Consider the following 144,179-nt stretch of genomic DNA (forward strand, 5'->3'; position numbering starts at 1 on the left):
ACTAAATCTAACAAAAGATGTGTTATGGACTGAATTGTGTCCCCCCAAAATTCATTATGCTGAATCCCTGATCCCCCATGAGACTACATTGGAGATAGAGCTTTTAAGGAGGCAAGATTAAATGAGGTCATAAGGGTGGAGACCTGACTATAAAACTGGTACTCTTAAAGGAAAAACTCCAGATTTCTCCCTTCCATGAGGGGACACAGGGAGAAGGCATCTCTTACAAGCCAGGAAGAAGGATCTCACCAGGACCCGGATGTGCTGCCTCCCTGATCTCAGAATTCCAGCCTCCAAAACTAAGAGACTAAATTCTTTAAGGTACACATTCAACAGTATGTGCTATTGAAGCCTGAGGTGAATAATTCAAGAGGCATAAGACCTTTATGGAGAAAATTATAAAATTGCCATGTTTCCAGATAAGAATATATAATAAGGTAGAAATGACAGTTATACCCAAATTTAATGATTTAGTGCAATTCTAGTCAAAATCACAACTGTTGATTTGGTTTTGTTTTTGTAAGACTTGACAAGCTGATTCTAAAATACATGTGGAGGAACAAAAAAGGCTAATAGCCAAGACACCGCTTGACAGGCAGGAGTTTCCTTATCAAGAATCATAGCTAAAGCAGCATTGTATTGATTCAGAGATAAAGAAGTAGATAAATACTAGGAAAATAATGTCAGGAGAGAAGCAAATCACATTCAGTATGACTCTTACTACAAAAGCTCAAAGACCTGCAAAAGTAAACAATACATGATTTAGAATTGCAAATGTAAAACTAAAGAAAAGGAAGTGATTGCAAATTGTGAAGTGATTGGAGGAACAAGAAAGTGAATGGTATCTAACAGGAACATAGAGGATTAAAAAGAAGCATGATAAGGTTCTTCTACTTCTATATAGGTTCTTCTACTACCTATATAGATTTCATTGTATCCTGATACTTTATACCTTACATATATACTGTCTTATACCAGTTCAACATTTAAAATTTTAAAATCACATATGTGTGTATGTGCATACATCTTTACTGATATATAATATTAAACTTGGATATTTATGGATGACAATCTGAAACCAAGGGAAATCTGGTGATTTGATCAAGGTCAATGAACAAAACTAATAATCTACACACCAAACTCGTTCTCAGAGTGCTGGTCTTTTGCCTTTCTCTCCTAACAGCAGGAATAATACATATATATGCATATATCACATCGAAGGACCAAGTGCTAGTAGCAGACAAAGCTAACTTTTAACCGAGGTGACTTAGCTTTTATTTAAAGAAAAAGGATTGCCTTACTCCCCACAGCAACAGTTTTCTAGACCTTAAAGATGTATATCATTATTTTCTAGAAAAAACATGTAACTTTTAAACTAATAAAAATCATAAGAGAATATTAGTAAACAAAAAAGTACTGTGAAAATAAAATACACAGGAAATTAAGATATGTAATATATATGGAATATCAGTGCTATTGAAGAAGGTGATCTCCTTGGGGATCCTCCTTTGAGAAGCCAGTGCTTCTCAAACTTTAATGTACTTGTGAGACAAATGGGGACCTGGATGAAATACAGATTCTAGTTCAGTAGGTTCTTTGAGGCCCAAGATTCTGCATTTCTAACAAACTCCCAAGTAATTTCAATGCTGTTAGTCTGTGGCCCACAATTTGAGTCCCAAAGCGTGAAGAAGTAAAGGTACCTTGTTCACAACTCTAAAACAAGTCAGGATTATCTGTTGTTTCTGTCTTGGGAGATGGCTGACATTTATGCTTGCAGTTTGAACAAGTGTTTCAGGATGTTATTTTTGGCGTTACTGTGATGTAATGCTCACTTATCCAAATTCCTGAGTGAATATACTTCTGAGTACATTTAGTAGTAATTCCTAATTTCAAGAGAGGGTGGAAGGAGGGGTCAAAAGGCAACTGGGCAGATCGAACATGAGAGGAATATATGAAAAGAGAAAGGAGGTACTAAGAGGCAACCAAGAGAGTAACAAGCTAGATATAAAGTAACAACAATCCATAAGCATATTGCTTCTCCGCCATCTTGAGAAAGCAGATTATCAGAGACCAGCATCTCAGTGGATTTCACTTGTCCATCTCAATCTTATGCAAGATGGGTCTTTCTTGGACTGGAATCGTGGCTTAGTGGTAGAGCACTTGCCTAGCATTCATGAGGCTGTGGGTTATATTCTCAGCACCACATATAAATAAAATAAATGAATAAAGGTCCATTGATAACTAAAAATATATTTTTAAAAAAAAAGAAGTGTCTTTTTGGAAGTTAAATATTTTCCTGAATTGTCTAGAGCACAGAGTAGTGAAAAAGAAATCATGAAACTGAAGGGCAATGTTCTAATCTGAATTTTTTTTTTTTTTTGGACACCATAATATCTTTTATTTATTTATTTTTTAATGTGGTGCTGAGGATTGAACCCAGTGCCTGAGGATTGAACACATATGAGACAAGTGCTCAACTTCTGAGCTACAATCCCAGCCCCTAATCTGAATTTTATACCTGCCTCCATTTAATTTTAAACAGTTAGCTTTTCCTGGCTGCCTTTAAATTACACATTGCCCTGTAATTCTCTCATAAGAGCCTATTATTTCCCTTCATGGCACTTACCATAATCGATTTGTCTGTTTTACTTCATTAGTATCTTGTTTCCTCTACTTAGATCACAGGCTCTGTGACGAGAATCAAGACTATTCTGTGTGCCAATGTCTGTCTAGCAAATATGAGTACTTAATATTAAGTTAAAAAGTGAAGGCTAATAGTTCACAGCAGGAGGAAAGTGTAACTCATATTTCTGGACTTTGCCTTCAGTGTTATTTTCCACTGAAGGTCCAGATGCTGGAGGCTCATTCTCCTCTGCCCATTGCTTGAGTGCCTGCCCAATAATCTGCCTTTCTCCTTAAGTGCTTGTGACTACGTTTAGCACTTACTCGCGTAGGTGCTGAGTGTAGGGATTCTTTTTCTATTTCTGTGTGTGATACTTGGGATTTAACCCAGGAGTGCTCTACCACTGAACTACATCCCCTCCCCACCCCCTTTTTGTTTCCAAAGTTGGCCTCTGATTTGTGATCCTCCTGCCTCAGTCTCCTGAGTTGCTGGAATCCCAGGTATGCAATACCTTCCTCAGCCTTGATCCAAGGAATGCTTAAAAGGAAATTGGCCCACAAGGGAAAGAAAAATTGTGCTCTGCTCCCAGTTCCTAGCCAATACAGGGCCTTTCGCAGACAGTAGCATAAATTTACAAACACTGTGAATTAAACTGTTTATGGAGGGACCTATGTAAATAATGTCCCCTATAGAATTCAGGTATGTTCTCTGTGGGAGGAAAGTTTCTAGATTACTTTTGTAAGCTCCTCTGCTAGACCTTGGGAGCCACAGAGTCTGCCAAACCCTTCCGGTTAATAAAACTTGACTTCATATGGTAGGAGTATGCCTGGACTAAGGTACATTATCAAGATTGGCATAACCCATTGGTTCTCAACCGGCTTCATATTAAAACCACTGGGAAAATGTTTACAGATACTGATATCTGTGCCCCACCCGAGTCAAATAAATGAGAATCACTAAAGGTAGGGCACAAGCATTTCATAAATCTCCCAGGTGATTCTAATGGACACCTAGGGCTGAACTGATCAGAGTCAGCCACAACAATCCCATTCTCCTTTTGCCCCTATTTGGTGTAGGAGTGTGCATCTGTGTGATTCAACGAAATGAAAAAGAACTGCTAAGGGATCCTAGAAAAGATTTCCCACCCTAATAAAAGGGGAAGTTCCTATGGCATGCAAGGCCTTTTGCCTTCCTCTCTTCTTCCTTCTTGGAATGTTGTGATAGGAGGAGCTCTTCAGAGCTGTAGCAGCTCTGATGTGAAGAGGTGTGGCCAGCACACAGCCCACAGAGCAACAATGCAGGCACCCTCCAGTGTAGCATTCTCTTTATATGAGCTAACTCAGTCTCTCTATTATTTACACCAACAGTAGTCAATGGTACTGTGACTTGCATGTAACTCCTTTTTCTTTATAATAATCTTTATTCATTCTTTCATTCATAATTTATCAATGTAAGTTGCATCATGGTTAAAAGCATGAACTTTGCCACCAGACAGCCCTAGCCTTGAGTTGGGCCTTACATACCTGTTAGCTGTTTTGTTCCTTCTTTTATAGAAACAGTGATATCTATGTCACAATTCCATTATAACAATGAAATGAAAGGATATGCAAAAAGCAGCACATTGCTTGTCACTGTACTCAATCTTAGCCATTTTTATTACATGCCTGCTCTGCACTCAGAACTTCCTCTTGTTCCACTGAGTCAAAAAAAAAAATGGCTATTTACTCAGAATAAGTAATAGTGTTGCATTTGATTATTAAATACTATCCCAGGATTTTTCTAAGGAAACATAGTTAAGAGTCTTATTATTCACAAATTATACATTAGATTGTCCATATACCAAAGTGTGAGATCTATAACAGGATAATGATTCGTTTTCCCCAAGTTTCTTATGAAAAGAAAAAAAAAAAAAATAGTCTGGTTTTAGTCACTTGCAACTGAAACCAGAAGGTGGGAGTAACTGTGAACACTATTGTGGGTTAGAGGACCAGTATTTTGTTTGATTCATGGTTTTTCAAACTCAGTTTTACTCCTCAAGAGAGGTAACGAGTTGTTTTTGCATTGGGTGCACCAGCATGTTAATTATAAAGTCAGGTTTCAATAGTACTTTAGAGCTAAGTAGAGAACAGAAGATATGACCAGAAAAATGAACTAGAACCCTTTCTAGAATAACACAGTGCCCTGGTGGGAAATCTGAAGGGAAAGCTATTAGTTTGGTTATTGTGTTCAGTGAAGGGAAATGTAGGAGGGTTACATGGAGTGATCAAAAAAAAAAAAAAAAAATCATTGAGTGATATGTACTCATCAATTAAAATAAGTAAAAATAATATATCTATAAACTATAGAGTATGAGTGAAATCATTTAATTTGTTAGGGAGTTGGTCTTTATTTATTTACTGGTCATCTACATGTTACTATTAATCGCTAGAGGTTTCAGTTTAACTCTTTGTTAAATTTGTAAAATTCTTGCCCATATTTTGTACTCATATACTGGGTAACCTTAGGCAAGTAATTTGGGGCCCTTGAAAAGCACAATCATGATCCTTTTGTGTTTTACAGATGACTTAAAAATATGTGCAGCGGGGCTGGGGTTGTGGCTCAGTGGTAGAGCCCTTGCGTAGAACGTGTGAGGCATGTGGTTCGATTCTCAGCACCACATAAAAAAATTAAAAAACAAAATAAAGATATTGTGTCCATCTACAGCTAAAAAAAGAAATTCTTTTAAAATATATATATGTGCAGAAAGATTTCAGGGATATTTGGAAAAAAATTTATATGGTTTCATGAGAATTTAACATAGCAGGCATTTGTTCTAAGAGATCTTTATCCTTGGATGGTTTTTCTAGACCAACAATTCTTATTAGTTTACCCCCCAGGCTTTGCCAAACTGAATTGAAGCCAATATCGATTACTCTGCAACTACTTTGAGGTCAGCATGGACCAGTCAATATTATAGCACTTAGGGAAAGAGAACTTTCTAAAAGGATTTTTAAGTAGTGGAATAATATCACATTTAATCCAGAATACCACATGCTTTCTTAAGAAGATTTGTAAGACCTACAATTTAATATGATAAGAACAATCTTGAAGTGGTATTCAAATCTACTTGTAATAACTTTTCTTGGAATTTATAAATCAAGTTTCCTTTAAATTAACTGTAGTTATACATGTACTTCTAAACTGTGCTCATAAAATTCATATCCATATTTGTTTATTCAAAAAGCAATCTACTTTAAGATTGATCAAACCATAACCTGTATCATAATGAACAGAACTCTGAATAGAAAATAGAGAGTATAGTAGACTGAGTACTTCGATTTTTTGACTGACAAAGTCTGAAGTGCTATGTCTCTCCTGAGGATATCACCCTAAGAACTGAGATTTCCTTGCTTATCTCAGGGTCTCTTGTCTTTAACATAATTTCCTGCCTCTTTAACTTGTCTGTGCCCAGTTTTTTTCTGCCTAAAAAGTTATATTGTTCTTCATCAGGAGGTATAAAATTAATCAAATTTCTCTAGAAATGAATTGGACTATTTCCCATGTTTTATCACAGTGCAATCACTCTGGACTCCATTGGAAATATCCATCAAGGTCCCTGCTGTAGAATTGTAGGATTGGTCACATGACTAAATTAGCTGGACCAATCAAGCTCTCTGCTTTTCTGCCAGGAATCGAAATCTTGACTAGAATGACAGAGTAGAATTAATAAAGTTGGAGTTAAGTCATTGCAGTGGATGTACCACATGAGTGTCCATAAATTTCTTCACAACAAGCCCCAGAATTGTCCTGGTTTCTATCCCTTCCAAGGGCAGGTGTTATCTTCCTTTGATTCTAAGACTGACTCAATATTTTCCCACTTTGGAGTAAGAGACAATTGGAAGCATCTAAGTCAGCTGAAGTTATTTTCTCTATCTTGCAGCCAAAGGCCCTCAATTGATGTAGGCACAAGACAGGTGTAAACACAATAAACAAACTAAGACAACAAATGATAGGTGTTAAACAAATGGTACAGACAATACATGTTGAAAAATCTCAGAGGAGCTAGATAGTTAGCTTTATTGTGATCTGATAAAGTCGTAGAAGATTTCATAAGGAAAATGAGCCATATGTCTTTCAGTTTGCCTTCCACCCATTGGGAAGCATCTATAAAAGATCAACAACAGTATAGTATTGAGCTAAGAGCTCAGGCTATGGAGCCAAAGAGAGGGGAGCCCAAATCCTGGATCTTTCTGGCTGTATGATCTTGTTCAAATAAGTTTAACCTTGTAGTGCCTCAGTTTCTTTGTGCGTAAGATGCAAGCAGTAACACTCCTCTCATAGGTTCATCATACACATTAAAATAGATGAGATTTTTAGGATACTTAGCACAGTACTTACCCACTCAATTTTAAAAAGAAATAATTCCATTGTGTATTTCTTGGCACTAGTGAGAAACAACTCAAATTTCCATGGTGAATGAACGAAATGGTACAACATCCTTGGTCTAAGAAAACGGTCACAACAGAAAGGGGTTCATACCTCATTACACATCCTTCCCCAACACACATGTGTTTGTCAGAATGAAGAATCTCATCAAGTTCTTTGTGCAACTTTAATACCCACAGTCTTTAATGACTTGCTGATGGCATTTCATTAGCCTTGTAGTGACCCTGAGAGATGGGCCTCTTATCACTATTACACAGAGAGGCACAGCAAGTAAAATGTCTCCACTCAGATCATCAGGGTACCACTAGATGACTAAGAAATTGGCTTTTATTAATTTGATGCCTTTCCTAACTCACAAAGCCCCTGTTCCTTTTAATAGCCAAGCATGATTAAGAGGGCAACTTTACTAATTTCTTTTCACTATCAAGTTTTTGAGGATTTCTCCAAACTCTACTTTAGCTTTCCTAGAGAGAGGGGAAAAAAAAATAAGCTCCAAATTCTAAGCTCCTTGAGGAGGATGTAGGACAATGATATAACAAATTTATGATTGATATGCTAAAAGTATGTATAATATAGAGTGATTGATTCTAGCTGTGAGATTTTAGTCTTGAGGCTTTTTTTCTTTATATTCCGTATAATCCATTCTTCTTACAGGAGCTAAATTAATATTTAAAAACAGGAACAGATCACACAAACTTCCCTGTTTAAGACCTTTTGGTCCCAGTTACTATAGTTGTGCAATAAATTATCCCAAGCTACAGTGCAGCAAAACAATCATTTCATTATGCTCATGGGTTCCGTGGGTCAGGATTCAGAGGTGGCTTGTTCTTTGCTCCATAACATCTCAGAATTCAGCTGATGCAACTCAGAGATTGGGGGCTGGAATCATCTGAAGACTTACTGTCTATGAATCATCTCAAGACTAGGGTTCATACTGGGACCTTCAGTTATCTCCACGTGGCTCCTCTGGATGGTCTCTTTGTGAAGACTTGTTGTGGAAGGAACTTTGTCAGAGCAGGATGGCAAGGTTTCAAGGGAGAGTTAGAAGGAGAGAGAAAAAGAACTATATTCTTTTTATGACCTCTCTGCACAAAAGTCACATATCTTCACTCTGCCATTCTCTGCCAGAGAAGTGACAACCTATTCCTAGACTCATATTGAGGAGACATAGTCTTCACCTCTCAGGGGGGTGTCAGTCACTTTGGGAGAGGAGCACGTGGATGGGATATACACTAAGGCAGCTATCTTGGGAAAATTCCATCTGCTACATCTTTCAATGGCTTCTTGTTGCTCTTAGAAAATTTTGAACGCCCAGCTAGACATGGTGGTGTATACTTATAATCCCAACAATTCAGAAGGCTGAGGCAGGAGGATCACAAGTTGGAGGCCAGTCTGTGCAATTTAACAAAACCCTGTCTTGAAATAAATAAAAAGGGCTGAGGATGTAGCTCAGTTGTAGAGCATTCCTGGGTTCAATCCCCAATGAAAGAAAAAAAGAGAACAAAAGAAAGGAAGGAAGGAAGAGGAGAGGAGAGAAAAAGGAAGGAAGGAAGGAATTCAAACTCCTGATCATGACCTATAAGGCCTTATGCAGTTTGGATCCCTCTCACGTGCCTGAATTCACCCCTCATGTGCTCTACTCCACTCACTTTGTCTTTTTTTTTTTTTTTCCATTTCACAAACCCACTAAACTCCTTTCTTTTTTGGGGGGGGCGGGGGGGAGTGGTTGGTAACTGGGGATTGAACTCAGGGGCACTCAACCACTGAGCCACATCCCTATTTTGTATTTTATTTAGAGACAGGGTCTCACTGAGTTGCTTATCTTTGCTGAGCCTGGCTTCGAACTCTTTTATTTTAAATGCAGCTCTCTAAGCCCACATCTTTACAGTCTGCCTCCTTGCCATTCAGGCCTCAGCTCATATGCTGCTCCTCAGAGAGGTCTCTCCTGACCACTCAATCTAAAGAAGCTCTCCTTCTCCCATTATTCCCTTCATATCAGGCCATCTCTTTTTTCCATATTATCTTACCATAACCTGAAATGAAGTTATTTGCAAGTTCATTTATGTTCTGCCTCTCACCCATACTCCCCACTAAATGCAAGCTTTCTGAGAGCAGGAATCTTCCCCTCAACTCCTGACAATGGTAATCCACTTTCTCCACATATAGATTTACCTATTGTGTATTTTGCATGTAAGGAATCAAACAATATGCAGTCTTTTCTGATAGGCTTCTTTCACTTAGCACATTTTCAAGGTTCATCCATGTTGTAGCATGTATCAGAACTTCATACCTTTTTTTAAAACATTTTTTTTCAGTTATAGGTGGACACAATGCCTTTATTTTTATTTATTTATTTTTATGTGGTGCTGCGGATCAAACCCAGTGCCTCACCCACGCTAGGTGAGTACTCTACTACTGAGCAACAACCCCAGCCCCAAAACTTCATTACTTTTTATTACCAAATAATATTCTGGTTTATGGACACACTGTTTTATTCATCTATACATCAATTGATAGACATTTGTATTGTTTGCATCTTTTGGATTCTAAGAATTATGCTGCTCTGAATATCTGTTGTGTTTTTCCACATCCTTGCCAACACTTGTTATTTATCTTTTGTATTATAGCCATCCCAGTGGATGTGAAGTGGTATTTCATCTATCTGGATGATTTACCTATTCCTAATGGATGAGGATGCTGAGCATCTTTTGATGTGCTCATCTTCTTCTTTTTTAAAATTTTTTTTTAGTTGTAGATGGACACAACACCTTTATTTTATTTATTTATTTTTTATTTATTTTTATGTGGTGCTGAGGATCGAACCCAGGGCCTCACACATACCAGGCAAGCGCTCTACCGCTGAGCCACAACCCCAGCCCCTGCATATCTTCTTTAGAGACATGCCTGTTGAAATCCTTTGCCCATTTTTAAATTGGATTGTTTATCTCCTTATTATAGAATTTTCAGAATTCTTTATATATTCTGAATTTAATTTCCCTGTCTTATTTGTGACTTTAAAAAAAATTCTCGGGCTGGGGATTTGGCTCAAGTGGTAGGGCGCTCGCCTGGATTGCATGGGGCCCGGGTTCGATCCTCAGCACCACGTACAAACAAAGATGTTGTGTCCGCCAAGTACTAAAAAATAAATATTAAAAAAAATTCTCTCTCTCTCTCCCTCTCTCTCTCACTCTTTCTTAAAAAAAAAAAAAAAAAAAAATTCTCCCAAGCTGCAGATTGTCTTTTCACTTTTTTGATGGTATTATCTGTAGCACAAAAGATTTTTAGTTTTGAGAAAGTCCAATTTTTCTGTGTTTTTCTTTCATAAACTTGTGCTTTTGGACTAGTATCTAAGAAATCATGTCTAAAAAGCAAATGTTCTTAGGTCAGGGAAACTAGACGGGAGAGAGAGATTATTACAGCAAGATTGTAATAAATAACAAGTCGATCTTCAAGCAGGAGATGGAAACTTTATTCACCAATTGGTGATCCAGATCCACCAGCTGCAGGGCCAAGGGGTACGTAGGCTTTTTTGTCCGAAACCATATTAAAGCATAAGTGGCTGTTGCTATGATTCAAAACCATAAGCAAACATCATGAGACCCAAAATCATAAGCAGAAAAAGGAGTGGGCCAAAATGTCCCTAGTTGAGTACAAGTTAAAGAATGGTTACCAACATCTAGACACTCAATCTCTGAGGGTACATTGTCCAAGAAAAATGGGAACCAAAGAGAGAACACTTTCACGCTGTATAAGAATTGCCATTTTGTGTTGCCAAACATGCTATGCTAAGCAATTGTTGATGGGTACAGAGGCGGGACATTCCCTGGGAGAAGCATTTCTTACAGGACATGGAGACTCAGAGCAAAATGGAATCTGCTTGGTCATTGCCCATATAGCCTGGCCCATAACGATATAACAAGGAAGAAAGAGCTGTGTAAGTAAAGGCAGGAGACAGGAAACCTACCTGGGAGATAGTTTCAGAATTCAACATATTTGGAGGCAGAGGTAGAGAAGGAGGCAGCCTATGGAGCCCAGAGCCTGCAGGATTTCTATACAGAAGAGGTGTGGAGATTTGAGGGTAGGTCCTGTAGGCATAGTGTCTGAATTCACGAAGTCAATTTGATCGCCCAGTGTACTAAGAAGGGGAGAGCCCTGAGGCTGGAAGAGCTGAGAATGCCCTTGGAAGAACCACCCTCCAGAGAGCATGAGGAGCTCATGATGGAGTCTGACAAGGACCCGCCAGAAAGGTAAGAAAACATCAGGAGAGATTGGGTTTTTACTAGTGGTGGTCCGGGGGGTCTTGTTGTGTTCATCTGCTCTTATATCCACGCAGGAGAAAATTTCAAGCAAAACATCAATGGTAGTAAAAGCATAGCAAAGTTTATTACAGTAAAAACGAAAGATCCCCTCAAGGCAGAGGTGGTCCTCTCTGACAAGAGAGGGGTCCAGTTTCCCCTTTGTTCCCTACTTTTATTAGAGTATTAGGAAATTTTCTGGAGAGTTACACCCAGGTACCACCTCTTAACTCTTGACTGACAGTAGGGTGGCATCAAATTTTAAGTCCCTGCTGCCCATGGTCTTACCTACAGGTACCCAAGTAAAACTCATGGGAAGGGACAGGTTTTACTACTCTAATAAGATTAAAATGATATGCTACAGACCTAAAGGCAAGTCTCAGTCATTGGCACCTGCTGACTGGCTTTAATTGGAATTTGTTCTCTATAGATTTTATGATTTGTGGGCTTTGCTTTATTTATTCTGACTTCCTGGGTCTTGGAATCTTTGGTCTGTTTAAAGGTCTCAGAAGTCCCCTTTCAGGGTAATTTATATTCTTATCCTAAGAGAGGAGTCCCAAATTCCAAGGCCCAGAGAATAGCCCTGAAAATAACAGGTTGTTGGTAGAGAGATCTAATATCCTATTGATTTAAGACAGAGCAGGGCCAGAATGGCCTTGGTAAACTGCTTTTAAAGAAAGCAAGAGGAGGACCAGCATGTGGGCCTAATCTAGAGAATCATTCCCTTCACATTCCTACCACTCATGTCTATCTTCTACCTATGGCCAAGAGAAGAACAATTTCCAGAAAGAAAGGTGTGCTCAACAGTGCCCACTAGAGGTTAAAGAAGACAAGGACTGGAAGAGTCCACTGAAATTGGCATTTGGTTCACTGTTGCTGTCCTTGATCAAGGCATTTCACTGGCAGAGAGAGGGGCTGAATATGGTAGAATACAATGAAAACATACATAAAAAGGTTATGATTATGCAAGGACTACTCTTTCCAGAAGTTTAATTATGAAGAAGAAGGGAAGCCAGGATTTTATCAGAAAGATTTTCAGCTTATGTAGTGAAGGAAACTGAAAATCCTTCTAGTTGTAAGGGGACAGATAGATGAGAACAGCGGGAACATAAGGTTAAGAGAACAATTCTATAAAATGAGCACACTGTGCTGACCCCCCACAAACTTTCTTTGCCAAAAAGCAATCTGTCTGCCATCCTGCCTAGCCTGAGTGGACAGGATATGTCACATTTCTCAGCAAACCGAGGCAGGGGGTGAAGGTGGCACAGTCTGTATAGGTCATGAATGATGGGGGTTGAGAGAGGATGAGGACTGGTTATCAAAGACAGGACAGTGGGTTGCTAATGATTAACCTCCATGCTCCTACTCCTTCCTGCCCTTAGACACGCACAGAGAAGAAAGAGGAGGCAATAATTAAAAGGGGGGGGGGAGTCTGGGGACTATAAAAGAGCAAGACACATCCCCTCCCATGGACACTTGTGGGGATAGGTGCATGGAGTACTGCATACATGGCATACGTTAAGGGTGCCTGAGTGGCAGGTCACTTCTCCCGTGCTAGGCATGAGCCGCAGGCTGCTCACCCTGTAGGCTCAGCTCTGGGCATGAGGCCACATGTTGCAGTCACAGCGCTTGCTCCATGGACTGCTCCTCAATTGGTTACCGTAAGGACAGTTGGCCAGAAATTGAATTGGTGGCTGCCTGTAATCTGCTTCGCTACTGCCCAAGTATATATACATAGTAACTGTGCAATAAAATCAGACCTACTTCCAGCCTGGTCTCCAGAGGTCTTGATTCGTGACTCCGCAGCCCACTCTCCTCTACCCTGTTCCGTGGACCCCCTCACTGGACAAGAGAGAGCCCAAGCAGACCCCCAGCTCTGGGGCCCCATCTCTTCAGAGAAGCCTACCTTTGTCTTTTTCTTAAATAAAACTTGCTCTCTATACTTACCTCGGCGTTTCTCGGATATTTAATCTTCAACCCTAGGGAACAAGGACCCATTCCTGATCTCCAAGACTAGTATCAGTATTTCAAAAATAATTTAATTCACAAAGTTGTGTATTTATAAAAATCAGTGGAAGGACTGGAGGGCCAGAAGTCAGAGGACCACCACTAAGCTTCAAGATCATATCAGTGCCACTATAATCCAGGATTTCCACCATTGTCACCAGGAGAGCTGCAGCCACCATAGCATTCCTGCTGCACCTCTGTGATGGTGACAAGGAGGAGAATAGGAACTAGTTAAGGTGACTGTGGGAGCAGGGAGCAGAGGCTTGCTCCTTCCAGCAATAATCCAAATATATATATATATATATATATGGTTATAAACAGATCCCTTGTTTCTACATGGATAATCATTTGCAATTAACCTTGAGCACCATGTGCAGCACTACTGTCAGAAAGTCAAGTTTAAGCCAGGCATGGTGGTGCATGCCTGTAGTCCCAGCAACTTGGGAGGCTAGGGCAGGAGGATCACAAATTCAAAGCCAGCCTCAGCAATGGCGAGGTGCTAAGCAACTCAGTGAGACCCTGTCTCTAAATAAAATACAAAAAGTAGCTGGGCATGTGGCTCAATGGTCGAGTGCCCCTGAGTTCAATCCCCAGTACCAAAAAGAAAAATAAATAAATAAAAGAAAGTCCAGTTTAATAGTTCAGTTCTTGCACAAGCCTACTGAGGAAGTTAGACAGTTTTCCAAGATCACCCCTCTAAGAAGGAATGGAGCCACACTTCAAACCCAGCCAATCTGTTTTCAAGTGTGTTTCCATGGCACAGTCATCAGGCAAGGATGTTTACCACCTGCCCACATGGGACAAAATGGAAAGGAGTGTCTATCCTCAACTGACCTTCCAAAAAATTGGTTTAGAATCCTCCCAAATGACCTGGGGAAAAGTGCCATTCACCAAATCTGAAAACTAGACATAAACTGATCTTGTTTCATATTCATATGCCAAAATCTATTCATTAAACTGACATGTCTCATCCCCATTTTACCCAGACTGTCACAGTTATGTCTTCTTTAATTTAAAAAAGAATCATGTTACCACCTTTTAAGACATTGACAAATCCATCTGATCAATCACCAGTGCACTCCATTCTACTCTATCACATTAGACAGCCAAGGCTGAGTTGGCCATACTTTATAGCACATCAAAAATAAAATAATCCATGAAAGCTTTTGGACATTATTGCTATGGTATCAGACAGTCACATAAAAGCAAAAAAGCCTTGATGAAATGCCTTGTCATCATCAATTTCCTCATCCTGTTACTCACTATTAGGTCACTAGTATATGAAGCAGTTATATAGGAAGCATTTAAAAGAAAACTGCAAGTCTCATCTTATAAGCTCTGTTCTACTTCAATTGAATATAATCCCATCAAGAAACTCAAAAATAACTAAGCATCTTAACAAGTTTATTTAGCTCCACATTTTTTTCTTAGATAGTTGAGTCACTCTGTAGTACATGAAACATATTCATTCACTATTCAATCATTTATTCTTTGAGCATTTATCAATGGTCCATGGAACTACAGAGACAAGGTTACTTACTTCAAAAAACTCATTGTGTAATTGGGGAGATGGACATGTAAAAATAGCCACCAAAACACAGCCATCATCTTTAGGGAAAAAAATTAAATGGGGCACCAAGACAGGGAAGTATTAGTTCAATGGGGACTTTCACCTTGTGTATTAATCAGTATTTGTATTGCTATGACCAAAATATCCAACAGAACAACTCAGAGGAGAAATTTTTTATTTGGAGCTCATGGTTTCAGAGATCTCAGTCTCTAGATGACTGATTCCATTGCTTTGGGTCCAAGGGATGCCGCACATCTTGGGGGAAGGGTCCAGCAGAGGAAAGCTGCTTGGCTCATGGTGGGGTCTGGAAGCTGAGAGAGGGGAAAGAAGACAGCAGCTGCAGGGAAGATGCTCCCTTCCAGGGCACCCCCCAGGGACCCACCTCCTCTAATCACACTCCCTCTGCCTACAGTTACCATCCAGCTAGTCTATGCCAACTAGGAGGGACTGATTGAGGTACAGCTCTCATAATCTGATCACTTTCCTTCTGAACATTCATGCATTAACACAGGAGATTGTGGGTAGGGGACCTCAATCCAAACTGTAACACATTGTGATCTGAACACTTATATATTATCTGAATTCCCAACAGGCACATATTAATAATAGATGGTTGATAATAGTTGATAATTTTGAAATATGATAAAGTATAACTGTAAATGAGGTTAAAACCTTAGAAATTATTAACATGATTTTTCTCTTTTGACTTTCCTAGAACATGTTGTTCCTGGTTAACCCAAGACACTAACCAGTCTCAGAAGATTATCTGTTATAGAATAATAGCATTTACTGCTTACTGTGTGACAGGCTCTACTCTAAAGTATTTACCTGTAATGCAGAGAACTTCACATTCAGAGACTTCATATTCAGCTTTTGACTTTCAAAGTAGCGTCTTCCAACCAAACAATAACCTCAAAGCAACAAGCTAATGTATTGGTAGAGTATTTTGTAAATTATTATTTTATTTTTTTTTTGCTTTCATTCTCATCCATTAGAAACCAAATATATTAATCAGGATTCTCCACAGGAACAGAACTAATCAAAGCCCTGTGTGTGCATGTACATGTGTATATTCTTTACCATGCAGATGGCAGTTGGTGCAGATGGCAGAACTATTATATTGCATCTATATTATAATTGCAATTATAGAGTTCCAGAAGTCCCACCATCTGCCATCTTTAGGCTAAACAGGTCATAGTACAATTGAGTCTGAGAGTGACAGCCCAAAAAGCAGGCTCTTCAGTGTTTGAAGGCAAGAAAAGATGGATGTCACAGTTCAAAAATAGACATAATCTGTCTTTCCTCCACCCTGTTGTTCCATCCAGGCCCTCCACAGATTGAGTAGTGCTCACCCACATTGGTGAGAATGGATCTTCTTTACTCAGTCTATTAATTCAAATGTGGGTGTCTTCTAGAAACATTCTCACAGAGATATATACCCAGAAATGATTTTTCAGCTATATGGGTATCCCTTAGCCCAGTCAAGATGACGCATTAAAACTAACCATCCCACCAACTCTGGAGACATCCTTATGGTAGAAAGAAGGTATGTTACAGAGGAAGAGGGGAGGGGAAGCTATTCCTCTTTAGTCCCAGGATTGGGGAGCTTAGGAGGAAGTGAGGGAGACAGAAATAGCAATCAGACATTTGTCCTAACTATGTATTTGATGACTAGGGGAAAAACTTGGGGCAGAAGGGGATTATTTTCCCTCACTCCCTATTGAAACTCCTAAGAAGAGGTCTCACTGCAGACTGCCTCATGATAACTCTTAGGGTTTAGATGTGGTGTCCCCAAAAGCTCTTGTGTGAGACAATGCAAGAATATTTAGAGAAGTGTTTGGGTTATAGCCTTAGCCTAATCAGTAAATTAATCCCTGATGGGATTAACTGAAGTGGTAGTGTGTGGCTGGAGGAGATGGGAATTGGGGCATGGCTTTGGGTGTATATTTGTATCTGAGACTGGACTCTCTCTCTGTTTCTGGACCACCATGATGTGAGCTGCTTTCCTCCACCACTCTATCCCACCATGTCTAACCTCACCTTGAGCTCCAAGGTATGGAGCTGGCTTTCTGTGGACTAAGACCTCTGAAACTGTGATCCCTTAAATAGACTTTGCCTCCTCTACAATTGTGTTGGTTGGGTCTTTAAGTCACAGCAGCAAGAAAACTGACTAAAATAATAACCTTAGTGAGGCCAGCATGACAAGGTATAGGGAGGTCATGAGGTTCTTCTCTAGAGTTATCTATAATTTCCATATAGGGCTCTGAGACCCAGAAGTATCTGAGAATCTGGCTGGGATCCACAGTGCAGGTGAGGTGGGTAAGAGGCTGCCAAATGGGACAGAATTAAATGGGAAGTCAGAGGAATAGGTGGTGCAGGGAGGATCTCAATAGAAGTTGAAAGGGTCAAAGAGGACCAGCAGAGAGAGAACTGATGAATCTCATCGGCTAGATTTAGGCTGCAATGCCAGCAAAGCTGAGAGCAGCCAGATTTGGGCAAGGATGGAAGAGGCGGAGGACACTGTTCCCCAGGACCACAGTTTTCCCTAGTCATAGAGTCAGACAACCCTTCCCCCAACATCTACACATCCTGTTTCTCCAGTGGGAAATATGACAGTCTGAGCTTTTGTTTTCCTAGAGAGACACCAAAAGGAATCGGATCAAATTAAATTTAATCCAGCAAGGATTTACGTATTAATTGCTTTTAGTCCTCACCAGCAGGTGGTGACCAAGGAAGGTTGGATTAGTTAACAAAGGAACTGCAATGTCTCTACCCTTCTGAGATAAGGTTTAAGTTAAATTCACGCTCCTGCTGAGTAAATTTAAAAACAGTATTAAAAGTTATGAAAAGAAACATGATACAATGAGACACAGTAGGACAATCATAATTACTGAATTGGACCAGACCCATTGAGCATCCATTTATCCCAGGCTTTGGTCTTCCCAGGGAAACTTCGGCACATTTGCTGAGAGTTGGAATAAGGGAGCATGATTGATCCTATTTCGTCAACTGGAAATTTAATAAAATTCCTTGAAATTTAATAATATTTCCTTGAAATTTAATAATATTTCTTGAAATATGACCAGCATCCCACAGTATTTACATTTGGCATCCACTGATTTTTCCAACTCTTCTTGAACATTTTTACACATCTGTACCTCCTCTTGGAGGTTTTCAGTCTCTGTAGAGGATATTTATAAAAGTTCTTGTTTGTTAACATCCAATTTGGGAGAGTTGGGAAGAATGAGCTGAGGCAGATTCTGTATATTAGAATCTTCCCTTTGAGAAAAGAAAAGAACCCAAAGATATTTTTGTGCAAGGTTTAGATACCAAGCACAGGCTGGCTTGGAACTTAAATTTTATATCCTGACATCCAGTTCTTCCCCTTGATTCTGAATAATAACTCAGGCAGGACCCATGATTTTTCAGGTCTCTTTAAAATAGAATAAGTCCTTGGTCAATAATCAAAATATCTAGTTTATTTTCATAATCAAAACTTTTAACACAGCTTCGTTGTCGATTTTTCACTTTTCTCCAGCTTGCGCCTGCTACAAAGAAGAAAAGGAAAGCGTTTACCTACTTTACAGTCTTCACCTACTTTACAGTCTTCCCATTCCACTTGAATTCCTCTTTTTTCCAAGATAGAAAAGGGAAAGAGGTCAGGAAAGTTCTTACTTGACCAATGTTCCTATGAACCAGCATCTGCTCTCTGACTTTACCTTTTTCGCTGTTTCTTTGGAAACTCTCCTCTATTTCCTGAGGGTCTCTCCCCTGCGGTTCACTAGCTAAGAAGAAATGCATTTCTGTTCCCACTGGTCTCTTCTTCTTCAGCCCCAGAAACTGGCACTATCTATCTCAGCCACTCTAGGCAGATGACTCCTATGTTCTCTGCAGACCTTCTGATACAGGACTCCTCCCTGTTAAGCTTTAGTTGCAGACAACAGAAGTCACTCCATGCTCTTTAAACAGATAGGGCTTACAAGCAGATTGTAGGAGGCTTACAAAATTTTTAGGAAGGGCCAGAACAGACTCCAGGCCAACCTTCTAGAAACAGCTCCCTCTCACGGTGGATAAACAGGAAAGCTTCCACCAGTGTGCAGGATCCCCTGACCCACCTCACCAAGATCATCTTGTGTGAGGTGCATGTCTGGTTGCAGAAAAGATACATTTTCCCCAAACTCTGAGAGGGCATTCTCACCTCAGGGTTTTCTCCTTCACTCATGGGATAAATGTTAAGTGATCTCCTTATATACCCTCTTTCTTGAGCTAAAGAAAGAAGCTCTGTTTTTTTAAAAATCCTGGATTTATTTTAATATTCTGTTATGCTTGCTAATAGGATGCTAATTTTGTGTGGGAAAAAAATCTTTACTAATTGTGGTTTCTTTGCCAGTGACTGCTTTGGGATGGTCTTTATGCCCAGTTCTGTCCAATAAAGGGAACTTTACTGGGGGATGCTGGGAGACATCTTTCTCCCTGGTGACAAAAAGGCATATGAGGCAAAAAAAAATTTTTTTTTTGTAATTGGAGATGGACACCATGCTTTATTTATTTATTTATTTCTTAATGTGCTAAGGATTCCAGTGCTTCACATGTGCTAGACAAATGCTCTGAGCTATAGCCCCAGCCCTTATCCTCACTTTTTGTTTTGGGTGTTATTATATGCAAACCTTTTTCTTAGGGTTGTGACAACCATCTTGTGACAAGCATACTGTGACCAAGATACAAAATGTCTGAGGATAAAAGTCATCCACTGATGAGAGAGGAAGGATGCAAAGTGGTCAGATCACGTATGACACTACGGAAGCTAAATCTGACTAAGACCTGGGGCCACCAGGGATGCTTTTGTTACCTAACCAGTCATTAACCTGTTGTTCTGACACATGCAGCCAAATTCAGGTTAACTAACACTTGGGCTGAATTTCTAGAACCTGTTATAAGAAAAAGAGGGAAAGAGTAAGAAAGGAGTGGGTGGGGGAAGGTAGGCACATGCCAGCCAGTCTGGACCAGGGAAAAGACCTGGATAAAGTCCAAGGCACCAAGTGTACATTTTTATGTTTTTGCTCAGCACATTCTGAGCAAGTTCTACTGGAACCTGAGTTAAAGAACAAGACTTAGATGCTATCTGTTTAGAACTACTACTGAATAGTGAGTGAGAGAACTCTAGAGAGATTTGCCTCCCAGGAGGTATGTGTTTACTATTCAAAGATGGAGTAAAACTTGGAACCCAGGAGTTGTAACCCAGGAGAATCTTCTCTCATCCTGCCTGAGGACACTTATTTATAGTCCCAAAGGTAAAAAATCAGTACTCTTCCCTTCTCTTCCCAAGGAAAATTAGAGTACACTAGAGAGTAAAGTTTTCTCACCCTTTGTCAGAAACAGAAGGCAGAAAGCTGGACCTCTCATATAAAACCTCCCAGACTGACAGTTGGGGGTGGGGGTATTTCATCTCCTGCAGTACTGACCCCAGTACATGTAGGTGATCTGGCTGTGATCATATCACCCCTGGGGTTTGGAGCAAGGGAACAAATAGTTATAATTATGATATATATTACAGGAATTAATCTCTGCTCCAGAAACCTCAATGTGTGTGTGTGTGTGTGTGTGTGTGTGTGTGTGTGTGTGTGAGAGAGAGAGAGAGAGAGAGAGAGAGAGAGAGAGAGAGACTGGAGATTGAACCCAGGGTGCCTCTATCACTGAGTCAGATCCCCAACTCTTTTTTATTTTTTATCTTGAGACAGTCTCACAAAGTTGCTCAGGCTGCCCTCAAACTTGCAATCCTTCTGCCTCAGACTCACAAATAGCTGGGATTATAGGTGTGTGCCACTGCACCTGTTATATTCAATAAGTAATTTACCACCAATTTATAGAAGGTCTTTATATACTAGGTTTATGATATTAGTTGCAAATATTTCTTAACTTATTCTTTGTGTTTTGACACATAACTTTTGACATATAGAAGGTTTTGTTTTGTTTTTGATGTTTTTTTGTTTTGTTTTGTTTTGTTTTTGTTGTTGTTGTGGCACTGGGGATTGAACTCAGGGGTACTCAACCACTGAGCTATATTCCCAGCCCTTTTTATTTTTTATTTTAAGATAGGATCTCATTAAATTGCTTAAGGCCTTACTAAGTTGCTGAGGATGACCTTGAACTTGTGATCCTCCTGCCTCAGCCTCCTGAGCCACTGGGATTACAGTTCAAAACACAAAATTGTGTTTTGAAAATACAGGGAAAAAATCTGGCCGGTGGAGGCGGGGGGGGAGGTGGGGAGTCGGGAGGAGAAGGAACCTTGATTTGTCTCCTATATATTATTTGCATATACCCAGGTGTTTCCCAGACATTTTGGCATTACCACCAGGAAACCTCATACCCACAATAACCCATTATTACCATTGGCCAAGTCCCTTTCCAGCCCCCAAACATGCCAAAGTGGCTTCCAGATTATATCGTCTTCGAGTCTCCAGTCTCTGAAGCTCCAAACCTGATGTTTACCTGTACTCCTTCCACTCTTCATTCAGAGAGGCTGGTCCCTCACTAAGCCCTACATCATCTTCCTTTGTAATATTCCCCACATTTCCTTCAGACCTTTATCACATCATTAAAATAATCATCTCGCTCTTGTCCTAGAAAACACTGTTTTCTGCACCACCCTATTCATCATTCTGTCCATCTACTACTCAGATCAGTATTCTCTAATTTCATCAAACGTTTGCTCAGTTTAAAAACATTCAATAACTCTCCATTACGTATTGGATAAAAGTCAAGTTCTGAAATCTAACATCTGGTGAGTCTTTCAGTAACCTGACTTCACTTTCCATTTCTAGTCCTGTCATTATCTATGCCATCTGCTTGTCACCATCCCCAGCAGACTGCTCTGTGTATTACTGAAGGAAATGCTTCCCCATCAATACCTTTCCTACCATGTTATCTCCTCTCTTTCTCTTTGCCCCTCCCCAGATCTCTCTCTTCTTCCTCATACCTCCAAGTTCTGGTCTCAAGGTCCAACTCCAAGGCCCAGCTGCTTTATGAAACTGAGAGGTTACTCTAGGCCTCAGAAGATTTTTTTCTTTTTCTGAATTTCTGTGACGTTTCTTCTGTGTCATCAGCTGATATTTAAACATATATGTATTAGCTTGATAGGGCTTCTGTAACAAAGTAGCAAAAGTTTCCTGGCTAACCTAACAGGAATGTATTATCTCTCAGTTCTGGAGGCTGGAAGTCTGAGGTCAAGGCAGGGTTGTTTTTTCTGAGAGCTGTGAGGAACAATATATTCAATGCTTTCTCCTAGATAACAGTGGTTTGCTGGCAACCTTTGGCATCCCTCGCAGACGTGTTCTCTGTGACCTCATACTGTCTGGCCTCTGCATGGGTCTCTTTTCTTCCCAAGGTGTTCTTTTCACAAGGACACCAGTCGGACTGGTTTATTGGCCCAACCTACTTTAGAATGACCTCATCTTAAATACTTAAATCGCCAGTGACCCCATTTCTAAACAAGGGCCACATTTTTAGACACTGGGAGTTAACATTTTTAAATACGAATTTTGAAGACACAATTCAATCCATAACAATGTACATTGAAGTTCCATCACACAAACATCTACTTACATAAATTCATCAAAATGGCCTCAGTTAAGAAACCCAGAAATGAGAAGAAAAGAATTTACACAATCTGATGATCTGGGCAATTTTGCCCGTGTTTTTACTTTGTGCTCCTGTGACATTGAGATGGAAGTTGTAATACTGCTGTTTATTCAGTAGGCCATGATTTCCCTGTGCCTTTTGGAAAGTGAGCATGAGCATCTAGTCACTCATAATGAGATTCTTGACTTTAACACATACATTTGATAATATGTGATACCTGTCTTTCAGGTGGGCTTTATGATCTCACTTCTTAGGATACTATCTCATAGTTTGCTATGCAATTTTCTCCTCAGTCATTCTTTTTGTCCTACTATCTTTTTAAAAAGTACCTTACAAATCCCTTTACTGTCACTTTATCGGGTAAAGGAAGGAGGGGCCTGAAGCTACTAGATACATTTCACATCTTTAGTTAGAATGATGCACATTGATTGAAGATTAGTGCCTTGATTCAATCTGGAAAATGCTTAATTGTCATCTCTTACAGCATTACTTTTCTGCAGTATTAATTTTCTACTGTTATTGTAATGAGTCACCATAAATTTGTAGATGAAAACAAAACAATTTTATGTAGGTCAGAAATCTAGGTGGCCTCTGCTGTCTAAATCAAGAGCCAGCCTGTACACTTATCCACAATAAGAGAATCTGGGGTAGATTCTGCTTCTAAGTTCATTCAGGGTGCCATAAGAATTCAGTTCCCCAAGCTGCAGGGATGAGGTTCAGCTAGAGTCTGGCTGCTAACTGGGGTCTCTCTCAGCAATTGCTCTTTTCATTTTTAAGCCAGCAAGTCAGCTCATTACAGCCTTCTCCTCAAACCCTCCTCACACTTCTCTGCTTTAAGGACTCATGTGAATATATTGACTTCACCCTGCATAATCCAGGAAAATCCCCCTATTTAAAGGCCTTTAATTTTTTTTTTTCAGTACTGGAGATGGAACGCAAGTGCACTCTACCACTGAGCTATAGCCCTAGTCTTTTTGCTTTTATTTTAAGACAGTTCTCCCTAAGTTGTCCAGCCTGGCCTGGACCTTGCGATCCTCCTGCCTCAGCTGCCTGAGGATCTATGATTACAGGCATGTTCTCCTGTGGCTGACAAGGCCTTTACCTCTGCAATGTCCCTCTTACATGACATAACATTCACAGGTTCCACAGAGTAGAGTGTGGACATCTTTGGGAGGCCATTCTGCCTACCACACCTGCCACTCTTTCTAGAGCCTTCTTGGAATCTCTCGAAATATTTCTTATTTTGTTGTTTGATTGTAATTTTTTTAAAATTTTTTTTTCTATACTTCTTAATAGCTTTATAAATATAGTTTATTTATTTGTCTGCACTGGGATCCAGGTGAATTGTCTAATTCTTTTAACTGTGTCTAATCTACAGTTTATTCCTGATAATGATTCTTTAAATTTTTTGGTGACTTTTTATATTTTTTTATTTTTCAATGGTATATTTTTTGTGTTTGTTCTTTTTGGTTATACACGACAGTAGAATACATACATGGAATACAACTTCCCATTCTTCTGGTTGTACATGATTGCCGCAGTCTGGCCCTCAACACATGATGTGGAGTTACACTGTTCCTGTAATCATATATGAACATAGGAAAGTAGTGTTCATTCATTCTACTGTCTTTCCTATTCCCATTCCCCTCCCTTCCCTTCATTCCCCTTTGTCTAATCCAAAATACTTCTATTCTTTCCACTGGCTTATTGTGAGTTAGCATCTGCATAACAGACAGAACATTTGGCTTTTGGTTTTTTTGGATTGGTTTATTTTACTTAGCATGATAGTCTCTAGTTCCATCCATTTACCAGCAAATTCCATCATTTCATTTCTCTTTATGACTGAGTAATATTCCATTGTGTATATATACAACATTTTATTTATCCATTAACCTGTTGAAAGGCACCAAGGCTAGTTCCATAGTTTAACGATTGTGAATTGAGCTGATATAAACATCGATGTAGCAGTGGGTGGCTATATTTTTAAAATTCAAGTTTTTGTTTGGTTCCCTTGCATACCCATCTGCTCTTGCTTCATCAAATAATTCTTATTCTTTTTCATGGCAGTTATTCCTTCATTCACCCAGACCAATGGTTCTCAACTGGGGGTGATTTTTGCCTCTCAAGGGACATTTGGCAATATCTGGAGACATTTTTGGTTGTCAAAACAACCTAGGAAGCTGCTGTTCACATCCAGTGGTGGAAACAGGAATGCTGCTAAACATTCTACAATGTGCAGGACAGGCTCTGCTCAACAGTTTTCCAGCACAAAATGTCAGGAATGCTGAGGTTGAGAAAGCTTCATCTAGATCACTTTAAACATATTCATTTAAATGTTTCATCAGTCTCATTTCATCTGGAGAATTAGTGTTTTGATTGTTTCTTGTGTCAGCTATCTTTGCTAGCATTAGATTTCTTTGTTATTTTGGCATCATGGTTTGCAAGTTCAATGAAGGAAGTAACTGGGATAATTAGTGACTGGGATGACATTTCTGTATTCATATTATTTCTGTCACTTCTTTTTTTTTTTTGTATCAGGGATTGAACCTAGGAGCGCTTAACCACTGAACCATATTCCCAGCTCTTATTTATTTATTTATTTATTATTTTGAGACAGGGCCTTGCCAATTTGCTGAGGCTGGCTTTGAACTTGTGATCCTCCTTCCTCAGCCTCCTGAGTCACTGGGATTATAGGTGTGTGCCACTGCACCTGGCTTCTCAGTCCTTTTTTGCCGCAGTCTTGCTGGGCACAAAATCACAAGCCACTCAAGCAGGAACAAACTTTATTTCCAAAACTCCCGCCAATGCCACCCAGACGGCCTTCTCCCAGGACACACTACACCAACAGGAAATCCCTCCTCCGGAATTCCCTCTTACCGCACTTCCCCAACCAATGGGAACTCTCCGGGAGTCCTGCAAGAGCTCCAAAGTAGCAGGCCGAGGTGGACAGCAGGAGTAATCTCCAATTGAATGCACATCTTAATATAATCATCATCATCTCAATGGCTTGCTGGCTCCCTTCCAGTGAAGCCCCCAAAGTCTTGCCTGCATGCATGTTTGCAATCACTTGGATTAGTTTCCATCATCATTGAGTCATGAGCTCCCCCTCATATACCACCCCAAGTCCTTTGTGTGACAGGGATCTTAACCTCAGGCCTTGGAAGTCAGCAGTGAATCTGACTCTCTTCTTCCCCATTGCTCGCAGATGTCTGTCCCAATCACCTTTTTGCATTTCTTTATTGGGTTGTCTTTTACACTTACTAATTAGTATGTGTCTGGAATGAAAAACAATGATTTGTCTTGGCTATGCGGCCTCAAATGTGTTTAATCACAGATGTGCAAGATGTTGTACAAAAGTCATCCACAGGTCCTGTGCGTTGGCCCACGCCTGTAATCCCAGCTGCTGGGGAGGCTGATACAGGACCATTGGGAGTTCAAAGCCAGCCTCAGCAAAAGCCAGGCACTAAGCAATCAGCCAGACCCTATCTCTAAATAAAATACAAAATAGGTCTGGGGATGTGGCTCAGTGGTGGAGTGCCCCTGAGTCCAATCCCCAGTACCTCCACCCCACAAAAAGTCATCCACAGGACCCAACTCATCGCCTCGTAGAAATTCCATAAAATAGCTCATTGAAGCATGTGAAAAATAGATGAGGCACACAAAATGTAAACATTAAAACAATATACGAATGGGTACACAGCTATCCACAACTCATAGTGCAGTTGTATGATATACTTAGACTAAGTACATTTTCAGAGCGAAGGCCTACTTGGAAGGGAGAGGAATAAGCAAGAAAGAATGGAGCTCCTGACTGACCATCTAAAGTTTTCAGGAGGAAAATGGACTTCTAGGATTTGCCCATGTGTTTTCCGTCTATGAGCAGGTTCTCTTGAAGCAGTTTATTTGAATTTAATTCCACTTACAAATGTTTATTGTGGTAGGTGCTAGGGAAAAGTAGCTGAGGATAAAATTATCCTTGGCTTAATGAATTCTCAGTCGGGGGCGGTAGGAAGAGACAGACAGTGATGTTTGGGTGGATGCATTCCATTCTGAGGGTCCACACAGGCTTAGGGGGATGTGTTCGGGCAATTAATTGTACAGGGTGGTAGTTGAAGTTGCGAAGACAGGGTGATTTCTGCTCGGGGTTACGGGAGTAGGCGTTCATTTCGCAGAGCAAGGCTAATCCCGGGCGGGGACCACGGCTGGGTGCGTTTTCACCCGGTGCCGAGGCGCCCAATCCGCAGACAGAGAACGTCAACTCGGGCCCAGCGGAAGTCGGGGTTGGCCTGCGCGGGCGCCGTCCGCTAGGGGGCGCCGTGGCCCCGCGCCGTCCCGGCCGTTGCGTTTCCGGGCACCGGGGTCCAGCGCCGCCATCGCCACCGGGCGCGCGCGCCTGCCGCTCCCGTTACCTGGGCAACCGTGGCGCCTCCTCCGTGAGGGCCTCGACCGTCTCTCCGCGCCATTTTCAAACTGCTCTAACGCTGGAGCCGGTGGCCCGAGCGGAAGGAGCCAGCGAGGGAGACGAGTGCAGAAGGAGATGCGGCCGCAGGTGGAGGACGCGGAGGCCGGAGCTGAGGGTGAGGCGGGCCTCGGGGGCGGAGGGCCGGGCGGGGCCGGCGGCGGCGCCTTCGTCGTCGCCTTCCGGGGCGTCCCCGAGGGCCGGGCCTGGACGCCGCCGGAGGCCGCGCGGTTGGGAGGACGTGGGCCCGGGTTGGGCAGGAGGGGCGCGGGCACCGTCCCACCGGCCCGCTTCCGTCCGCACCCGACCGCCAAGCTGCAAACCCGAGCTCGGCCGGGAGCTTGACCCAGCCCGCCGCGGGGCGTCGGCGTTGGCCGTGCGGGCGGGCTTGGTAGATGGGTAGATTTAAATTACCGAGCCCTCCCAGGGTAGGAAGCCGGCATGCTGTTGGTGAAAACAGCGCCCCCGAGCGCCCGTGCCCAGCGCCTTGGAAAACACCCGGTCTCCGCTCGAGTTCAACAGCGGGGGACTCCGAGGTACCTCGGTGCACGGGTTCTGTGGCCGCTTTTGTTGGGCGGGATTGTTTCTTCATACACAAGTGTAAAAATATGAAGCTCCACCCTCCAGGGTTAGCAGATGATGCTCTGGGCGTGTCTGCGGGTGGGGTGCCCCAAACCACCCTTTGATGTTTTGCTAGAAACTTTGTGTTTTTAGGAGGGATCTATGGGACGACCACAGCCCTTGCCCTTCTTGGGAGGATGGGAATCTGTCTTGTGGCCTCGGGCATGATTTTTTAAATATATATGTTTTATTCTCATTCCCTCTTATTCTTCTCCCCGAAGCAGTGTGTAAAGAGGAATTCTTTCTGGGCAGCCAGAGTTGGTAGCTAACAAGGGGGAAATGCTTGTGTGTTAGCCGCCTGGGTTTGTCAGGTTTATTTCTGATGTGTCCAGGACGTTCCAGAAAACACCCGCCTGCATCAATCAGTTAAGTCCCTCTTTGTGGAAGGAACCTAGAAAGTGCATTGCAAAGCTCTCAGAGATGACGCTAGCAAGTGCCACTAGAGATTTATAGAAAGGAGTAACAAAGGGAGAGGTAGTAATTTAGAAGGGATTTGAAAATACAGAAACCAAAGTGCTAGACAGGACTCGGGACCTAGCATCCAGAGACTGTTTACCTACTTTGTGGGCCCATGGTTTGGGAAACAGTTACTTTCTTGAGCCTTTCTTCATCGTGAAGGACAAATATTGGGCATTTATTTCTCACAAGATTGTTTTGAGGATCAAATTTTACATGTATTCACATGCGTCCACATTTTACAAATTGTAAAACAAAATTTTTGTTTGGTTTAGAAATGTGAATATTTTGACTACATTTAGCTGGCAAAATTTAGAAAAAAGCCAAGTTTCTAAAGAAAGGAACTTTGGATAACTCCATTTTAGGGCAGATTGGTAAAGAATGTATTCATAAATATTTTAGAAGACCAATATAAAAACGTGTACAGAGGTACTTATGTGTGTGTCATTAAGAAGAAATTGAGCCCGGGTGGTGGCATGCACCTAAAATCCCAGGAAGCTGAGGCAGGAGGATCTTAAGTTCAAAGCTAGCCTCAACAACTTAGTGTTGAGGCCTAACGTACTTAGCAAGACCATTTCAAGGGCTGGGGATGTGGTTCAGTAGTTCAATCCCTGGTACAAAAAATAAAGAAAGAAATAAAAGTCGAAATGAAATTTATATACTCAGCCACGCAATACACACACTGAGGATTGAACCCAAGTGCAGTGTACCCAGTCCTTGTACATTTGAAAAGCTTCCATAAATCTATACACCTGTGTAACCACTTACTCCACTCAACAGTATTTTTATCACCTGAGAAAGTTCTTAATCTTTCCAATCACCTCCCTGGGCAACTGCTGAAATTTCTATCCCTATAGTTTAATTTTACCTGTTTTTGGACTTAATGTATTTGGCTTTTTCTGTTAAAAATAAACTTTTTTGGGGGGTGGGGGCGCTACTGGGAGATTGAAATCAGGGGCACTTGGCCACCAAGCCACATCCCCAGCCCTATTTTGTATTTAGAGACAGGGTTTCACTGAGTTGCTTAGCACCTCGCTGTTGCTGAGGCTTGGCTTTTTGTTGTTGTTGATGGACCTGTATTTTATTTATTTTTGTGTGGTGCTGAGAATTGAACCAGTGCCTCACATATTCGACAAGGCTCTATTACTGAACTACAATACAACCCCAGCGCCTCCCCCACCCCCCCTTTGAATTTGAGAGCCTCCCAAACCACTGGGTTTATAGGCATACATCATCTTGTCCAGCTCAGTTCGAGTATTTTTGAGAATCATCCATATAGTGGATGTGTATCAGTAATTCCTTCATTTTATCCCTGAAACAGAAATATTACATTGTATAAAGATATCATAGTTTGTTTCTTCAACTGTTGATGAATGTTTAGCTGTTTTTCCAGTTTGGGGCTATTATAAATAAAACTGTTATTATATTCATTTTTCAATTTTCTTGTAGTCTTTGTGGATGTTTGCTTTTTTTTTTTTTTTTTTAATGTAAATACCTAGGAGAAGAATTACCTGGTTATAGCTAGAAGTATACCTTTATAAGAAACTGGCATGCTGTTTTCCAAGGTGATTTTTTTTACTCCTGTCAGCAGTGTGTGAGGCTTTTTCTTGCTTCAAATCTTTGCTAACATTGGATATTGTCGACTCTTTTTTTTTTTTTTTTTTTTTTTGGTACTGGGATTGAACTCGGGCACTCGACCACTGAACCACATCCCCAGCCATTTTTTGTATTTTATTTAGAGAGACAGGGTCTCACTGAGTTAGTTAGCACCTCATTGTTGCTGAGGCTGGCTTTCAACTTGTGATCCTCCTGCCTCAGCCTCCTGAGCTGCTAGGATTACAGGTGTGTGCCACCGTACCTGGCTTATTGTCCATTCTTTTAATTTTAGCTATTGCTAATATGGGTAAAATTGCACCTCATGGGCTGGGGTTGTGGCTTAGCGGGAGAGCGCTCACCCTGGGTTCAATTCTTAGCATCACATAAAAATAAATAAATAAAATAAAGGTATTGTGTCCAACTACAACTAAAAAATAAAAAAGTTGAACCTCATTATGTTTTTAATTTTTATTTCCCTGATGACTAATGTTAAGTACCTTTTCATATGATATTCCTCTTTAGATACCTTTTTCAAAGTGCTCATTCAAATCTTTAGCACAATGAAATTTTAGTTTTAGCCCAAATAAATTTTCTTACTGAGCTATTTATCTTATTATTGAGTTATAAGAGTTCATTTTACATTCCATATATGTCTCAGATATTGTGAATATTTTCTAGTGCTCTTTGGTTTTCCTTTTTCCTTAATAGAATATTTTGATGAGAAGATGTTTTTAATTTTTTTTAAATATTAAGCTTCTATTATTATTTTTTTTTAAGAGAGAGAATTTTTTTTTTTAATATTTATTTTTTAGTTTTCGGTGGACACAACATCTTTGTTTGTATGTGGTGCTGAGGATCGAACCTGGGCCGCACGCATGCCTGGCAAGCGTGCTACCGCTTGAGCCACATCCCCAGCCCCAGATGTTTTTAATTTTGATGAAATTTTTCTTTTGTTTTGTGCTCTTAAGAGTTCCTTCTAAAAATTCTTTGCCTACCTCAGGCTCTGAAAAATCTTTTTGTTTTCTTTTAGAATCTTTATTGTTTTAGTTTTGATATTTATGTTTATGGAGAGATTCATGTTTTAATGCAGCTACATGGATGAGATCATGTGTTGAATTTAAGTCAATCTGAATATTCCAGAAGACTGACTGACTGAAGAGAAACAAAAAAATAATTGTTTCATATTAAATTTTGTTGTTGTATTGAACTCAGGAGCACTCTACCACTGAGCTACATCCCAACCCCTTTTTATTTGAGACATGGTCTCCCTAAGTTGCTCACCTTGCCTTGAACTTGAAATCCTCCTGCCTCAGCCTTCCCAGTCACTGGGATTGAGTCTCTGGGATTCCAGATGGGTGCTACTGTTCTCAGCTTTTTCTTTTCTTTTTCCTTTTCTTCCTGCAGTACTGGGAATTGAACCCTGGGCATGCTGGGCAGGCACTCTACCACTGAACTGTATCTCAGCTGTTTTACTTTTTGGATGGAGTCTCCCTAAACTGTGGAGTCTGGCCTGGAATTTTCAATCCTTCTGGCCCAACCTCTGAAGTAACGAGGGTTATAGACATGCACTGTCATGCCAGATTGAATCTTCTTATTGTGAAATGACAACAGTAGCTGTAACAGTATAATGACATTTCATTCTTTTGTTTTTAGAACTTTAACTTTTAGAAGTGAATAAAACTGGTTTTGGAAGACAGGATGACTACAACTGCAGAAAGAAAGTATATTAATATTAGAAAAAGATTGGATCAGTTGGGATACCGCCAGACTCTGACATTGGAGTGTTTACCATTGGTGGAAAAACTTTTCAGGTAAAGATAAAAATACAGTTCTAAGCATATGTGATCCTGAATCTACTTCTAAGTTACTTAGGGCCCTGCCAAGTTGCTGAGGCTTGCTTTGTGCTGAGATCTCCTGCCTCATCCACCCCAGCTGCTGGAGTAATAGGCGTGTGCCATTGCATCCAGCAAAGACTTTTTGAAAAGTGCTTAAATCATCTGTTCTTCCTTATGTCCTAATTTGTCTGTTCTCAGTGCAGGGCCTCCACACTGCAAAGTGTAGGGGTCACCACTCATCCTATTACTGTTGAGAGTGATATTACTGAGGAATTTTTTGTGAATAGTTTTTTATATTCTTGGAGATACTTCCCTTTTTTCCCTTCTCTCTCTCTGTCTTGAACTTTTCAGTGCTGGGATTGAATCCAGAGCCTCTACATGTGCTAAGCAAGCTATATTCCTAGCCTAACTTTCTCTTTCTTAAGTTCTATGTCTACTTCACTGATCTTTAATTACTATTATTTTAATTAAGGCTCTCTAATAAGTTGTTATTATGTTCTCTAATATGTGGTCATTACTATTACATCTTACCTTAACTGAAAGGTTCTTATCTTCATTGAAAGGATTCCCCCCCCCCCCCTTTTCTACAAGAGCTATATTAGAATGGTTTTGGACTGGAACAGGGAAGGATTTTATAGTAGGACTACCAGTAATGATGGTGAAAAGAATGGATTAAAGATATTTTGTGGCCTTTCGCATGACCTCCCAACCTTTCATGATCTAATCCCTGCTTTTTCCACAACTTCGTCTCCCTGTGTTGAATCACTTGAAACTCCCCAAACTTAATCTCTTACCCTTGGTCTCTCTGTATGCTGTTCATCTGCCTAGGAACATCTTTTCTCCTCTCTGTTCCTTGCCCTGTGCCTGCTTAGCTTTTAAGTTTAAGTATCCCAAAGGTCTCTTTGCTTTTTAATATTTATTTTTTAGTTGTAGGTACACACAGTATCTTAATTTCATTTTTATGTGGTGCTGAGGATCGAACCCAGTGCCTCATGTGTGCTAGGCGAGTGTTCTACCACCAAGCCACAACCCCAGCCCTCCCATAGGTCTCGTTTACTTAGGTTACATGTTATCTTAACTGTGCATTATTGCAAATTTGTTTTTACCTTCGTTTAGAATGCCACTTTCATGAGACCAAAGACTGATTTTGTCACTCCTGTATCAGGTTGAACATATAGGCACCAAAATATTTGTTGACTTTGTAATATACTAGTATGTCTTTTTGACAGACTCTGTAGAATAAAAGCTTCACAGGTGTGAGGACTTTTTTATGTTTCTTCCTCAATAAATATTTACTGGGTGGATTTTCCGCTGGTCTGAGAGTTCTCAGAAATAAGGAACTAATTCTTATTTGTTGTGTTCCTGGTGTTCAACAGACAGCAAACAATCAATAAATACTTGCTCAGTGAAAATAAATCACAGATTCCACAGACTTGGAGGAGATAAGCAAGAGGGGAGATTCAAAGATGATTCAATGTGTATATATTTCATAACTTATAATAATCTTATTTTGAGAAGTTTTGAGTGTTCTTTTCTACTTTTTAAATTAATTAATCCATTTTTTTGAGATATTGAAAGGGCTTTGCATTTAAGCTCTCTACCACTGAGCTACATGCCCAGCCTTTTTTAAGAAAAATATTTTAAGACAGGGTCTTGCTAAATTGTCCCAAAGTTGCTAGGATTATAGACACATCCTCTATGCTCAATGTCTTTTTTGAAGTTTGATATAATTTAACATTAAGATATACATACATACAAGCCTTTTTAAAAATATATTTCAAGTTATTAGAAGATTAATGAAATGTTTCTTGTATTTATGGGTTCTGTTCCTTAATTTTAGTGACTTAGTTCATACAACAGAAAGCCTTCGACAATCAAAATTATCTACTGTGAAAGCTGAAAAGGAAAGTGCCAATTTTGATTTTGTATTGGAACCCTATAAACTTGAAAATGCAAGATTGAGTAGGGAAAATAATGAATTATACCTGGAATTAATGAAACAGAGAGAGTACTCAGACCAACACATTAAAGGTAACTGAAAATTTGGTAATGTTTTACAATAATGGTTTTGCCCTTTCAGTTTTATGTGTTGAAAAGGCTAAACTCTAATTTTAAAACTGGTTGGTTAGAAAAGAGAGTAGTCTTACTAGCAACTCCTTAAATACAATAGGGTATATTGAAGAGTTCCTGAGAAGGAAAATAAATGTGTATTTATAGCTGTATTATATGTGGATTAAAGTTTTAGAATTAAAATGCTAGAAATGAGGACATGCTCTTGAAACAATTTTTGTTTTTCCCTTTTTATAGTAAAGTAAGGTGAAAACCATGGATTGCTCTGTCTAGTAGTTTTTGATCTGGGAAGTAGATAGAACAGGGTGATTTAAAGGTACTAGGCAGAATGTAATTATATGGTTATCTTATTATAATTCTTACATTTGGTAGAAAGTCCTAATATCGGGCATGAATTAATAGTTTTTTGCTTCTTACCCAATTTAGTAGGTCAAAAACCATTGTATACATTAGGCATCTTCAGCAGTAGAAAAGTATAATTTCTTTTTGTGTTTAGTGAGTTATTTGTTTTATTCAATGGTAGAAAGAGTGATAGGCTACAAAGTTTTTACAAGACTTGGGTGAAGCTTTTTAAATTGATTTGACTTTTTGTGTCTTATGGAAGGACAGTGGATTTTTTGATCTTTAAAATAGTCTTTGAATCTTTTTCATTTTAAGAGTTGAAAACTACTTTGAAAAAGTGTGCACGTGAAACCGCTGATCTGAAATTTCTAAATAACCAATATGTTCATAAACTCAGACTTTTGGAGAAAGAAAGCAAAGCTAAGAATGAAAAAATTCAGCAACTTCAAGAAAAGAATTTGCATGCTGTAGTACAAACTCCGGGTAAGCTTATTCCTTCCCCAAACAAAATTTGTTAGAATTCTAATGAAGAAAAAAGTGTGGTTTATGTTTGATCTTCATGAGAATCAGTTCTGATCTGGGCCAAATGCTTAAAAAGTAAATTATTCATGTGCTTTAGACTGAGACAAGATGGATCTATCTGTTAATAATTTTGAAAATATTTTCTGCTAATTCAGGTTATAGCATGACTTTATGTTATAGGTGATATCCCATCATATTCTAATTTTTCTGTTTAAAAATTCTGTTACCTGCTCTTTTGACATTACTTAATCAGTATGTGTATCTTAATTCTCACTGCCTCAAGCCCCTCATATGGCAGTTTTCTATTCCTGATGATTTCTTGATTTCATAATAGCAAACACTTCAGGACACACTGAGTTTTAAATTTTGCCAAAGGCTAATCCCCATCTGGCCGAGGAACAAATTAAATCTGGGTGTATATGCCAAACATGCAGGCATATAAAATTAGTTTTACATCCATGTCTTGCTGAGGTTTTAGGAATACATTGTTTAAAGAGCAAGGTGGGTGTTCACATATAAGGCATAAAACATTTGATCAATATGTAACGTGAGCCTGGCATGGTAGCAAATGCCTGTAATCTTGTTGACTTGAGAGACTGAGACAGGATTCCAAGTTGGAGGCCAGCCACAGCAATTTAGTGAGACCTTGTCTCAAAAAATGAAGAGGAATAAAAGGGTCTGGGGATATAGTCCAGTGGTAGAGGGCTTCTGGGTTCAATTTCTATTAACAACAGCAACACAAAGGTAATAAGAATTAGATAAACTTTATAACAGAAGCTATCCTGGAATATTTAATGGGGCAAGGTGTACCAGGGATTGAACTCGGGGGTGCTCAACCATTGAGCCACATCCCCAACCCTTTTTTGTATTTTATTTAGAGACAGGGTCTCACTGAGTTGCTTATCACCTCTGTTGCTAAGGCTGGCTTTGAACTCGAAATCCTCCTGCCTCAGCCTCCTGAGCTGCTGGGATTACAGGTGTGCACCACCATGCCCAGCTGAAGTATTTAATTCTTAGATGGTGTTTTATTTTGTTTCCCTTTAATTTTTAAGACACTCATTTGGGTTTTATTTTTTAGGTGGCAAGAAAAGAAGCATTGCTTTCAGGCGCCAGCGTATGCAAATAGATGAACCGGTCCCTCCTTCTGAAGTTAGTGGTTATCCAGTTCCACAGCCAGATGACCCTTACATTGCAGACCTCCTGGAAGTGGCTGATAATAGGTGCATTAAATTATTCTCTGTTGGGGGCTGAGGGTGAAGCTTAATGGTAGCGTGAGTGCTTAGCATGGGCAAAGCCCTGGATTCAATCTCCAGCACCCAAAACAATAATAATAATAACTTTTTTTTGGCTTTATTGATCACTGGGTTAACTGTAAGTTTCTTGGTAGGAAGACTTGGTCTTGTTAACTGTTGTATGCCCTGTAACTAGCACAGAACTTTGCACAGGCACTCAATGAATACTTTCTGAATAAAAATAAAATGTTTTTGCTTGTTTTGGAACTTTGATTTCAAATAGATCATGAATCTGGGGTTTCTGTCCATACATGCTTTGAAATAATTTTGTGTTAACAAGAACCTATTTCAATAGAGTTGCTTATACATTAGTTTAATCTCCAAGTTATCTTTTACGGGAATCTTTATTCACATTTATATCAAATGCCAATTGGATAGATTTATGACTGGATTTGAAATTCTTATGATTTCTCTGGCTCTGTGTTTGTATTCTTTTAAAGTGGAATCATAAATTTCTTTTAATTGGAAATGCATTAAGTGGAGCTGGGGTTTTAGCTCAGTGGTAGAGCACTTGCTTAGCATGTGTGAGTCACTGGGTTTGATCCTCAGAACTACATTTAAATAAATAAATAAATAAATGTCTAAAAAACATAACATTAAAAAAAAATGTGTTAAGCCTCCTGGGCAAGGCACTGTGTTAAGTGTTTTGAGGATGTACAGACGAATAAAGTACTGCTACTGCTTTTGAGAAGCTTGAAGTCAGTAGTGGAGATGGGACAAGAGGAAATGCATGAAATGTTATTAAGAAAATTATAAGGGGTTCAAAGGAGAAAGCAAACAGCACTGGTAACTTCACACTATGGTGATAACTGGAGAAACATTTCAAACTATGGGATACGCTAATGGCAGTAGTGCAGATAACTTTATTTTGTATTTTTTGCAGAGATTTTTGGGGAAGTTTTTCTAGTTTATTAATCAATATAATAATTTTGAAAAGAGCATTGGTTGAGATACTGATTAGGATCTCTTTACTTGGTTATTCTCATATAATATTATGTACTCACCACCCCCCTCCTCCACACCTCCACCCTCCAGATTGGGGATCAAATCCAAGACCTTGCACATGCTAGGCAAGTGCTGTGCTTTTGAGTTATATCCCCAACCCTTTTTATTTCATTTGGAGATAGGGTCTTGCTAAGTCACCCAAGATCACCTTGAATGTGCAATCCTCCTGCTTCAACTTCCTGAATAGCTGAAATTGCAAGCGTGAGCCATCCTGCCCAACTGTGCATACATAGTTACTTTAACTGTGAAATACTTTGTGTTTTGTTCTTCTGTTGTAATCTAAGACTTCTCAGACAATGTGTTAGTATTATTTAAAGAATTATTTGGATTGTATAGGTGATATGAATCTCTTTGATGGCATGTTCACTTTAGTTTGCACACACACATTTTGTTTGTATCCAGTCATTCATGCATTTGTATGTATGTATGCATTTGTATACATAGTCTTCTCCTGAATTAGATTAGTAAGAAAGTTTGGGTGTAGGGTCGGGCTATATCCAACTTCACTTAATCTACCTCATGGAAAATCTCTCTTAAAGCAGACCTGACTTCAATCTTTTTCTTTCCAATACAAAAGTTGGTTATGATGTTGAGGTAGTATAAATACATTTGGGTATTTGTAGAATTCAGGTATGTTGGACAAAATCTTGATTCAGTTAGAATTTATAAGAAAGAGTATAGATATTTTGCTATATAGTCACTTGTAAAATTGCAATTTTCTCAATATTTTCCTTCTCCCAAGATTGCAGAGCAGTTCATTAGACAATACACAGTTAGGGTCATAAAACACATTTTAGTCTCTTATCTCAATTAATGATGTTGAGAATTTTGAACCAGACTCTTAGTTTTCTGAATCTAAGAATAAATAGTTGTCCTAAGGATCAAAATGCAGTAGTGAGGAGTTTTATTGCATAATATATCTAGATTTCAGTTATTTACAGATTCTTAAAATCTATTCTTACAAAACCCTCAAAGATGATATACTATATTATGTTGAGACTTTGGGACCCTTTGGCACTTTATCCCTCACTGAGAAGCAGAGTACAGAACTTTTTAAAAGAGCCCCCTCTGTTTTCATATCTTGTTATTTTGTCTTTTCTTAACAAAAGTGTACATATATTGACATTAGTTACTAATATGTTTCAGGATTCAAGAGCTTCAGCAGGAAGTCCACCATCTACAAGAAAAGTTAGCAATGATGGAAAATGGCATAAAAGATTACAGCAAACAGGTAGGATTTTCATTACTTACATATTTGGGATTGAAATGAATATGCTGTGATCATAACTAGAATTCAGTTATATTTGATATTACTGATACTGAATTTTTATATAGTCTTTATCTTTTCCATTAGTTTGTTTTAATAGAGTTAATAGCTGAAATGACTTAGATGGCTTTAAAGCACCTGGTCCATTTCCTTGTTATTCTTTGAGGTGAATAATCATCTGTTATTTTGATTTGGTTTCTTTCTTTTTCTCTTAGGTGAAACATCTGTTTCCTCAAATCAAATTTTATAATCACAGTGCTTCCTCCATCAGGAGGGATTTTATTGAAGTGTACTGTGTTTGATAATTGCATTTTTATGATTTTTTACTTCTCACAGATAGTCATTTTGAATGTAAATCTCTTTAGAGATAACTCTTCTGTATTCCTTCATTTTTTTGTGTGTTTTCTCTGCAAGCATTAGTACTTCATAAAGCAGTTTACTCAAGAAGCAGAGGAATGAATAGATGCAGAGTTAAATCATAACCATGTCAAGCTTTGTCACTTTATATCTGTTGATCCTTTGACCAAATTACAAGTTAGCTTTCTTAATATGCTTCCTGAAGTTTAAATTTGGATAACGGGTTTTTCATTTTCTGCAATAGTTGCAGTTGTGGAGTAAAGCGATTTGCACATACAATTATAGATGTAACTTATATTTTGGTATAACTGTTAAGTTTGTAAAGTACTTTGAAGATTACTTGGATAAAAATAGAGTTAAAGGAAATCATGCTACCATTAACAAAAGATCTTTATTTTATGAAGAGATGTTAAAAATATCAAATGTGCACATGAGTTTGAATATTGTTGGTATTTTTTAGTTCACATCACACTTTCATCACATTTTTATCCAGGTACTTTATGAACATAAACAGGACAGTCTATAACATCTCTGTGAGGTGACTGAGGTGGTCAGAGAAAATTGCTTGATCATTCTAATTAAAACCACCATTTATTATAGTTATTGATCTTAGTTGAGCCAATATGTTGTTAGTTATTACTATTCTTTTTGCTTGAGTGTATTTTGTTTTACTCAGCACACATTTCAAATTTTGTGGGGCAAGAGGTGTAACTTAGTTGTAGAATGTCTAAGTTGTAGCATGTCTAAGTCCCTGGGTTCAGTCTTCCCTGCACCCATTTTGCTGTTCTTGAGCTCTTTCCCAAATTTACGATACTGCCCTCCTTGAGATATCAGCTTGTCTTAACGTCCTATTTTTTACCTCTAAAATTAGCAATATTGGAGCACCGGTGGCACAATCAGGTAATGCACAGGACTTATGTAAAATTAGCAATATTTATATTCCAGCTTTTGAAAGACTTAATAGGTATATCTGTGAGTGGTAGTGCATTTCTGTAACCTCAGCTGCTCAGGAGACTGAGGCAGGAGTATTGCAAGATCAAGGCTACCTGGGTAATTTAGCAAGATCATGTTTCAAGATTAAAAATAAATAAAAGGGGTTGGGGTTATAGCTCACTGTGGTATAGTGTCCCTGGGTTCAATCCCCAGTACCAAAAAAAAAAAAAAAAAAAGACAGTGAATAGGGGGTTATTCTTTCTGTTAAAGTTTAATTCTTTGGACTCATCTCATCTCCAGCCACAAGTTCCACTGTAGATTATAATCCAGTCATACTGAGCCATTTCTCCTACCTCAAAAATACCATGTTGTTTTATGCTTTTATTTTATTGCCTGGAACACTCATCTTTTCTTTATAACATTATTTATGACCTTCAAACATATTTATTTGATAAGGTCTTTGCTAACTTCCCCAATAAACTAACCATTGCAGAATAAATTACTTAATTCCCTTAATTACTTTGGTGTTATATACCTGTTTCCTTTATTCATTCATTGCTGTGCTGTATAGCAATTATTGGTTTACTTGCTGGTTTTCCCTATAAAGCTATGTGTTCCTGAAAATCAGAGACCATGTTTCATATATCTTTGCTTGCCTAGTTCTGTGCTCAGTAATTATTTATTGAATTAAATGTTGAATATTTTGTTTTTATTTTTCTTTAGAAAATAAAACCAAAGCTTGGAAGTATGTGTATTTTTTCCAAATTTTGGCGGGTGAATTAATGACAATTCATGGTTAATAGTAGTCATGTTTTTATTATGTCTATGTTTTCTGAGTAATAGAAATGAAATTCACCCTTGTTTATTGTCCTTTTTAAATACTGAGATTCAGAGCAATCAGTATTCTAAGTGTTTTTTCATTCATTTATTTCACATTTATTCCATTCATTCATATTAACATTTATTCCACAGGGCACTGGTCTCAGTTCTTGTATTTGAACATGAATATAATCTGTTACCAAGTTTCTTTTTATATGAGCATTGATTAATCTTAGAGGAGGTGGAAAAATCCAAAAATTAATTAAGAAGGATCTAATCAATGAAAATAATTGTGAAAACTATGTTGGCCCTTCCTTCCTTCCTCTCTCCCACCCTCCCTCCCTCCCTCCCTCCCCCCCCACCTCTCTCTCTCTCTCTCTCTCTCTCTCTTTCGATTGAACCCAGAGGTGCTCCAACCCTGAGCTACACTACACCCCCAGATCTTTTCATTTTTTATAGACAGGATCTTGCTAAGTTGTTAAGACTGTCCTCAGACTTGTGAGTCTCCTGCCTCAGCTTCCCAACTCACTGAAGTTACGGGCGTATGTCACTGCATCTGACTATATTGGCATTTTCTATTTATTTTTGCTCTACATGTGTGCATTTTATGTGTGGTTACAGATATGAATATTTATTTCATATGCATTGTTGAACATGTCCTAATAAATGTTCACATGAACTTTAGAAATTTAGGTGTGTCAGAGCTGCCTAAGCTGTAACCAGAATAGAATAAATAAGAAAAATCATCAGTAGCTCTAGAACAGTGCTGTCTAATTGAAATATGATAAGAGCCAAATATGCAATTTAAAATTTTCATATGGTCCACAATTAGATTTTTAAAAATGATGGTATGACTTTCTGTCTTCAGATTGAGCTAAGAGAACGAGAAATAGAAAGACTGTCAGGTACTTTGGATGGTGGTCGCTCCCCTGATGTCCTGTCTCTGGAGAATAGAAATAAAACCAATGAAAAGCTTATTGCTCATTTAAATATTCAGGTAATGGCTCTTATGATCATTTCAGTAAGTATATGAAATTCTAAGTGTTTTTAATGGTCTGTGGGTTTGTAAAAGTAATAAGGTTGTTCACTGAAGTATTATTTACAGTAGGAAAAAAATTGATAGAACCGAAGTATCAAGAAATACATTACAGTTATTGAAAAACCTTGTTATGGAATATTTAATGATGTAGGAATTAAGATATACCATAATGTTAAACATTTTTTAAAAAATGAACTTCAGGCAAAGTCTGATTTTCAATTTGCTTTTAAAAATTCTATGTATTTGGAAAGGAAAAATACTGAAAGAATATACAAATGTATACTAACAAAACTTATCTTTGTGTAATGGATTATTCTAGCAGATGGCGTTTTTATTTTAAAAAAATTTTTGACTATATACCTTTTGTAATGTAAAAAAGATGATTTTAATATATGTAAATTAAATTTATACCTTTTATCTACTTAGGCCATGCATTTGACTGAAGGGTGGAAGAGCAAGAGAGTTCCATAAGGCATGGCACATGAACTTTAGAAGTTTAGGTGTGTCAAAGCTGCCTGAGCTGTAAATAGAATAAAATAAGTAAGAAATATTATCAGTAGCTCTAGAATAGTGCTGTCTAATTGAAATATGATAAGAGCCAAATATACAATTTAAAATTTTCTAGTAGTCAGATTTTATAAGGTAAAACCCAAAATTTTAATTATATTAATATATTTACCCATTAAACCCAAAATCTTATTCACCTTTTAATATTTTTTACATTTTTTTTTTTTTTAAACCATGACTTGGAAATCATGTGTATATTTTATATTTATAGTGCATCTCAGTTTGGACTAGCAACACTTCAAATGCTCAGTAGCCACATGAAGATAGATGCTAGTGGTCTCCATATTGGACAGCACATTCTAATATGCATTGTGATATTTTTGTCATGCTTTTAGAACTCTGTGTTGGAAGAAAATTCACACAAATTTCTTACTTATCCTTTTGTTTTGTGCATGAAAATAAAGCCAATGGATATATATTTTTTCATTAAACATTGTCAGTTTTACAAATAAAATAGTATTTAAGTTTACAAATATAAAATAGCTGTGGTTTTAATTTCAGTATCTTAAAATATAACTTTTTGAAATATTATTTTGAAAGTTCAGTATTCAGCATAATCACCCAATTCATATGCCTTATGAATTACAAATTCAATTTAGGTTGACTTTCTTCAGCAAGCTAATAAAGACCTGGAGAAGCATATTCAAGAGCTTATGAAAACCAAGGAAACAGTGACGACCGAAGTTGTTAATTTAAGTAACAAAAATGAAAAACTCTGCCAAGAATTAACTGAAATAGACCAGTTAGCACAGCAGTTGGAAAGACATAAAGAAGAAGTACTTGAGACTGCTGATAAAGAACTTGGGGAAGCAAAGGTAATGATGTATTTAGGTTGTGAAAGTATTCTTGAAGTCTCTTAGAACACAGTGATGTCCCTATCCAGGTTGTTTATTTTGTTGTGTTTTTCATTTTTGTTTTGTATTTAAGACTTTCTTAAGTTTTGTTTATACCCACTAAATGATTGCATTTATTCTGGCCTTTTGGGAGTTTTTCTGAAGCATATTCTAGTCTTGGGATAGACCACTAAACTCTGTCCTGTTTTCCTTTAAGATTTCTATCTCGGGGCTGGGGATGTGGCTCAAGCGGTAGCGCGCTCGCCTAGCATGTGTGTGGCCCGGGTTCGATCCTCAGCACCACATACAAACAAAGATGTTGTGACCGCCAAATACTAAAAATAAATATTAAAAAAAAATTCTCTCTCTCTCTCTCTCTCTCTCTCTCTCTCTCTCTCTCTCCCCCTCTCTCTCAGTCTCTCTTTAAAAAAAAAAAAAAAAAGATTTCTATCTCTATCTCTTATCTGCAGTGGGAGAGATTCCTCTGAAGTTTATGTTGTCATTTTTTTGTTCAAGAATCATTTAAAGGTGTCTTTTAAAACTATATGACATTGTGCATTTCAAAGTTGATAGCTCACTTTTTTTCATTTTTAAGTTAAAATAGATGCAAAGCATGAAATTTCCAGTCTGATTTTAGATATAGCCAATGAAATCTAAATGACCCTTTCTGCTTGAAATTTTCACAAAATTTTATTTTAACATTTTATGCTTAAATAGCTTTTAAAAAAATTTTTTAGTCGTAGATGGAGAATAATACCTTTATTTTATTTATTTATTTTTACTTGGTGCTGAGAATCAAACCCAGTGCCTCACACATGCCAGGCAAGCACTCTACCACTGAGCCACAACCTCAACCCCTTAAATATCTTTTTATATTCACTATTATACCTGTTTGGAATAAAAAGTATTCAAATTAAAATTTTTTATTTAAAAAAATTTCCTATAACTATAAAGTTCAAACTGTTAACATTTTCCTCAAAAAAATGTTAATAATTGGGGGTAAAAGTGATCATAATACCACAAGTGTTGATAAATTTTTAAAAAGATAAAAAAGTTTATTGGAAATACATCTATTAATGAAATATAATGAGAGAGACAATATGTCTTATTTAAAGCTTTTAGCTAATCCCAACATTTCAGCATTTCAGCTCGTTTTTGGTAGAGGTAGTAATGCTGAACTCAGGGCCTTGCACTTGCTAGGTAAGTATTCTGCCACTGAGTGACCTCCCCAAGACCTTCTAATTAATCTTTTTATCTGGTATTCTTAAAGTTGGTTTTTTTTTTTTTTTTTTTTTTTTTTTTTTAATATCCCGAAGCAGTTTGCCGTTGTGACATAAATGAAGTATAAGCCTTTCTCTGGAAGAGTGTGAAAGGGAAAGTAGAAATGGATAACTTACATGATACTGAGGCTGAAAGCAAGTTCTTAGGTAGTTCATTTTTAAGAAGCACTATATGTGCAAATTAAGTATCCAACTATTGAATCCTTAAAACTATGTACATACCAGAGTTTTACATAATACTTGGGAACTCTTTTTGCCAGGAATAAAATTGAAGATCATACTGCTCTATATCACTGAACTGATTTTATACAATGTAACCTCCACTAATTAATGTACTGGAAAGAAAACTTCCTCAATATAATAAAAACCATTTATGAACAGTCCACAATAAACATCAAACTCTGTGTTGAAAGACTGAAAACTTTCTTTAAAATAAAGACAAGTCTACGATACATACTTTCATCCCTTCTGTTCAACATAGTACTGAAAGTCCTAGCCAGAGCAATATGGTAAGAAAAAGAAATAAAAGGCATGTAAATTGCAAAGAAAGAATAAAATAATCTCTATTTACAGATAACATAATCTTTAGATCTTTAGATTCCATACACATGAAAGATAATAAATTTAATAAGGTTATAAGTTACAAACAAAACAAGATATGATTTTATACACTAATAAGAAATCAAAAAAGGAAATTAAGAAATGTTACTATATCTCCAAAAAGAATGGAATTTTAGGAATTTAACCAACAAAGTAAAAAACTCAGCACTTGAAAACTACAAAACTGCTGAAAATTTAAAGAAGTTACAGATAAATTGAAAGACATTATTCATGGATTGGAAGACTTAATATTCTTAAACTGTCCAAAGCCATCTATAGATCCAGTGAAATTCCTATCAAAAATTTCAATGGCATTTTTTTCAGAAAAAGAATAAAATTTATACAGATCTCAATAGACCCCAGATAGCCAAAGCCATTTTATTTTTCCTTTTCTTCCCCTCTGTGGTTACAAGTGTTGAACCTAGTACCTCACATATGCTATTCAAGCACTTTACCAATGCTACATCCCCAGCTCTTTTTATATTTTGAGACAGGGTCTCTTTTAAGTTGCTCAGGCTGTCCTGAACTTGGGATCTTCCTGCCTTGGCCTCCTAACTTGATGGGATTATAGGCATGTGCCACTGCAACTTACAAAACCTCTTGCAAAAAGAAGGACATTATTAGTACAGTTTTGGGTTTGCTGCTACTTTTTAAAAATCCTTTTTTAAAAACTTATATTTTTAAAAAAATGTTTTTGTTACTGCATTATCGTTATACTTTGTTCTGCTTTTGTGACTTTAGTTCCATTGCAATACTATAATATCTCATCCCTCTCTTTTTCTACCTCCTTTTGCATCTTGTGTTTCTGTACACAATATACAAACATGGTTTCTCATAGCCCATTGACAATGCTCAGAAATGATAGCTTGGTTCAATAAAAGATTCATATTGGGTCATAATATTTTAATCTTGGTATTCTGCTCTTCATTTGCAAAGCAGAGGAACCAGATTGGTAAAAGCATGTGAAGAGAAAACAAATAGAATAGGAAATGATAGTACCATAGGACATGTTCTAAACTCAGGGTCCAAGGAAGTCCTACAAATAAATGTACAGGAAAAAAAAGATTTGGGGGGCTGGGGCTGTAGCTCACTGGTATAGTACTTGTCTCATATGCGTGAGGTACTGGATTCAATCCTTAGCACCACATAGAAAGGGACAGGTAAAGATATTTTGTCCATCTACAACTAAAAAAATGAAAGAAGAAAAAAAGATTTTCAAGTGGTCCTTTTCTTTCAGATGTTATAAATAGGTTCCTGTAAACATTCAGGACACCACAATATTTTTTTTTTTTTAAATATTTATTTTTTAGTTTTCGGCGGACACAACATCTTTGTTTTTGGTGCTAAGGATCGAACCCAAGCCGTACGCATGCTGGGCGAGCGCGCTACCGCTTGAGCCACATCCCCAGCCCCAGGACACCACAATATTAAAGAGAATCTTCTTTGTTGAAAATAAGTGAAAGCCTCAGATCTTACTAGTGAAGGGGAACACATGAACCATTAGAAAAATTACTTGATCAATTATGACTTAGTAATAAGTATTCTTAGACTTTTAAGTGTTTACCTAACAGACTTTTATTCCTAGAAAGAGATTAAAAGAAACCTCTCTGAAATGCGGAATCTTGAGGAAACAATGGGAAAACTTCAACTGGTAAGTTAATGTCATATTGAATTGCCAGCATTTTCAGAAAGAAAAGTTTTGTGTTTTATTTTATATATATATATTTTTATTGAGATATAATTTAAATATCACAATATTCTTTTTCGGGGTTGGAGGATACCAGGGATTGAACTCAGAGGCACTCAAGCACTGAGCCATATCCTCAGCTCTATTTTGTATTTTATTTAGGGATAGGGTCTTACTGAGTTTCTTAGCGCCTCACTTTTTGCTGAGGCTGGCTTTGAACTCAAGATCCTCCTGTCTCAGCCTCCCAAGCCACTGGGATTACAGGCATGCGTCTGTGCACCTGGCTACAATATTAATTTTTTTTAAGTATACAATTCAGTGGTTAGAATAGTCACAAAGTTGTGCAACTATCACTACTATATAATCCTAGAACAGTTTTTTTAAAACTTTTTTTATAGTTGTATATGAACAGAATGCCTTTATTTTGTGTATTTTTATGTGGAGCTGAGGATCAAACCCAGAGCCTTACACATGCTAGGCAAGTGCTGCCACTGAGCTGTAGCCCCAGCACCCATTAGTAGTCACTCTTCATTCCCTTCTCATCACAACTGCTCCATGTACTTTTAATTTGTATAGATTTGTCCATTCTGACTATTCGATATAAATGGAACCTTACAGTATATGGCTTCTTTCACTTAGCATAATGGTTTGTTTTTTTTTTTTTTTTTTTGGTGGTGGTACTATAGGTTGAACCCAGGGTCATTCCACTACTGAGCCACTTTTTAAAAATTTTGTATTTATATCTTAAGCCCTTTTTATTTTCTTAATTTTGAGACAGGGTCTAAGTTGATGAGGCTGACCTTGAATTTGAAATCCTCCTGCTGAGTTGCTGAGATTACAAGTGTGTGTCACTGCACCTGTCAACATAATGTTTTCAAGGCTTATGCATGTTGTAGCATATGGTAGTACTTCCTTCCTTTTGTAGCTGAATAATATTCTGTATAGATATACAATTTTATATTTTTAGAACTCTTTAATCTTTTATATAATATGTTTATAAGTAAAATTCAAATTTGAAAACCTGTTAGGAATTTTACATTCTTTGAAACGACTGTATGACCTATCAGTTCACTAATATTAAATCAGAAGTTGATAATTACTTGTTGTATTTGCTATTATTAAAAAGCACTCAAAATTGGTGCAACCCGTCTTGAAAGCAGTATGGAAATTTAGAAAAACTTGGAATGGAACCACCATTTGTCCCAGTTATCCCATTGCTTAGCCTATACCAAAGGACTTAAATCAGCATACTACAGTGATATAGCCACATCAATGTTTATAGCAGTTCAATTTATAACAGTTAAGCTATGGAGCCAATCTAGGTGCCTATCAACTGACAATGGATAAAGAAAATGTGGTACATATATACAATGGAATATTATTCAGCCATAAAGAAGAATGAAATGATGGCATTTGCAGGTAAATGGATGGAACTGGAGACTATTATGCTGAGTAAAATAAGCCAATCTCCATAAAACCCAAAGGCTGAATGTTCTCTCTGTATGCAGATGCTAACTCACAATAAACTGGTGGAGGAGGGGGAAGAATAGAGTTCACTGGATTAGACAAAGGGGAATAAAAGGAAGGGAGAGGGATGGGACTAGGAAAGACAATAGAATGAATCAGACATAACTTTCCTATGTCATATATGAATACATGACCAGTATAACACCACATCATATATAGCAACAAAAATGGAAAGCTATACTCCATGTATGTATATCAAAATACATTCTACTGTAACGTATAACTAAAAAGAACAAATTAAAAAATTTAAAAAGAGAGCAGTTTGAAGAAAATGAGAATCAAAAACCTTAAAAAGGGAGAAATTAACCCCTCATCAAAAAAAAAAATTTTTTTTTTTAAATCACTCATTCCTCTTTTAATAGCTTTGGTATAAGCAAATTATTTTCCTAGTCATACTGCTTCTTCTGATTGTCTTCTAAGGGAAAAGATAATAATCTTGATGGCAGAAACTTGATATAGCATGCAGTCTGGAACCAGCAGAAAGAATGTCTTGCTCATCCAAAATTGGATGTGTGAATTGGATGCTCATCCAAAAGATTGAGATTTTTTTTTTTTTAAATAGCCTATTAAATTGGAAGACTTTCCTTTAAAATTAGAAACAAAGACTGATACTGATACACATGTTTTCTCATTGTATAATGCTATATGTATATGCTGCACATAGTAGATACTCAAATACTCGTTGATTTTTGTATGGAAACTGAACGACATATATACCACAGTGACTTCCTTTTTTATTCAACTTAACAAATCTTTAATTCAACTGAATAATGAATTAACTTATTCTGGTAAATGTTGTCTACTCCTGAGTCTCATAAAATTCTTCCATTGTGTCAATAAATGTAAAGTAGGTGTTTCAGTGTCATTTTTGTTATGAACTCCATAAGGGCAAGGAATTTTTTTTGTTTTTTCTTTTTTTGTATACTCACTATAAATATTGTATTTGATTAATAATGTTTGTCTCACAACTGTAACCCAAGGTTCAGTAGTGTTGGATGAGATAAAATGTTGCTGTAGGTATTTTCTGACCTTTCTTATATTTTCATTAGTGCTATGTTTTATGTATTTTAAGATAATAATGATGGTATTAATAGCTAACATTTATTAAGCATGGTGAATGTGCTGGATACTGCAGAATGCTTCAGATCCACAGATTGATCCTTAACAGTGAATCCTGGGTGTCCTGGTTTTACTGTACCGTTCTGCAGATGAGGCTGAGAGAATAATCAACATAGTTGTGAATTTATATGGTAAATATGGTAGACTGAGAATAGTATGCCTTATACAGTCCTCTTTAAACATAAGTTTAAAAGTTTTTATTGCACAAGGACATGATTATTTAGGGCGGGAAAAAGGACAATATGTTAAACAAATTGGAAGAAAATAAAACCTAACGATTCTACCATCCATAAAGGAGCATTATTATAATAATTGGGTTTTATAAGTACCATAAAAGTATGATACTTATAGCTATAGTTGATAATTCAGTTCAAACTGTGTTCAAGTAATTAAAAGTATGTGTATACATATATATGTAAATTGCTGTTTTATAAATGTTCTTACAAAAATATGTATTTTACCTGCTACCTTTTATAGACCTATTATAAATAGTATTATATATTATATACTATATATTTATACCATGTAAATATATAATACTGTATATTTATTTGTAAATATACTATAAATGTAAATATATAGTATTATATATAATATAGTATACATAGTAGTATTGTATATAAATATAAAATGCTATTAGAAATAGTATTATATATAATACTATTATAAATAGTGTTGTTTTAGGTACATATAATACTATATAAATATACCTATTATAAATAGACCTATTAATTATAGTATTAAATTTGCAGGAATTAAGTTTATGCCATAAAGAAAAGGAGAGACTAAATGATGAACTCCTTCTGAAATCAGACCTAGAAACTGTTGTACATCAGCTTGAACAAGAAAAGCAAAGACTTAGCAAAAAAATGGAAGGTTTTGCAGCTATAGGTAAGATTTAAAATGTTAACTAAGAATTGACAGTGGTTTGTTCTTCATATGTTATCTTTCATAGTATGTGATAGTTCATTCATTCACTTAATGAGTATTTCTTGAGTGATTACTATGAACTAGAAACCATGATAGCTACTATAGATAAAGTGCAAATCTCAAGGACCTTAAGAATTCTTTTACATTTTGACTCGTTGGCACAAGGAATCTTCTTGAATACTTTGCAATGGAAGTATATTTTTCTTTGATATAGAGAGATAACAGAATTAAGACTAAGAAGACCAGTCAGAAAAAGAAAATTATAGAATCTTTTTTTGGAAATACCGTTGTTTCAACTTAAAATGCACACTCACTGTTTCTGTTTGATCACCTACTACCCTTAACTCCTCAGTCCACTGTAGTTGGCCTGTCCCCATGTCACCAAAGAAACTACTATTGTTAAAGTCATTATTCTCCTCCATTATGCTAAATGCAATGGGTGTTTTTCATTCATTAGCTTGTTTGACTTCTTAGAATTTAACACAATTGTCCATCCTTTCTCACTCTCCTACTTTCTTCTTACCTCCTCCTGGTTATCCGTTTGGATGAAATTTGTCAGTTCAGCCTCCGGTTTGCATTACACACTATAGCTTATGTCTTTTTGCTATAAGAATAATTATTTGGCCATGGTTGTGATTTTTATATTTGAATCCTTAGTGTTGTCATATAGTAAATGCTCAAAACATATCTGCTGAATGAATTAAAGAAGAGATGGAAGTGAATCAGAATACATCATGAAAATCATTCCATGCCCCAGAGTTGTAATTAAATTGAGTTGCACTGCACAAAATTTAAGCATTCAGTTACTTTTGATTTCTGTGTTAAAAGTTAATAATTGTGCTTTTCTGAAGGAAGATGAGTAATTGTGATCTCTTTGTATATTCGTGTACTACATTAAATTTAAGGTTAATATTAAATTTGTACATATTATGATTAATTATTTGCAGATATATTTTCTTCCAGTACATTTTCAGTTCCCTAGAAGATACCATGTGGGAATTTATTGCTTCATTTTGTAGTACTAAATAGTGTCCATCTTGTGATAGACAAAAACTGTGGGGGACTTTGACTTTTTGGACTTTATTTAAACATTTGATATCCCCCCCTGCCCTTCAATATTTACCTTTGATATATCTGCTACTTGCAGGTGATACATAAAACAGCTCAGAATTTCTAGTAGCTTTCATACTAAAAGCTATTGATATTATTTATTTGGCTAATCCACATTTTATATACAACATCATTTTAAGATTTAACCACTTTAATTTGCAGAAAAAGAACTTACTTTGGAAGTTGAAAGGATGAGGCTAGAACATGGAATAAAACGTCGAGACAGGTCACCTTCTCGGTTAGATACATTTCTGAAAGGTATAGAAGAAGAACGAGATTATTATAAGAAAGAACTAGAAAGACTCCAACATATAATACAACGAAGATCTTGCTCTACAAATCATTGCGCACGTGAAAAACATTCAGTATTTAAAACACTAGAAAAGGTAATATCCTTTTTATAAGAGTAATCAATAAGGCAAGAGAGGATCAGTAGGAAACTTTTCTGCTTTATGATTGTGTTAACTTTATTCGTAGTTCTTTTAAAAAGCCCCTAATTTTGATTTTTGTTTTTGTCTGTGACTTGTAGTGTAGGAACCCTGTGTTAATTAGGGACACTACCCAACTACAGCATTTAGCATTCTTATTTTCTGGAAATTAAGAAAAGGTTGTATAACTGAGTCATGGGAGAAGTACAGAGGCTTCTGGGTTTCTAGAAACTGGAGCTCAGGGACTTAGGCTGCTGGACATATTCTCTTTTTTTTCTAGAATTTACTTTCTATATTAACTACATTTTCTCTGTGGTAGCAGAGTGGCTTTGTCCAGATGGCAGACAACATGGCTTCCTGTCATTTCCATCCTTGGTTGGACCAGTTAGGAAGATGTGTCACATTCTGCTACCAGACAACATCTTCACCACAAACCATACTGTGGGAAAAGCGGTAGATATTGAAAGCTGAACAGATTATTCTGCCCATCCTCTACAACCACATTTGCAAGTTGATAGACTAAAGATGTTACTTTGTTTTTGTTTTTTAATTTTTTTTTTTGTTGTTGTTGTTTATGGATAGCATGCCTTTATTTTGTTTGTTTATTTTTATGTGGTGCTAAGGATTGAACCTAGTGCCTTACAGATGCTAGGCAAGTGTCCTGCCACTGAGCTTCAGCCCCAGCCCTAAAGATGTTACTTTGAAAGCCAGGTATGATGTTGCATACCTATAATCTAAGCTACTTGGTGGATTGAAGCAAGAGGTTCAAAGTCAGCTGGGCAACTTAGCAAGACTCTATCTCCAAAAAAAATATTTATTTTATATATATTATTTCTTATTTTTCTTTTATGCTATTGGAAATCAAGTCCAGGGTGTTACACTTGCTAGGCAAACACTGTACCACAGAGCTACATTCCCAGCCATTTTTTTTTCAATATTGAGGATTGAACCTGAAAAGGTAATATCCTTTTATAAGAGTAATCAATAAGGCAAAAGAGGATCAGTAGGAAACTTTTCTGCTTTATGATTGTGTTAACTTTATTCGTAGTTGCTTTTAAATATCTACCACTAAGCTACATCCCTAGCTCTTTTCATGTTTTGTTTTTTGAGACAGAGTCACTGATTTCTAAAACTGTTTTTGCTATTAGCTGTGAGTTTTCAATTCCTACCGTTTTACAAACTGTTTCAATGTAGTTTCTTGGGATTATAACAAACCAGAAAACAAATTGACATTTTTAGTGTCACTAATTTTATCAACAAAACCTTGTTAATTCTGGTTTTTTTTTGTTGTTGTTGTTTTTTTGGTGTGTGTGTGTGTGTGTTGGGAAGACACCACCCATCCACCATGGTTCAGTTTTGAGGATAGTTTGGGGAAAGTGCTTTGGAGTTGGAGGCATAGTGCAAGTTCCAACTCCAACTCCACAAACTGGCATTACTCCATGCAAACCTGTTTTCCTCATTTGAAGAATAGGGAAAGTAGCTACAACTTATTGTGAAAATTAAATGAGATAATTTGTATAAGGGTCCAACATAACACATAGTTCCCAATACATGGCTCATTTCTTTATTATTTGCTGGTTTGAAACAAATCAGATCTAGGTAGAAAGTTCAGTAGATACATAACAAGTGCCTGCTATGAGAATACAGAGATAAAGAAGACAGTTCCTGTCCTTGGAGCCTTCACATTGCATGTGTGTGTCACATTTGTATGCTGGGAATAATAAAGTTGTGGAGGGGAATTAATGATTATATATTAACAATAATATAAATGTAGATATTTAAACTGAACACAGTGGTGCTGTAATCCCAGCTACTCAGGAGGCTAAGGCAGGAGGATTGCAAGTTTGAGGCTAGCCTCAGAAACTTAGCCAGATTCTATCTCAAAACATAAAAAAAGGATGAAAGATGTAGCTCATTGGTGAAGTGCTCTAGGTTCAATCTGTATTACCAAATAAATAAGTAAATACATTGAAATATAGATATTTAAACAATATATATGTAGAGTTAGAGTTTTTGCTGACGTAAGCCAAATTATGTTCAGGGAATTTGTCTTATTAGGTACCATACTGAGCACCAAACTTGTAGTGAACAAGACCAAATACCTATCATGTCCTTCATAGAACTTAAATTTTAGTGGAACATATTTTAAAAACAAGATTTTTTTTTTTTTTTTTCAGTTCCAGGAATTGAATAAAGACCTCATGATTGCTAAGCATGTGCGGTACCACTGAACAACATCCCCATCCTCTAAATAACTTTTTAATCTCATTTATAATAAGGGTTAATGTAGAATGTATAGAAAAGATTCAGAACTCTAAGAGAACATAGAAAATCTAAAACTAGAGAATCTGAAAGGATTCCTTGCAGAAAATGACTTTTAAGCCGAGACCTAAATAGTAATGGAAATAGACTGTTAAATCTTTATTCATTGAGCTCTCCTTTTCTAGAATCTGTATAGGCCAACTTTTTTCTGTAAGATTTTTAAATTTAGATAAGTTACAGTTTTGTTTTCCAGTTTTAAGCCTTGATCAAGTCCTGAAATCCTGATCTGATTTTGTCCTATTAAACATCTTGTCCTTTAAGGTGTCCAGGTAACTAATCTCATCTTTTATGCCTTGATTTTGCTTGTTAGCCAAGAGGATAATTTATTTCCACATGGAAGGTGAGGGATACAGCTATCTACCATTTACCAAGTCTACATTGATATTGTGTGTGCAGTAGATACTGAATAATATAGGCCAGGACTCTTTCCACTGTACCAAATAATCAGATTATTCCTACTTGGGGCTTCTAAATTTAATACTTCAACATGAAAATACTATAAATTGGGCTGGGATTGTGGCTCAATGATAGAGTGCTTGCCTTGCATGGGTGAGGCACTAGGTTCAATCCTTAGCACCACATAAAAATAAAGATATTGTGTCCATCTATACTAAAAAATTTTTAAATAAGGTACTATAAATTTACCATTTTTATTTTTCACGATAACAGCGAAGATAGTGGATCTTTCTTTTTTCTTTTCTCCTTTTTTTTTTTTTTTTGTTGGTTACAATCAAACCCAGAGCCTCACACGTGCTAGGCAAGCACTCTGCAAGTGAGCTATATCCCCAGTCCAAGATAGTGAATATTTTGAATTGTATTGGAAAAGTAGCCTTATTCTTATTTTAGAAATGTTGGAAGTAGTTGATTAATTTGGTTAGTATCCTTAATATACATTGCCTTGTAGAATATTTACATTTGTCTAGTTCCAGAGATAGACCTCAGTAGGTGTGAAACTAGAACAATTGGTGTTGATGTCTTGGGGAAAATGATCTTAATATTTAGTCAGAGAAAACACTGAGGAATACACTAGGCTGTTAAAATTACTTGTACTGGGTGAATAAGCACATATAATAATACCTCCCTTATCCCTTCCCTGGAGAGGAAAGGATCCTTTATAACTAATGGTAAGTCTGGGATAGGTTTCAAAGTTTGTAAGTATAGCAAATTTTTATATGCTGCTGATGCTTCTGGTCTAAGGTTATTCTGTTATTTTTTTTTTTAATGTAGTTGAGATTGAACACAGGGGCCTCATACAGAGTTATACTTTAAGTACCACTAATATGAACATCTCTAGTAGATGTTTGTCAAAGCATCTAAATGATTGTCAAAGCATCTGATGGAATCTGATCAAGTAGAATCATTGGCAGTTGGGTCCTTTGCTGGAAACCTAAAGGCCAGGAAATTTGCCCAGTACTGTCAGTCCCTTCATCTGCTCTCATTGTAGATTAAAAAACAATTGTGTTCCTTAGTTACATTAAAGGAACTTATGTTCTTGTTGTCTGTTAGCTTCTTTCAGTCAGTCTCATCACCAGCATCTTTATGACAACCATGTTATAATGATGATTATAACAAATAATAATTTCTGTATTTTAATTATGTTTCAGGGTGATTATAATTCAGATATTCATCTGATTGCAAGAGAAAGAGATGAACTTCAGCGTATGCTAGAAAGATTTGAAAAATATATGGAAGATATACAGTCCAATGTTAAATTATTGACAGCAGAAAGAGATAAACTAAGTGTCTTATATAATAAAGTAAGAAGTTTGCTGTAATTAAACCAATAGATTATTTAGAACTAGCTAACTTTAATGGAATGTATATGTATTCTTCAGATTTCTGTAACATATGGACTTCCTTCATGATTAGATTTATACTTCTATTGTCAATTGTGTTCTCAAAGCAGGGATTTCCTTCTTTGTTTACATTCTTGCTCTTTTCTAGCCTATTTATGTCTAGGGTCAATTAGAGATAGCCTCCTTCTAAAACTACCTGAGTCTTAGCCTGACTCTGAGCAAAATTTATCCCTGGGATTCATATGTGCCCCAGCATGCATCCCAGGGTTAAACTTGGGTAGCATCACTATTTGAAATATTGGCTATTAAAGACTTAACCTCAAGTGAAGAAACCCCTCGAGGGAAGAGAAAATTGGTATAACTTGGCCCCATTACAAAGCCTAATTTGTCAGAGGGCAAGGTGAGGCCGAACAAAGCCTGTAGTCTATCATCAAAATTTTTCCAATACCAATACCTATGAAGTCTTGTTGCTACTTTTACAGGAAGAGAAGACATGTAAGTTAAAAGGTCCACGTAAAAGAGCTATTTTCACTTTTTGATCTTTTTTTAGGATTTAGTAGTATAAATTGATCTACTTCTATTATTTCCTTGCAGCTGGTATGGATTTTAGCTTTCTTGGTCAACTTAGTTAATTCGTATTTGTCTGCAATCTAGTTTCCAACATTTTGTGGCTGCAACCTATCAATTTTCTTGTTCTTTTGTTGTTTTTGATTTTATTTAATTTTGATCCTTTTGCTCTCATTTTGTTGGGATTTGGGAAGAGAGTAAAAGTACCATGTGTTCAGTATGCCTTTTTTTAAAACAGGGAACATATCCCAAGTGTTTTTTATTTATATCTTTTAATTCTTTAAGGCTCAGGAAGAATTATCTGCACTAAAACAGGAATCCACTCAAAGCACAGGGCCAAATAATCTCCTTAGTCTTATGGAAAAGGAAAAAGAACTTGCATTATCTGACTTAAGAAGAATTATGGAAGAAAAGGAAGCTTTAAAAGAAAAATTAAAAGTAAGTAGTAAAATTAAATTTTTTTGAAAGGTAACTTATTAAGAAAAATATTTTTGTTCATATATTCTGTGAAGTTACAATTTTGAATATATAATTAAAATGTGGTTGACAAATTATAGTCATGCTGGCCAAATTCAGGCCACCTTGTTTGTGTATGTATGGCCTATAGCTAAAAAGTGTTTTTGTATTTTTAAAATTGTTGAAAAATGCCAGGTATGGTGGTACACTCCTGTAATCCCAGCTAGTTGAGAGGCTAAGGTAGAAGAATAGAAAATATGTGTCCAGCTGTGGCCAGTAAGCTGAAACCCTGTCAAAAAAAATCAAAGGCTGAAGATGTAGCTCAGTAGTAGAGTGCCCCTGGTTCAGTCCTAAGTACTGAAAAAATCAAAAGAATTTTGTTTATAATGTAGTACTGAAATTTATTTACATATTGTTTAAAGCTTTTTTGTGCCACAATGGCAGAGGTAAGAAACTGCAACAGAGACATTTGGCTATAAAGCCTAAAATATTTGGTATCTGGTTTTTTATTATCAGAAATCAAAAGGAAATTTTTCATATGAAGATGGACATCTTTTTTTTTTTTAATAACAATTTTATGGAGTTTTTTAATACTATAAAGTTCACCCATTTAAAATGTACAATTCAGTGGTTTTTATTTTATTGACAGATTTGCATGACCATTACCACAATAAATTTTAGAAATTTATCACCACCACAATAAGAAACCTTCATACCCATTAACATCACATATTTCTCCCAAGTATCCTTAGTCATAGGCAACCACTAATTCATTATCTGTCTCTGTGCATTTGCCTACTACGATGTTCCATATAAATTAAATAATGGCATATATGAATTTTTAAATATTTATTATTATGTGTATATTTTTGCAGTGACCTTTGCACTCCACCACTTGGTCATTTCAACAGATACCAAAAAGATAAGTGCTTGTGCTAAAAGCTACCATATTGCAGACACTAAATCCCCAATCCAAATAAGTAAGTTTTTAGGTCTGACTTCTCTCATGGGCATGATGTTTTCAAGGTTCATCAAGAATGATGCTATTATGAACATTTGTATACAACTTTTTCTGTGGATGTATGTTTTCATTTGTCTTATGTATGTACCTGGTCATATGGTAACTCTGCGTGATTTGCTAAGTTTGTCTTTAACCATTGAGAGGCCAGGCTGTTTTCCAAAGTTGACTATACCATTTTATATCCCACCAGTAATGATTAAGGGTTCTAATTTCTCCACATTCTCGCTAATACCTGTTGTCTTTTTTTAATTTTATATTCTTAATGGGAGTGAAGTATCCATTATGGTTTTTATTTGCATTTCCCCTGTGGCTAATGATGTTGAGCATCTTTTCATGTGCTTATTTACCATTTTTTAATCTTTTTTTTTTTTGATTCATATCAGCTTCTAAGAGTTCTTTATAAATTTTTGATAACAGCTCCAATAGATTTGTGGTTTGCAAAACATTCCCCCATTCTGTGGGTCATCCTTTTACTTTTTTTTTTTAAGTTGCAGTTGGACAAAGTACCTTTATTTTATTTACTTTTCTGTGGTGCTGAGGATCAAACCCAGGGCCTCGCACATGCTAGGCAAGCACTCCACTGCTGAGCCACAACCTCAGCCCCCTGTTACTTTCTTAATATGGTAACTTTGAAGCACAAAAATTTTTAATTTTGATAAGGTTCAGTTTATTATTTTATTACTTGTGCATTTGGTGTCATATCTAGAGGCAATATTTTGTATTTCCTATTATCTCCCCAAAACATATTTACTAATACCTGTAAAGCACATAATGGTGCTCAGCATATTGTAAGTTCTAAATGTTGTTATTATGGAATCCATAGTTTTCTAGCGATTAAAATTATGAAATTAATACTTTGAAAATAGCAGTTAAAATCAGGAATAAAAGCAAGCATTTTAAAGGTAGTCTTTATGTCACAAATTTTCAGTTAATTTTTTTTACTCCAAAAATACAGTTTAAGAATGCTTCTAATTGGCATCTTTTGGAATACTGCCTTCCAGAAATTGTTCTCTTATAAAAAAAAAAAAAAAAAGTGTTAAAATTACCAAATAAAAAACTTCTGTGCGATATGGCAGCTTTTAGCACAAGCTACTCACTCACTCTTTTCCATATCTGTTGATGCTCAAGGAATTTAAAAATATGATTTAAAAAGTGCAGTACTGGAAACTGGAAAAAAGCAATATTCAAATTACCAGAATACTTCTGGGTTGTGGGAAACAGTATTTGGTGATTTTATGGTAGATCTTTTACTTAAAAACTGAACTAATAATCTCAATCCTTGAGCTTCCTCTAGTATCTTTGTGTTATTCTACTACTCACTCATTTGTCAAATCCAGGCAACTTTACTAAGCTCTCCCTGAAATCTCTTGTATTTCAGTTAATAACTAAGTCCTATCAGTGTTACCTCTTAAATAATGTTAAATATTTAGTAAGCCTTTCCCCATGTGGGAGATTCTGTTCCAAATGCTTTTTATATGAACTATCTCGGTAAATCTTTTGTTTGATTGGCAAAATTATTTTATTTTTGTTGATTTTTTAAAAAAAAATCAATGACAGTAAAATGCATTACAATTCTTATTACACATATACAGCACAATTTTTCATATCTCTTTATATGAAATATAAAGTATGTTGACACCAATTGATATCTTCATACATGTACTTTGGATAATGATATCTATCGCATTCAACCATCCTTGCTAATCCCCAGCCCTCTCCCTTTCCCTCCCACCCCTCTGCCCAATTTAGAATTCATCTATTCCTCCCATGCTCCCCCTCCATACCCCACTATGAATCAGCCTCCTTATATCAGAGAAAACATTCGGCATTTGTTTTTTGGGCATTGGCTAATTTCACTTAGCATTATCTTCTCCAGTGCCATCCATTTACCTGCAAATGCCATGATTTTATTCTCTCATTTCTGAGTAAAATTCCATTATGTATGTATGCCACGTTTTTTTTTTTATCCATTCATCCACTGAAGGACATCTAGGTTGGCTCCATTGTTTAGCTATTGTGAATTGTGCTGCTATAAACATTGATGTGGCTGTGTCTCTATAATATTCTGTTTTTAAGTCTTTTGGGTATAAACCGAGGAGAGAGATAGCTGGGTCAAATGGTGGTTCCATTCCAGATTTCCAAGGAATCTCCATACTGCTTTCCAGATTGGCTACACTAATTTGCAGTCCCACTAACAATGGATGAGTGTACCTTTTTCCATATCTCTCACCATGCACAAAACTCAAAGTGGATCAAGGACCTAGGAATTAAACCAGAAATTCTGCATCTAATAAAAGAAAAAGTAGGCGCTAATCTTCATCATGTGGGATTAGGCCCCAGCTTCCTTAATAAGACTTCTATAGCACAAGAATTAAAACCAAGAATCAATAAATGGGATGGAATCAAACTAAAAAGTTTCTTCTCAGCAAAAGAAATAATCTGTGAGGTGAATAGAGAGACTATATCTTAGGAGCAAATTTTTACCCCTCACACATCAGATAGAACACTTATCTCTAGGGTATATAAAGAACTCAAAAAGCTAAGCACCAAAAAAACAAATAACCCAATCAACAAATGGGCCAAGGACCTGAACAGACACTTCTCAGAAGAGGATATACAATCAATCAACAAATATATAAAAAAATGTTCATCATCTCTAGCAATTAGAGAAATGCAAATCAAAACTACTCTCAGTAAATCTTCGTAAAGAAGCTTTTTACTGCTTAGAGATAGTGAGTTACAGTGAGTTTAAATAACTTTCAGAAGCTTTCCCAGATGTAAGTCACAAGGAATCTGGCCCCTGAGTTCATATTACTTTCATTTAAATTTGTTTACTTTTTTGTGTTTTCCTGCTACCATCTTATTTGGGTCATTAATCTACATATCTATATTAATAGCTTCTTTACTTCGCCTTGGGTCATTGTTATGCTTTGAATATGAGGTGTCCTTCAAAAGCTCCTGTGTTAATACAGAATATTCACAGGTAAATGATTGGATTCTGAGAGTTGCAATTAAATTAGTTCATCCTAGTTTGAATGGATTGATTTGGTGGTGACTGTAGGCAGGTATGATATGGCTGGAGAAGGTGGGCCTCTGCAGGTGTGTCCTGAAAAGGTTCTCTGTGGTTCCTTTTCTGTCCTCCCTCTCTCTGCTTCCTTTGGCCATGAGGTGAGCAGCTTTCCTCTGTGGAGCCCTTAGGACATGATGTTCTGCCTCACTGTGGGCCCACAGCAATGGAGTTGACTGACGGTGGACGGAAACCTCTGAAACTGTGAGCCCCAAATAAGTTTTCCTCCTCTAAGTCGTTCTTGTGAGGTATTTTTGTCGTGACAACACAAAGTTGACTAAAACAGATTCTGAGAGGTGGAACCTCATCAGTGGATTAATCCATTTGATGAATTGATAATTTTAATTGACTACTGGGTATTAACTGTAGGCAGGTGGGGCACGCCCCTTAGGTGTTATTTTTGTTTCTGGCTCCTTGCACACGGGTGTTTCTGTCCCCGCCCCCCTTCTTGAATGCCACAAACTGAGTAGCTTTCCGCTATTGTGTCCTTCCACCATGAGCTTTTCCTCACCTTGGGCCCAGAGCAATGGAGTCAACTGACGATGAAGCCTGAAGCGAATTGAAATCTGAAACTATGAGCCCAAAGTAAACTGTTCTCCTCTAACTTGTTCTTGTCAGGATTTTTTTTGTCGGGGTGGGGGACTGAGTATCAGGGATTGAACTCAGGGACACCTAACCACTGAACCATATCCCCAGCCCTATTTTGTATTTTATTAGAGATGGGGGTCTCACTGAGTTGCTTCATGCCTCACTTTTGCTGAGGCTGGCTTTGAACTCATGATCCTCCTGTCCCAGCCTCCCGAACCACTGGGATTACAGGTGTATACGACTGCGCCTAGCCTTGTCAGGTATTTTAGTTACGACCATGAAGTGCTGACCAATACGATCAATCTTTCAAAGATATAAATCTGATCATGTCCCTTCCTATTTAAAATCTATTAACTTCTTTCCAAAGACTTCAGTATTTGGCCCTAGCTTGTTTTCTACATACTCACCTCTGCTGTTTGCCTCACTTTTCTTAACGTTCCAGACTTACTAGACTTTTTTTTTGCTTCTAACCTTCCATATGAAAGATTCCTTCACCCCTTCCAATTCCTTTGTCTAGCTAGTTCTTATTCATCATTTATGTTCAGATTAAATGTCATTATTCAGACAAAAAAGAACATAAGACATTAGATTCTTTTTGATATATGAGCATAAAGTTCTGGGCACATCAATGTTTACAGCAGCTCAGTTCACAATAACTAAGCTATGAAGCCAACCCAGGTGCCTTTTAATAGACAAATAGATAAAAGAAATGTGGTGTATATACACAATGGAATATCAGTCTTAAAAAAGAATGAAATTATGGCATTTACCGATAAATGGATGAACTGGAGACTATCATGCTAAACAAAATAAGCCAATCCCAAAAAATCAAAGGCTGAGTGTTCTCTCTGATATGCAGATGGTAACACACAATAAAGGGGGAATGAAGAACAGAAGCTCATTGGGTTAGACAAAGGGGAATGAAGGGGAGGGGTGCGCATGGGAATAGGAAACACAGAATGAATCGGACATAACTCTCCTATGTTCATATATGAATATACAGCCAGTGAAGCGCCACATCATGCACAACAAGAAAAGGGTACTAATTAAAATAAATTATACTCCATGTATAAAGAAAAAAATAAATAAATTTTTGAAAACTAGCCCTGTGTTTATATTGTTGACCAGCCTACTCTTGAAACTCTGATCTTCTGTCTGGTGTTGTATTCTATTTCCTGTCTTTCTGTTCTTGTATTTTTTTCCTTCATGCCCTGTTTTGCTTACATCTCTTATAGGGTATATTCTTAAGCTTGTTACTTAACCTACTGGACTTTTCCCTTCATAGTTGTGTTAATGTAGGTTGACTTGTGTAAGTCTTTATGAATGAACCCATACCAGTCTGTGTCTTCTGCTGCAATTGTGTATGGAGGTAGATAATGTAAAAACATGAGAACCTATTATGCTTTTTTTCTTCCTATACTTTTTATTGATGCATTATAGTTGTACATATTAATGGGATTTGTTCTTACATATTCATACATGCACACAATGTAACAATATAATTTGGCCAATATCACTACCAGCTGTCAGGCTTTTTTTTTTTTTTTTTTTTTTTAACCAAAAGCATGGTTTTTGTAAATTATCTAATGATTTTGTTTCTAAAACATTTCTGTTTTATCAAAAGATAAATATAATAGCATGTAGACTTACATTACTTACTTTGGTTGTTTTACTTTATTGTCTGATATAAATGAACATTTTCTATAAAATTCTCTTTCAGAATATCCAGGAAATGAATGTTTTTGGCAAAACAGAATTAGAGAAAACTATTGAACATTTGACATGTGTTAATCATCAGGTAATTTATCAAACCAAGCAAATTGGGGTACATTATGTATTGTATTAATGCCTATGTCAATTATGTTTTTTTAAAGTATTTTTTTTAGTTAATAGATGGATACAGTACCTTTATTTATTTTTATGTGGTGCTAAGAATCAAACACAGTGCCTCACGTGTGCTAGGCAAGCGCTCTACCACTGAGCCACAACCCCAGCCCTCAATTATGGCTTTAAATACAGTCTGTTTTTAAAATTACAAAGTAATATGCTAGTAATGTTGTGTAGCAGAGAATAGGAATATGTACACTCAAGGCTGATTACTTGAGTTCAAATCCTCCTTTGTCTCCTATCACCTATAGGCAAGTTACTTGACCTGTATGTCCCGCAATTTCTTTAAAATGTAGGAGTAGTGTTAGTACTTCTTAGGGTTTTTGTGAAAATTAAATGGATTAATAATACATATGAAGAATTTAGAAGCGTACTTGGGCCAGGTGTGGTGGCGCATGCCTACAATCTCCGCAACTCATTTGGTTGAGACAAGAGGATAGCAACTTTAAAGCCAGTCTCAGCAACTTAATGAGACTCTAAGCAACTTAATGAGACCCTCTCTCAAAATAAAAATGGCTGGGGATGTGGGTCAGTGGTTAAGTGCCCCTGGTTTCAATCCCCAAAAGAAGCAGAGTGTAAGCATTTGTTAGTTGTTAGTTATGATTATTGTGGTTTTGGTCTTATAAAAATAATTATATAATACAGTCATAGAGTAAAAAGTGAAATTCACCCTTGCTGTTCATTATAGTCATCTCTTAGTATCCCCAGGGTATATCCATTCATATACCATAATCTGAAGATGCTAAAGTATCCTATATAAAATGGCATAATTCTTGCAAATAATCTATGCACATTCTATCATATACTTTAAATCATCTCTAGATAATTTATAATGCCTAATACAATGTAAATGCTATATGAGTAGTTGTTATACTCTCTTGCTTAGTGAATAATGAATAGAAAAGGCTGTATATATTCAGTACAGATCCAACCATCATATTCAGTCTATGGTTTGCTGAGTCTGTGAATGTGGAACCCATGGATACAGAAGACCATCTGTACTCTCTCTAGAGACAGGATTTTTAACAATTTGGTGTGTTCCCAACAATCTTCTGTTTCATTTCGATTAAGTTCTATTACTGTTTTCACTGTTTTTATTTATTTGCCTTCTAATTCTGTCATTTGGGTCAGTTGACTTTTCTCCTTATCATGGATTATATTTTCCTGGGTTTTTGTTTGTTTGTTTGTTTTTTGCATACCTTGTAATTTTAGATTGGATGCCACACATTATTGATTTTATTCTCTTGGTTGCTAATAGTTTGTAGAATTGATACTCTTGTGGTTTGTTCTAGGATGCAGTTAAATCATAAGCAAAATAACTTGTTCTATTCATTCTTCATTTTAAGCTTCATTAGGTGGAACCAAAGTAGCATTTAGTCTTGAGCTAATTTTGTTTTCACTACTGAGATAAAACTCTTTTAAGTATGCTAAGGGGCTAGGGGCTGTAGCTCAATGGCAGAGCATTTGCCTAGCATGCGTGAGGCACTGGGTTCGATCCTCAGTACCACATAAAAATAAACAAATAAAATAAAGGCATTCTGTCTACAACTACAAATTTTTAAAAAAATAAATAAATAAATATGCTATGTGTTGCTCTGTGAATTATAAGGTTTTCAAATGACTAATAAGAATAGGAACTATTCCTGGTCTTGTATTGTCACTTCCTCCTCCTCTTCTTTTTTTTTTTTTTTTGAAAGAGGAAAAAAGATTTATTGCTTTGATAACAAAGGAAAACAACAAGGGACTTCTGTCCCAGAGGCTATGCTTCTCAAGTATTGTCACTTTTTTTTTAAATATATTTTTAGTTGGACACAATACCTTTATTTTATTTATTTATTTTTATGTGGTGCTGAGAATTGAACCCAGTGTGTCACACTGCTAGGCAAGTGCTTCACCGCTGAGCCACAATCCCCAGCCCAAGTATTGTCACTTCTTGATGGTTCTTCCCTAGTCTTGGCTAGTTTTCTATACTGAGCTCTACTTAGCTTAAGATTCAAGGGGCACCCTTTACAGATTTCTGGAGTTTTCACTCAGTGCAGTTCTTCAGTAACTGTCCTGCAGGCTACAGCTGCTTTGACTTTTAAGTCCTCTCTTCTGAATTTAGAGGGGTCCACAGGGTTCTACCTGGCTACTGTTTTCTATGCTATGCCCTAGAAATTCTCCAGGCAATAAGCTGGAGTGATCATAAAACTCATCTCATTTGCTTTCTCTCTCTCTCTCTCGGCGGTTTCTGTCTATCATTGCTTTTTTCCTGGTATCTTGAAAACCATTGTTTCCTACATTTAGTCCAATTTTTATTTATTTCAAGCAGGAAAGTCTGATTCTTATCACTCCAGCATGACCAGAAGCAGGAATTAATAAACTAGAAAATATATCTGAAGAAAGTACTGGAAGTCCTTGGAAAGAGACTAAGAGATAGAAAATAGAAAAGAAGTTAAAATGTTAGAGAATAGAGTGAAAAGGTCTGGTATGTGTCACAATTTGAGGAGATTGTAATACGATATTTGAGAGAAGCAGTATTCAAAGAGATAATGACATTATTTAGATATTGTGAAAACACAGAAGTCCTCTGATTCAAAATGCACAATGAATTGATACATAAACTAATTCAGATCAGTGAGGATAGGAATGATTATTTCGTAACTTTGTAATTGTTTCTGGGACAGTAGCTTCTTATATTAAAATAAGAAAAAGAAATTGGATTTTATCTCAGATACACCATACCCAAAAAGTCATTTCAAGGTTTGGGGATGTGGCTCAAGTGGTAGCACGCTTGCTGGCATGCACAGGGCACTGGGTTCAATCCTCAACACCACATAAAAATAAAACAAAGATATTGTGTCCACCTAACACTAAAAAATTAAACACTAAAATATTTTTAAAAAGTCATTTCAAGTCTATTTGAATATCCAAAACAAACCACATTTATTAAAGAAATGCAGGAGAAAATCTTGACCTTGGGGGAAATAAGAGCAGTCATTTACATAGCATTTACTATGTGTCAGGCACATTTTTCAATGTGATACACAAAGGCCATATCTACGTACACATATATACATACACAGATATATATGTAATATGTATATATAGGTAATAATTCTCAAAACAACTATATGTAGTAAATGCTATATTAACTTTATTTCTTAGATAAGAAAACAAATAGAAGGAAAACTTGCCCAAGATCACATAGCTAGCAGGTATCTGGTCCAGAGTGTGTGCTGTGAAATAAGACATAAGTTAATTCCTTAAAGGAAAACATAGATAAGTACATTAACAAAACAGACTTTGTTTAGCTGCTAACCATAAAATGAAAAGACAAACTACTAATTCAGAAAACAAATTGCTACATGTTTGGCACTTTTGCCAGACCCCCCCCACCCCCCCCCCCACACACAAAATTCAACAGATATAGCTGGAAATGTGGCTCAGTAGTAGAGCTCTTTCCTAGCATGGATGAGGCCCTGAGATCCATCCCTAGTGCTAGGGGGAAAAAATCAAGTGTGAATAGATATTTCATGAAGGAAGAAATTGCAAATTACTGATAAATGTTAGAAGATGTCCTACCTCAATGGTAGGAGAAATACAAAGTAAAACTATAGTAAAATCATCTTATAAATCAGGTTATCAGAAATTAACAAATTGTGACAAGTATTTGCAAGTATATGTAGTTCCTGAGAGTGCAAATTAGTTACCTCTTTATAAAATAATTTGGCATTATCTAGCAAAGGCATGCTATATAATTAGTTCCATCTCTAAATATGTACTCTAGGAGGGGATCAGCAAATTCTGACCCATGGACCAATTCAACCCATCCAGTCTGTTTTTATAAATTCAGTTTTTATCATATCACAGTTGATTATTTATTTCTGTATTGTTTGTGGCTGCTTTCGTCTTTCAGTGGAGTAGTGGTAACAGACTTTTGGGCCCACAAAGCCTCAAATGTTATTCTCTGATAGGATAGGAGAAACAATCTAGTTGTCAATTTTGAGGAAAATGGATAAATGGTTGTAATTCGTTCAGTGGAGTGTCACAGAGAAGCAGAAATAAACAATAGCTACTAATGGTGAATGTGTACAAATTTTACACCTAAAGTTACAGCACGTACAAAAGTTATACCAAAAAAGCAAATTGCTAGAGTTGGGATTGGACAGTGGTAGAGTGCTTGCCTAGCATGTGTGAAGCACTGGATTTGATTATCAGCACCTCACATAAATGAAATAAAATAAAGGTCCATTGACACCTAAAAAAAAAAAAAAAAAAAAAGAGAGAGAGAAAAGAAAAAGTAAATTGTTGCAGAAAGCATGCAGTATGATTCCACTAATGTGAAGTTCAAAAACATGATTTGTAAAACTAACCAGTATATTGTTGAGGTTTTCATGCTAATGTAGTATACCAAAGAAAAGCAAGAAGTGGGGTACTAACATTAATTTCTATAGTCCCAATTACTAGGGAGGCTAAGGCAGAAGGAGAGTTCAAGATCAGCCTGGGCAATGTAGTAAAACCTCATCTCAAAGCAAAACAAAGCAAAAACAAGAAATGAGAAACATAAGATACAGAATAGTGGTTACTGTGGGCAGTGGGTAGAAGATGTGTTTGGGGACTGCCCACAGTAGTTTCAAAGATTTAGATGGTATTTTTAAAGCCATGTAGTGGATATACAAACCAAACTCTCCCACTCCCTTGATAAACAAGATATATTGTCCATTTCTGTGATATTCACACTCTTTAATTATAGTAGCTTTCTGGTTTTGCTATCTCATAGCTTTCTTTTTTCCTAAGTGAATTTTAGAATAACATCTAAGCCACCCTCTTTTTAAAAAGGTTCAGTTAAGAATTTTATTAGAATTTCATTGGATATTTTTATTATTTACGAAAATTTCAGTACATTTACAGTTTTGTGTTTTCATCCAAAAACATGGTTGTCTGTATATCAAGCCAGGTTACATTTTGTGCCCTTCAAGTAAATTTTTGTTTTCTTGTATAAATCTCTCCCATTTTGTGTTTGGATTACATCATTTTCTTCTTTGGATTTTCCTTAATTCAGTCTACTTTCTATTTTTTTAAAAGTTCCTCCAATTTTTCATTTTGCCAATGTTTTCCCTTTCTATTTCATTGAGGTTATGGATTTGTTCTTTCTTTATTGTTTGTTTGTATCTTTTCTTTCATTTTGGTGATAGTGAGAAGCAGACATAAATGGGTATGCCAATTCTGAAATCTATAACCTAATATGCACATGAGTTTTATGGTTTAAAAAACATGTAATTTATTTCCTTAGTTTTTTACCATTTTATTATTATAAAGAGTGCCTATGAAAAATAAAATTGAAACATTAAGACATATGCCTATTAATTTTTTAAATTTAAATTATAGCTTGAAAGTGAAAAATATGAATTACAATCGAAAGTGTTCCTAATGAAAGAAAAAATAGAGTCATTAGAGAATAAATCAAAATTTCAAGCTCAACAAATAAGCCAAATTGGCCATGTGCCTGGTGACTCATCTCATCAGAAAACAGAGATGAATTCCCTTAGGTAAGTTTATTGGAACTTTTTTTTTAATTTCACTCCTGGGAACATGTTTCTGATTATATAAGATTTACAACCATGGCATTTCAGATTGTGCCTTTGAACAGTAGTTTCCAGACTATTTCCAAACAGTAGTTTCCACAGATGCCATGGCCCCATCTCTACTCTCAGCCATGGCCATTAATTAAAAAACTAGATGAGGGGTTTAGGGGATGAAGAAAAGACAAACAGACACACAGAGAAAAAGGTGGGGCCAGGTGGGACATTGCTCTCTGATGGAGAACCAGTGACCCAGAACTAGTTCAGCACATTTATTGTATAGGTTTCATGATCACAAAGTTGTTTGTGGGAAAGTTTTAACAGAGCAGACAATCTGAAGAATGCAGGACTGGTGAGACATTAGGGTCATCTTGATTTGCTCAGAATTCTATCCCTGAGAGCTGGTGCTTGAACTCAAGGTATCAACTGATATTGCTGTGTGCCTTAGCCTCCTCTGGCTAACATCACCATAGCAATTGGGCCATCTTAACCTGCTCCTTCACTCAAGAAGTTCTAAGCACAATGCAGTGAGGCAGTCAGACCATTATTCAAATCACTGCTCTCCACATCTCCCTCTCTTTTATTTTTTAAATATAACCAATGTATGTCTACTCAGAAGTGCTGGAACTGGGATTAGACAAGTTTACAGTTAACTGTCCTTTGTTTTCCCTCTAAGTAAGGGAACCTCTACTGCTGTAAAGGGAAATGGGCAATGACCTCTAACTGCTTCAGGCTGACATAGAGCAAGCAGTTTGGGTTCCTCTCCCACCAAGGAATGTTTTGGTCAGTTGAGGGATCCGTGGCAAAATTCTGGTTTGGAAAGAACAAGTTGTAAAGTAATCTGGGAGGTGGGTGCTTCTAGGAGAGAAACAAAAAGACATGAGTACTACAATGAGATTAATACAAAATAAATGAATATGATGATAGTAACCAACAATTTTTTCTTTTACCAGGAAGTACAAGAACTAAGAAATTATCTTGATAGATAAGAGAAGGTTAATGTTTTAAGAAATCCCAATTATTTTAACATATGCAGGATTCAATTTTGGTTTATATCAGTACATTGATATTTGAGCTTAAGAAAAACCTTGAATAACTTTAACTAATTGTGCTAATTATATATAATCAATTTAGCTACACACAACCTTTTTATAAACCTTCTGTGACTTACACAAACATTTTGTCACGTACTTAGACATCGTACAACTTTTTACTTTACCACACAAAGACTTCCTTTTGTGTGTGTGTGTGTATTTAGTTGTAGTTGGACACAATACCTTTATTTTATTTATTTTTATATGGTGCTGAGGGTCGAACCCAGAGTCTTGCACGTGCTAGGCAAGCGTTCTACCACTGAGCCACAACCTCAGTCCCCCCACATAAAAGACATTCTTATCCTGAAATATTTCCTTTTTCCTTCTACTTTTTATTTTCATACCTAGAACCTTCTATATCTCTTTCCCTTCACAAACCTTCTTACATCTGTTACCCTCCTTTTAAATTTACATTTTGAAACAATCTGTGAAACTTTTGAATTTAGACAAATTATTACACTTTAATAAGATAAAATACTTTTTTAGGTAATTTAATTGAAACCTTTTAAACTATGGTTTATAAATTATACTTGATAAAATCTTAGCTCTGGTAACCTTGTTTTAGTGAAGACCCAGATACAAAGCAATCTCAAACTTTTTCCATTTATCAATTTATGAAAACACATTTAATGTTATTACCTTATACAATTAAAGAAATCAAGAGTAGTTGATTGTATATTTAGCAGTTGATGTTTAGCACCCCAACTTTGTAAATTAATCAGATGTCTCCTTTAACAGATTTATGATTAAATCCCACTGATGTTAAACCTAATTTACTCATTTTTAACTACAAAAACCAAGATATCAGAGCTGGGGTTGTGGCTCAGTGGCAGAGTGCTTGCATAGCATGTGTGAGGCACCAGGTTCAGTTCTCAACACCATATATAAATAAATAAAATAAAGGTCTATTGACAACCAAAAAAAATACCAAAAACAAGATATCAGACAAATGTAGCTTACAGTAATTAGCAGATCAGAGTTTACTCTTGGCTTAGAGTCCTGAAATCCTTAAGAAAGATTTTTAAGGAAAAGAAATTTGTGTAAAGGAAATCATTTCAATGTCTCCCTGTGCTATAGTCTTAGGGAGGAACTTGTTAAGAAAGCAAGGTGGCAGGGTGCCAGAAAAAACAAGACAGCCCACCACAGCAGGTTGAATTTAAAAGTGACATTTTTTTTCCTTTGGTCTCAAACCAGTTTTTGCAGTTTACTTTCTAAATGAAAGCCTAAGAGAGAAAGAAATCTAGCATAAACTAAGAAAGCATAATCTTAAGCATTGCAACTTAGAGATCCCTTTCTTTGGATCCCAGTTGTTTCATGGTTTAGACCCACCTATAAACTTGTTTCTCAGTTTTCTTTGCTACCTCGGCCTCAGAAGCATCCCCCCATCTGACCATTGAAGAAGATCCCCTGTGTCCAGTCCCTGTTTGGGCACCAACTGTCTGGGCCCTCTCATTTTTGTTCTCAGCCACGGTCATTAATTCAGGGAAAGACACTGGACAAGTAGGAGCCATAGAGGATGAAGAAAAGACAGATACACAGAGAGAGAAAGGTGCAGCCAAGTGGGACACTGCTTTCTGGTGGAGACACAGTGACCCAGAGCTAGCTCAGCATGTTTATTATATAAGTTTAATCACCAAAAGGCTATTTATTGGGGCTGGGGTTGTGGCTCAGTGGTAGAGCGTTCGCCTAGCACTTGCGATGCACTGGGTTCGATCCTCAGCACCACATTAAAAATAAATAAATAAAATAAGGTTAAAAAAAAGAGTATGAAAGATGATATATCATGAACTCTGTAATGTTTTGAACAATCAATAAAAAAAAAAGAAAAAGAATGCAGAATGTGTAGCTTAGAAATATTGAGTTGTCTGTCAATACTGTGTCCAACTACAACTAAAAAAAAATATTCAAAACCAAAAGATTATTTATGGAAAAGTTGTAACAAAGCAGACAATCTAAAAGGACACAGGTCTGACAAGACATTAGGGTCATTTTATTTTGCTCAAAATTCTCTGACCCTCGGAGATGGTGCCTGAGCTCAAAGTCCCAACTGATAACTCTGAGCATTTGCACAGTTTTCTCAGGCTGCAGCACCATAGCAACTGGGCCATCTCAACCTGTACTTTCACACAGGAAGGTCCCAGTACAAACACAGCCATGAGGGAGTCAAAAAGACCATGATTTAAATCACCACTCTCCACAGTTGGCCTATAAGCAGAACAACCTGGAGCTTTTGAAAAGTATGAGTTTAGGGCCTATCTCTCTGGCTTTAAATTTGCTGAGTAAATCTCAATAGATTTTAGGTATGTGGTTTTGGATTTTGGTTTTTAGTGTTGGGAATTGAACCCAGGTGTACTTAACCATTGAGCAACATCACCAGCCCTTTTTATTTTTTCATTTTTAGATAGGATCTCACTAAGTTGCATATGACCTCACTAAATTGCTGAGGCTGACCTGGAATTTAACAATCTTTCTCTCTCTGAGCCACTGGGATTAGGGGCATGAGCAACTGCCTCCAGATGGGTATCTGTATTTTTTTTTAATGTTTATAAATTAATATGATTGTAAACAAGTTTTTGAATCTGTAGGGTAGGACTGCTGAAAAGGATAGAATTTTTTGCTACCTATGCCATTTTCCTTCTTTTTCTTGCCTCTTTCAAGGAAGTAAATGTAAAATCTGAATATGTATCTTCTATTTTGAACCCTTTCTGACTAAAAAGCAGACATCTTTAACGAAGGAGAGTGTACGTGAGTAGCATGCTTCTTAGAAAGCTAACTCTGGTAGAAATATGGAACATGGATTTGAAGTCTTAGAGACTTGATGGCATACAGTGGACACCAAAGGTCTAGACTGAAACCTGGCAATGAACTTGGAGAACAGAGGCTTTGTATCTAAGAAATGTTTCGTACGTAAAACCAAAAGACCTAATGACTTATACAGTTATAAAAAGAAGATAAAATAGGACTGGGGTTGTGGCTCAGTGGTAGAATGCTGCTCGCCTAGCATGGTGAGACCCAGGGTTCGATCCTCAGTACCAAATTAAAAAAAATAAAATAAAATAAAGGCTAACAAAAAAGAAGATAATGCAGAATATGTAGCTTGTCAGCAGTTACTCAATTTTTAACACAGAAGGTTCAGGGAAACTAAAACAAATTTTAGTTTTTTGTCTGGATTGGGTAACTTCCATAAGTAGAAAGATGTTGAAGGTCAGCAAGGCATTACTCTGAAGAGTCAGGAAATCTGTCTATAAACTATATATAACTATATATAAATCTGTCTATAATAAGGATCAGGAACAGATCTTAAAATCATTACACCTGTAAAACTAAATCAGTTTTACAGATATAAACCAATAACAACTTGATCAGAAAGGATTTTAGTCATGATTTTAAAAAAGATTGACAAGATAAAACTGAAGGATTACTAAATAGTGTATTGACTGTTGCAGAAAATGAGCTGAAATAGAAAATAGATTCAAGAAATTTACCCAGAACACAGGACGAAAGAAAGGATGAGGTGGTGGGGACAACTTTTTTTTTTTAAAGACACAGATCCAATATACAAAAACCAAGAATCACAGAAGTATATAGTGGAAAAAACAGAGCAAAGGTGAGAATCAAAGGAATAATTAGGAAAAGAAAAACCTGAGACTATTGTTCATAGGGTTCCCTGATATATGAAATAGCTTAAGGAAATAAGTCCAAGAACTGGTTACCTGGTCAGTTAAGGAATACTATTTGCCACTTATTTAGAGCATCTTCATTTTGCTCTTTTACTGATTGACTGCAGTCTTTATAAGGTTGACTTTAGAAAAAACTAATGCATATACTACTTTTTGCTTCATTCTCTTTTTGCAAGCACTACCTATATTCTATGAAGGACACCTGAATGGCCCAGCTCCTCTTCTGGTTCGTGTCTGTCTTAATCTCCGAAATACAAATATCATGTTGTGTGTTTGTCTCTCAGAATTATTAGTATATCCTTTTCACTCTGTATCCATCTGACAGGATCTGACATTTAATCCATTTTGCTTTTCCTTCTGATTGTAGCGACACCCCTTTTCTTTTCTCACAGAAAGTTCAGAAGGTAGAGCTTTCAGTACCCTCTCTTGAACACCCTAGTCTGTAGCTCCTTTGGGGTTTTTGTTCTTAGACTAAAATCCTTTTTCTTGGATGCAGTCTGCCTGTTTCCTTTCTTAGGGGTAATCTAATCAATGTGCCACAGGAGGGGACTGAGAATTTTTCTCTCTACCTTATATAATCTGGGGATATCACATTATTTTATAACTTCATTTTGCTCTGACAGAAAACTATGACATATCTTTGAGGCTATTGTGCCATTCACATTCTCCACATTAGTAAGCATTATTAGAACCATGAGTTCAAGCTGTTAGTTCCAAATACAAAACTAAACTCAGTACAAACCATTATACCTATAAAAACAAGGGCATGTTGTCCAAACCTTGTGCCATTTTTTATATGTTTAATAGAGAAGGGCACTCTTGCTGCTCTTTTAATCACATCAACCTCTCTTTTCCTTAATAGGAATTTTTTTCCCCACCAAATTAAGGTGTCACCAAACAGGATTTTCTTTATCAGGCACAGTCTCTTAGTTGTCCAAATAAAATGCCTTTTGTCTAGCTGTTGGGGTAAATCAGAGGATATACTATAAAATCCCACTTTTAGCTGGGCATAGTGATGCACACCTATAATCCCAGCTACTTAGGAAGCTAAGGCAGAAGGATGGCATGTTCAAGACCAGCCTGAACAATGTAGTGAGACTATGTCTTTAAAATGGAAAATAAAAAGGGCTGGAGATACAGTTCAATGGTAGAATATTCCTGGGTTCAGTCCCCAATACCACTAAATGAATGAATGAATAAGGAATTTTATTCATTCCCACTCTTCAAAATTAAACAGATGACTGTTGTCCCCCTCAAATTGCAGTATTTAATGAGATGTGGTATTTTATCAAAACTCCATAACGCTATTAATAGGGAACATTTCTATACATAGGAAAGATGCCTACTGCCTCCTCAGAGCTTGCTAGCCAAGCTCTAGAACCAAAGTTAGCAAATTTTCTACAAATAGAGAGTCAGTATTCTTCAATTACTTAAGCATTTATAAACCCATTTGTGCATCTTAGTTCTTCCAAAAATAAATAGCAGACTGTAGTTTGTCAATCCTACTCAAGGATAAATTATTCCTAGCCTAGTTAGACAACTAACTTCTTAACCCCTTGGCAAATATCCTTGATCCTTACAACTAAATAGTGCTTTTTTCAATTTACCTTAGCTTTTTATCTTTGCATGTTCAAAACCTGAAAGTTGTCAGCCATGATGGTGCACACATGGGAGGCTGAAGCAGGAGATCGAAAGTTCAGGGTCATCTTGGCAACTTAGCAAGACCTTATCTCAAAGGTCTGAAATTATAGCTTAGTGTTAGAGTACTTGCCTACATGTGCAAGGACCTGGGTTCAATCCCCAGTACTGCAAATAAATAAATAGCAAGCTATGCAGTTATCCAGTCAAATAAATGGTATAGCAAATTTTCCTGAAAACAGTCCATAAACTCTAATCAGACATAAAGTTATACCAACAGATATGTTTTACTAAGATTTGTTTAGATACATTTGGAAAGCCAATGTAACAGGTCTCCTTTGAAAAGTGTTTATTTGCTAAGGGAATTAAATATCATTTTAGATAAGGGAAAGAAGGCTCATAGATTATCTTGGATGTCAAGAAACTCTTCTGAGTATTCCCAATGTTCTTCCAAGACAGAAAGATGAGCAGGGCTCTTAATGGGATAGCTGAGCTTGTGAAACTAGAATTGAAAGAACTAAGGGAACTACGGCCACCAGTTATCATCCCCTTGCAGAAGCCTAAAATTAAAAAAAAAAAAAAAAAGCTAATCCCTCTTCCCTCTCTGGTATACCAAGAGGCAATACTTAGTAATAATCTTTCTCATTGAGTGTTGGGCTATAACCATAGACTTCTGGGAAACAGGCACCCTTATGAACAAATAATATGGCAATCACTAAGGTATTCTTTCTTAGGAACTTTCTGCCTCAGTTCTTTCATTACGAAGACCTTTATCTTAGTACTAAGTTCAGTCAGAAGTTACTTCTAGGATCTGGTATACAGTCTATTTTATCTATTTATTTATCTATTTGTTGTCTATTTTTCTTTCTACATGAGAATATAAAAAAGCAAAGCTATTATTCTCCCAAGGGCTTCCTTTATGTGAATATTAATCAAGACGTTTGTTATCTTGCTTTCCTTTATCAACTCTGCTTTTCATCAGCAAATTACCCTACCTATGAAATTAAATGCAAAGAGATTATTACATTTTTGCCTAGAATTTCAAGCACAGTCACTCACTTGGCATCCTTTATTAAGGATGGAACTCTGGGGGCCATTTTATTTTATTTTTTTTAGATGTTGATGGACCTTTATTTTATTTATTTATATTTGCTACTAAGAATTGAACCCAGTGCCCCACAAATGCTGGACAAGTACGCTACCACTGAACCACAACCCCAACACCCACCGCCCATTTTTATTTTTGAAAGGTCTTTGTATGGCTTTCTGACAGACTTTTCCCATGTAGAGGATTTGTCTCCCTATATTCTGCATATTGAAGCAATAGGATATAGTAGAAGAACATTGATGTCATGTTAGATTAGCCTAGATTTGCATCTTTTCTTTGCCTTTACTGGCTTTGTGACCTTGGGCAAGTTATTAGTTGTTTCTGTAAAACTTGGATAGTATCGCCTTGTGTTGTTATATCCCACATAATGAAAAGGAAGATCTTGATTAGCCACCTGGATCTAATTTTATAATTTTATGAAGTCTTTCTGCTTGAACCTAGTAACTTTCTGACATGGTTTGGTTTGGTTGTACAGTTCTAAGTAACTTTCCTTCTTATTTTTTGTGGAGGCGGGGTTACTGGTACTCACCTAGTTGCTCAGCGCCTCACTGTTGCTGAGGCTGGCTTTGAACTCTCAATCATCCTGTTTCAGCCTCTAGAGCCGCTGGAATTATAGGAATGCACCATTGCACCCAGCTCCTCCCTATTTCTGGGTCATGATTAACTTGCTAATAGAAAAGTTAGCATAATCTCTTTTATTTTACATAATACTTCTCAGTATTGCTAGTAAATTTTTTTTGTTGTCCTATTTTACTAGAGGTGTACAATCCAAGCCTCCACCATTAGGCAGTTCTAAGCTAAGCAACCCTTAGTATCTTCTTCTCTATTTTATCCTCTAAAGACGCCTATTCCTGACATATACCTGGGGTAACAGATGTGTCTTTCCAGCCAGGCAGAGTAAAACTCCCAGGCCATGGCTAAGAGCATTCTGAGATTTGCCAAGAGAGCAAATTTTTGCTGTTGAGTTTCTAGGGATATTATTTCCGAAAAATAATTACTGATCAATAATAGACACCTTTGAAATTGTCTTTATTGAGATATCTTCTAGGCATCCTTTCTTTTGCTCCCTGAAACCAGTCTTTAGTCTTAAATTCCTATTGCACTATAAAGAATGCCTGCTTTCCCTATTTACTATGACCTCCATTGACTAGCCATCCAAAAAGTAGAAGCTCACACTAGTCAGGATGGTCAGGATTCATGGAGCATACTCTGTCTGAAGTGCTAGCTAGGCCATACTGTAAGAACAGCACCTTTTTTTGTGTGTGTGCCTCCACTATTGGAAATAGATTTTAAGGGAGAGGGTGTTGATATTAGGAAACTGAGATCTTTAAAAACTACCAAGAAGACTCTAGAAAAGAGTATACAATTAATTTGATTTTTGTATTATTTTTGGAGAAGAATGGTGGACAGCAAGAAATAATATAAGGCCATTGATTATACTGGAAGAGCTTTAAAATGAATAAAAGAAACTTAAAAATAAGAAAAACTATTTTTAAGACATCTCATTTTAAAAAATCATTTTTGAGAGAGATAAAGAATACCATTTGTTTTTGTCTACTGCTTCTTTAGGATAGTAAATGACCAGCTACAGCGGTCACTTGATGAGTATCAGCGCCGACTTTCCTTAAAAAGAGATGAACTTGAATCAGCCCAAGAACAGATTAAAATACTGGAGGGAAAAATAAGTAAGTGATTTAAATTTTGTCTTTGCTAATCATGATTTACTTTGTCTAACAAACATTTCTTTTCATTTATAGATGAACTAAACCTTAAGATGACTTCACAGAATGAGGCAGCTCATGTAATGAAAAAGACCATTGGTGTTATTGATAAAGAAAAAGACTTTCTTCAGGAGACTGTAGATGAGAAGACAGAAAAGCTTGCAGACTTGCAAGAAAACCTAGAAAATAAAGTATATAACTGTTAAATATCATTTTCCAATATCTGAATAGAGAGGATTATCTTATTCTGTTTCAGATTCATACATAGTTCTTATCTCAAGACCCAGGGCATTTTATCTCAGTAATTTGGATCTTCAAAATATGATTTTATCTATTGTTAGAATGTGATTTTATCAGATATTATTAAGCAAACTTTTTAAAGAAACCATTCAAGTTCCTAGGGTGGGAAGAAACATGCCAATATGTGAAGTATAATTGAGACATGGAAATATGTTTACTTGGAACTTTCTCTTTTATGCATAATTTTTTTTAAATTTTTATTATTGGTTGTTCAAAACATTACATAGTTCTTGACATATCATATTTTATAAATTTGATTCAAGTGGGTTATGAACTCCCATTTTTACCCCGTATACAGATTGCAGAATCACATGATTACACATTTTATGCATAATTCATATAATTGAACTATGTACTTAACTATATAAATGTGACAAATTATATGAATCTAGCTAAAAACATTTCTATATAAATGATTTAGAATCTTATATATTTTTACAATTTCTGTAGGAGAAAGCTATTGCTCAGATGAAGAAAACTATCTCAGAGTATGAATTATCCAAGAAGTAAGTAATTAATCAGGTGACACCCAGCTTTTTAAGAAATTTTTGGTGAATAGTTTTTATCTATTTAGTAGCCATCAGCAATAAGATAATTTCCCCCATTTTTTGCCAGTGGCATCATTTTCTCAGTCTCCTGCTTGAGAATGTTATCCTCTTTAATTATTTCTTCCTGTCATCCATTTAAACATTTGTATCTTATTAATTATTCTTTAATATTCCCTACTTAACTCTCTGTTTTTACTATAATTACCTTGTTCAGTCTCTATTCATTACAATTCATTGCCATTTAAAAATTTTTAAATGTTGATTACTTTAGTATCAATTTTGAATTTTAGTATTAATTTTGAATTTTTTCTCTATCTAAATTTATCTTGAACAGTGACAGAATTTACATTTTATGTCTGGTCTCCCCAGAAAGAGTAAAAGGGGCTTAAAGTCAAGTCACTCAGTATATTTATTTTACATACCTTTAATTTTATGTAATAGTGGGAGAGTAGGGCTGGGGTTGTGGCTCAGCAGTAGAGCACTTGTCTAGCACGTGTGAGGCCCTGGGTTCAATCCTTAGCACCACATATAAATAAATAAAAATAAAGGTATCATGTCTACTTACAACTTAAAAAAAAAATAGTGGAAGAGTAATAGATATTTGCCAATTGAATCTCTTATGTTTGGTTCTTAACACTTAAGAGTAAACGCTTTGGTTCTGTATTTACTTGGTTTTTGGAATAATAAATCTGTTTTGTGGATTTATTTGCAGATATGACTGGTAGAGATCTAAAATACCTGCTTTACTTAATCAGTATCTTAATGAAGCAGTCTAGTTTCCTATATTCTTAGAATATTTAATTCAGATTACAGTAGTTTTCTTTTAAATGAACTACAATTTTTCTAAAAAGCTTCATTATTTCCTCATTTAACAGCCAGCTAAAGGAAGCATTGACTAATCGAGAAAGGGAGATAAGCAGCCTTCGACGCCAGGTTGATGCATGTCACAAAGAACTTGATGAAGTGGGAAGAGCTAGAGAAATAGCTTTTAAGGAAAACAGACGATTACAAGATGATCTGAGTACAATGGCAAGAGAAAACCAAGTATGAACACACAGTGCATAAATGTTGGTGGTTTCAAAGTACCTATTTGTTGTTTGCTAAATAGTAAAGCAACATAGGTAATTTTTTAAGGAGAATTTCATCTATCAGGCTAATAAAAAAATGTAGTTTACCCTGCCATGATGGCACTTGCTTGTAGTCTCTCTTAATCAGGGGACTGAGGCAAGAGAATCAGTTAAGCCCAGAAGTTCAACACCAGCCTAAACAACATAGCGAGGCTCTCTCTTTTCTAAAATAAATAAATAAATAGATTAAAAATAAACTAATGAGTATTTTAAAATGTCAAGTGCTGAGAGAATTTTTATTATTGCTGGTTTATTAAAAGATTATACAAAGAGACCAATGATTTCCTGTTTTAAATACTCTTGTTTTTTAAAAATTACTTTCAGGGGGCTGTGGCTCAGTGGTAGAGTGCCTGCTTTGCATGTGTGAGGCACTGGGTTTGATCCTCAGCACTACATAAAAATAAATAAATAAATATATTGTTTCCATCTACAACTAAAAAAATTTTTTAAATTACTTTCAGTATTATAAAGCATATTGCTGATATATGAATTTCGTTTTTTTTTTTTTTTAGTTGGTCTTGTTGTAATTGTTCTTTCTAGATATACATGGTAGTAGAGTATATTTTGACACATTATGCATACATAGAGTAATTATAACTTGTTATAATTATTATGGTCATATATGATGTGGAGTTATATTGTTTGTGTATTCATTTATAAGAATTATGAATTTCTTAAAAAGGTCAAGCTCTAACCATAACTAGCCCTTAGTGTAAAAGTCAGATTACATGGTGAGGAATGTTATGAGAGATGTGTGGTAAAATTTGGTGTTTCTGGGCGGGGTTTGTGGCTCAGTGTTACAGCGCTCTCCTAGCATGTGTGAGGCTCTGAGCACCACCTAAAGATAAATAAATAAAGGTATTGTGTTCATCTTCAACTGAAAAAGAATTTTTTTTTAAATATTTATTTATTTTAGTTATTGGCGGACACAACATCTTTGTATGTGGTGGTGAGGATCAAACCCCGTGCTGCACGCATGCCAGGCAAGCGTGCTACCGCTTGAGCCACATCCCCAGCCCCTGAAAAAAATATTTTTTAAAAAAATTGGTGTTTCTTACATCCAAAATCAGCCAGGAAATATATGTGACAATTACTTTTGCCCTGTACTCTTATTCCAAAGAAACTATTTGAATATAAATAGAACTCATTTGGTACTGTGTTCACTTTAGATTTGTCTTCAATTTCTGATTTATAGGCAATCTCATTGGAATTGGAAGCAGCAATGCAAGAAAAGGAAGAAATGAAGAGTAGAGTGCATAATTATATAACTGAGGTGTCACGATGTGAGAGTTTAATGGCTGCTAAGGTGAAAAACATTGTTTATGTTGGATTTCACACTGATTTTTTTAAAAACTTTTTCATGTTTGTCTGTTTTGTCCATACTATTATTTGTTAAACAGTTGAGAGTTAAGATCTTACCATCTTTTTATATTTTCCCATAGATTTTGATATCTGATGCTCCCAAATTTAGAACAGAATTCCTAGTGTGTATGTGTGTTCCAATTAGTGACAGTTAACTAATTTAGAAACAATTATGCTTAAAACAGGAACAAGAAAATCAAGATTTGTTAGATAGATTTCAGATGCTTCATAGCCGTGCTGAAGACTGGGAAGTCAAAGCCCATCAAGCAGAAGGAGAAAGCAGCTCAGTTCGACTGGAACTTCTCTCTATTGATACAGAAAGGAGACACCTTCGAGAAAGAGTCGAGCTACTAGAAAAAGAAATTCAGGAGGTAATAACATTCATTGGTCTAGTAAAAGCATTATTTAGTAAAACAAAACATTCAAAGATACTTTATTAAGGTGAGGTTATAAATATTTGTCATTAATTCTGATAACTTTCATAGGAACCCCATTACTTTTTTTACTATAGTAAAAGATGATAATGTCAAATTCACCATTTCAACCTTTTTTTGGGGGGTGGGGGTACCAGGGATTGAACCCAGGGGCTCTTAACTATTGAGCCATATCCCCAGCCCTTTTTATTTTTTATATTGAGACAGGGTCTCTTTAAGTTGCTTAGGGCCTTACTAAGTTGCTGAGATTGATTTTGAAATTGCAGTCCTCCTGCCTCAGCCTCTAGAGTCACTGGGTTTACAGGTATGGACCATCAAACCCAGCCATTTTAACCATTTTTAAATGTATAGTTTTATGGCATTAAAGTACATTCACAGATTTGTACACCTGTCATCATCATCTGTCTCCCCTTCTCCGACTGAAACTCTGTACCCATAAAACACTAATCCCCCATTATTCCCTACCCTCAGCCCCTGGCAGCTACCATTCTCCTCTCTGTTTGTATGAATTTGACAACATTTTAGGTCCCTTGTGTAAGTGTAATGATGTATTTGTCCTTTTGTTCCTAGCTTATTCCACTTAGCCTTGATATTTACTTTATCACAAAATCATCCATGTGGTAGCATGGTATCAGAATTTCACTTCATTTTAAGCCTGAATGGGTTTACAAATATCTGTTTAAATTCTTTCTTTTAATTCTTTTGGGTATATACTCAGATCGGTTACACATCCACATTTTTACATAATACTATATATACTCAGAAGTAGAATTGCTGGATCATATGATAATTTTATGTTTACCTGTTAAGGAACAACCAAGGGTTTTCCATAAGGCTACAACATTTTTCATTTCTACCAGCAGTACTAGGATTCTAATTTATCCATTCTAATACTTATTATTTTCTTTCTTTTTAAAATTTTTTGGATAAAATAGTCATCCTAATAAGAGTGAAGCTATATTTCGTTGTGGTTTTGATTTGCATTTTTTTTTTTTCTTTAAGTGCTGAGGATTGAGCTCAGGGTCTCATGCATCTGTGCAAGCACTCTATCTCTGAGCTACACCCACAGCCCTATATTGTCTTATTGAGCGTCTTTTCGTGTGCTTACTGACCATTTGTATGTCTTTGGAGAAATGCCTATTTAAATATTTGTCCATTTTTAAATCAGTTTTTATTCTTGTTGACTTAGAGGCGTCCTTTATATATTTTGAAGAAATATGTGATTACGAAATATGTGATTTGCAGATATTTCTTTTTGGTTATTTTTTACTTCATTGATAGGTTGGTTTTTTAATGACTTACCTGTTTAGGGGGTGCAAGATGATAATTGGATACATGTATACAATGATCAAATCAGGGTAATTGGTATTTCTATCTCCTGAAATATTATCATTTCTGTTGGAACCATTTCTTCTCTAATTATTTTAAAATATAAAATAATTGCTATAGATTATTATAATCACCCTGTGTACTATAGAATATTAGAACCAATTCCTCCTATCTTCTAGTATTTTGATATCCATTATCCAACCTTTCTCTCTTCTTCTATCCTTCCTAGCATCTAGCGATCACTGTTTTATTTACTTCGATGGGATCAACTTCTTAAATTTTTACCAATGAGTGAAAACATGTGGTATTTGTCTTTCTGTACCTAGCGATTTCATTTAATATAATTTTCTCCAGTTCCATCCATATTGCTGCAAATGAGAGGGTTTCAAACTTTTCTATGACTGAAAATTATTATTTATACATATATATATGTGTGTGTGTGTATATATATAATTGATTTATCCATCAATGGATGCTCTGTTGATTCCATATCTTGGTTATTATGAATAGTGCTATAATAAATATGGGTTTACAAATATTTCTTTGATGTAATGATTTAATTTTCCTTTTGATATTTTCCCAGTAGTGGGATTATTGGATCATATAGTAGTTCTGTTTTCAGTTTTTTGAGGAACCTTCATTTTATTTTCCATAATGTCTGTACTTACTTATATTCCCATCAACAGTTATAAGTTCCCCTTTCTCTATATCCTCACCACCACGATGTGTTTTTGTTTTTGTTTTTGTTTTTTTGTCTCTTTGGTAATAGTCATTTTTTCATATACTATGGGCTGAGTGTAAGTTTTCTTGAAAAATACATGTTTAGATCTTTTGTCCATTTTTAAATGTAATTATTTAGGTGGATTTTTTTAAAGAATATTTTTAGTTATAGATGGACACAATACCTTTATTTTATTTATTTATTTTTATGTGGTGCTGAGGATAAACCCAGTGCCTCACGCATGCCAGGCACGTGCTCTACCACTGAGCTACAACCCCAGCCCCATTTTTTGTTGTTATTTTTTCGTTTTCTTTTCTTACTATTGAGTGTTTGATTCCTCATATATTCTGGATATTAATCACTTGTCAGAAGGATAGTTTGAAAATACTTTCTCCCTTTCTTCAAATTGTCTCTTCACTCGGTTGGTTGTTTTGCTCTGTAAAAACTTCTTAGTTTGATATTATTTTCTGTTTGTCTAATTTTACTTTGTTTGCCTGTATTTTAGGGGGTCTAGTTATCTAAGAAATCTTTGCCTAAACCAACAACTAATGTTTTTTTTCTGTTTTCTTCTAGTAGTTTCATAGTTTCAGATTTTACATTTATATCCTTTATCTGACTTTTTGTTGCCTAAAAGACTTTAATTTTGATGAAGTTCAATTTATCTATTTTTTCCCATTTCCTCCTCCCTTTCTCCTTCCTTCCTTCCTTTCCTTTCTTCCTTATTTATTTATTGCAGTATTGGGAATTGAACCCAGGATCATTCTACCACAGAGTTACATCCCTAGCTCTTTATATTTTATTTTTTATATTAAAAAAAAAAGAGACATTCTTGCTACATTGCTGAGACTGAACTTGAACTTGTGATCCTTCTGCCTCCTGTGTACCTGGGATTATACACATGTACCACTGGGCTTGACTATACTTATCGTTTGTTGCTTATAATTTTGGTGTCATGTCCAAGAAATCATTCCTGAATTCCATGTCATATATAAGGCTTTTCCCTTAATTTTTCTTCAAAGAATTTTACAGCTTTAGATCTTAAGTTTAGGTCTTTGATCCATTTTGAGTTAATTTTTGTATATGATATATGGTATACATCCAACATCATTCTTGCATGTAGATTTAAATAAACTTTTGTCATAAAGACAGTCTAAGTCAGGTAGGCATGGTCACATACACTTGTAATCCCAGCTACTTAAGAAGTTGAGCAGAGGGATTGAGTTTGAGGCTAACCTAGGCAATGTAGCAAGGTACCATGTCAAAACAAAACTAAAAGGACTGGGGGTGTATCTCAATGGTAGAGTGCTTGCCTAGCATGTTTGAGGCCCTAGTTTCAATCGCCAGTACTGCACTCCCCACCCCCACCCCCAAAATAAAAACAGACAAAAATCTGATAATAAAATTTTGGATTTATTTAAACTACAAGGACTCTTGAGTTAGATAAATGTAGACTAGTTTATATTTTGTTTTGTTGATATAGTTTTTAAAGTTTTCTTATTTCAGGAGAAAGGATAGCTCTCTGTAAAGGATAGGGTTAAAATGTCTAAAAGGCATGTTTAATTCCTAAATCCCAGTCTCTTACCTGGAAATAATATATTTGCAGATATAATCAAGTTAAAAGGAAGTCATACTAGACCAGATTAGAAGCTTAACCAAGGACCAGTGTCCTTATAAAATAAGGGAGATTTGGACATGTGAAGGCAGATGTGAGGAGATTGGAGTGATACATCTCCAAGTTAATACTAAGAATTGCCAGTATCCACTAGAACCTAGGAGACTGACATGGAGCATATACTGCTTCAGAGTCTCCATACTGAACCAACTCTGCCTACACCTGAATTTTGGACTACCAGCTTCTAGAACTATAAGAGAATACATTTCTGTTGTTAAAAGTCACTCCGTTTGTAGCAATTAAAGAAGTCCTAGGAAACAAATACAGATTTTGGTGCCAGGAAATAGATCGCTGCTATAACATCTAAAAGTATGAAAGTAGCTCTGGGATTGAGTAATGGGTAGAGACTGAAAGAGTTTTGAGGTACTTAACAGAAAAAGCTTAGATTGTCTTGAAGAATATGGACATTAAAGGCAGCTCTGGTGAGAACTTATGTTTATAGAATACATGAAGGTTAAATTGAATTAAGGAAGATGTTATTAGATTCTGAAAAAGAGGTGAATCTTGTTATAAAGTGGCAGAGAACTTGACAAACTTATGGTTTACTATTGGGAAGGAAATCAAACTTAGAAGTATTGAACTTGGACATTTAACTGAGGAGATTTCCAAGCAAAGTATGGAAGGGGCTACCTAATTTTTCCTTGCTGCTTACAGTAAAATGTGACAGGAAAAGTAGAAATTGAAGAAGGAACTACTAAGCAAAAAAGGAACCAAAGCTTGATGATTTTGAAATAATGCTTAGGCTGTCCAGGTAAGTATTCTCTGGAGAAAGGATCAAGAGTGTGGCTAGACAAAAATTTTGATGGAGAAAGTAGGTATGTGACTCAGTAATCTCAACAGAAATGTTACCAGCTTTGAAAAGGTCAGAAATGGAATAAAATTAAGAAAGGCTATTGGACTTCTGGGATCTCACTGATATAAAATGGCTGCAAACATATGTTCACCTTTAAGAAAAGGGAAGAATCAGCTGGGTGAGATAGTACATGCCTGTAATCCCAGTGGCTTAGGAGGCTGAGGCAGGAAGATCACAAGTTCAAAGCCAGCCTTAGTGACTTAGCAAGGCCTTAAGCAATTTAGCAAGACCCTGTCTCTAAATAAAATATTAAAAGGGCTGGGGATGTGGCTCAGTGTTTAAGTGCACCTGGATTCAATCCCTAGTACAAAAAGAAAAAAAAGAAAGAAAAGGAAAAATGACTCTTAAGGATGGCTGAAAGCCCAGCAGAGCTGCCAAGGGCAACACAGGCTGGTGTGTCTTCTGCTGTGACCACAAATCTAGTGGGCATTGACCAAGGGGATGGGGCCACTGTCTCCTTAATTCCAGAGGGCAGGGCCACCACCCCTGAGGGCCAATAGGGTGGGACTGCTCTGGCAGACCTAGAGAAAAGAACATCAGAGCCACAGATGGTGATTATTGGACATTGAAATGTAATGGTTCCAAGCTTACTTTAGATTTATTCCTTCTATACTTTCCCCTTTTGGAATAGGACTATCTGTTCTGTACCTGTACCACCATTGTAGTTTGGAAACAGATGACTTATTTTCTATTAGTGTGTAGATGGAGAGGAATTTTGCCCCAAGTTGGACCATACTCAGTCTCACCCATAACTGATTCAGATGATGTCTCAATGAGATTTTGAACTTAAATTGATGCTAGAATGTTTTGTGGGTTTTTGTTTTGTTTTGTTTTGTAATGGAGTAGATATTTTGTACATGAAAAGCACATGAATTTGGGGGCCAGAGAGTAGGTAGGATTGTGTTTGTCAAAAAGATACAATGAAGCCAGATATGGTGGTGCATACCTGTAATCCCAGTGACTCTGAAGGCTGAGGCAGAAGGATCTCAAGTTCAAAGCAGCCTCAGCAAAAGCGAGGTGCTAAGCAACTCAGTGAGACCCTATCTCTAAATAAAATACAAAAACAGGGCTGGGGATGTGGCTCAGTGGTTGAGTGCCCCTGAGTTTAATCCCTGGTCCCTGTTTCCCCCCCTCATCCCACCACAGAATACAATGAATTCCTAACCCCCAGTACCTATAAATGTGACCTTATTTGGAAATAGGGTCTTTGCAATACATTCAAATTCAGGTGAGATTATTGCTGCATTAGGGCAGGTTGTCACCTAATAAATGACTATTGTCTTTATAAGAGAGATGTGGACACAGACAACACAGACGACTTTGTATGAAGATAAAGGTAGAGATTTGGGATGAAATGTCTACAAGGCAGTGTGCACCAAGTATCGTCACAACCACCAGAAGCTAGGAAAGAGGCATGAACAAATTTTGCTTCAGAGTCTCCAGGAGTCAACTCCATTAAATGAAATGTGGACTTCTGGCCTCCAGATCTGTGTGGGAATAAATTGGTTTACCATGATTTGATAGTGGAAGCCCTAGGAAACTAATATACTTTCTCTACACGTTCTATTAAGAAGAGTATAGTAACTAAAGGAATGCTTTTCAGCCCCCCAAAAGAATTTCTCAGAAGATATTTCTTTTGTTCTTTGTCATTGTTTTTATTGGCTTTTTGTGTTTATATTTGACTTGTTTGGGGAAATTTTTATTTACTGAATGTGTTAATATTTGAAAATTCAAATGTTTACTTTTCTGTACCTATTGATATTTATTAAATCTTCATAGCATAACATTAGATTTTTAATGTTGATTCATTTCAGTGACATCTGTTAAAATCATTTTTCAAATGTGGAGTCTTCCCAAAACATAAAATTAGTTTGTATTTAAAATTTAAATTGTGAGAAATTTAAAATGTGGATTATTCTGGGTAGAATGTTTTATCAGTATTTCAATTTTGGTCATTTCAAAGTTATTAAAATCTTATAAAATTATGTATTTAAATCAGAAGGAATTGAGGCTGGAGTTATGGCTCAGTGGTAGAGCTCTTGCCTAGCACATGTGAGACACTAGGTTTGATTCTTAGCACCACATAAAAATAAATAAATAAAATAAAGATATTGTGTTCATCTACAACTAAAAAATATTTTTAAAAAAGGAATTAAAATCATTCTTTTTCTGAGGTATTTAATTTTAAAGTAAAACCTGTTTTTTCACATTGATGTTTGGGGAATGATAAGTATATATGTTACTTTTGAGGAAAAGGCAATATTATAGCAAAAAAGGAAAAATTTATATAAGTTATAAGAATCCCTGATATTTACAACACCCTGATAATAATTTTCATATTTACACCTTCCAAATACATACATGAGGTACTTAGTTATCATGATTAATAATTATACTTCATTCCTTTTATGCATTAAATAGGCCATCTTTTAATAGCAGACTGCTTCCTGGGAATGTTTTAAAATATGCAAAAATTGGCTTTCACATTTTTCTAAAGTGAAGTTGTAGCTGTACAGAGTCAGTCCCTTTAAATTACTGAGTTAATTTTTTTGCCTATTTTGTTTTCTTTCTTCAGCACGTAAATGCACATCATGCTTATGAATCTCAAATCTCATCAATGGCAAAAGCCATGTCTAGATTAGAAGACGAGCTGAGACATCAAGAAAATGAGAAAGCAGCAGTATTAAGTGACTTGTCTTCTCTTAGGGAACTTTGCATTAAACTTGATTCAGGCAAAGATGTTATGACCCAACAATTGAATTCCAAAAGCCTTGACTTGGAGAGGGTAAGAACTAAAGAGAAGTTGTCTTGTCGCATTGTTTTCTGGAGTCCTATTCTAATTGTTTTACTTTATTTGTTTATTTATTTTTGCATTATAATTCTTAATACACCATTATATCATAATTTATCATATCTCTGGTTATATATTATATATTTCAGGTATGTTGACACCAAATTCACATCTTCATACATGTATTTTGTATAGTGATGAGAGTCTCCTTTCACCATCCATGCTATTCCCCTTCACCCTCCCATTTCCTCCCATCACTATTCCCTATCTAGAGGTAATCTTCCTCCCTTGCTCTCCCTCCCAACCCCATTTTGAGTCACCCCCCCCCCCCTTATATCAAAGAAGACATTCAGCATTTGTTTTTTGGGGATTGGCTAACTCTAGTTGTTTTACTTTGCCATTTACTACCCAATATATTTGTTCCCCTTTATAGCAGTTACTTTTGATGACAGGATGTTGTTTTGGGTTTTTTTTGTTTTTGAGATAGGGTCTCACTAAATTGCTTAGGGTCTTGGTAAGGCTGGCCTTGAATTTGTGATCCTCCTGTCTCAGCCTCTTGAGTTACTGGGGATTATAGGTGTGAGCCACCATACCCACCTGATAATAGAATGTTGACTCCAGGATTCTTTACCAAGATTTCTTTGGCAAACATGGTAATCAAATTAGGTGTTCTCTGTTTTGGAATAGAGGGGTGCTTAGAGATTATGAATTTTCTCACTATAGATTAGAAACATATCCCAATTTTTCTTTGTTTAAAGTTAGACTTCAACAAAAGATTGAGTAATTCATTGCTTCCTAAGTGAAATATTTTTTCTGATAAAAATCTCAAGGCATTTAAGTCTTCATTTAATTAACAAATTTACTTTGCTAAAACTTCCCATTCCAAACCAAGGTGTTACTTTAAATACCCTAGGATATGTTTTCAAACATGAGTGTTCTCAATTTTTACTCATCTAATAGTGTGTTTTCAGGTTCTCAAAGTGACACTACTGGTTTGACTATGTAGTCAGTATATTTGGTAAATCAGAGGACCTCATGCTGATGGTGCAGGTATATTTTAGGATTTTATGTTAAAGACCCTCTCTTGACAACGAAGTATGAGTGAGAACTGCTTAAGGGTTGGAGAATATCTTTTAACTAAATAAGTCCTTAGAGTAGCAAAGATTATTTTAAAATGAGATGTTCTTATAATTGAAAAAATGGTTTAAAATATTTAACCAATACCCCAAATGAAGCAAAGGATGGGTAAATAGTTCTGCAGAGCTATATTGTCAGATAATTTTTCAAAGTCTAAAATTATACTGAATTAATCTTTGCTTTTCCATAGGCTGTGGTAGAATTAGAAAATATGAAGTCAGAATCAGAGCTGTTAAAAAAACAACTGTCAAGTGAGAGACACACGATTAAAAATCTTGAATCATTGTTGGCTACAAATAGAGATAAAGAATTTCATACTCATTTAACCTCCCACGAGAAGGATACAGAAATTCAGCTACTTAAGGAGAAGTTAACCCTTTCAGAAAGCAAAGTGTAAGTATCATAAATCAACCTAGATGAGAAAAATACTTGTTAAATATAATTTTTTTAATTTGGGGGAAGAAGAGTAAAGTGTGAGAGTGAATGGTGGTACAAAACCAAAACATTTGATGTATTTGTCTCCTGCTTTGGAAATTCAGAAGAGTAGCTCAGGGGAGATTATGTTTAGAAATGTAGGCTTGGGTATCTTCACTGCCAAGGTGGTACCTGGTGAGAGTGAGCGAGAGGGTAAACTTCAGGTAAATGCCCAAATGTGAGGAATAAAGAGAGGAGTCAGTGGAGGAAAGAGTGTGTCGGGACAGAAAGATGGGTCTGTGTCTCAGCCATGGATGAGAAAAAGACAAAAAAGAAGGGATTTGACACTTGGTAAGTGCATTGATTACCGTTGGGGAGACTGATAATGACCTCATTTTAGATGGAAAGTTTTGGGCATGTTTGTTGGGAGAGGGGAGGAAATCCAGAGTGCAAGTAGAAGAATGGCTTTTAAAATAAGTTTAAAATCTTTTCATGAGGCAAGAAGCAAGAAAGAGCCAATGAAGATACTTTGTGTCTTGGGTTATAGTTTATGTGTTGTTCAAATTTGTTTTCCAGCACTTACTGCAGTACCTGACAGATATTAGAAGCTCAGTAAATGATAAGTAAACTAAATGAAAAAAAAAAAAAACTTTGTGTTAGAAGTTTAGAGAATTATTATAGAAAAGTCTTGATCTTATATTTTCCTATCCTTAAGAATCGCCTCCATTTGTGTTTATTGATTTTAGAAAAAAACCTATAGCACTTGACTCAACAAAATGAAACTTTTGTTTTTTATTTCTGTGATCTTTAAATTTATTTTTAAGAACTAGTCAAAGCCGGGAAAATGCCATGCTCCGATCTAAAGTGACACAATTACAAACAGATTATGATACTATGAAAAGGCAGATTTCAACTGAAAGATATGAACGGTAAGAAAATAATTTTAAGTCCCAGTGAAGTTTTTTTGTGGTTGTTATTTTGAGGTTTTTTTGTTTTGTTTTGTTTTGTTTTGTTTTGTTTTGGTACTGGGGGTTGAATTCAAGGGCACTCCACCACTGAGCCACATCCCCAGCCCTAGTTTGTATTTTATTTAAAGACAAGGTCTCATTGAGTTGCTCAGCACCTCTCTTTTGCTGAGGCTGGCAATCAGCCATCTTCCTTTGTCAGCCCTCTGAACCACTGGAATTACAGGTGTGTGCCATCGCACCCAGCTAGCACCAGTGCTTTTATGTATTCTCTGTTCTGTTCCAAAAAGGATTTAATATGGCTTGCAAACAACAAATTTTGTTATCACGTTAATATATAAAGTAAACTCCCTTGGTAATTCTTTCTAAAAAGGCAACAAGTAATGTGAAAGATAACAACCTGCAGTAAATAAAATAGCAAATGTTGTATTATTGTTTCCTGTAGTGTTCCACAGGGCAAAAGTAGAGCAGTATTTCAGAGGGTATAGATAGATAGTCAACAGCAACCCCTCCAAGAGCCCCCTAAATATAGTCCAAGTTGAATAATTACTAATCATGAATGTGATGATGATGATCATCATAAGAGCAGTTAACAAATGTTTGCAGGCCACTATGTGTGTGTCTGTTAATCCTACTAACAGCCTTTTATAGCAAACTGGTTACACAATTGTAAGTGACAGAGCCAACACTAAAATGCAGGAGTATTGGTCCAATTCTAAAGACTGTGCTCTTAAGCTCTACAGTTTATATTCCTTACATCTTAATCATTTTCATACTCCTGTTTTGGTTCATTTGCTTTATGTTGAAAAATTCAATCCCCAAATGTTATAAACAAATGAGATCTGCTTTAAGAATTAAAATCAGTATTAACTTGTGTGTACTAAAATTTCAAGGGTAACAGGATAATCTGAGGGAGAAAAGTCTAAGAAAATTCCTTTGAGAGAGTAGTGATGAAAAAAGTTTGAGAAATACTGAGCTAGGTGGAAATCCTGGATACCAAAGAACTCAAGGCATAGACTTGAGGTCTTGGCCATAGACTCTCAACAGCCCACAAAGGAAATGACAGCATAATCATGATGCTTGCTGGGGGGTGGGGGTGGAGGGGGCAAACCCAGAATCAGAGAAAATGGACTTTCATTTCTGACAATGGGAATTCTGAGGCAGGAAGAAGGAAGAGGGCTAGATTTGTGTGCACTGAGAGATGGGAAAGGAAGCCACTGAGGAGGAAACAGCTTGGAAGCTCTTTCCTCTGAGGAGCAAGCATAGTCCTAGGGCTTAAGTGAGAAATTAGTGAAGTGCAGATAATATACGATTTACCTTACACACTGGAACTGAATATATTTTAGTGTTCCTGTCCTTCTGAATTCATCTTATAGTAAGTAGTTCGCTATAAGATAAAAAAAGAACTTGTTATTATGGAGTATGCCTCTTCACGATAGACTTGATATCGTTGTTTCCATTATAGGCTAGGCACTATACCACCTGCTAAGAATACCAATTAAATAGGGAACTCAGATGAATAACTGATTCTCAACGAGCCCATTATAATGAGGGAGACACACTTGTATATAGACATTATGTAATTGCAGGTATAGAAGTGAGTATAGGATTTGATTGACCCACTGGGAAATGAAATCTGTCCTAGCCTACATCAGTAAGCAAGGGTCAATTTAGGGTATGTTGGAGGTGTTGAGTACCTGTGGAATGTGTTTGTCTGTAAATCTTACTAACAGCCTTTTTTGCCTATATTATAGCAACCTGTGGTCACACGGTTGTAAGTGACAGAGCCAACACTAAAATGCAGGAGTATTGATCCAATTCTAAAGACTGTGCTCTTAAGCTCTACAGTTTATATTCCTTATACCTTAGTCATTTTCTTACTACTATTTTGGTTCATCCTCTTTATGTTGAAAAATTCAATCCCCAAATGTTATAAACATATGAGATCTGCTTTAAGAATTAAAATCAGTATTAACTTGTGTGCTCTAATGTGTGGAATATCCAACAGAAACTTGTATGTGGATCCAAAGCATAGGAGAGTACTGGCACATAAAAGCTTAGGAAAAGAGAATGTAAACCTAGCCCAAAGAGCACCACCATGTGAAATAGAGGCAGAAGAAAAGGATTCAGTAAAAAAACTGAAAAATGAATGTGTAGGTTAGAAGGAGAATCAGGAGATGGTAGTGTCAGGAAAGCCAAGAGTGGTTAACAAATCCCACAGAAAGGTCAAGTCATAACTTCTCCCTTCCACTATTAGCATTTTTAGTCATGTGTTTGTGTATGTGCTTATGTGTGTCTATCTGAATGTAAACTTAGTATTCTTTTTTTGGTAACTATTTCATGAGCATTCTATTTCTAAAATATTATTTTAATGATGTCCTATTAATACAACATGATTATAGTATAATTGCTTTGAACAGTCTCTTACAATGCATATTATTTTTAACTGAAATATTTTACCTAGTGCTTAAAAATCCTACAAAGACATAGGATTCAAATTTAGTAGAAATGCTAGGGCAGGGTGCAATGGTGTAGTCTCACCTATTTGGGAGGCTGAGGTGGAAGGATCACTTGAACCCACAAGTTCAAGACCAGCCTAGGCATCATACTGCAGGACCAAACAAAAATAAAATAAAATAAATTTAATAGAAATACTAATTAATTAGGGATAGGGATATAGCAAAGTGATAGAGCATTTGCCTAGCATGTGGATTCAAATATGGATTGCCTAGCTTCCTGGATTCATTCTCCACTACCACAAAAAAAAGAAGAAAGCATCAATTAATTAAAAACACCAAAAGCATCTGATGTTTGCATGTGCCACTTTTTGAGTTTTCATAGTGCTTGAAAATAATCTGTCTTATTTGATCTTTTCCCACAGAGAACGAGCAGTCCAAGAGATGCGTCGACATGGTCTTCCTACACCACCCCTTAGTTCTACTCTGAAGTCTCCTTTACAGTCTCCTGAACATATAAGTGTATAGTTATTAGAAAAGTAGGTATCTAAACCAAGGTCAGGCAAAACTTATCTTGGTTGTAAAAATTCAGGTAGTTTTCTTTGTCACGGGAGGGGAGATTGCCTGGAAAGGTGTTCAGGAGAGCTTCCTGGAATAATGGGAAATAGTCTATTTTGGTGGGGGTGGTTCTATCAGTATCTACAATTGCACTCATTAAACCGAACATTCATGGCACATGCATTTTATTTTATGTCATATAGCTCAGTGGTAGATTACTTACCTTGCATGCACAAGGCCCTATGTTTAATCCCTACCACAGCAAAAAATAGAGATAAACAAAGCAGCAAAAATGCAAGATAATGAGGCATTATAGGAAGGTATTTGATAAAGTACAACATTCAAGATGCTAACAGTAACTGGTAGAAATGTAGGCAAAGGCACATAATTGTATGTGGCATGGTATATTCAACTTGGCTGGAATGTCTGGTTGTGGAGAGATAATGAGGGAGGAGGAAAGTTTGGAAAGTAGAGTCAGAGTATACAAAGTATATTGAATGTGAAGACTAGAGATTGTAGACTTTATTCTGTAAGTCAGGGGAGCCATTAAAGGTCCTTCTGTCTATAAAATGGGTACCAAAAATGGGATAAGATATAAGAATTAGGGCTGGGGTTGTAACTTAAAGGTAGAGTGCTTACCTAGCATGCATGAGGCCCTGGGTTCGATCCTCAGCACCACATAAAAATAAGTAAGTGAAATAAAAGTATTGTGTCGAACTACAACTAAAAAAATAAATATTTTTTTTAAAAAAGATGTAAGAATTGTTTTTAGTGGATTAACGTCACAGCCATGTTTGAGCCATATTGGAAAGGATAGAAACTAGAGGTAAGGAGATATGTAAGAGGTTTGAAAAAGATTAGTGTAAGCAGTTTAGAATCAGTATTATAACATTGAAAGCTAGGGTAGAATTTTTAAAGTGAATTGTAACATACTTAGAACAAGACACCATATCTGTACAGCTCAGTGAATTTTCAAACTGAGCCTACCTAACTCAGATCAACAAACAAAATATTACCTCTTGTACTGTCTTATAGGCACTAGCTCTGCTCTAAAAGTGTCTTCACTGTCACATATATTCTTTTTGCCTGTTTTGGACAATTTATAAATGAAAACATAGATTTCTGGCTTCTTCTCCTCAACAACATATTTGTGAGATTTGTCCATCCAGTTATGTGAACTTGTAAATCATTCAGTCTTGTTGCTGCAGAATGAAATACCCTTCTGTGAACTTGCCACAGTTCATTTATTCATTCTGACAATGGTATAGTTCCCAGTGGGACTGTTACGAAGTGCTCTGGGTATACCTCTTACGGTAAAATTGTTGGCTCACTGAATATGCATATGCTCAAACTTTAGTAGTTATGGCAAAACTATTTTCCAAAGTAGTTGTAAAGACAAGTTAGGATACATTTGACTGAGGGTCAAAGGGATATGCTAATTCATTGGAAATTGGAATGAATGGGAAAGAAGCATGAGTCAGATCCAGAGTTTGACAAGTAGTGACTGTGAATAATGCAGACTCATTGACAAAAATAGTTACATCACTCTTTTTTTAAGTTGATGTGTTTGTTTGATTCCTTTTAATAGAAGTACTATATGTAGAAGATAATTGATATTTGCTTGAGGACTCAGAATCCTTATTATGAACTTAGTTATGTGCTGTGCTTTAACATAACATGCTGACACCCCTGTGTTTGTAGGGCCTAGGTTTAAGTAATTCCTGATTGATTGCCTTTATGTTTATTTGGTTAAAACATTTATTTTCCTCTCACTCATTCTGAGTTCTGTGTTCCCACAACTTCTAAGTTGCTGTGTTACTTTGAATGTGGTTAGGTGACAGTTCACCTTCTTACTATAAAGCATTGTACAGTGTGATAGATGTTTTCTCATGCTTGATTGACAGTTATAATTTTGATTAGAAGCTGGCAACCTAGAGTCTGCAGCCCAAATCCATCCCACTGCCTGCTTTTGTAAATTAAGCTTTATTAATGCATAGCCATGGTTTACAAACTGAGAATACTTCTCTCCAGCAGCAGCATTGAGTAGTTGTGATAGAACTTAGGTCTAAATTTACACCCTAGCCTTTCACATCATGTCACCTCTGGGAACTCACTCATAACCTGTGAGGACATAATCATGAAAAGGCAAATAATTCCTCTACAAGGCCTGCCCTCGTAGACCCCCTAAAAGAATCTTGGGAAATCTCAGGAATCCACAGACTTTCAGAACTACTGATAGAGAACATGGTGGAATCTTGCAATCCCTCAAGCTGAGATCAATTAGAAAACTTTTTTTTTAAATGGCTATAAAACATAACATGAATTTTCCCATTTTAACTTTTTTTATATTTATTTTTTAGTTTTAGGTGGACACAATATCTTTATTTTATTTTTATGTGGTGCTGAGAATCGAACCTAGTGCCTCATGCATGCTAGGCAAGCGCACTACCACTTGAGCCACATCCCCAGCCCCATCCATTTTAACTTTTTAAAGTATATAACTCATTGGCATTAATTACCTTCACAATGCTATTTGGCTATCACCATTTCTAAAACCTTTTAGAAATTTCCGTACTCATTAAGCAGTAACTCTTTACTTTTTTACATCTTTACTTTCTCAGCCCCTGGTAACTTCTAACATACTTTGCTATCTCTATGAATCTACCTATTGTAAATTTTTATATAACTGAAATAATACAACATTTTCCTTTATGCCTGGCTTATTCTGCTTAGGATGTTTTCAAGGTTCATCCATCTTACAGGATACCACATTTTATTTTTACCTTTTAATCAGTGTTTCTACATTATGGCTATTCTAAATAATGCTGCTGTGCACATTGGTGTGCTAGTGTCTGTTTTTCTTCATTTTCAAATTCTTTGGCGTATACCCAAGAGTAGAATTGCTGGTTTACACAATAATTCTGTTTAACCTCCTAGGAGCTGCCAAACTGTTTCCCACATTGCTGCACTATTTTATGTTCCCATGATCACTGTACAAAGGTTTCCTTTCTCCACAGTCTCACTAATACTTGTTATTTTTTTTCCTTTTAACTGTCCTATTGCATGTGGATTAGAAAACTTTCACAACCGTTAACAAATTCATAGTTTTAAATTTGGTAATAATTCACAATTGATTTTCAAAGTATCTTAATGAGATTTTTGACTAGTAATCCATTCTTATTCACATTTTCTAAATATTGTCACCAAAACTAATTTTAAAGAATTCCCCCATGTGCACTCAGAATTGCTCGGCCATGAAATGATTTTTTAGACTATTGTTTCTCTTAAGTAATTAAAATATACAATCTAATTTTCTTAAGTTTTTTGACTGTTGTATCTGATACATGATTTTTTTTGAGAATTTTTTAATATTTATTTTTTAGTTTTCAGTGGATTCAACATCTTTATTTGTATGTGGTGCTGAGGTTCGGACCCAGCGCCCCGCGCATGCCAGGCGAGCACACTACCACTTGAGCCACATCCCCAGCCCTGATACATGATTTTTAAAAAGTATTTCTTATTTGTCAATGGACTTTTATTTTATTTATTTATATCCAGTGCTGAGAATCGAACCCAGTGTCTCACACATGCTAAGCAAGCACTCTACCACTGAGCCCCAGCCCCAGCCACTGGTATATGATATTTGAGATAGAAAAAAACTGAAATATTTTTCCTACTTTTATACACTCTCAGCGTAACACTTTTGACACCACGTTCTCTGTTGTACACTAACTGGGTGTCTTGTCATTTCCTTCTTACTCTTTTTACCTGGAAATAGTGTCAGATCCCATTGGGAAGAGGTTCGGTCCCACAAGATTCCTTTCTCCCACTTTCGATACCAGTTGTAAACCCTAGGTTGTAACCTGAGCTTCCGACCTACCTACTGTAAGTCCACTTTCCTACAGCCTTCTCCCTAAATTCAGTTAATTTGCTAGATGGCTCACAGAACTCTGGGGACACACTTTACTTACATTTACCTATTACAAAGGATACAGGCAGGTGGAAGGACAAGGTACCTTGTAGGAGGGATGTAGAATTTCTATGACCTTTCCAGGATCAACTCCAGACACCTCCAGGTGTTCAGCTTCTGGAAGCTTCCCAACCTAGTCCATTTGTGTTTTTATGGAGTCTTCATTACATAGCTGTGAATGATTAGATCAACTCAACCTTCAATGCTTTTTCCTTCCCAGATCATGCCTTGGTCTTCCTGGTGACTGGCCCCTATTCAGAAGCTATTTAGGAGCCCCTCAGCTACAGTCATCTCATTACCATAGAGAAGACACTATGCTACTATTGCTCTGGAGATTTTAAGGAGCCATCTGCCAAAAAGCAGGGATAGAGACCAAATATGTGTTTCTTCTTATATCACACTGTCACATATGCTGAGAAAATGTAAAATTCAGAAAAGATGAATAAGGAAATCAAAATCACTATTTTAAAGTATAGAATAGCACTTTTTAATTTGAAGAAGTAGAACAGTACTTTATATATAATCTGGATTTGGGGCATAAGGTTTTATATGGAGACTATATTTTTAAAACATAATTGAATTTCAGTTTTTTATGGATATATTGAATAAACTTGTTTATTATATATCTCTTAACCCACCTTCTCTCCTACTCTTTTCAGAATAATGATTTTCCATGAGTTTCTTTATGGATATTTAAAAGAACACAACAGTAATGAAATATTTGAAGTACTTGTTCCTGAAAATCATGAGCATTGACACAAATTCTACCTCTGGCAACTTTTATTTAAATCACTGAATATTTATGTAAAAAGTTTGGTTGAAAAGAACTCTGTATATTTTCATATGTATGACAAAACAAAATATGTATTAATAGTGCTTAACTGATGTGATATGTATATTTTTATTATTCCTAAATTACAAATGTGTTTGTACTGTGAATTAATATAATGTATTGTTCACATTATGCTTTAATAATCTATTTCTAAATGAGCCATGATATATGTGTGTAAATATTTTACAGTACTTATTTTTAAAGTGTTTTTAGTTTTCATGCCTGTTTATAACCAATACCTTAATCTACTCACAAAGAATTATTTTGATTCTGTGCTGTCAAGCTTTATCCTTCTGAATGTAAAATTAATTATTCACAGATTTGCTGTCATCAAGGGGAATATATTCAAGTCTAGTCTTAATACCAGAGGTTTTGATAAAATAATTACCATGTGTCATTAATTATTGCTAACCAGAAGAATTGTGATGGGAAGTATAAATTTGTATATTATATACAATATTGAATTATTTTGATTGTCACATGGGCTCTTCATATAATGTAGATTCTATCAAAATCAAGCTAAAAGCTATATTCAGAATTTTGTAAAACAATAGAACAGAAATTTGGAACTTTTTTCCAGTGTATAAAATTCCTTGGTATGTTTGCCTAAAATTTCAGAATATAAAAGTAAGTACAGTAAAATATTTTGTTAAACTTCAATATGTATTCAATGATATTAATTTTTGTTTCTAATCTTGATGTTGCTTACCAGTCTTCCAGAATAGTATATAAACACGACCCTTTGGCATAGAAATTGAAACAGCTTTTACAATTCATTTTCAAGGTTGTAATTTAAAGGAATTTAGGTATATGCATATGTTAATAAAAAAATACAAAATAGAATGTCAGATACAAAAATGAATCGTGTTTAAACTGTACACATCTGAATAAAATCCTGTTCTAGCAGATTTCATTATGATTGAAAAAGAACATAAAAACTAATGAAAGGAAAGTGAAAAATCATTTACTTATGATGTATTTTGTTTCCTTGCTGGTTTAATGAAGTGGAGTTCACGTGTGTACTGGAGGTTGGCAGTACGCTTTTTCTGTAACCTGTGTGCTGTGTGTGTTCAGCGTGTGCCCTTTGCAGTATTTCAGTGTTTTTCGGGCATAAGGTGGCCTACTTTCACACAATCTTTGTAATTTTATGTAGCCTATCTCCTTTGCATCCATGTATTATAGCAAAATACAAGGGAAGTGGGACTATTTTCAATGTCATGGAAAATCTTTTAATAAATATATGTAAATAAAATGAAAAACATTGTCCCCACCTTTCCCCCAAAGCAGTAGCATGACATATTTTGTTAGATATTTCATTTTTAGTTTTCTATAATTTAAAATTGTATAGCTTGCCATAAAATTGTTTTCATAACCATGATCCTACAATTTATTTTAAAAATTTGTTTTATCTTAAAATACTGAATGTTCTGACATTTTACAGGTATTTTAAATAATTTTAAATTATGGAGCTTGACAGATTTACCAATAAACATTCCAGTCGATTTATTTTTCTTGTTCTTATAAATATTTTAAAAACATATTAGCAATGTTCTTAAATCTAAAATTAAATAAAATTTATTCAAATCAAATTTCATCATATTATGATATCCCTGAACTAGGTGCCAGGCAGCTTTTTTTCCTTTTAAGGACTTTCATTTATTATCCAGTTAGTTCAAAATAGAAGAAATGAAGTCAAAATTTCTGTTAATAATCTGTCAACAAATTGCATAAACAAATGTGCATGTATTGTGAATAGATGTAAATTTTTTCTACTTGCAAATGCTTTTGTTAAGAACATTAATTACCCTTAGACTATGGTACCTGCTCTCTATCTTAATTAGTGCCTTGTGGATATACATGAAGGTGAGATATACTGTGCTGTATAGTCATATATGTACATAGGAAAAGTTAGGTCAGATTCTTCCACTCTTCTTCTCTTACTGTGTTCCTTCGCCCTCTCTTCAATCCCCTTCCTCTACTCCATTGATCTTCTGTTTTGATAAGGAAGTCCCCCCCTTCACACATACTTTTCTTTTTCTTCCCTTATTTTGGACTAGTTTCTAGATATCAGAGAAAACATTCTGCCTTTGACTTTCTAGGTCTGGTTTATTTCACTTAGTTTAATGGCCTCTATTTCCATCCATTTATTGGCAATTGTTGTAATTCTTTTTTATAGCCAAGTAATATTCCGTTGTGTATCTACACCAGTTTCTTAAATCTATTCATCTATTGACAGGCACCTAGGTTGGTTCCATAGCTTGGCTGTTTGAATTGTGCTGCTATAAACATTGATGTGGCTGCATGCCTATTGCATACTGATTTTAGATCCTTTGTATATATACCAAAGAGTGAGGTAGATGGGTCATGTGGTGGTTCCATTTCTAGTTTTCAAAGGAATCTCCATATTGCTTTAGATTCTCTAGATTGTAACAGTGCCATGGTTAACAGTGCTGCTTTAAGAAATTGACCCACCAAATTGATTTCATGACCCATGAATGGACCAACCTGTAGTTTTGAAGAACACTGCTCTTGATCTTGTTTATTACCTTCAAAGTCTCAATTTATACCCAGGTGTGGTAGTGTGTGCCTATAGTACCAGCTACTTAGAAGGCCAGCCTGGGAAACAGACCTTTTCTCAAAAACAAACCCTCAATTGCTAGCATCCTACTCACCCCTTTATCTACATCACTCTGTTACACCTTTCCCAAACATGTATGATATTACTAGATCTCTACAAAACGGATTCCATCACCCTCCCTTTTTTATTTTGTATAAACATCATTGTCCTTGTATATACCCTAAATTTTCTTGTCCCTCTGGAGTGAAAACTTGAATCTTGTTTATACTGAATTCCTCTAGCTGCTCTGCGTCTATACCTAAGCTGGTGGATGGAACTGGAAAAACATGACCATTCAGGTCTTTTCAAGTTCCTGGCCCTTAAAATCAAGGACTCAGCACTCTGTCAATTCTTAGACATTTTTCTAATCAATCCACACTTAATTTCTCCCCAAGTATATCATACCTCTTTATTCAGACCTTTAAATCTCCCTCCTCTCAGCTTTTGGATTTTCTTTTTTCTTTTACCTTTCCCGCCCAATGGAGAAAATGGAAACTCTCCAAATCCATTAAAATGTATCTGTATCCATACAATTTCCTTTCTTCCTATTGCACTATGAACTATATCTACCCTCTGACTATTTCCATCTATTTGTGACCAGAAAAGAAGTGGAGAAAGTATATTCATAATAATTCAGACGAAAAACCTAGATACTTGATACTGGGAAGGAAAGAGCAAAGTCGTATAAAGTAAAACACTGTCTTCTTGGGAGACTGTAGATCCTGATGTTTCAGAAATCGACAGCCAGCAATAACATTATATGGGTCCTAAGAGTGATCATCATAATGATATAACAGTAAACACACACAGCTTTGTTCTTCTAGGCACTATTCTGAGAGTTTCATGCATATTCCCACAATAAGCATATTATCTTTAGTCTCCTAATTTTAAAGGTAAACACACAGGCAAGAGAAGTTAAATAGGCTGCCCATTCACTAGTAATGAAGTCACTTTTAGACAATTTTAAAGAGATTTTTCAAACCAGCAGAAGAAAACAATCTCTGCAGTGGAAAGCAGAAAAAAAATAAAGGAAATTGAAAGTATGATAAATGGAAAACATGAAACAAGGGCAAAAATAAATCCTTATATAAAAGTAACTATATAAATGGGGGTAAAACTTGCCAATTGAAAGAATCAAATTGGATTTTTTTTTTTTTTTACTTTTTGACACAGGGGCTCACTAAGTTGCTGAGGCTGGCTTCAAATTTGTGATCCTTCTGCCTCAGCCTCCCGAGTTGCTGGGATTACAGGTGTGCACCAACATACCTGGCTTAGATTGGATTTTAAAAATAATGTCAACTACAAGAGAGAAACTTGAAATACAAGGCTAAGGAATTTTGAAAATAAAAGATTCACTAGGCAAATGGGGGAACAAAGGGAAAGCTCACATACCAATCTTTCATTATTCTGACAAGATAGAATTTTAGGGGGAAAAAGGGGGACTAAAAGGTGTTATATACTGGTAAAAATAAGAATTGGACAAGTTGTCACTATCATAAGGATATGGCTTTACTTGCATATATACACATATAAAACTCTACACCAAATAAACTAATTTTTCCCCCAAGCATATCTCTTATATCTAAAAAACAGAACATACAGCCAGGTTCATATGCCTTCAGACCCAGCCACTTGGGAGGCTCAGGTAGAGGATCACAGGTTCAAGGCCAACCTGAACCAACATAGTGAGATCCTATCTCAAAAAAAAAAAAAATAGGCTATAAGTTTGGGAGTTTGGTTCGGGGCAGAGCTTCTGCCTGTCATGCATGATGCTCTGAGCTCAATTCCTAGCACTCCAAAAAGTAGTAATAATAGTAAATCATTAGACCACAAAGGAAGCCTTAGATTAAAAAGGATTAAAACTGTTAACTAGTTATTTTTCTGACCACAATGTGTAAACTTTTAAAATGTAAAACTTTGATGTGTTTGGAAACTTCTTTCTTAATCGCTCTTGGGTAAAAATGGAATTCATAAGGGACATGCAATAATTTAGAAATGTTAATTGAATGATGATGAAAGCAGAAGAATCAAAATTGTGAAGCACAGAAATGGCCTAATGGGAGGAAAACATATGACTTACATTTGTTAGCCAAGAAATAAAAACTTAACAAATAAGCAGCATTTAACTCAAAAGGTTAGAAAAGAGCACAGCACCCCCTGCTGCCCACTAATACATAATGAAATCAGTAAAGGACCAAAAAAAAAAAAAAAAAAGATAAGGCACAATTACCACCAATCAAGATGAGCACAACTAAGAATTGATTCTTTAAAAAGATGAATAAACTTTTTGAAACAAGGCTCATCAAGAAAAAACAAAATTCAAAACAAAAGGAGGAGGGAGACACCCATGCATCAGATACCAAGAATTCAAAAAAAAAATATGAAGAATGATAATATGCTAATACAACAGATGAAATGCATACGTTTTGATAAAATTTAAAATGCTGAAATTCAGAACAAGAAATACTGTAGACTTCAACTAGAACGATATATGGTAAAGAAATTGCAAGAGAATGGGCCTAGGGTTTGATTTTATTTTACTCATAAGCTATTGAGTTAGCATATCAATGTTTTATGAATGCTGGCAGAAACCAGGAAACGGCAGGGTCAGATATAAAAGCCTTTATTACGCATGGCACAGCAAGTAGCATAAGCAGCAATGTTTGCATTGGTGCCTTTTGACCACTAAACCCTATGAGGCAGTGGAGAGAGGCACAGATGAATGCTAAGTACGCTGAGGTTGCCGCCAGAAACACTGAGCTTAGTGGATCCACCTCTTTCATTGCAGGCAATAAGTAAGCCTGCTCTTTGCCCCAGTGGATAGTGCCTCAAGCCATAAGGTTGCTCACTGAAAACACAATGCTGAGAAATGACCTGGGCAGACTGTAGCCAAACTTGCATCTTCATCTAAGTATCCCACTCCGTTAGCTACCCTGCTTAATCTGGCCAACATAGGCTAGGACCAAAACCTGTTCAATTTATCTCATTCAATACTGATTAAAGCTAATTTCAATCAACAACAAAACCCAAACAGCAAGAAACCCAAGCAGCAAGAAGAAGTTAGTCAGCAACAGAAAGGTTAGTAGCAGCTGAAATCACACCTCCCAGGATCCCAAACACAATCGACTATCATGGGGAGTAGAGGTGGGTGTTATTTGGAAATCCAGGATGTGGTCTGAAGCTAATTGTTGACTTGTATGACATACAGTTTAGGCTAACCTGCTAATCTCTGGTGTCAACACCAAGGGCAGGAGGTGATAAATGAGCAAGAAAGCAACCCTCACCCACATTGGACAAGACAGTTGGTGGCTCTCTCACATATAAATGTCTAACACATAGGGTCACAAAGTCCTCCAGTTTCAGTTTTGTTGTTAAATTCGATTTGGACCATCATTTACATTGTCTGGATCATCAAATGGGCCGTGCCACTGATAGCCCTGATAGCCTTACATGGCCTTGCAAGGCTGCTCGAAAGTCAGGAAAAGCAGATGAGTTGGTACCAGACAAACTGAAAAAAGGTAGTGCCCATCTGTGTGTTTGTACCTGTGCAAGGTGGAGTCCATGTTTGGGAGCTTGCACTGGTAGCATTAGGTAGAGCAATTGATTCAGGAGCAGCCGTGCCCATGAGAGTCTCTTTTCATAGCACACAGGGATGACAGATAATGGCATCAGGTTAGATTGCCAGCTGCTGCAATTTCTTGACTCAGGCAAACCATATGACATGTTGCCAAACTGCAGTGTAGGATCCAAGGGACAAAGAGAGTATTCAGTGCTATTGGTTTGGCCCCACTCAAAGAATGCTGATTCGTGGGTTAGCTGATATAAAAGACCAAACAGAATGCCCAAGTGAGGCACATTCTGTCTTCAGTACCAAAAAGTCCAATAGTGAGCAGAGCTTCCTTTTTGATGGTCTGTCTCCTTGGTGCATTATAAATCTGCCCAACAGGACAAATAAATGACACTTAGCAAACAGGCCTCCTAATGTCCCTGGAGTCTCCAGCCAGTTTCTCTAGTAGAAGGATAAGAACACCCTGTCTAGTCTCCAAAGCTAAGGCTTCTGATTTGCCCACCAACAGCACCTCAACTATATCATGAAAGTTGTAAAATCAGAGTATAGAGGCACTCATGTCAACTCCTGGCTTACTCACTAGGGACAGATGACAAGGAGTTTGTCCCACTAGCTGATCTCTACTTGTAGCCCTTTCCTGATGGTGATAATCCTCTCTGGGATTTTTAAGTTGGAGAAAAGATGTGCAGAAAGGAGATTTTTGGAGAATTGCTTCCCAACACCTGAAATGTTATTTTCTCTATTGTGGTAAAAGATATAGTTTACTATATTTTAGGCGCACAATTCAGTGGTATAAGTCCATTCACAATGTTGTGCCACTATTGCAACGATTCATTTCCTGAACTACACTATTATTTTCAAAGCACTATTGATTTTGAGTGTCTGGTATTTTATTTGGATTCTTTATTGATGCTCACCCGTGGGTCTGGCCCAGAGCAAGCTGCTGTGTACAAGCAACATTGTTCCCCTCTGTCCTCATAGTATCCTAGCTTCCTAGACTGAGTTGGGAATTCCTCTTTCCTCATGTTCTGGAATCCTGTTTTTTTTTTTGTTGTTGTTGTTGTTGTTTGTTTGTTTTCTTTTGTTTTGTTGTTTTTTTTTGGTGGTGCTGAGGATTGAACCCAGGGCTTATGCATGCGAGGTAAGCACCCTACCAACTGAGCTATATCCCTAGCCCCACATTCTGGAATCTTTTGTATTCTATGGAAATCATTAGCTCTTTGGAGAGTTTGTTGGAGCTGGACTCATTACATCATCTAGGTAGGTGTGGCTCTCAGAGGAAAACATCGACCACCTTTTCAGCTGCTTCTAGGAATCAAAATTTCTTCCCCTTCTTAAGTTTGCCAATTATTTTTTTTTCTGGAAATGCTCTATTTTATCTAATTTTTAAAAAAATCAGCCTATATTTCCTATTTTCTTGTGTCTTTCTATTTTTATGTCTCCTGACTGATTAAAACTAGAGTATCAAATTTTTTTTTCCAAAAATCAACTTTTATTTTTAACTTTGATAAATTCAAATCTACTGTTGATTTTCTATCTCATTACTTTTTGTTTTCATTCATTCCTTATTTCTGCTTTCTCTTTTATTCGTCTATGTTCTTGATTACACTTAGCTTATTTTTGACCTTTCTTGTTTTCCAATTTATGCATTAAAGCTTACAGATTCTCACTGAGAATCTCTTGGTCTGTACCCTGCACCGGCTTTTTGTCATTATTTGTGTGTGTGTGTGTGTGTGTGTGTGTGTACGTACATACTAGGAGTTTGAACCCAGAGGAGTTTGTCACTGAGTTACATTCCCAGCCTTCTCTCCCTCCCTCCCTCCCTTCTTTCCTTTTTTCTTTTTAATTTTGAGACAGCTTCTTGCTAAATTGCCCAGGATGGCATTAAACTTGTCAGTTCTCCTGCCTCAGCCTCTGGAGTCACGGGGATTTTAGGCATGTTCCATCAGGCAGGGCCTACATATATTCTTCCTCTAGTATTTATTTGCCTACTATATTTTCCATTACTTTATTTTCAGATGCAATAATAACTTTGTAATTTTGAAGTAGGTTGTGGGGTTGGGGATTTGCTCAGGGGTAGAGTGCTTGCTTAACATGAACAAGATCCTGCATTAGTTGCTGGCACATCAACAACAACAGGTGTGATATATAACAGTTTCCCTCATTTTACAGATTTGAAGAAATGTCCCAAGATATCCTTAGTTAAGTGAATGAGCTATGATCCTGTCCTTAGGCACATAAAGTTAGTACCACAGATAGGAAAAGGAGAGGTGCTCTGCTTCTCACCCATCTCAGGAAATACTGCTTGTCTTCTGAGCCATTTACATAAGCCCCCTCACTCATCTTGGATTCTGAATATTCCCAACAAAACTGGCAGAGTCAGCAAGGAATTACAAGCTTTATGCCAGATTAATGGAAACATTCAAAAAGGCGATATGTCAGTTTTCTCATTTTTGATGTTAGACTGTTGGGAGTAGGCACGTTATGAAGAAGTTGCAAGGCACAGTTAAGATACATCACACACAATATTCCCATTACTTCAGCTTTTTCCTCTTCTTATTTGTCGATACGATTTTATTCGTACAATTATTTTTTGTCTCACTCAGTTCTCTAGCCTCATCTATCATCCAAAGAATGTACTTCTTTCCAAAGTTCTAAAATTCAAAGTGGATACACACAGGAAAGGGATAATCCCCAGACATGGTGGATTATAGACTCAAAAGACTTTGAAGTTCTTAGTCTAATTCAGCACTTAGTAACTCTGCCACTATGGGTATTTTGGCCATGACAGATAATTCTTGGTTGTGTCCTGAGTATTGCAGTGTATTTCACAGTATCTCTGGCTTCTGCTCTCTACACGCCCAGTAGTAGCCCCTGCCATGAATTAGTAGAGTAGTTCTTATGTGGTTGGCAAGACTACAATAATCAAGAAAAATGCCTCAGTTACATGTTCTACACAGATTTGATTTTTTGGCTGTTCTGCAAAACAAAAAGACAGTAGACCTATACTTGACTTATGTGAATTTGAATTTGTAGAGGATAGTTCTCATGTAGTTGGCAAGACTACAAGAACCCAATTACATGTTCTGCACAGATTGGAGTTTTGGCTCCTGGGAACTTCTAGTGCTATTAAATCAAGTCAAAAGGAACTTGCTCAATTCTTTCTATAACTCTTCATTATTCTTATTTGGAACAAAACAGACATAGTTTAGGATAGGCAAGCATTGAATAACTGAAAGATATCTATGTTCACAAAAATAAACAACCTATTTTTATACTATTAATTAAAGTATTTACTAGGAAAAAAAAAAACAATTAGATGGGGCAAAATGAACTACATTCTTCCAGGATCAACTTTGCTCCTCCTAAGTCATGTACCTGCATTAAAGTTATTTGTCTTATTTTTGGCATTGGGACATTTGCCTCAATATCCAGTACATATTTAGATTATCTTCCATCTTCTCTACTTTTTGTGTCAGACAAAAGATTTTTGCTTTGATTTAAATTTTCTATTTAAAAAGACACTAAATTATTTTTAAAGCAGCTTTGCATGTATAACAACTAAAAAAGACCACTAGATTTTAAATGGTTCCATTGAAATAGCCAAAGCAAAACCTATGGAGGAAAGCTATCCAGTGCTTCTGCTTCATCCTTAAAAGGAAAAGATAAGGAACTATTTTCCTTAAAACAGCAAAGCCAGTATTTAATTTCATTATGACGGTGGGGGTAATAATACTCGATGCCAATATCATTCTTTTTGGATGTACAGCGACTCTGCAATGCCATTTCTAGTCTTGCTATTTCGGGGGTGGAGGGTCATCTATCAACTTGTAAGACTCTCAGTGCCATTCTTATGGTTGGGATTCTGGAGGTCCAAACTGCCTCTGGGAAGCACATCGCTCTTTAGTCTGCGGCTCAAGTGAGTACCAGGGGCCGATTTGCGTCCCGTGAAGTGTGACTGATGGTCTTGGGTTCTTAACCCAGGCAAGGTGCACTTCACCGTGAGCCCACTACAGTAACCTGTGAGGCCACGTGTTCAGCCTCCCTCCGGTCATCCCCTGGAGTAGTGGTCAGGGCAGTGATCAGTCCCACGCCCTTTACTGGGGCCGGCTCGGGGTTTCTGGGCACCCCCAGGGTGTCGTTTGGTGAGCGCCTTTCCAGCACAGCTGGGCGCAGGAGGGAACATGCGCTCCTGGTGACTGGCGACAGCCCGCGACTGTCCTGGGGCGCAGCCGGGCGGGGCGGCGGCGCGGGTCCGAGCGCCCGGGGCGCTGGCGGAGCATGTGACCACGCCGCGCGGGGCTGGGCGTGCAGTGCCGCGCGGTGGCGGCGGCGGGGAGAGCAATGGAGGCCGCGGGCGCTTGAGAGGCGGGTGCGCTGCCGGGCTGCTGCTGCGACTGCTGCTGCTGCTGCTGCTGCTGCTGCGGAGGCTCCGCAGGCTGTGCCGCTGCGCCCTCCAAGACCGCGCGTCGCCCGCCAACCGCTCTGAGAGCCGGGGCGCCAGTTGGGGACTGCAGGTGAGTGGCTACTCGGCTCGCGGCTGGAGCCAGACAATGGGGGCAGCGGGCGGGCTTCTTCCCTCCGCTCGCGCCCTCCGGGCCATCCTCCGCGGAGCCCCGGGATTGCCGACCTTGCCCGGGCAGGGGCTAGCACAGTTGACCGAGGACTCGGGGCGGTGTCCCTGGCTGCAGGGCGCGGACCCTCCCCAAGGAACCTGCGCGCGATGCGCGCGCCTTTGGATCCCCGCGAGGGAACCTGCCGATGGGCTGCGCCCCGGGAACTTGGCGAGAGCGTGGGACCTTTCATTCTCTCCCCTTCCCGCGCCCCGGCATCGCGTCCCGGGGACCCCGCTGCGGCGCGGGCAGAGCCTGAGCTCGCCGTCCGGGAGCTGGGACGCGGACCCGGCTGAGCCCTCTTCCCCTCGAGCTGCATTGCTTTGTTTAACCTCTGCCAAACCGTTTCGCACAAACTCTTGTGGCCCCAATTCTGATGAGCCACCAGTTTGATGGCTGAGGCGAGACAAAGGTTTCCCCTGTTTACCAAGCGCTGGAGCCGGGGTCCGCACGCTGCCAGTGTGTAAAATGTGTTGTCTTATCTCCGCCCGGGGCTGGTTGCGAGGGTTTTCCTGGTACTATAACCGTCCTTTCTTGCAGAGCTCTGTAGTGGAGAGACTGGACCTCCTAACCCTACGGACACGGTGGGTGGGGTAGGGCTTTTTCTTCTTCTTCTTCTTCTTCATGATTATTAGTAAACAGAAGAGCAGTCGATTAAATTTTATAGTAGATCTTTGCATTATATCCATTTTTTCCTCAATTGTGGGTTTCACGAGCAAATTTATATTTAAAGACACATTGATTCAGTGGAGGGGGAGGGGGAACCTAGTAACTATGACCATGTGTTGTGAAATTTTAATATGGTTTTATGAATAATGGCCGGGAAACTGATCTGGTGTAAGTGAGGGTGTGTGTGTGTGTGTGTGTGTGTGTGTGTTGGGGGTGGCGGTGGTGGAGAGGGAGTGGTCAGAATACAAAGGATAAGGGAATTTTATTAGGTTATTAGTAAATAATCCTATGGCAGATTTTCAATTCATTAAGTTGTCAATTAAATCAGTGTTCCCCTGTAAAAATCATCTGTTGTAGTGGTTGCATTATATATAATATGGCTAACAGTTATTTGGCATTGTTTGTGACTAAAGAACACAACAGTCAATTTTGAGTATTTTGAAAAAGTCAACAAAGAGAAGTGTGACACCTTCACTACTACTTCCTTTATTCTTTGAGAAAAGAATCCTAGCTTAGTGTCTTCAAGAGACAATTGCCTGTACAAAATTTTCTCCAAGGCAATATTTTTTAAAGAAATCTTTTGGAAAATGTGCCATATATAGGTATGGGGTTACATTATGGATTATTTTAGCTCAGAAATGTGCAAGAAAAAAAACATGCTATTAATTTTGTTTCTAGTATTGATTCTTTAAAATGTAATTGATTCAAAGGCTTATGTTTATTATAGTCATCTCTAATAATTGAGAAACTTTGACTCTCAAGACTTTGCAGCACCCACAGAGTACTGAATTTGGAGTCCTGAATATAATACCTACTTGAAAGGTTTAGACAATTGGTCTAAGAATAAAAGGGACTGTACTATAATAATGTAAGTTGTTGTTATTGCTAGATGAGGAAGCTAGATGTTACATCTTCTCTTACACAATATTGGAATAATTAGTTGAAATTAATATGGAATTCTTTGGGGCAAGGAATGGTCCTGTAATCCTTTTTTTGTAGCCCATATTTCTAGTCTGGCACACAGTAGGTGTTCAATAATTAAGAAAGAATGAACTAATGAAAAATAAAGTGAAAATGGATAAAAGATTCATATAGGTAGAACTGGTTTATTTCTTTTAGTTTAATGAGCATTTACTGAAGGCCTACTATGTGCTAGGAACTGTGCCGGGTGCTGCCATGTGTAGTTCATAAAAGCCTGGAAGCCTCTTTTTGGATCATAATTGCTATGTGTTTCTATGAGGACTAGGGTGGTTTTAATGATCATCTCCTATAACTGAGTAGGACACTAGAACTTCATTTGTTTTTATACTTTCTCATAATGACCTGTGAGGAGAGGACAGATACTATCATTCCCATTTTGTAGGTGAGGAAATCCAGACACAGTGAGATTAAATGACTTGCCATCTCTATGCCACTAAAGCAACAAACACACCAGTGCTTTTACCTCTTTTTTTTTTTTAATTTTTATTGTTGGTTGTTCAAAACATTACATAGTTCTTGACAAATCATATTTCACACTTTGATTCAAGTGCTTTTACCTCTTAATCACACCTTTCTCCATGATATGCTGCTTCCCGGCATATCTTACTCCAATTAGACTGCCTGAAAAGGTCTACATTTTGCATAACTTTTTTGTTTATTTCTTTATTTATTTTAAAACTTTTGGTATGAGAGATTAAATCCAGGGAAACTTTACCGCTAGCCTTTATCCCTAGCCTTTTTCTTTTTTGATTTTGAGACAGGGTCTCACCAAGTTGCCCAGGCTGGCCTTGAACTTGAGATCCTACTGCCTCAGCCTCCTCAGTCACTGGGATTATAGGGATGTGCCACTTTCCTGGCTTTGGGTAATTTTTATATAAAGAAAAGTTATATTTTACCACCTAGTACTTTCTGAAGTGGGTAAAATGAGCAAGGTCTGGAATTAGGTGGCTGAATTTGAACCCTGGGTTTACTGGTTACTAATGCTTTATCCTTAGCAAGTAATTTCATCAAAGCCCAGTTTCCTCATCTGTGAAATGGAGAGGTAATAGTTTTCCCTTATAGGATTTTTGTGTGTATAATGTGTGTATGTACTTAGCATAATGTCTAGCACAAACTGAGTACTGGATTTAATTTGGGGAAGGGGAACACAGCAAGAGAGGTGCCTATTAAATAGACACATTAATAATATGTGTAATTTTTTCAAAAAATTTGTGATAATAATGGTTAGATTGCCTATGTGCAATGTGGTCTTATATTTTTACTCTATTTTATTTAAAAACTGCTAGTTGAAATTCACAGTTGGTCAAAGTGCTGTGCTCAGCAGTCTATCATACATATTCTCTAATGTAGTTCTCACAACAGCCCTGTTGGGAGGCCTTGTGTGTCCGTTTGATAACAGAAACTAAGACTCAAGGAGCTTTTTCTTAACTGTGCCCAAGGTCCTAGAGTTAGGTGAGGAATGGGGCAAGGATCTAAACTGAGTTCTGTTGGACCCCAAAGCTTGTCTGCCCTCTTAGCTCCGGTGCTCAGTTCTGATGTCCCCTCAAGGTGATTCCTGAAGATACCTCATTCCTTCTTATGTTTAAATTGAGAATTTGCCCACTCTGGTCCTTTTTGTGGTTTCTTTTGAAAGGACTCTTTCTTTTGAAAGTCAGTTTTCAACTTGGCGAAGTAAGGAAGCTTACTGAGGGGACTGGTAATTCATTCTAGCTTTAGCTGGTCTTTGATGTAGATATTTTGGGGTAGCTTTTTAGGTGTTCATGATAGAGCCAATTAATTGGTCATTTTTATGGAGTACTCAAAGTTTTAATGTGTCTACAAAAGGGACATGAAATAGCTGTGTGACTATAAAAAGACTTCATTACAAATGAATGTCGGCTGTTAGGCACCAAACGGAAGACTTAAGAGCTACAAAGGATGCTTTATAGTATATTGATTGGTCTCAAAATCACAAGGCAGTTTTTATAAAGTACTTGTAAGAAATCGCCAAATATATACGTATATTTGTGTTTCAGTTCTCTGCATTTGTAACAGCATTTTAATTTTAATATTGTGGTATTTCTGGGACTTTCCATTATTATCAGAGGGGCTGGGATTGTGGCTCAGCAGCGGAGCGCTCGCCTAGCATGGGCGGGACCCGGGTTCGATCCTTAGCACCACATAAAAATAAAAGCATTGTGTCCATCTACACCTAAAAAAATATTATCAGAATAATTAAAACAGTTTTTAAGGAATATGTATTTAAAATAGTACATAGAATATGCAGAGATACTTTAAAACAATAATGGAAAAGCAAATTTCACTGTTTACACTTACGTCTTACAGATTCAAACTCCTGTGGTTTGCATTATTGCTGTCTACATGTTGAAATGTACCTTGTAAATAAAATGATAAGAGGTGCTTAAAGGTATAGAAACTTACTTCTGCATTATAGCTTTGGATGCTTCTTTGTATGGAGCTTAAAACTTTTTGTTTGTCTTTTGTGGAACTGGGTATGGAATGCAGTGCTCTGCCATTGAGCTACCCAGCCCTTTTTGTTTTAAGCCAGGGTCACCAAATTGCCCAGCCTGGCTTAGAACTCCTGATCCTTCTGCTTCAACCTCCTATCTAGCTGGGATCACAGGCCGGAGCTACTGTGCCTGGCTAACTTTCTAATCATATATTTAAGCAGTTTATTTGTTGAATTAAGGTTAGTCTTTTCAAAGATGACAATTTTAAAATCAGAATTAATGTAAATCACAATGATATATTAGATAAAGAAGCAGTTCCGTGATTTATTTGGCAAATAATTTAATCAAAGCCTCAGTTTCCTTATAAAGCATCTAACTGAAAATCCACATATTTTTGTTTTTAATCTCATTTTCTCCTTAAAGTGAATACATAGTTGCATTTATTGTTAAACACAAGATTTCATCTTTAAGTTGGCCCTCGAAAGTCTTTTTGCTGCTATTGAAATTGTGAACTCTTGTAGTAAACTGATGTTTTATGCTTATTTTATTAACTTATTCCTTTTGTCTAACACCTGACCCTTAATGGATTGTTATAGTTTTTGTAAAAATGAAACATTCTAGCTGGGCACCCTGGTGCATACCTGTAATCCCATAGACTCAGGAGACTAAGGCAGGAGAATCACAGGTTCAAAGCCAGACACACCCCTTTAGCAAGACCTTAAGCAACTTAGTGAGACCCTGTCTAATAAAAAATAAAAAGGGCTGGGGATGTAATTTACTGGTTGAGCACCCTGAGTTCAATCCCTGGTAAGAAAGAAATAAAGAAAGAAAGAAAAAAAAAGGAAGGAAGAAAAGGAGGGAGGGAGGGAGGAACATTATAGCTACTGAATAGTCACTGTCACTGTAGTTTGTATGTTCAAGTAGATAAGCAAAGTGGTTACCATTATATGTGTTCCTTTTATTTTTAATGTGAAAATTCTTAGCAATCAAAGCTGAATCAATTTAGATATTTATTTGTATTAACATGTAAGTGAGGCAGATACATATGAATATTTTAGGTTTAGATCTAAGATATCCATACATATGAGAAGTACAAGATTATAAACTCTTTAAAAAATTTTTAGTTGTAAATGGACACAATACTTTTATTTTATTTATTTTTATGTGATGCTGAGGATTGAACCCAGTGCCTCTCACATGCTAGACAAGTGCTCGACCACTGAGCTACAATCCCCCAGCTCCAAGATTATAAACTCTTAATCCATCAGTTAAAAAAAAAAAAAAAATTAAGTAACTTTTTTTTTTCTGTTTGAACCCAGGGTCTATGAGCTACATCCCCAGTCCCTTTTATTATTTTGAGACAGGGTCTTGCTAAATTGCTGAGACTAGACTTGAACTTGTGATGCCCCTGCCTCAGCCTCCTGAGTCGCTGGCATTGTAATGGGATGTGTGGAAAGATTAAGTAATTTTGTGAAAATAAAAGACTCTTAAAAGAATATTTTCATAGTCACATGTTATCAGACATAGTGAAGAAGCCAAATAGAACACAAGTTGTATATAAGCTTTTATATTCAATGGAGTCTATATGTGAAAAGGTGATACAATTTAAAATGTCAAAACTGAAAAGCAGGCATGTTGGCTCATGTCTGTCTCTGCAGGAGGATGGCAAGGTCAAAGCCAGTTTCAGCAATGGCAAGGTGCTAAACAGCTCAGTGAGACCCTGTCTCTAAATAAAATACAAAATAGGGCTGGAGGTGTGGCTCAGTGGTCAAGTACCCCTGAGTTCAGTCCCTGGTACCAAAACAATAGCAACAACAATAAAAAACAAAACTGAAAAGCATATATATTTTTGAACAAGTCTAAAAGTTTCAGCTCCTCTAGATATTTGTGGGATTTATTAAATGGCATACTTTAGGGGTTAAGAGGAAATTTCAATAAGTTAACTTCTGAAACTGGTGCTATATTAAATATTAAGAGTTTAAGGAGGAGAAGACACAGACACTGCATCCCTGAGATACTCTGGGAGATATTTAAATTAGAAGTCAGCACTTCTCTCACTAGACACAGGTTGTTCAAACAGAATTTAAGAGCAGGTAGTAACTGCTAAGAGAAATGATTCCCAGTTATAAGAAAGGGAAGGACAACTTGCTAAAAAGGTATTGGGCTGGGGCAGGTAAGAACAACCCCACCATCAGGCCCAGCGGCCTCCACACTCATCTGAGAGGGAGGTGTAGGGACACTGCAGGGTGAAACAGGGTTACCTGAAAACTTGGTTATTATTTAGGTAGGATAAGCTGGATTCTTGTATATAGTGGTTAACCCATGGCTTACTTGGGAGAAGTAAATTGGAGAGATGAGAGTCCCAAGATCACTGTTTTTTTTGAAGAGGAATCTTTTTATTACTCCTAACCTCATGGCCAAAGCCATTTACCGGCTCCACAGGAGGTCACCGTCAATATATGGGAGTCTGGTGCCAGACGCAGCCAAGACTACTGATATACTACTGGTGAATTCCAGGTTGCCCTAAATCATTGCATTTAGAATTTCTTTTATATTTTGAAAAGTACTTTATTATTATGATTTCTCAACTTTAAAAGTTTGGCTGGGATGTGGCAAAGCCCTGGGTTTGATCCCTAGTTCTAAAAAAGAAAAGACATTTTTTTTTTTAAATTAAAAAAAGATCTTTAAAATTTCTTTTTTTTTTTTTGACTGACACGAAAACATGAAAATTATACATATTTATGGGGTACCATGTGATGTTTTGATACATGCTTGTATTATATAATGTTCAAAGCTGGGTAAATGTTTCTTTCTCCTCTGAAAAGTTCTTAGCACGTCTTGAGTGATTCTTTTCCTCTCCCAGATGGCCAGGGTGACAGATGCAGTGGGTTTTTCTGGATTTATTTATCATGGGGCTGCCCATGCTTGTGACGGGTTAACTGTTTCCTAGAGTTAATGAGGTCAGGATCCTAGGTTCAGTTCCTGGGAAGGCCCCTTTCTTCGCTTTGTTCTCTGATCTCATATTGTGCTCTTAACCCAGACCAGCCATCTGGCCGAGGCAGATCATTGATCACAAAGGGACTAATAAGCGAGACTGTGTGGGAGGAGCCGCAGAACTCTCTCTGAAGACATTGAGTAATTAGAGAGATGATTCCAAATCATATGCAGATTTGTGCTTCACAGCCTTATCTTAATCTGTGGAGGATACCATGGTTATCAGATGTATTTCTCCATCGTTTCTATGGAACTCATTTTACCAGTTATCTTTCTAGTTAGGATTGGTTAGGTGTCTCTCTCATTCAGCAGTTACACGTTGTCCTCAATGTCCTTAACGTCCCTCCAAGGTTTGTAGGACAGTGACTATAATAGTAAGAACAGGGTCAGGCTAAGCCTAATAGATCAAACTATTTATTGGTTTACAGATCCAAGTTCACTGAATTAAAGAATAAAGGTTAAAAAAAAAGAAAAAAAAATACCATTTTGAATGAGAATAAACAATGTCCAGGGGAAACATGTTACAGTTTTTCTAAAGAAAACTTAAATCTGAAAACCTGTTGTTTCCTTTATTAAAATAATTTCAAGGGTGGAGAGAAATGTCAGAGATCATCTTACCTGTTCTCTTCTATATGATCCCACTGGTCCCGAGTGGCCATTCCAAATTGAGATGTGTTATCAACTTAAAATTGTACCAAATTTCAAACATTTGAGATGAGAAAATGCACTAAAATATGTCACTGGTAATTTAAAAATGTTAATTGCATATCAAAATAGCAACATTTTGGCTATGGTGGATTAAATAACATTACAATTGATTTTTATGCTTTTTAGTCTGTCTACTAGAAATTTTAAAATTGCATGTATGGCTTGCATGTTGGCTTGCGTTATATTTCTGTAAGGAAGTGCTGTTCTAGATCAACCCCTCATTTAACTGAGAAGGATAAGGTTCAGAGGTTAAGTAACTGAGCCGAGTTTTCCATTGCCTATAACTCTCCCTGCTAATAGGGTAGGTGTGCAGAAAAGCAGGAACCCCAAACCACCAGAGGACCATTTAATGCATGCAGTTGTACGTTTTAAGATCTGTGCCTGAGTCCTCACATATTAGGCCTCATGACTTGTTTGTGAGTGCACATGTACTTATATATTATGCTAGTTGTTCACACATAATGTGCGCAGGTACATGGAGTGGGGGGACTTTATTTTGTTTACAATGTTACTATTTTGGCTATTTTACCTTCCTATGTAGGTCAGAGGCCTGGCAGCTTTATTTAGTTCTGAGAAAAGCATATTAAGATCTTAGACATTAACAGTTGTAACCCTGGGATAAATAGATTCAGTGCTCATTCAAGCATATTTTAAAATGTATTTTTCTTACAAAGAGGATTGCAGATAGCGTGAGTGAACCTTGAGGGACGAAGCAGCAATACTCTGGGTTGAAACCCTTTTGCCAGGGGGAGAGCTGAAGTGAAGGGTCCTGTGTGTGTGCTGAAGAAAGAGCTTAGAAGCTGATAGTTCCTATCTCTTAACAGGGATGCCCCTGATGTTCCCAGGGAGGAAGAAAAGAGCCACGATTTGCTTGTGCAAAGTCATGGCCCCAGAATGTGGTCTTCCTGTCGGTTTTGTTGAAAATAATGGTTCTAATTGGTAAGGATAAGAAGGAGGAAAACCTTGTGACTAAATTTGTTGTGTTATTTTTAGTTTTCCCCCCACCCCCAGCCAACATAGGCAGTTAAAAATGAGACTGTAATATTTTATTTACAATATTACTATCTTTTTTTTTTTTTTTTTTGCCCATGCAGAATTCTGAGGGACTTAATTTGTTTCCAGTGGCCCAGTGACAAGTGTTCACAATTAGTGAAAAACAGTTTGGTCAGGGAACTCTTGACACTTCAGTTAGTCTCATGATCCAGACTAGTTATTGATATTCATGAATTTGTTCATGTAAAGGAGCAGCAGAGGCCACAGGAGAGATGTCATTACCACCAGAATAGTGGTATATATAATGATAATGGCCTCTCAGTTTTCTGTGTATTTGGTCTGTCACAAACAACCTGTTTGATCCTAGGTACAGAGAAACAAAACAAAGACAGCAGTCTGAAGGGTTACCTTCAAGTAGGGAAATTAAGTAACCACAGCCTGTGTTAGGAAGTTTAATGAAAACTACTGTGGTCAGCCACAGCCCATTCAGCCAGTCATTGTCAACCCATTTGAACTGATGGGACCAAGCCATGTACTGAACATATACCGTGTGCTGAGCACCAGGAGCACAGCATGCAGAGAACCACAGATAACTTGAACGTGACCATGTTAGACCTCAGCTCAAAGTATTCACAACTGTTGTTGTTTTTCCAACTTGGGGGAAAAAAATGTTGCATCTTTATGTTGGTGTAGAACAGATACGATTTATAGTTCACAATCCATTAGCAAATGGTGTAGCCCCTTTCTAGCAATAACAGGTTCTCCCCTTAGGGTCATTGGGGCAGGCTGTTTGGATGTTGGGAGTCGGGTTAAACCTGGAAGGGTGGCACATGTCCCTTGTGTCCCCTTTTCTTCTGCCTGCTCCAGCTGTTTATTCCAGGCACTGCGGAATTGCTAGTGCCTATAAAAATAGAGAAGTCACAATCTGGGCAGAGTCGTGGCTCAGTGGTAGAGTGCTTGCCTAGCACATGTGAGGCCCTGGGTTCGATCCTCAGCACCACATAAAAATAAATAAAGGTATTGTGTCCACCTACAACTAAAAAAATTAAAAAAAAAAGAAGTCACAATGTGGTATAGAAGACAAGGCAGAATATTAAGTGTGCTAAATAGAAGGTCATAGCTTTGATACTCTGAAAGAAAGGGAGATTTTTCAGGTAGAAAGAGGAAAGAACTGGAGGTATCTCACAGAAGAAGTGATATGAAGCTGGATTTTGAAGGATGAGCGGAAATTAACAGATGGGAAGAGGATGGAGAGGTATTACCAAGGTAGGGAACAGAATTAGGAAAGATATTGGAAGCCAAAAACGTTGGGCATGCAAAGTGGCAGGACAGAAGGCTAGGAAAGAGGACCAAGAAAAACAGGGAGATTTGAAAGGTCAGAGAGTGCTCTAGTGCGATGTGGATGTTTCCCTAGAGTTTAAATATTGAGGCTCCAATAAGGTGATGGAACTGTGAAGTGGGGCGTTCGGAAGATGATTACAGTGGTCATGAAGTGGAGCCCTCGTCCAGAGATCAGTGCCCTTATAAAAGAGACAGCTAAGGGACACCCCTTGCCCCTTCTACTGAGCGGGGCACAGCAAGAAGGTGCCATCTGTAAATGAGGATGCAGGTTCCACAAGACACAGACCTGTCAGCCCCTTGGTCTGGCCCTTCCCAGCCTCCAAACTGTGACAAGTACATCTCTGTTGTTTATAAGCCGCTTAGTGTATGGACTCTGGATACAGCAGTCTGAACAGATAAGATAAGTGTTGGCGTTTTTAGGAGTGGGGAACTGTCAGGGCAGCACGTGAGGTGATCACATCTACTCTGGAAGGATGGCTGGGAGTTAAGAGACCTAGTTCTAAGGCCCAGCTTTGCCTCTGATTAGCCTCGTGACCTTGGACAAGTCACTCCACTCCCTGGGGCCTCAAGTGTCACATGTGGAAGGGAAAAGGGTAGGTGAGAGCCTAACCCTGCTGTGCGTGCTGATACAGGTCCTGCACTAGGAGATGACATCCTGGGGGGAGAGACTGTGAACCATCACAAATTATTTATTTATCATAGAAGTATACCGCATGTGGTCAGGTATCGATAAATGCCATAAAGAAAGTAAGGCCGAGTACGTGGATTAAGATATAGTGCTGTTTCCAGGTAGAAGAGTCCAGAGAGATTTGAATGAAACTGAAGAAGCTGTGGGAATATTTGGAAATTCTTTCTGGTCTACAATTATAAATCTAGCTAAGTAAAAAGCTATGGGAGTTCAATCTCTTCAAATTGATTAAAATCAATTTCCAAGTAGACATTAATAGTTTCGATGAGTTCCACCAATATGGTGGTTGCTGGGCAGAGTCTTTTTAGCACTACATCTTTTAAATAGCTTCACTAAGTATAGCATCACCTCATTTTAGAAAACAGTCGTGAGAAAAAATGCCACTCATATTGGTAATTTGGATCCCACCTCTTTCCCCCAGTGCATTATTCATCTAAATTCATGTGGTTCATGGAAGAGGAAGTTGCCAACATTTAACCAGCTGGATTGAAGGCAGTTGTTCAATGTATCCAAGAGCTCTTCTAAGTTATTTTAATATAAATTAAAATTAAGTGGGAGCTTTGGGACTGCCCGGTTTTAATTACAATTGGAATGCATCTTAGGAGACCAGTCTGCCTGTTCTAATCATAACAGTGTCATTATGATTATTTAAAAGAATCATTAATAAGCTGGGTCTAGCCTGAGGTCTTACAGTTTGGGTTTATAGATGATTCTTCTGGAGTCACATGAAAGACTTTGGAAGGCAAACATTTGTGTTTGGCCCTCAGCCTTTTTTCTTGGTGATGTGCAAGAGTTGAGCAGTTTTATCATCAGCAGAAGGGTGTGCTTAAAAGTGACTTGCTCTGTGTGTGAGATACGAGGTGGGATGAACTGGATTTACCATTGACAGAGGCTCATCCGCAGGGGGTTCTGAATCAGTTTCCCTAACGTGGTGTCTGCAGTGTGGGGAAGCCAGATGGAGCGCTGGTGGCTGTAATCCCTGGCCTCATGCTGGCACCGAATCCAGGCCGCGTCGATCTGTCTCCTTGGCTAGTAGTTCACAGCCAGTGAAACTAGCCCGGCATGAATTATTTAATTCATCTCATCCTTAAAGACAGTTGCAAGAAGTTGTTACAGGACTGCATGACTTACAAATGTAAGTTTGGGGCTTGCAAATGTATTTCTGTTCTTTCTCATTTTCTCTTCTGCTGAAGATAGAAATGCCTCCTGGGTCTTTGGTTCAGCTGTTGTTTACATTCCCTGATCTGCATTACCTCATCCTGATGGTCCCTCTTGTGATGGGATTTATCTTTTAAAAATTAAATTTGCATCATAATTTCCCCATGTATCTATCTTTCTCAGAATGTTTAGTTATTTCATATGAAACTTAAGAAAGCAAGGAAGGAAATGGGTAGGGAAAGAAGAAAGGAAATTCTGTTTGGACATGGACTAGCAGGACGGGTTGGTATTTGGTTTGTTTATTATATCTGAATTTCTCTTATTATTGTTTTTTTTCTTCCTTCAAGTGTTTAAAACCATTTTTTCATTGTGATGAGGTATGGATAGCATAACACCATTTTGACCATTTTAAGTGTACAGTTCACTGGCATGAAGGACATTCAAAATATCAAGCCCATCGCCACCCACCATCTCTAACACTTTTTTTTTGTGTGTGTGTGTGTGGTGCTGGGGATTGAACCCAGGGCCTTGTGCATGTGAGGCAAGCACTCTATCAACTGAGCTATATCCCCAGCCCTCTAGTACTTTTTCATCATCCCAGAATAACACTCTGTACTCGTAAGACAGTACCTCCCATTCCTCCTACCTGCCATAACTTCTGTCCTACTATCTATTGCTAGAAAGCTCATTTAAGTAGGTTCATACAGTATTTTCCCTTTTGTGTATTTACTTCACATATTTTCAAGGTTTATTCATGTTGTAGCATGTGTTAGGCCTTTATTCCTTTTTATTGATGAATAATATCCCACTATACATTTATAACACATCTTTAAAAAAAATCCATTCATCTCTTGGTGGACATTTGCACTTTTGGGCGCTATGAACATTGGTGTCTAAGCGTGTTGGAATCCTGCTTTCTACTCTTTCGGATATATACTTAGACATGAATTGCTGGATCATATAGTAATTCTGTTTAATTTTTTTTTTTTGAACTGGGGATTGATCAGGGGTGTTTTTGCCACTGAGCTCATTCCCAGTTTTTTTTATTTTTTGAGACAGGGTCTTGATAAGTTGCCAAGACTGGTCTCGAACTTGTAATCCTCTTGCTTCAGCCTCTTGAGTTGCTAAAATTACAGAGTTGTGCCACCACGCCCAAGTGTGTTTGACATTTTTTTAAAATAGTTTTTTAGTTGTTGATAGACCTTTATTGTCTTTGTTTAAATAAACAAAATGCAGTGCTGAGAATCAAACCCAGTGCCTCACAGATGCTAAGCAAGTGCTTTCCCACCGAGCTATAACCCCAGTGTTTGACTTTTTGACTACCTGCCAAACTATTTTTCTTAGTAACTATACCATTTACATTCCCACCAGTAGTACACAAGGTTTCCAGTTTCTCTGCCTCTTCACCAGTATTTGTTATTTTCTGTCTTTGGATAATAACTGCTCGTTCTCTCTCTCTCTCTCTCTCTCTCTCTCTCTCTCTCTCTCTCTCTCTTTCTTTCATTCTTCCTTCCTTCTTTCCTTCCTTTCTTTTCTTTCTTACTAGGGATTGAACCCAGGGCCTTGCACACACAAGGCACATGCTTTACCATCAAGCTACATCCTCGGCCCTTTATAGTTCATTCTGAGACAGGTCTTACCAAGTTGCCCGTGCAGGCCTCATACTTGTGATCTTCCTCCCTCAGTCTCCTGAGAAGCTCGGATAATAGGTGTGTGACAGTGTTTCCTGCCTCCATTTGTATATCTTTTCTGAAGAAATGTGTGCTCTAGTCCTTTGCTCATTTTTTGTTGTTGTTGTTGTTGTACTGAGGATTACAGGGCTTCACACATTAGGCATGTTCTCTACCCCTGAGCTACATTCTCAGCCTTCATTCATATGTAATTTAATTATTGTTGAGTTGTAGGAATTCTTTATGTATTCCTGATATCAGTCATTTACCAGATACATGATTTATAAATAACTTCTCCTATTCTGTGGGGTGCAATGGGGCACACCTGTAATCCTAGCAGCTTGGGAGGCTGAGATAGGAGGATCACAAGTTCAAAGCCACCTCAGCAAAATGAGGCACTAAGCAACTCAGTGAGACCTGTCTTTAAATAAAATACAAAATAGGACTGGGGATGTGTCTCAGTGGTTGAGTGCCCCTGAGTTCAATCCTTGGTACTAAAATAAAAAAAAATTTCCCCCATTCTGTGAGTTATCTTTTTATTCATAGTGTTCATGTTTTCTCAACCATACTCATTAGTTATATATGAACATGAAAGGAGATTAACATGAAAAGCAGGCAGCAAACATGACCTTAGCCTGTCTAGGTGACAGTAAGGTTGCTGCTGGTTGATGAATGTTCCCAGAAGCCGACAAGATGAATCAAGTGTCTGAGTCCCAGGCTAGATCCAGGCTCCCCAGTTACTCCCGTTCCTCCTGGGAATCCAATGGGGCCCGGCCAGGAGTGGATGCTGGGTGATGCTGGGCCACCCACAGTGGCAGCATCTGACCCTGAGTGGAGTTGGGGGTAGTCACCTGTGTATTTCTCTTCTAGGTTGCTTCCCAGAACTGTGCTGACAACCTCCATGCTCTGGTTTTCTTACTTGCCTCTGCTTACTTTGATTTAGTGCTGATATTCTGCTTTTCCCCGTCACATCTTCTTCTGTGCCAATTGTACATTTTGCCCTGGGTGGAGTCTTGGTGTCCCCTTAGCTCATGAGAGAAAAGCTACCCAGGTTCAGTGGAACCAGCTGGGGTTATTAAAAATAACTCTGGTTATTTTCAGGGGGGACAGGATTATGTTCCTTTCTATCAAAACAATGTTTTTTGTTCTAAACCATCTATTGACAATGGCCATATCCAAGTTTCTCCAGAAATGTGCCTTTTTGACTGGAATTCCCATTGTTTGATTACAACCTGACACTATGGTGTATGCTTATGGTTTTCATTGTCAAAATGAAGAAAATCGCCTTCACCATCATACTCAGGACAGCTGGAAGAAAACACCAAAGTATACCTGCTGGCTCTCTCCATCTGGCAAAGACCATTTTGCGGTAATATGTGAAGCTGAAAAAGAAGCAAAACACTCACCTGTGGATTTTCAGGGACTCTTCTGTCTCAAGTGTTGGAGGAGCAGCATGAGGTAAATAGCATAAGTTTGCCGTAAGGGATCCCTTGGCTTTAATTTTATAAATTCAAAACAGAACAAATTCTATAGGTAACTGAGGGTCATTAAGAAGTTTAGAAATACTGGAGCTTCCTGACACTTCTCTAGATGGAAGGTGGAAGCTGCTTCTGTAGTTGCATCTTTAAATGAGGAGAGGAAACTCAGAGGAACTCGTTTTTTGTGTGTGTGACACCTCCAAGTGTAGTGGGCTGCGGAATTAGCATTGACAAATGAGCATCGGTCATATCGAAGCAGGAACAGAGCTAGTCATCACATCCTTTGCACCCCCAGAGTCGTGTGGATGTCATCTCAACTCTCAAGAATGGACAAATTCCATGACCCTAGTATTATACAAATAGACTCAGTGGAGGGTATTTTTTTTGTTTTTTTTTTGTATAAGCCAATGAGTTTCTCTTAGCTACAGCTGAATCTTCATTTTTAGTTAGAGAAATAATGGTATAAAACTGCTTTGTTGGAACAATTTCTGGTTACTGGATTATTGAAATGTGTATAAATGTGTGTATGTGTGACAGTTTTTGTGTGTATGTGATCTGGGGATCGAACCCAAGCCTTATGCACGCCTGGCAAGTGTACAACCTTCAAGCTACACCTCCAGTCACTGTATGACTTTTTTTTTTTTTTATATATTTTTTGTAGTTGTAAGTGGACACAATGCCTTTATTTTTATTTCTTTATTTTTATGTGGTGCTGAGGATTGAACCCAGTGCCTCACCGACTGAGTGCTCTACCACTGAGCCACAACCCCTGCCTCTGTATGATTTGTTTTTATGTCATCATCTTTACAGGTAGTTTCTCAAAACGTAGTCTTTGTGTTTGGTTAGAGAGTCCCAGCACTTCAAAGAGGCAATAAGCAAGTATTCCCTCAGGGTATTTCAGTTTTACTGCACCAAATAGTATTATAAAAGAACTGGGAGCATCCTTTACCTGGCCTCAGGGGAGAGTCTTGCAGTATTTTCTGGCCTTCTTCCGTCAGCTGCTGTGAAGGTGTCAGCATAGATCCCAGTGATATGGATAGTTCAAAACAAATTTCATTCCATCTGCTGTGCTTGCAATCAGAGAAGCAGAATAAATAAGAATTTTTTAATAGTTTGAAGCACTGGTTTTAACAGATCTTATTTTGTTCACTACTGCTAAATATTTTCTCACTGTTGAAAGAGGAGAAACATGTTCAGACACCCAGGATTCAGGACTGAACTCTGGACTCAGGGGGCTTATAACCACCTCTTGTTATTCTGTGGACTTCCTGCACCACCTGCAGCCTGCAACTTCCCACTTTCACCAGAGTCTTGCGCTTCAACCCCACCATTTACTCACAGTCTTTGGTCTGTCCTTTTGGCCACTATTAGAACTTTTCCTTTGTTTTTTGGGGAGGTGACGGGTACCTGGGATTGAACTCAAGGGCACTTGACCTCTGAGCCACATCCCCAGCCCTATTTTGTATTTTATTTAGAGACAGGGTCTCACTGAGTTGATTAGTACCTCACTTTTGCTGAGGCTGGCTTTGAACTCATGATCCTCCTGCCTCAGCCTCCCGAGCTGCTGGGATTACAGGCACGCACCACTGTGCCTGGCAACTTTTCCCTTTTTACCCCTTTCTAGCTGTCCAGTGCATCGGTCTCCTGTTTTCACTTTCCTACATTTGGACTCAGTATGGGCACCCTGAGCCAGCATTTCCATTCTCCCCGGCACTTGCCATCCTAGCACTCGTAAACATTGCCTGGACCCCAGGCTGGCAGACCCTGGAGCACCTCCCTTGGCCCCCAGCTCTCATCTCAGGCTTACACACCTCTGTTCCCTGTCCTTGATGGGATCATCATTATTTGTCAGAACTAAAGCGTTTCCATTAACACCACTAATTAAAATTGCACTATACCCCATAAGTATGTACAATTATGTGTCCATTAAAAATTCCAAAAAATTTTTAAAATCCGATACAGTACTGGCATAAAAGCAGTAAAATAGAATTTTTAAAAATTGCAATGACTTTTTATTGTGCTTCTTTCATTATCGAATTTTTCAGAACAATTATTTCAAGAATGTTCCACACACTTCAGTTCCGCCTTCATTCTCAGATGTCTCAGTCTCCTGCTTTTCTCAGGAAATTCGTAATGAATTTGCTTCTCTTCCTAACTCTCCTTCCCAGGTATTTCCCGTAACTGCCTCACTGTCTTAGGTTTTCTCCAGATCTTAGTTTTGACACGCCTGTTCTATTGGCTTTTGGGACCAGCTGCAAAATGACAACGTATTATAGGGTGGACGGAACATATACATTGTCCACTATAGGAAAGTGTGTTCATATACATTATGTCCATTAGGGGTTGTCCACGTCTTCTTCCTTAGTCCTTCAGAAGTTTGCCTTTGTAGTGATCCGGATATATGAGGTGTCTCCTGCAGAGCTCATGTGTTAGGCAATGGAGGAATGATCAGAGGTGAAATGACTGGGTGGTGAAAACTACATCCTCATCAGTGGGTGAACCCATTTCATGGATTAGTAATATGAATGGGCTGCTGCCCCCTCCCGCCCCCGCCTCTGGCTGCCAAGAGCTGAGCAGCTTTCCTCTGCCATGTCCTTCCACCATGGTGTTCCTCAGAGTCCTTGGGGAAAATGACGAGGCCTCTGGAACCTGTCAGTGTGGGTCCTTGTGGTCAGACAGGGGACATTACTATTTATTTATTTATAGTTTAATGGACCTTTATTTTATTTCTTTTTATGTGGTGCTGAGGATCAAACCCAGGGCCTCACACTTGCTAGGCAAGTGCTTTACCACTGAGCTACAACCCCAGCCCCAGGGGACGTTCCTTTCCATGATTGTCTTCTTCCTTCCATCTGTGGGAGAGGACACTGGTAGAGAAGTACCTTTGTCTTTTTCTCATTCTCCTGCAGGTGAGTCCTGGCTCCTCGGTGCCACCTTCAGCCTCCAGTGAGATATGGAGCAGCTGAGGGCACGCTGTCCTGCTTACTTGTTGGGCTCAGGGCCAGCTAGTTTTTTATTTTATTTTTTTAACTTTTTAAAGTTTTCAGTTGTGGCAAAATATACATGACATACTTTTTGCCATCCCACCCACTTTTCAATGTACAGTTCTGTGGCACGAAGTGTACGCACAGCCTCGAGCAGTCACCTCCGCTCTCCACCTGCAGTACCTTCTCATCCCAAATCAAACCTCTTTACCCACTGACCAATGGGGCTGCTCTCCATTGGTCCCTGCAGTTCAGATTCCCTGTCTTCTGCTTTTTGCATCTAGAATTTGCCTATTCTAGGTACCTCATGTGAGTGGGGTCATACAATATGTGGCCTTTTGTGCCTGCCCTTTTGCATAGGTCATCTGTGTGGTAGCACCTGTGAAAATTTTATTTCTTTTTTTATGGTTGAGTACTAGTCCATTGTGGGGCTGTACCACCTTTTGTTGATTCATTGGTCTGTTGATGGGTTGTTTCCACCTTTTGCCTATAGTGGCTAGTTTGGAAGGTGCCCCTGGAATGCCTTATGGTGCAGAGCAGGGGTTGTGGTTCTCCACCAACACCGCCATCCAGGCATGCAAAAGATAAGAAATCTGACCACCATATTATTACTTCCACCTCTAAGTGCTCCCTGGAGCATTATTAAGTACATATTAGGTTCTGCATGAGGAATTGTCCATCATAGTTTGGTGTCAGTAGCTTATCTAATAGTCCTCATCCTCTCAGACGTGGGGAAGAGGGCAGTGGGGGATAGCAGTGACTCTCCCTGGGAGCAGGACCATTTTGCTTTGGCCCTCTGTGTCTACCTGGAACACTTTTTGCCTCAAACACTCAATATATGCAGGACCTGTCACAGCTCTCTGTTGATTAAAAAGTGAAATAAATAACTGGTCAAATCAATGCATGAAAGAATAAATGAATGCAGAAGTAGTAGGAGTGGCTGGTTGTTCATGTGACCAGAAAACAGCATAGAAAAAAAAAAAAAAAAAAAAGAAAAGGCATAGAAAAGGAGAAAGGGGAACGTAAATGGGTTAAGACAAAAGAGAATGAAGTTTAGAGTTAGGTGCATTTAAAAGAAATCTAAGTTGGAATTAGACAAGATGGTTCAGATGGAAAGTTGCAAACTAGAACAAGCATTGGTTGCATATCAAGATCATAGATACTTGCAGGAAAAGAATGTTAAGTCTTCATCCAGAAGCCCTCTGTCCCCTCCCTTCCCCTCCTCTCCCTCCCCTCCCCTCCTCTCCCTCCCCTCCCCTCCCCTTCCCTCCCCTCCCCTCCCCTTCCCTCCCTTCCTCCTTCCTTCCTTCCTTTCTTCCTTCCTCCCCCCCCCCCGCCCCCCATTGATTGAACCCAGGCCTGGTACATGCTCAGCAAGCACTGTACTGCAGAGCCATACCAACCCCCTCCCAGCCACAGAGCCTCTATTTTTTAAGGGATATTGGGGGTAGAAAATGGGAAAAGAGGAAGAACAAGGGAAAAAAAATGAAATGGGGCAGGGAGTCTAGCTCTGTTGCCCAGGCTGGTCTTGAACTCCTGGCTTCAGGTAATCCTCCTACCTCAGCTTCCTGAGTGCTGAGACATGTGCCTAATGGGCGATTTTTATTTATTTATTTATTTTGGGGCAACTTTTAAACTCAGATAAACAATTCTTTTCCGGAGAAAAAGCAGAAGCAGGAGGAGAGGGTTTGAGCTGGGCAGGGAGCAAGGGAAAACATTGTGGGTCAGGAGCCAGTTCTATTCCCTGGCTCAGCTGCAGGGAATTCTGGTCTGACATTGTGCTGAAGCATGTGCCTGCCCCCAAAATGCCTCATAGTATTCACATTTCCATCATCTGCTTCACTTCTTTGGATCTGGATACCTGTCTCGAAAGGGTTCCTCTTAAAAATGCAATTCTTTGCCTGGGAAGGGGTAACTTGTTATTGGCATGTCTTACTAATGTGCTTAATGAGCACTAATCATAACAGAAAAACAGGCCTCAGTTCTATAACCTGTTGCACGATAAGGCGAGTTCTCATCACCTTGTTTTTCAGATCAGATGGTTGAACCGGATTCCACCATTCAGTGTTTATTGCTTGCCTGCTATGGGCCTGAGACCACTGTGGGTCCTGGAGAAGGCACAGTGAACAGAGTAAACTGAACTTGTCCTCATGGAGTTCACATTTAATGTGTATGGGAGGAGGTGGTCCATCAACAGATTAATACGGGAAATATAACGTATTCAGGTCATGGTTCAGGCACAAACAAAGCAGGGAAGAATGGGAAACAAGAGGAGGAGATGGTGGAGATGGTGACTTTAGACAGGGTGGTCAGAACACCTTCTGTAGAAGCTGACATTGGAGCAAAGACCTGGAGAAAGGCAGGGAGCAAGATGCCATGTGGTTACCCAGAGGAAAAGAATTTCGGATGAAGGGAATAGCAAGTCCACGGGCCACAGGTAGAACCTCCGTGCCATGTCTGAGCCACAAAGGAAGTCACTGCAGACAGACTCTGAAGGGCCTTGTGGGCCCCTGGACTGATGACTTTTGGCTTTTACTCCAAATGAAGCCATAGGAGGTTTTAAGTGTCAGAGGGACTTGATCTGACTTATATCCTCAAAGGATCATTGTAACATCAAGTATTAACTTCAGGGGAACAGCCAGAAGAGTGGGCAACCAGTTAGACGGCTGTCTGGAGTTTGGGCTGGAGTGGTGGAGATGAAGTGTCAGGTTCTGGATGTACTATGGAGGCACAGCCAATGGGGATTACATGTAGTCTGGAAGCGGGGTGGGAGTGGGGGAAGTGGGGAATGGGGTGAGGCGAGAGGAAACAAGGCTGACTCCAATAAGAAAGACTAAAGGGAGAAGTGAGCTTGTGTGGGGAAATTAGGAGTTTGGTTTAGGACAGTTTAAATTGCTATAGTGGACTGACTAGTGACCCTCCAAAAACTCCCCCAGAACTTTAGAATACATCCCTATTTGCAAGTTGAGACTTTGCGGAGGTAATTAATTAAGGATCTTTTAAAAATAGCTTTATTTTATTTATTTATTTTTATGTGGTTCTGAGGATCAAACCTAGTGCCTCACACGTGCAAAGTGAGTGCTCTACCACTGAGCTACAACCCCAGTCCTAGTTCAAGATCTTGAGATGAGATTATCCTGGATTTAGGGTGGGCCCTCAATCCAATGAGTAGTGCTCTCGTAAGAAAAGGATAGAGGCACACAGGCAGAGGCTTCCTGGAGATGGAGTTGGGGACTGGAGTTACGCTGCCACGAATTAAGGAAAGTTAGGCGCCACTAGAAGCTCAAAGAGACAGGGAAGCCCCCTCCCGTAGAGTCTTTGGGAAAAGTGCCAGAAGAGTGGGCAACCAGTTAGTGCTGCTGACACCCTCATTTTGCACTTTTGCTCCCTAGATCAGCAAGGAATAAGTTTTTGTTCAACCTGCTGTGTTTGTGGTCACTTGTGAAGGCATCAACAGGTACATGTTGAAATAACAAGTAGCTTTGGATTTCAGGGAAAAGATCTGGGCTGGAAATACAAAGTTGAGAGTTGTTATAGAGATGCTGTTCAAACCAATGAGAGTGGGTGAGATCCTCAGGGGGAGAGTCTAGAGATGAGAATCCATCCAAAGATCCAGTCCTGGGGCTCAGAGGTTGAGCAAGTGAGGAACAGCTAGGGAAGATAAGCTAGTGGACTCATTCTGGCAGAAGTTCTGAGGGGAAAACACAGGATATTTTTCCCTTTCTGAGTATCAAAAGGAAAATTTATGTATTGAGTTAGATACCTCCTACTTTTAAGGCACTCAGTTTTAGTTCCTCACTGTTATAAGAAATCTGAGATGAATTCACCACCACCTGGGACTGGTTCGGAATGCCCTACCCCAGCACATGGGCAGGTTTTATTTATAGCTAGAAAAAAGGAAGTGACATATGGAAACAACTTGATTGGCTGTAGTCAGCATTTGCCTTATTTGGTCATCATGTGATGGATTTCAGCCTCTGATTGGCTGGAGGCTCAGCTATCATGATTGGCTGAGTCTCAGTTGCTTGGTTACAGGGGTGTACTCTTAGGTTGGAATGACAGTTTGCATACGAGGTGTCTCCCAGAAACTCCTGCCTTAAGGCAGGAATGTTCACAGGTAAAATGATTAGAGGATGAGAGCTATAACCTAATCAGTCTGTCCTAATTTGGATGGACTAGCTGTGGGGGTAACTCTAGGCAGGTGGGGCATGGCTGGGTGTGCCCTGGCTGCACCCGCCCATCATAAACTAAGCAGCTTCCGTCCCCCACACTCTTCTACCAGGATATTCTGGGCCTCACCATGGGTCCAGGGCAACGGAATGTCTGAAACGGCAAGCCCAAATAAACCTTTCCTCCTCTGAGCTTTTCTTGCTAGGTATTTTCGTCACAGCAAAGCAAAGCTGAGGAACACAGTTGGGTTACAAATTTTTATACATCAAGCTAGAATGCAGTCTCTATAGAGGCTGCCTTTGGTCACATTTTATAGTCCAAGTAGGGAAACAGATTCAGGTCAAACTTACCAATACTAGCCTCAGATGACTTGCACCCAGGAACATTTTATATTTTGGGAGGAAGAAACAGGGAGGCCCCTTAATCCTGTTCAGTATGGGCAGTGGAAAGTTGCCACGATAGTACCAGAGCAGCAAAGAAGCTGTCTTGGTCCCTCTTTTCCCCTAATCCAGAAGAGAATATACTAGATCAAAGAAAGAATTAGAATCATAGAGTCTTTGAAATAGTCAGAGGTAGGGACTAGAAGGGACTTAATGTGATAATGTGTATGTAAGCTTAGGCTACAGCTCTGGGTGAGCAACTTATATAATTATTTTTATATTATTATATAATATTATATTTATTATTATTATATTATTATTTATTTCTTTAATGCTTAATTTTCCTTTCGCAGACCAGGAAATTGAGGGCCAGGTGTTCAGCCAACAGCGATTTCCTTCAGCTACAGAAAAAGAAAGAACAGTCAATGAGATGCCCGTCTGCCACCTGTGGATTCTTTCCTGACCTAGGCAGCACCCTACTCTCTTGTGCTTTGAAATTCTCTGCCCTGATTCCCAGGACACATTCTGGGTGCCTCAGCTGCTGCCTGGTTTGTGGGATGGGGAGCAGAACCCTAGGAGCTTCCGGTCCTCCGGCCTACTGCATACTTTTCTGCCCATATTACAGAGAGGAGCCCTGCTGGTTAAGTTCTGCCCAAAGCAGGAGCACAGGGACTATGGTGTGTGTGTGTATGTGTGTGTGTGTGTGTGTGTGTGTGTGTTTTCATAAGTTCTGTAGGCAGGCATACTTTGGGGGGGTTCTTAGAGGAAGGCAGAGAATCACTGTTTTTTACCTGGCGACTGCCCGGGTAGAGCCCTGCTCTCAGAACTTGTGTGTGGTGTCTGGCGTGGCCTGTTCAAAACTCGTCAGCTTTATTACCTTGTAAAAAATACCTTGTAAGTTGGGTCCTTCTAGGGCTGGGGATAAAACTCAGTGGTAGAGAGAGTGCTTGCCTAGCACTGGAAAAAAACAAAACAAAACATTGGATCCTTTCCATAACATTATCTGAATTATAGGCTGGTGTAGCAGCCCCTTTGTACTGACAACTACTAAGAATAATAATAATAATAAAATCTTTTGTTTTGGTAACACTTTCTTTTTTCTAGAATAACCTTATGATAACCTAGGAAAAGAGAAAAATTGGTTCCTGGCAAGGAAGATGCTGATTACAGTGATGTGGCCTACAGTCACCAGTGTCTTTTCAGATAGACACCTTATTGTTTCAAGGGCAGAAAAACATCGGTTTTCTTTGGCAACAGTAATGGATGATCTGTCCTCTTGTCTTTACTTTTGCTCTTCTGTCTAAAATTAATATTTACCCTGTCAAGGGAAGATCTAGGAAGTTTTCCTCTACCTGAACATGTTGGGATGTTCCCAGTTACTGTTAGAGCAGCTTGTATTTATTTATTTTTGTTCTTACTAAAGGAAAGTCTGAACTCTGGCTAAGGCTCACAGTGTGAGAAGCACAGGTATGCTTCTGTTGATACCGGCACTCCCATCAATTATTCTTCTGCAGAGCCTCCTATCTCGTGTGCCATAAAGGTGTACATAAAACTTTGAATGAATGGTTGCATCTTTTTGTATTCTATTTTATAGCATCCTATAATTGTATCCCCTTATAGTTTTAACTTGAAGGTAATTCATTGGAAGTTGTTAACGTCAGTGAAAGACAGTTTATAGAGACGGAGACTTGCTTGACAGTCAGTGTTGCTTCAGATCCAGTAATGATGTCAATTGAAGCAAATTAACTTTTGTTCTAATGTCATCTACTGCTCTCCTTTTAAAAGAAGTGACAGGCCGATTCGATGACGCATGCCTGTAATCCCAGTGGCTCAGGAGGCTGAAACGCCTCATGAGTTCATAGCCAGCCTCAGCAAGAGCGAGGCACTAAGCAACTCGGTGAGACCCCTGTCTCTAAGTAAAAAACAAAAGTGAGCTAGGGATGTGGCTCAGTGGATGAGTGCCCCTGAGTTCAATCCCTGGTACCCCCCAAAAAGTAACAGCTCTCTTGAGATATGATTCAGGTACTATAAACTCATCCATTTAAAGTGCACAATTTATTATTTTTTTGGATATTCACAGGGTGGTGCAACCATTACCAGATAGAATTCCAGAACATTTCATCACCCCAAAAGAAGCCAGTAGCATCACTCCTTTTCCCTCCCTCTGGCAACCCTGTGTCTCAACGGCTTTGCTTGTCGTGGCCAAGGAGTCATTTTTATAAATGACTCTCTACAGTGTATATGTGTATGTAGTTATCGTTTTTTGGTTGTTGATGGACCTTTATTTTATTCATTTATTTATATGCAATGCTGAGAATCAAACTCAATGCCTCACACATGCTAGGCAAGTGCTCTACCACTGAGCTGCAAACCCAGCCCCTGTATGTATCTTTTATTTTTTGGACGGGAGGTCAAACCCAGAACCTCCTAAATCCTAGGCAAGTGCTCTGCCCCTGAGCTGGATCCCCAGCCCCCTCCATCCTAACCTCCCGCCCCATGGCCTTTTTTCTGGCTTCTTTTTTGCATAGTGTTTTGAAGTCTCATCTGTGTGTGTAGTTTGTATCACTGATCATTCCTTTTCATTGCACAATAACAGTTCATCGTGTGGATATTCCACATTGTATTTATTCATTCACCAGTTAATGAACATTTGATTTTTTTCACTTTTTAACTTTTATGGATAGTGCTGCTTTGAACATTTATGTATAAGGTTTTGTGTGGACGTATTTTTCAGTCTCTTGGGTATATACCTAGGAGTGGAATTGCTGGGTCAAAGGGGAATTCTGTTCAGTGTATTTGGAGAAGTTGCCAGCCTGTTTTCCAAAGCAGCCTACCATTTTACATACTCACCTGCCATGCACCAGGTTCCACTTTCTCCACATGTTTGTCAACATTTGTTATTGTTTTTGTTTGTTTTGTGGTTCTGGAATAGAATCCAAGCCTCTGGACTAGACAAGCATTACACTACTGAACTGTACTCCCAGCCCCACCCCCCCTTTTTTTAAAGTTTATTTTTAGTTTAGTTGGACACAACTAAATTATTTTTTATTTATTTTTTTGTGGTGCTGAGGATCGAACCCAGGGCCTCACACTTGCTAGGCAAGCGTTTTACCACTGAGCCACAACCTCAGCCCCAGCCCCCCAGCCCTTTTTTAAAAAAGTTTTTGAGACAGCATCTGGCTAAGTTGCCCAGGCTTGCCTTGAACTTTCAGTCTTCCTGCCTCAGCCTCCCCAATAGCTGGAATTATACGGTATGTGCCCCTGGGCCCAGCACATTGCTATTATTGTATTTTTAGTGGGTATGAGGTAGTGTCTCATTGTGATTTTGACTTGCATTACATGGTGGCTAATGTTGAGCACCTTCTGATCTGTTTATTGGCCATTTGTATATTTTTGGAGAAATGTCTGGTTGTATTTTCACTCTTTTTAAAATTGGGCCCTCTTTTTATTATTGAGTGATAAAAGCTTTTTATGTATTGTAGATACAAGTTCCTTATTAGGTGGTTTGCAAATACTTTCTTTCATTATGTGGACTGTCCTCTCACTTTCTTAATGATGATCTTTGAGACACAAAAGTTTTAAATGGTGGCCTAGTCCACCATTTGCTTTTTATTTTTCCATTTGTGCTTTTTGGTGTTGAGAAACTAATGGCTGATCCATAGTTGAACATTTATGCCTGTGCTTTCTTCAGAAAGGCTTCATTTTAGCTCTTGTGTTTAGGTATTAGATCCCCACCCCACCCCCAGTGCTGGGGATCAAAACTAGGACCTTGCTCATGCTGGGGACCAAAACTAGGGCCTTGCTCATGCTGAATGAGCATTCCTACTGTGCTTCCAGCCCCTGGATACATTTGGAGTTGGTTTTTGTACATGGTGGGGGTAGGGTTCCAGTTCCATCCTTCCGCATGTTGGATATGCTGTTGTCCTGCACCCTTTGTTGAAAAGACTGTTGTTTCTCCTTTGAGTTATCCTGACACCCTTGTTGAAGATTTGCCCTAAGCGTGGATTATTTCTGGACTTTCAATTCTGTTCCACTGATCTACGTGTCTGTCCTGAAGCCGGTACCACACTGTCTTGTGGAAGGTGGCTTTACTCTTCTGTGATACTCACGTTGCACTGGGAGGGGGGGCATCCCCATTGTATATAGTGGGACTATCTCTGATGAGGCTAGGTTATAAAGTCAGCAGGAAGGCACCACACAGATAAAATTGACCTTGAAACTTCTTAGGAAGGTGTGGTGTTGGAGAGCAAGCACCATTTTACGTTGACACAACACAGAAGAAAAAAAAATATGGTACCAGGGATTCAGCCCAAGTGTCCATAACCACCACTGAGTCAACATCCTCAGCCCTTTTTTGAGACAGAGTTCCATTAGTTTGCCTTAGCTGGCCTTGAACTTGCGATCCTCCAGGGTCAGCCTCCTGAATTGCTGAGATGACAGTTATGTGCCACCAAACCCAGCAACACAGCCAGTTTTGGACACAGTCATTTCTTTAGTTGAGTACCCACTGAAGGCAGTGGCTTCCATTGAGGGGCCCTGGTTCTGAAAAATGCTTATCTTTTATAACACTAGAATTTTGTGGAAATTGGGTTCCAAATAGACTCGTATTTTCCTCCTCAAGCCCTCATTACAGGGGCTCATTGCCTGCAGGCTGACAAAATTGCTACATTATTCATTTCAGTATTCCTGTCTCCCTCTCTTCTGAGTCCATCCCTGTCTTCCTCCTCTTCTTCTCTTCCCCCCCACTCTGTGTGTGTGTGTGTGTGTGTGTGTGTGTGTGTGTCTGTGTGTGTGTCTGTCTGTCTCTCTCTTTCTTTCAGCCTCTCACCCCGAAACCCAGCACATTTTGCTGAATTTCTGTGTAACCTTTGTGCCTGTGATATTTCAACACTGACTTCATGGGAGAGGGAACTGATTAGGAAAAAAGATGTCAGGAAAGCCTCCTTTAGGGGATGTTTCCCGCTAATATGCATTTTGAAGTCCTCACTCTCAGTGAGAGTGATGTAGGCACCAAACAGAAGAAATTGCCCTTGATGGAGCTGTGTTTGCAATAGTTCTTCAAAGAGTTAAGTAAGGTAAAATGAGGTCATACCGGTGGTCCCTAATCCAATAGAGCCAGTGTCCTTATGCCAAGAGGAAATTTGGACACAGGCACACCCAGGGGAAAGGCCATTTGACAGCACAGGGAGAAGACGTCTTCTGCAAGCCAAGGAAAGAGACCTCAGAAGGTCAACCCTGCTGACACCTGGTCCAAGGCTTCCAGCCTCCAGAACTCTAAGAAAATAAATTTCTGTTGTATAAGCCACCCAGGGTGTGTGATACTTTGTTTTGGTGGCCCTAAAAAACAAATATGGGGGTGCAAATGAAAAAAAAAAACTGAGAAATACTGATGTTGAGTAATTTATTTTTATCCCACCCACCTGTTTTTAAACTTCAGGTCTCTTTCTTTCTTGATTCTCTGTGTTATTGAAAAATTGCAAAATTGATTTTCAATGTGATAATCTTACTAATAGGAATTTACCTTTCCACATAAAAATCCAATTTGAACCTCACAATTGCTCTGTAAGGTAATTAGGTATTAAGATTCCTGTTTTATAGGTGCTCCTGGGCCTTTTGGCATGTTGTTCCACTTGCCTCTCCACTATATGCTATCCCCTTTTCTTTGCTAAATTCTTTAAGGATTTGGCTTCCTCCAGGATACTGTCCCTGGCCCTCCAATATGGCATCAGTCATGCTACTGTATATTGACCCAGTACTCACTGTCTGTCTCCTCTGCCAGACTGGCAGCCTTGTGAGGGACAGCCTGACTCTCATGACTGAGTACAGCAGCCAGCAGAGTGTGAGGATGTTTTGTTTATGGAGGACAAAGCTCACAGGTTAATAACTTGAACTTGAGTTTTCTAAACAACCAAATTCAGTTCATTTTCAACTATATCATGCTGTACTTTATCTCAATTATTTGTCATATGGGCATGGTTTTCTCTCTGCGTGCAAAAGCATGCTAATGGGGCTTTCTCCTGACATTGGACTGTAGGTCCCCTTCACATCTTGACAATGTGTCATGTATATAGGTGTGTAGGGGTGTGTGTGTGTGTGTGTGTGTGTATGTGTGTGTAATAGACTCACATCTTGACTTATTTCCTAAAGGACTTAATGGCTAACTACCACATTGGATACATCTAAGCTTTTGTAGTCCTTGATTGTATGCAAACAAATTTCTTCCTTCTAGCAGTTCCAAGAGATGGGTATTGGACAATATTTATGATATAAAACGAATTTAAAACTGGACCCAGGTTATGTGTAATCATAATTGATTGATTCCCTCTCTTCATATGGATTCTGTAGCTAGTATATTAGGCTCTGGGGATGTAAAGGTGAATAAGAAAGGCCTTTGCTCTCATGAGTAGGTAGTTTGTCATTGAATAGTTGTGAAAACAGATAAATTCTACCACGGTGGGATTAGTGCTGTCATGGAGTTATGGTTGGGATAATGTGAGACCTTAAGAGCTCAGCAGCTACTCTGCCTGCATGTATTTTGGGAAGGCACCCTATTGGAGCTGGGTTTTGAAAGGAGAGCAGGAATTTTCCAGATGAAAGGTGGGAAAGAAGTGCTCAGGCACCAAAGTATGAAAATATCTGCTCTCAAAATGAATATGTATGAGGTAAAAGAATGAAAAGATATATTTCCAAAGCAATCGTGGTTTTTTGTTCTTGTTTTTGTTGTTGTACTGGATATTGAACCCAGGGGCACTTTACCATGAGCCATCTCCCCATCCCTCTTTAGTTTTTATTTTGATACAGGGTCTTGTTTAGTCTCCTTGAAATTGCTATCCTTAACCTCCAGAGTCACTGGTGTACCCACCAAGCTTAGTTAATAGTTTTTTTTTTTTTTATGGTTATGCAGTTGTGGGTAAATTTCTGTTTTCTTTTTCAGAATTTTCTTTAATATTACTGCTTTATTGGTTTCATAATGCAATACATTGAATAAAAGCCTATACCTGCTGCATCAGAATGTTAGTATGAATTAATATTATTTTTTGTGGTATGAGGATTGAACCCAGGACTTCTACCACTGAGCTACATCCCTAGTCCTTTTCATATGATTTTGAGACAGGGCCTTGCTAAATTGCTGAGGCTGGTCTTGAACCCATGATCCTCCTTCCTCCTGTAATTTTCCCAGGTAGTTGGGATTACAGATATATGCCACAATGCATGCCTGAATTAAGTTATTTTTATTACCTATATTTGTACTTAATGTAGCATCTAGATAATACTAGTATTGCCTAATTTGAGAAGTTATTATTGGGTTTTTAGGAGAAGGCAAGGACGAGATACCATTTGCTCCATTTTTTGATAAGTGGACTCCAGTTTCCCTTGAGTTTCTGTTGGCTGTGTCTCACTTGGGAGGCACTGGGGTGTAGGGGGGTGCCCTTTGCTGGTGTGTTTGGGGAAAGAGGGACTTTTAGCTTGGTTGAAGACAATGAGTTTACTCTAAATAGAGTTAATCCAATCCTGGATGGAGTTAATTGAGCAGTCAGTTAAGGAGGCAGCATGAAAGATGGCAGGGAGGACCTGGGAGAGATGGCGTCATTTACAAGGCTACCAGGGAAGAGTCCACTGATGGAACTCTCAGAAGGCAGAGCAGGTCCAGAAAGCCAAGCAAGAGACACCGAGCAGGTGAAGTCGGGCCATTCAGGAAACGGAGTCTGCAGACACTTGGCTGGCGCTAGAAAGTTCTTTTTATGTGGAGTCTGTCAAGTCTTTCCAGGGAGGGAAAGGGGGCTTTCCAGGGGAGGCTGCTAATAGGTGCCACGCTGGCCCACACACCAGGCTCTGGAGGCTTTCCCAAAACAGCTCCAGAGTGAGGCTGAATGGGCTCTCAGTTCCCTGTGCATCCTGAAGGTTACAGCTGACGCTGAAAGTATGTATGCTGAGGTGTCGCCTTTCTGATTTTATTTGTGGAAGCAAGTCTTAAAACACATTTTTTAAAATTGTGTCATACTTAAGTCATTATACTGTACTGTTCCCCCTACCCCCCGACACAAGGGATATTTTTCTCAGTCCCTTTTGCCTAACAATTATTTATTTCCTCTGGGTGAAAACCAAACTCATTTCTAACATCCCCTATTATTTTTTTTCTTTTAACCCCCTTTCCTTCTTTATATAAAAATCTCAGTATAAATTACAGTAGCAGGTTTATCTTTTACCCAACAGAAGAAAGCAGGGTAGGCTGACCGTTTGACCAGTTTAATGATTCAAATAATCAGAGCATGAGCGCTGGAGGGGTGACTCAAGAGGCCATATGTGATAGGACAAGGAAGGCTGAAGCTAGGTCCCAACGCTTCCGAGTAGCTTACGATTTGTGTTATTAACTGAATTTCATTTACTGAAATATTTTCACGATGAGATTTAAAGAAACGATGATGAAAAACATGGAAGGAATTTCTCAAAATAATTGCATTTTCTTACCTCCAGAAATGTGACCACAGGTTCTGGCCCGTAAAGTGCTATATTTTCCTCCAGAAATGTTATAAGCAATTCTAAATACAAGGTCCATAAACCATGCTACATTATTTGTAGGCATTCAAGTACGTGGGATCGGATATTAAAATACTAACATCATATCCGATGTTTATTTGTCCTAAGTTTATATGTCATGGCATACGTTCAGATGTCACCTCTGCACAAGAAATCCTACGTAACTTGAAATTCTTTTCCAGGACACACACACATGCACTTGCATGGGTGGTTAAGAATTCTGGTTTTGTTTGTCAGGCAATCTGGATGCAAAGAGTGGCTTCCACTTTTATGGAACCTACTTTGAGCTGTACTCCACGTGTGCTGTGGTGGAGTGCTAACTTGACAGTTCCTTAAGGAGGTCAGCTTTCTAGGAGATGTAGTTACAAAATAAAGGCCCTCTCTCATCCACAGATGGTTTCAGTGGCCAAGTCAAGGTGACAAGATTTAAAATATTTATTGCTTTTAAAGACACCCACTCTTCAGTGACTAGTAACCAGGACAACAGACACTTAGGAACAAAGGTGGCTGATGTTTAGAATGCTATAAATAATGATGCTGTCTTTCTAAAAACAACAGTTCCCAAAGTGTACATTTCTCTCTTTCTCTCTCTCTCTTTCCCTCTTTTTTTTTTTTGGTACTGGGAATTGAACCTGGGGTGCTTTATCACTACTTTTTATTTTGAGACAGGGTCTCACTAAAGTTGCTTAGGGCCTTACTAAGTTGCTGAGGCTGGCCTCGAACTTGTGATCTTCTTGACTCGGCTTCCCAAGTTGCTGGGATTATAGGTATGTGCCACCTCGACTCAGCCTGAAGTGTACATTTCTCGGGCTACATCAGACCGCTCTAGTCTTTTTCTCTCTGACACTAGTTATTTTATTCAATTAGATTCAACTAAATGCTTGCATGCCAGTCTTTTTTTAAAAATCAAATTATTTCATATCAATAGCAATTTATACCTAATACTTTGCCTAAGACTCACTTGGATGCTCTATGGAGACTCTATCACAAATTCCTTCCTTCCTTCCTTCCTTCCTTCCTTCCAACCCAATGCCTTGTGCATGCAAGGTAACCACTGTACCAGCTGAGCTATATCCCCAGCCCCATTTATTTATTTTTTAAAATATTTATTTTTTAGTTATAGTTGGATACAATCCCTTTATTTTATTTATTTATTTTTATGTGGTACTGAGGATCAAACCCAGAGCCTTGAACGTGCTAAGCGGGCCTCTACAACCCCAGCCCCACAAATAGTTTTATTTCTGATGATCTGGGCAACTGTACAGTATTGGCACCTGAAAATACAAAGATCTCATAAAGTAGAGCACTTAGATGAAAGGACTAAGTAATCTTTTTTTTTATGGTCCTGGGGGTCAAACCCAGGGCCTTATATTAATATTCTGAGAAAAGCATTTTTTTTGTTTCTTATCTATATTTGTTCTGCTCTAGAAGGTACATATTTAGTGTTTGTGGTTGATAATGATGAGATCATGACAAGTTAAATAATATAAATAATATATTAACTTAAAACAGCAATGTAAGAGTTGAATTAAGAGTGAAGTTAATGCTGTGAAGTTGCACATGAACAGTATGCCTCTGGAAATGGGATCGTTGGTTCTGACCCATAAAGCACTATGAACTTCAGTTATGGAGGTGGTGATAGCCATGGTTATGGAAGAGGATTTCAAGATTAGATGAAAATGGCAAGCTTTTACTCTGTGCTGCCAAGAACAAAGGACATTAACTTCTGTTCAACAAATGAAAAAAAAAAAATTGTAAATGTATAGTTGTTTCTCCAAAGTGTTAGGAGAACAAGTAGAACAGAAAGGTTAGGGAAATGTAGTGAAAAATAGAAATGAGAGAGAGAAGCAAAATCGAGAAAGATGCAGACAAAGGAAAATAACAGAAGGGACGGATGCTCGAAATTAGAGGCCAAAGGCACACCAGCGTGGATTCTCCTTCTTCATTCTACACTTGGAGTCAGAAGCCAGAGCCAGCTGTGAGCACGGACCGTTTCTTTCCTTATTGTAATTTACTGTGGAAGTGATGCCAGACACAGACCCAAAGCAAGTGACGCCAAAGCTTTTTCAAAGGCGGGAAATGTGCCTTTATTTGATTCTTTGTCATTAGAGACGATCTTGTACCCTGAGAAAGTTCCAGAATGAAAATGGTTTTTCTAATAAGTTATTAGCTAAGGAGCAGGTCTAATAATGACCTGAAAAATAATATTGTTAGCAGTGCAGTTAACATAGTTTTTGTAATCTTGGGCACACAAGAGACTCCCCAAATGATCTCGTTCTTCTTAATGAAAAAAAAAATGAGTAATCAAATGTCGATTAGCAGATTAAGTGAGATGCAAGAATAAATACGTAAATAAATGCACATTCAATGATATGTACCTGAAGCCCAACTAAATTTCTTAGTTTAATAAATAGGTTTCATTCAGAATAGGAAAATTACCTTTTTTGGGGTTTGATTTTTGTAAATAGGATTTACACCTCTCCTAGATCGATTGTTAACTTTCTTAAAAATTGATTGGTTAAAAAAAAATGCATTTACTTGAAATCTGCAAGGACTTACAAATGAATTGATTCAACAATGAGGTCCGAGGACCAACAATTTATATAAGTGTATTATTAGAAGTTTGGAGGCATGCCAGGTGTGCTGTAGGTGGAAATATTATGAGGCCCTCTGTTCTGCTTCACTCCAAAGGCTGGTGAAACTGTCCTGTTGAAAATAATAAAAATAATGGAGAGTTCAAGAACTATTGGCCTGAAAAGTGAGAAACTACAGGCCAATGTAGTTTTCTCCTGGCAGAGGAATTTTCTTTTTATTCCACTCCTTTTCTTCTTTCTTTTCTTCCACCCTGCTTTTTTCATAAAAAAAAAAAAAAATGGGGGCTGGGGTTGTAGCTCAGCAGTAGAGCACTCACCTAGTGTGTGCAAGACCCTGGGTTCGATCCTCAGCACC

General features: G+C 37.7%; 1 protein-coding gene across 2 annotated transcripts; it reads left to right on the forward strand.

The window, feature by feature from the left end:
- Positions 1-26,916: 26,916 nt before the first annotated feature.
- On the forward strand, positions 26,917-99,282 carry Cep135 (centrosomal protein 135). 2 transcript variants are annotated; one of them, XM_076864124.2, is made up of 26 exons: positions 26,917-27,135; positions 31,344-31,501; positions 33,366-33,556; positions 34,253-34,420; positions 35,538-35,679; positions 37,903-37,987; positions 41,001-41,129; positions 42,338-42,553; positions 46,037-46,102; positions 49,537-49,675; positions 50,987-51,210; positions 55,179-55,331; positions 56,223-56,375; positions 62,790-62,867; positions 68,327-68,487; positions 77,610-77,725; positions 77,798-77,952; positions 78,512-78,567; positions 79,485-79,653; positions 80,932-81,042; positions 81,284-81,469; positions 88,683-88,892; positions 90,226-90,428; positions 91,274-91,378; positions 94,296-94,409; positions 99,058-99,282. In XM_076864124.2, the coding sequence occupies exons 2-25, from the start codon at positions 31,389-31,391 to the stop codon at positions 94,396-94,398; spliced, it is 3,432 nt and encodes a 1,143-aa protein (XP_076720239.2). In that variant the 5' UTR covers positions 26,917-27,135; positions 31,344-31,388; the 3' UTR covers positions 94,399-94,409; positions 99,058-99,282. The 2 variants fall into 2 exon arrangements, with proteins under 2 accessions (XP_076720239.2, XP_076720238.2); XM_076864123.2 differs by lacking the exon at positions 26,917-27,135 and adding an exon at positions 27,458-27,553.
- The last annotated feature ends 44,897 nt before the right edge of the window (positions 99,283-144,179 follow it).

The sequence above is a fragment of the Callospermophilus lateralis genome, chromosome 8, assembly GCF_048772815.1.
Source record: "Callospermophilus lateralis isolate mCalLat2 chromosome 8, mCalLat2.hap1, whole genome shotgun sequence".
Taxonomy (NCBI): Eukaryota; Metazoa; Chordata; class Mammalia; order Rodentia; family Sciuridae; genus Callospermophilus; species Callospermophilus lateralis.

Bases quoted from the DNA above. Each gene is read 5' to 3' on its own strand.
- Cep135 (XM_076864124.2), top strand. From the start codon at position 31,389: ATGACTACAACTGCAGAAAGAAAGTATATTAATATTAGAAAAAGATTG. The intron at 35,680-37,902 runs GTGCATTAAATT...AATATGTTTCAG, and splicing joins CTGGAAGTGGCTGATAATAG to GATTCAAGAGCTTCAGCAGG. The intron at 77,726-77,797 runs GTAAGTGATTTA...TTTCATTTATAG, and splicing joins AATACTGGAGGGAAAAATAA to ATGAACTAAACCTTAAGATG.